The sequence below is a fragment of the Conger conger genome, chromosome 3 (assembly GCF_963514075.1).
Source record: "Conger conger chromosome 3, fConCon1.1, whole genome shotgun sequence".
Taxonomy (NCBI): domain Eukaryota; kingdom Metazoa; phylum Chordata; class Actinopteri; order Anguilliformes; family Congridae; genus Conger; species Conger conger.
In genome coordinates, this window is record NC_083762.1 from 56,680,145 (window position 1) to 56,824,323 (window position 144,179).

The 144,179-nt window shown below is 40.2% G+C and overlaps 8 protein-coding genes and 1 non-coding gene across 16 annotated transcripts in view; 4 read left to right on the forward strand and 5 right to left on the reverse strand.

Moving 5' to 3' along the window:
- Window positions 1-30,185: 30,185 nt before the first annotated feature.
- On the reverse strand, window positions 30,186-31,952 carry LOC133124670 (BTB/POZ domain-containing protein KCTD12-like). The gene has a single exon (XM_061236060.1). It carries the CDS (start codon window positions 31,880-31,882, stop codon window positions 31,004-31,006), a length of 879 nt encoding a protein of 292 aa, XP_061092044.1. The 5' UTR covers window positions 31,883-31,952; the 3' UTR covers window positions 30,186-31,003.
- A 694-nt stretch (window positions 31,953-32,646) lies between these two features.
- LOC133125283 (F-box/LRR-repeat protein 3-like) lies at window positions 32,647-44,341 on the reverse strand. 3 transcript variants are annotated; one of them, XM_061237083.1, is made up of 5 exons: window positions 44,071-44,341; window positions 42,914-43,274; window positions 41,401-41,523; window positions 40,451-40,577; window positions 32,647-35,863 (listed from the first exon to the last, which is right to left on the reverse strand). In XM_061237083.1, exons 2-5 carry the CDS (start codon window positions 43,271-43,273, stop codon window positions 35,220-35,222), a joined length of 1,254 nt encoding a protein of 417 aa, XP_061093067.1. In that variant the 5' UTR covers window position 43,274; window positions 44,071-44,341; the 3' UTR covers window positions 32,647-35,219. The 3 variants fall into 3 exon arrangements, with proteins under 3 accessions (XP_061093067.1, XP_061093064.1, XP_061093065.1); XM_061237080.1 differs by having other exon boundaries at window positions 40,451-40,622; XM_061237081.1 differs by lacking the exon at window positions 44,071-44,341 and adding an exon at window positions 43,654-43,774 and having other exon boundaries at window positions 40,451-40,622.
- A 3,957-nt stretch (window positions 44,342-48,298) lies between these two features.
- Window positions 48,299-66,782, forward strand: LOC133123172 (SLAIN motif-containing protein 1-like). 3 transcript variants are annotated; one of them, XM_061233487.1, is made up of 10 exons: window positions 48,299-48,933; window positions 53,126-53,262; window positions 55,797-55,919; window positions 57,411-57,527; window positions 58,536-58,685; window positions 59,495-59,839; window positions 61,240-61,284; window positions 63,025-63,192; window positions 63,712-63,982; window positions 64,883-66,782. In XM_061233487.1, the coding sequence occupies exons 1-10, from the start codon at window positions 48,461-48,463 to the stop codon at window positions 64,956-64,958; spliced, it is 1,905 nt and encodes a 634-aa protein (XP_061089471.1). In that variant the 5' UTR covers window positions 48,299-48,460; the 3' UTR covers window positions 64,959-66,782. The 3 variants fall into 3 exon arrangements, with proteins under 3 accessions (XP_061089471.1, XP_061089472.1, XP_061089473.1); XM_061233488.1 differs by lacking the exon at window positions 61,240-61,284; XM_061233489.1 differs by lacking the exons at window positions 57,411-57,527; window positions 61,240-61,284.
- A 258-nt stretch (window positions 66,783-67,040) lies between these two features.
- On the reverse strand, window positions 67,041-67,112 carry trnae-uuc (transfer RNA glutamic acid (anticodon UUC)). The gene has a single exon. It is a non-coding gene; the product is annotated as a tRNA-Glu (tRNA).
- Window positions 67,113-67,983: 871 nt separating this feature from the next.
- On the forward strand, window positions 67,984-73,552 carry LOC133124082 (WW domain-binding protein 4-like). Of its 3 annotated transcripts, none has more exons than XM_061234964.1 (7): window positions 67,984-68,150; window positions 68,522-68,650; window positions 69,794-69,867; window positions 70,052-70,124; window positions 70,267-70,400; window positions 70,656-70,834; window positions 72,226-73,552. In XM_061234964.1, exons 1-7 carry the CDS (start codon window positions 68,096-68,098, stop codon window positions 72,383-72,385), a joined length of 804 nt encoding a protein of 267 aa, XP_061090948.1. In that variant the 5' UTR covers window positions 67,984-68,095; the 3' UTR covers window positions 72,386-73,552. The 3 variants fall into 3 exon arrangements, with proteins under 3 accessions (XP_061090948.1, XP_061090947.1, XP_061090949.1); XM_061234963.1 differs by having other exon boundaries at window positions 67,985-68,150; window positions 70,653-70,834; XM_061234965.1 differs by having other exon boundaries at window positions 68,010-68,150; window positions 68,526-68,650; window positions 70,653-70,834.
- A 138-nt stretch (window positions 73,553-73,690) lies between these two features.
- On the forward strand, window positions 73,691-77,060 carry zgc:101559 (Ras-related protein Rab-33B-like). Of its 2 annotated transcripts, none has more exons than XM_061234966.1 (2): window positions 73,691-74,444; window positions 75,347-77,060. In XM_061234966.1, exons 1-2 carry the CDS (start codon window positions 74,181-74,183, stop codon window positions 75,788-75,790), a joined length of 708 nt encoding a protein of 235 aa, XP_061090950.1. In that variant the 5' UTR covers window positions 73,691-74,180; the 3' UTR covers window positions 75,791-77,060. The 2 variants fall into 2 exon arrangements, with proteins under 2 accessions (XP_061090950.1, XP_061090951.1); XM_061234967.1 differs by having other exon boundaries at window positions 75,353-77,060.
- A 2,055-nt stretch (window positions 77,061-79,115) lies between these two features.
- LOC133124566 (regulator of cell cycle RGCC-like) lies at window positions 79,116-84,250 on the forward strand. Its single transcript, XM_061235867.1, has 5 exons — window positions 79,116-79,288; window positions 79,630-79,806; window positions 82,667-82,768; window positions 82,862-82,924; window positions 83,380-84,250. The coding sequence occupies exons 1-5, from the start codon at window positions 79,255-79,257 to the stop codon at window positions 83,385-83,387; spliced, it is 384 nt and encodes a 127-aa protein (XP_061091851.1). The 5' UTR covers window positions 79,116-79,254; the 3' UTR covers window positions 83,388-84,250.
- Window positions 84,251-121,875: 37,625 nt separating this feature from the next.
- Window positions 121,876-130,911, reverse strand: LOC133123488 (uromodulin-like). The gene is made up of 9 exons (XM_061233957.1): window positions 130,182-130,911; window positions 129,010-129,096; window positions 128,372-128,595; window positions 127,898-128,052; window positions 126,289-126,537; window positions 124,557-124,716; window positions 123,357-123,423; window positions 122,879-122,917; window positions 121,876-122,013 (listed from the first exon to the last, which is right to left on the reverse strand). The coding sequence occupies exons 1-8, from the start codon at window positions 130,909-130,911 to the stop codon at window positions 122,901-122,903; spliced, it is 1,689 nt and encodes a 562-aa protein (XP_061089941.1). The 3' UTR covers window positions 121,876-122,013; window positions 122,879-122,900.
- A 12,050-nt stretch (window positions 130,912-142,961) lies between these two features.
- LOC133123489 (uromodulin-like) overlaps window positions 142,962-144,179 on the reverse strand; it is a 13,177-nt gene continuing 11,959 nt past the window's right edge. Inside the window, exon 9 of the mRNA XM_061233958.1 lies at window positions 142,962-143,002. Coding sequence (XP_061089942.1) covers window positions 142,962-143,002 — 41 coding nt within the window. The remainder of the gene's footprint in view (window positions 143,003-144,179) is intronic.

Genomic DNA, 144,179 nt, shown 5'->3' on the forward strand with positions numbered 1-144,179 from the left:
TATCTTAATGGTGTTCTGCAAAATGAATGTATGCATGAATGAAGGAGAAGTAGATTAGAACAAGATACAGTTTGTCTTAAACATAACAACAGAGATCTTTGTGAGCCCAGTCCTGTTATCTGTTTAAGATAAAGCTTTGAGAAAATAATATTTTGCCTGAGGTCAGTGAAACATTTGCAGCCATTGAACAGGTTATTTTTTGTCAAATAAAACAGTGATAAGGGAGATGTTGATAGTAAGCCAACCCAGTATCTTGTAACCTTATGAAGATTAAAGAGTTTACAAACCAACTCTTAAATGATTTCTTTGAGCATGACACTAAAACAGCAGTTGTTTTGTCAACAGTGATATATGCTGATATCAATGGAGATTTTATGAGCTTTAAGAGTCTGACAGGTGATAGCTGGATAGATGATTGCCTTTAGAAATTAATGGTATAGACCTTGAGATGTATCCCATTTTCTTGTCTGCACTCAGTAAATGAGATACATTTTCTGACATTGAAAAATTGAGAAAGGAATTGGCCTGCCTCTGGATTTGATTAGCAAAAATACCGCTAGGCCATGGATGGAGAGTGGCAGAGATAAAGGAGTTTCCCGAGGTCTCTCAGCATTTTGTATTTGGGATCATAATAAGAACTAGTTGCTGCTAGGGAAAGGATCACCACAGTATGTGCAAAAGCAGGGTGTGTCGTCGGGGGGCACATCCTACTAAAGCACTGGTTTTCAGCTGAATAATGCCATATATGGTCTGTTATTAAATTGTGACTCCTCTGGGTGATCCGTTGTCTACATTTCACCTATATCATTCATGTGTGGACTTAGTGATAACTGTGCCAAAACTATTATTTACTATTATTACTAAATATTGTGATAAAAACTGGGAAACTAGTTTTAAAAAGCACTTAGTGAAGTGCCGCGGTGGCACACAGTTTTATGCAGTTGCACACTGAGGACCGGGGTTCATGCCACAGCCCTGCCAAAGCCCAGTATGGCTGGCGCACAAGGGAGAGGCATAATTGGCTTTGCCTCTGAGTACTAGAATTCAAAAGGCAAAGGACTAGAATTTAAATTTCATTTGAGAAAGGGCTCCAAGATGTTTTAGTGGTTTAACAATTTCTTCTAAATATCCAAAATCCAGATTAACATTCACTGTCATGGTTTCCCCAGCCTACATTCCAGGTTTTACTTCTTTAGGCCATGAGAATCACGTTTCATCATGATGATTGCCTCATGCATGCGGAATGCGGATGTAATCATTGCCTATCTCTGTCAGCTGCGTGGAGAGCTATTTAGGCCCTGTTCTTGCGATGCTCTGGGCTGTGGCATTGCATTCTGATATGTGCACTGAGCCGGAAAATAACTAGTTGGAGGAATGGAGTGCCTTTATTCTTAAAAGACATTTAGGAACCTCCTTAGAGATAGGCCAAGCTTAGGGACTGGTATTCCTGTTTTTCGCGACGCCTGGCAGTCACTGCTCTCTCTTTCAGATTCACTCTCATTTAGTTTCTTAAGCCCTTTTATGACATTACATTACATTATTGGCATTTTGCAGATGCTCTTATCCAGAGCGACGTACAACGAAGTGCATACCCATAACCAGGGATAAGTTCGCTGAAAGACCCTAGAGGGAAGTACAATTTCAACTGCTACCTGTACAACAAAGATAAGGACGAGGGCAAATATATATATATATATATATATATATATATATAATTTTTTTTTGAACAAAGAAACAAACAAACAGAGCAAAAGTGACCAAAGTTAACTATCCAAACAAGCTTACCTAGCCAACTAAAAATACCGATACACAAAGCAAGTCACAGAGACAACAATTAAGGTTCACAGGGAGGTAGGGAGGGATGGGGAGAGGTGCTGCTTGAAGAGGTGTGCCTTCAGCTTGCGCTTGAAGGTGGGGAGAGATTCTACAGTTCTGACGGGGAGTTTGTTCCACCACCGTGGAGCCAGAACAGACAGTAGTCGTGAGCGTGAGGTGGAGGTTTGGAGAGGGGGAGGTGCCAAGCGGCCTGTGGAGGCTGAACGAAGAGGTCTGGCAGGGGTGTAGGGTCGGATGATTTTTTGTAGATAAGCTGGGGAAGACCCTTTAACTGCTTGGAAGGCTAGCACCAATGTTTTGAATTTGATGCGAGCCATGACAGGCAGCCAGTGGAGGGAAGTAAGCAGGCGGGTGACGTGTGAGTATTTGGGAAGGTTGAAGACCAGACGAGCTGCTGCATTCTGGATGAGTTGGAGGGGTCTGATGGCGGACGCTGGGAGGCCAGCCAAGAGGGAATTCTTCGTATGTTGTATAGGAAGAACCTGCAAGCCCGGGTCACCACCGCAATGTTCTCGGAAAGGGACAATCTGCTGTCCATCACCACACCGAGGTTCCTTGCACTGGGTGACGGCGTGAGTGTGGTATCCCCGAGGGAAATGGAGAGATCCAGATGGGCAGAGGTATTAGCATGGATGAATATCATTTCAGTCTTGCCTGGGTTGAGCTTTAGATGGTGGTTGTCCATCCAGCTCTGGATGTCCCTCAGGTAAGCAGAGATACGGGCTGAAACCTGCGTATCAGACGGCGGGAACGAGATGAAGAGTTGGGTATCGTCCGCGTAGCAGTGGTAGGATAGCCCATGTGCAGTGATCACAGGGCCAAGGGAGCGAGTGTGAAGAGAAAAAAGAAGCGGGCCAAGGACTGAGCCCTGGGGAACTCCTGTGGCGAGGGGCCGAGGTGTCGATACCGAACCAGCCCAGGCAACCTGAATGAAAATGAGATGAAGTGGTGATCAGATATATGCAGAGGGGTAACCGTGAAATCGGAGCATGAGCAGTTCCTCACAAAGACAAGGTCTAGGACATTGCTCGCCTTGTGGGTTGGAGGAGAGTGTTGCAGGGAGAGGCCGAAGGAGTGGATTAGCGGTAGGAAGGCAGCAGCCTGGGAGGCTTCTAGGTCGATGTTGAAGTCTCCAAGGAGAATCAGTGGGGTGCCATTCTCAGGTAAGGAGCTGAGAAGGGTGTCTAGCTCATCAAGGAAGTTTCCCAGGGGCCCTGGAGGACGGTAGATAACTGCAATGAAAAGGTTAGTAGGGTAGGATACTGCAACAGAATGGAATTCAAAAGTGGATATGGACAGGTCAGAGAGGGGGAGAACAGAGAATTTCCATGAGGGGGAAATTAAAAGACCAGTACCACCGCCACGGCCGGAAGGCCGGGGAGTGTGCGAGAAGTAGAAGGAGGATGAGAGGGCAGCGGGAGTGGCGGTGTTGTCAGGTGTGATCCAGGTCTCTGTGAGGGCAAGGAATTGTAGGGAGGGAGGAGGGAGGCATACGCAGGGATAAAGTCAGCCTTCCGAGTGGCAGACTGGCAGTTCCATAGTCCACCTGTGACAGCAAAGTCCTCACAGGGGGTCAGCGGGGGGTAGCTGAGGTTCGAGGGGTTCCGACGCCGTGGAGGCCCACGTCGCAGGGGGGGTCTTTGAGGGAGAGAGCAGACTGGGATGGGGTGAAACATAACATCACGAACTGGGACGGAGCCGATCTGACACGCCTATTTCAATCGCCTACAATTGCTCACAAGCAATATCAAATCAAAGCTAATCTACTGATAAATTCCACAGCTATTTAAGCTATTTAAGACAAATGTTCAATCACTCTACAGGTATGCAACCAGTAGAAGTGATTAACAGGTAATAGACAAACAAACTGGCTCAAGCCCTAACCCTTGCTGTTCAAATGAGCAATTTAAAAATCAACGTGCGGAGGAAAGTCCGCAGCGATACTAAACACCTGGTCAGAATGATGCACGGGTGCATGGGGGTGAGACCCAAAATGCACGACTCAGACAACAGAGATGTAATAAAGTCCTGTCAGGGCATAGACAGTGAGCATAGTCGAAAAACAAGCTAAGTTGATACATGCGAAATCCAGCCAAAATCAAAGTACAGTACCAAGGGAGAAGGCAGTCTAGAAATTGGTAAACCATGCAAAAAGTCCAGTAACCAGGAAAGCTGTCAGCGGGGCAGTAGTGCAGACGGACGGTAGGCAGGCTCGGAGTCGATGACAGTACAAGAGTCAAGACACAAGTCCGCTCCGTGGAGCAAAAGCACAAAGACAGCAGGCAAAGTCGTGGTATAGGCAGGCAATGGTCAACAAAACAGAAGTCAATAATCTTTGGTCAATAAACAGGCTTGGATCATAACGGGTAGACTATAGCTTCACAAACCGCTTAACCGTGCACTGACAAACAGGAGGCAATAATTCTGCAAAGACATGACATGGAACTGAGCTCATATGCAGGTGTAAACAGGTGCAGACAATTAGCTTGAGATCAGCATGAGAATGGAAATCAGGTGTGGAGGATTGACAAGTTAACGAGATAATTAGTAATCGTTAGTAATAAGCCTATCCTGCCCTTGCCCATGACATGCACAAGAAACACAAGGTAAACATGAACACATGGTTAGAATGTTAGTATTACCCAATCCTGATCTAAAGTTAGTAGATTAGACAAGGGAAATTGAAATAATTAGGGAAGCGTGAGTGACAGAAAGGGAGAGAGAGAGAAAGCATGAATGCAAGGTTTGCAGAAAGACACAAAAAAGTGTATGCTAATCAATGAACAGAACATAACATGAAACAAACATAAATCGTGGCATAACAAGTTTGCAAAACTATGACAATAAACTATATAATGTGACATGACAAGACTAACAATTACATCGTAACAACTAAACATGAAATGTAACATGACATGACAATGAAACTTAACAATAAATAAAACATAAAAATGTGGCGAGACTAGACTAACATAATATGTGACATGACAATAAAATAACTAAGACAATAACTAAACATGAAACATGACGTGACAAGCATGAAACGTGACATTTTAGTATCTAAACAGTGAGTCTGCCTCATCGGGAGTATCTTGTTTAGTTTATACCGACTCTCTCCAACTTTTTTTACTGGCCAATTTATGTTGGTGAACTGCCGGGGAGTTTCTGTTCCCCTCTTTTCTGTTATTTCCTCTAATAGAAATTCTTCCATCTAATCAGCAGTACCTTGTTTAGTCTGTACCGACTCTCTCCGACTGCTTTTACGGGTCGATTTCTGTTGGTGAAACGCTGGGGAGTTTTTGATTCCCTTTTTCTGTTATTTCCTCTAACAAGAGACGTGTCTGTTTCTTTGGGAGTTCCTCATTAGTCTGCATGACTCTCGTCGACCTCTTTGTTTCGTTTGGCGTTTCTTTCACGTTTTCTGTGTTCCCTTCTCCGCTAGTGGTCCCACACACTCGTGGGGGGCTCCTAGATTATATTAGTGGTTATCCCACCTATCGTGGGCAACTTTCTGATCCCTTCCCGGTCGCTCTTAGTCTCCTGCTCCTGCTCCCTCACATTAACATGCTAAAAATAGAGAAACCATAAGTCAAATTTTACACAAAGTATTCTTCCAGGAAAGCCTGAGACAGACACTGAACTTAAGGTATGTGCCTTTGGAAGCTTTTTTTTTTTTAAGCTGAGACCCAGCAATTCAAAACCTCCTGAGACCCAGTAATTAATTTTTGTCCCAAGGAATTTTATTATGTAAAAAAATAAACTACTCAAACTTGTATTTTTCAGCCAGGTCTCAAGAGGATATTGATACAGTGATTCATTAGGCAGACAAAGGAATCAAGCCATGGGTTTTGGCTCCTTTTCCCCAGTGTCTGAAGCTATGGCAAACCAGCTGCTGCCTGTTTCATAGCTGACTGCAGAAAAGATGGGAGATGACAAAAAAAAAAAAAGGTTTACTGTCTCAGCCTATCCTTTTACACAATTTACCTTTGTGTTTGTTTTGAGTATTAATTGTGTGTTTCCCAGATGGATTGTGCAGCTGTATTAAGAGTCTTTCTATTCATTCTTATTACTAATTTATCTTCTTGCCTGTATTGCCTTTTTTGGTTTGTTGAAATGAACAGCGCTCATCTGTGGCAGTGATCTGATCACACTGAGGTCAAGCTTTCCTAAATTTGTTTCTGAGTGAAAGCAGTGCTGAAAGACTTTTGCTGCAGACTTTTTCCCTACGCATCCCTGTAACTCACATGGTTCTTAGCTTCCACATTAAATAATTACTGCTTCTGCAGCTTATGTCATTGTCAGAATTTATGATCTTATGATCTCAAATCATTAAGTTATTTATTTACTTATTTTCCTGTGGGCAGGTGGGATTCATAGATTTATAATCCCCAATTAAACTGATCCCAAATGACTCAGCAGCTTCATCCTAGCCTCCCAAGCTACAAATCAATCCTATTTCTAACAAAGACCACACCCCTACTTCTCCAAACACACACACATATGCATACACACACAATCACACACAAGCACAATCTGATCAACAGCAGTGTTTCTATGCTTCTCTTTGGCTGTTGTGGCACAGACTCGATTGAGGCCAGATGCTGCAGTGGAGGGTGGTAAGGGGTCGCCATGGGAGATGTGACATGGCAGCTGTCACCCTGAGAGAATAACGGCTCTGGGGAAACAACAGGTCCCAACATCCTCTCTGTCTCTCTTGGGGGGTGTTCTCAAGAGCGTCCCGCAGGGAATTAACCGATCAGTGCCTGGCCTCATTACAGTATCTCAACCTCAGGTTCCTAATTGTGTTACTACCTTTTATACTATTTGTATTTTGTACAAATATAGCAGGGGCATAAGAAAGACAGTGTATGTGTCTGGGTGTGTGTTTACAAAATGTTGAGCAGGAATGTATAGAATATTTTGAGAGCATGGTAAATGTACATGGGATTATTTCAAGAAGGGGCACGGTTTATGTCACTGTCAGAAGAGCTGGACACAGAGAAATACGAGAATTCCGGATGTTGCCGGTCTTTATTAACAATAATGGTTGGTTATGGAGAGGGAGAGCGAGGACACAAACAAACCAGATAATTAAACCAATCTTCAGCCACCCCACTCATGGGATTCAGCAGAAAAATAATAAACTTAAATAATAACAACAATAATAGCAACAAAAATAACCTGACTCACGTGCAGCATTTCTGCTAGTTTGCACCTCAGCTCTCTCCTCTTCTGCGGTTTCCGAGTCTCAGCCGCCTACTGTGGAAAATGTGTATATAAATATCATTATATACTCCTGGTTTTCTGATTCGTAATGTAGTCCAGGTGTGTGCCTACTTAACCAGTAGACATGGTCCTTGGATTTCCCTGATTCCTTTCCGCAAACCAAGGTGCCACACACCTCCACCATCAGAATACAGCCGGGGTGCATTTGGCTTGACTGATACCCTTCCCAGAAGAGGAAATCGGCACAAATTGTAGGGGCAAAGTGTTTCCCCAGGAGGTAGTACCATTCTCAATGGCACTGTAACGATTCTTCCTGGGGCTGATCTTGAGGCTGATGTAGAGGACCAGACTCCTCCCCATCCACCTCCTGGGACAATATCACCCCCAGTCTTCTATCCGAGGCATCAGTCTGCAGGAGATAACGCTTCAGTGGTAACCAAGTCAGGACTGCCACACAACCACACTTTCATCCTCCGAACAGCGCTGCTCCATCCACTAGGCCGTATCTGAGGCTCCCTATCGAGGAACTAGCAAAGCTAGAAAAATCTGGGATAAAATGGCGATAGCAACTGGTAGCCCCAGGAATGACCTCACTTGGGTTGGGGACACGCCGAAATGGCCACGGTTTTATTGACCAGAGGACTGACTCGCCCCCACCCCAAGAGGAACCCCAGATACCGCACTTCCCTCCATCCAACTGCACACTTCCCTGGGTTTGCAGTGAGCCCCGCCCTTCCCAGAGTCTTCAGGATGGCTCACGAATGCTGCATATGTCTCTGCCAGTGGTTACTGTGGATAATAATGTCATCCTGACAGACAGTGGCATATGCAGCATTCAGTCTTTAGAGCCTGTCCATCAGACACTGGAAGGTAGCCGGAGCAAATTGGTGTAAACCGAACAAAGTGTAGAAAGCCAATTTTTCCTTGGACCCTGGAGACAAGGGAATCTGCCACTAACGCTTGGTTAAATCCAATGTCGAAAAAAATGAGCAGTGCCCAACTGATCCAACAGCTTGTCCTCCAGCACTATCTTGTGTTCAGGTAATCGATACAGGCGACTTCTAACTACAGTGCCCAGAGGGGTATGTATGTGGTGTTCTAGAAGGTTTGTTCTTCATGGTAGGAGTAAAAACATCAACAAAGTCTAACCCCTGCCACCATACGACACTCACTGAGCACTTTATTAGGTATTTATTAGACTTGACCTATCTGATCACTTTTTGGATACCCTCCACAACATCAAGATTCTACCAGCACAGATGGATGGGCCAGAGCAGCCCATGTATGTTATTATCTGAGACAACTTTAGTCGTCTTATTTAGTTAGTAGGTCCATAAGTGATTCCTTGCCCACCCTAGATTTTCAACATTTGTCTCCCACCATATTCAACATTTCTCAATCAAAACTTTTCTCTGCATGGTGATGGAAAGTTTATGACCAGAATTCACACACAGAGACAGGCAATGGAGGAGGTATGTGGTGATATACCTATAGAAGCATTCCAGGATTGGTTATGTCATCTCAGGAGATACTTTCTGATGCTTGGCCAGGGAGAACATTGCCTGTCATATGGATGAGGTTGTGGCCAGAAAGGATCGAAAGACAGGATGCAGGTATTTAAAAATTTCATACCTCCAGTTCTCAAAACTCTAAACAAAAACCACAATACCATTAAGCATGCTGGAAAAAACTGCACACATCACTGGCTAAATGCAACTTTTCTGTCAAAACCATATTGTATATTATATATATTATATTATTGAGAACCAATTGGACGCTGATTTGCTTAATGAAACACACTATTATGAACTTTATTATCGTGTTTAGAATTTTTTATGGTAGTGCTTTGCATGTGAATGCAATAAATTACATTTGTGGGAATTGTGGCAAAAGTAGAGAATTCTGTGTAAGGTTTTTTAAAATCTGTAACAGTGTAAACAGAATGTGCTTATATTTTTGCAGAAATTGTATAGGGGTTTGATACATGAGTGTAAAAAAAACAATATTATATTTGGCAACCGTTTTATAAAAGCAACTCTCACTCCAGGATGTGGTATTTTGAAATGGGTTGAGACCCTCCGCTGCATGTTGGGCCAAACAACGCCCCTTAACTTTGATAATATTCCTATAAAAATGCTTCTGTAGGAATATCACCACATGCCTCATCCATTGCCTGTAGAAGGGGGCATCTGTGTGTGGATTCTAGTTGTAAACTTTCCATCACCATGCAGAGAAAAGTTATTCAAAATGGTGAATATAGTGAGGGACAGATGTTGGAAAATGTGTGGTTGGCAAGGAACCAGTTATGGACCAGAGTACCCTTGTGGAAACTAACGGGCTGCTCTGGACCATCCATCTGTTCTGGTGGAATTATGATATTATAGAGGATGTCTAAAATGTGATCATGTGGGCAGTATTGTCAGGGCCAAGTTTGGCATGGTGTTGGAGAACACCTTCCCCTCCTTACGCTCACTCTACCTTTTCCTCTCGCTGTTGCATTGGCATCCATTGTTCACTAATACAGGAGAGCATACCTGTGGCCCATTCTTTCATTCGGAAGTTGTGATTGCTCGTTGAAAATGTGGCCAATTGGTAACTTGATTCAGATAATGAGGTAATTAGTGAAAACAGGTGGCATAGTGTACGGTTGAAGCAAATGTTTGCAGCCTCTGTGGCCCGCAGGACGCGGAGTTGAGTCGCACTGCTATAGTACTTCATGCTAAATTTGTTATTTGAACCAATGATTTTTGAAGTGCTACATTTCTTCAAATACATGTTTCTGAAAACAGGACAGGGTGACAAGATTTGTATACGTCAGCCAAAGTCACAAATAGCCTTTAATCTTTATAGTGAATTCCAGATATTATATTATAAGAAATCACCAGATATTTTTTAACTTACTAAAAAATATCTGGACCATTGCATTGCAGCTTTCCACTTTCAACAAGAAGAGCCCATGGTACTTTACTTCCCTCAGTGATGTGTGGAAGGCAGCTGCTGCCTCCAAGACTCCAAACACCAGATTAGCCAGCAGGTTCAGCAGCTGAACAACCACAGATGATGTGTACATAATTCTTTGCAGGCCGCTTTTCTTTAATACATTTTTATCAAATTTAAATGTAGCTACGTTACTGAGCTAGCTAGTTTGCTAATCTGTACCTATCAGTTCTAAAAGGCGCTGCCTTCCAGGCATCACTGAGAGGAGAAAAGCAACTTGGGCCAAGAAAATGCCAGATATCTATAGATTCTATGGACCCGCCAGATACTCACCTCTTTATTGTTGTGCCTCCCAACTAAAAACTTTCCACTTTGATGTATCGTCCAAACATTCACTAAGGGGCATGAGTAAGACAATACTGATACAGTATAATACTGATGTAGTATTGTACTGTAAAATCCTATTATCAATTTAACTACTTCTTGTACGAAGGGGTTAGGGTTAGATTAGGGTTATATATCTGATAAGTGTAAAGCATAAAGAATCTGTGCTGATACTCTCCTTATAAAAATGCCAAATTACTATCTCTCTCCATGGTATGCCAATGTACCCAGTGCTCTGCAGACCTATTCACACGCATCTGGCAGTGCTTCTCAGGAAGTGATTGTAGATTGAAAGATCACATGCATTAATCAGCACCGAGAACAAAGACCGGCTCCTTGACACAGATACTGCATCCTGACAACCAACTGGGATAAACACCAATTCATTTCAAAAGCTCCCTCCAATCTAAAGGACAGAAAACCACAGGGCCATAGAAACATTACTGGGAAAAAAGTCAAATCATTAATTCTTTGCTATGTTGACATATAGCAAGCTCCAGGACATACGTAAGAACAATGTTTCATCATTTTATTTGAAAGATACATTTTTAGTAATCTATTCAGCAAATATAGGGCAGACCTCAAATTTTGCAAAGGAAAAGTAATCCAGAATGTGCATCCCATTATCTTCATAGAGTTGACAGGATGCTAATTTGTACATGAAAGCTTTCAATTGGCCTTTTTCAGTCTCTTATCTACCCCAATTTCACTTTAGAAAAGACGAGTAATGATTTTGCAGCTCAAAAGCAGAGGACCAGGAGAACGTTATGTAATGTCACATGACATTCAGATAGAATATACTGCAATGTATTAAAGGCACAATACTTTCTCCACATCGTGTGAAGTGTTGAAATATCTTTATAATACAGTTTATAATAATAATAATAATAATATTAATAATAATAATCATAATAATCATAATAATCATAATAATCATAATAATAATAATAAGTCATTTAGCTATGTTTTTATCCAAAACAACTTACAGTTGATAAGACTAAGCAGGGGCCCCCTGGAGCAATGTGGGGTTAGGGGCCTTGTTCAAGTGCCCAACATCTGTGCAGATCGTATCATGGCAACACCTGGGCTTGAACCACCAACCTCCCAATCATGTACCTTAGTTACTAGGTTACAGGCTGCAATAGTTTATCTAAACATATGTTCCGAGCATGCCGTCTACTTTCTGTGACTTCAATTTCTGAATTAAAACATACCTTTTTTTCTATTCAAAATGACTTTTCAGTCAAAAAGCTAGGGATTATGGCTGTTCATATGTACATTCGCACATTCATACAGTATAATGAACCAGATCAGCCCATGGGCTCCTTATCAATGCTGCGTTCAGCCGTAGCATTTCGCCAACCTGAAGGTGATTTCCGCCTGGGCTGTCTCTGCATGCTAGACATTTAAAACCGTCTTGCTGTGTTCCCTGATCACGCTGTGCTTCCAGATGAAATCTCGGTCCCAGGTGTCAGCTGTCCAACAGCAGTTAAGCTGTGGCATGTGATGTATTCCCCGGTGTTGTGCTATTTAGCTGTTTTTCCATCAGTGGAAAGGCACTCTCAAGATGTCTGCTCTGACAGCTTTAAAGAGCTGTTAATTTGGGATTAAGTCCCATTTCCTGCATGCTGAGAATAATAAAAAAAAAGTCCTCTCGTTATCACAACTCAAAGACTTTTAATTTGAAACAGGAAGAACATTTCCACTGCTGTTTTTTATGCTGATGCTGCCTCCTGGCAAAATGACTGGGAGTGTTCTCATCTGTCTTGCTTAACATTGCATGTTGCTTTGGATAAATCTGGCTGTTAAACTCAATTTAATTTGCTGGAGAGTTATTGGTTCTGTGCTGTATATATCCCTGCAGTCAGATAGGCGTACTGAGAAGCATGTTGTCTTTTTAGTATGGTACAGATTCTTTCAAGCTTTAAACCAATACGGTCATCCATGGTTTCACATCAATTTATTTATTTTAGCTCACACATTTGTAAATGTCTGGTGGTACATGCGGTTTTACATAATTCAGTACTCTGTGGTTATAATATGTCATAAGTATGCTTTTAATTGCAATGATGAATTCCTGAATGCTGGAACTAATTATCCACAGAATATGAACAACACCCTTTAGGGAAACTCACCACATCTGTCAAGAAATATGATTTATTTATTTATTTATTTAGTATTTTAAACACATATCTTCAGATGACATGAGAGCTACACTATAGTTAACTATTGTGTGGTTTGTAGAAAGTGTAAAATGAAGTACAGTGTGTGCCATTCTTGTGTACAAACTACAAATGTGATTTTTTATTATTATATTTTATATAGGACATGCATTGAAATCAAGCAACTGTAGCAACAATAAACTTACTATGCTAATGCAATTCATATTATCACAGTGACTAATATCGCTCTTTATTTTCCTCACCCTCCAATTATGCTGAAGAATTTCCTTTGAATATTGACATGATTGCCGTTTGTGGAGAGACCAAGCAGTTGATTCATGCCTCGTTATTCACTTTCATAATTGAGTACGCCTTCAGCAATGCTAATTCTGCGTGTCTAGAGGAATCATTCCCCCCATGAATAAAACATTAAATCAGTTTTCCTAAACACCAATTGAGCTGCATTTTCATTTTTGACTACCCAAGCAAACTCACGGAGCCATGGAAGTAAATGTGTGTGTACTGTAGTTGTGTTAGCTGGCTAAGCAGGTAGACTACCATTAGAGAAGCCAGGAATTATGACTGAGGGAGAGTAATTTCCTGGGCCCAGTATTTAAAAACTTTTTTGGATAGGATTTCAGTAATTGGATAGGATTCATTCAAAGATATTCTGTTATCTATTCTAAAATAATTGCCTAATGGGTAATATAATAATTTCACACAGTTTTTCCACAGAAAATGCAACACCAGAGCCATCATTTTAATGAGGGTCTTTTGATCAGTAAAAACATTATGCTGTCAAAACAGTTGCTTTTATTAGTGTTTAACTGCTTTAGGGTTTTTTGCATTCATTCCTTGGTGCAATTTTCAATCACTGTGTTAACAGGATATACTATTTGAAAGCAACTCACCTATTTTAAGATGTAATTGCTTTAGTGACAACAGTTCCTTATTTTGTAACATGTGGGTGGGAAAACAAGTGTGAGGGGACCTAGCTTAGATATATTTTCATCAAATTTGGGTGTCAAAAAGCCACAATAAATAGCATCTAAGATGTAGAATAAGAATGTTATTGTAAAAATGACATTGCATGTGTGACCATTTTATTTAACCATTTTCAAGACCAAGCTACTACATCTGTACTTATTTAAGGCAAAGTGTATGATTTATATCAAGAGAAGACTGAAATGATTACATGCTGGGGGGGCAGTAGTGGAAAGCATTGAGCTTTGAATAGGGACAGCTGAGCTTGTACAAACGTGTCAGAACACTTCACGAGCTGCCTGCCTAAGTGGACTGTGGGCACCTCTGCTTACAACTGGCCTAGAGGATGTTGGTGAGCATTGGGCATTCCCAACAACAAAATCCATTCCTCCAGGGATGCCACAACCACCGATTATGCATAACTCTGCAGGGCTACTGGCCAGTTGTCACTGACACAGTCCAAATTTGATACCAGACAGTGAGGTTCATCCCTTCCTTGTTTCTGTCGAGCGCCTTTGTGATAGTATCTCCGTATAAAGTGCGAAACAAAATAAATGAATTGGATTGAATCTACTCAATGGCACAGTGCCTTAACAGGATGAGCCTCCCAGCATCCCTTATGTATCTTTTTTGAGCTCCCTTTTGATTGAGTATAAGCCAAAGTGATCATCTATGAGGGCTATTAATTGCAGTACTTTAAGCTGAGCCAAAAAGTGTCTGTTCTCTTCAATCCTAATTGCATCTGCGAGGCCTTCCTTGGCAAAGAGCATTTTGTTTTCTTTATAATCTTTTCATCTTCCTGTTTGGAGACAGGTTCATGCCACTGAATTCTGATTTCCTGCAATGTAAGCATTTCTATGGTGCGTTTAGCTTTCATGAACCAGACCTCAGGAATCGCTTTGATGTAAGCTAGGAACCTTTTGTAGGATTTATTCAGTCTTGCACAGAATATTTCATCCATGAAGAACCTTAAAGCCATCTGCCATCATTAACTCATGGTCACTGAATTCCATTCCCCATCTGATCCCTCTTGATTTTATTTTTTTATTTATTTATTTTTTTAAACGCTGGTAACTTTTTTCTCATAAGCATGGATCTCAACAGGGCTCAAACTGGTTTAGAGAAACATATGTATTATACATATGGCACACATTACTTTCTACACATTAGAAATTTTACAGAATGGTACCATCATAGCACTGTACACTGTTACTGACATGCCAAGAGGTCACATAATTTGACACATACACATACAATGTTCAAAGTAAAAGGAAAGAAATTGTGAACATCCCAGTTCACAGCCCATCCAAGGTCCCCTAATGGACCACGGATCCCAGATAAAAAAATGAAAAAACCCTGCTCTAATGAAAATTAAAGATAGTTTTCTGTTCCCACCGAATCCATCTGTCCTTTTTCAGTAGCTCCATGAAAAAAAGCACTTCACAGAGTTGATATCAGTGATAAATAGTGAGGTCACACACATCTGACAAATAATCTCCTGGGTGCTGCAGGACAGGACAAAACATCAATCAGGTAAACAGTTAAGTGTTCCATATTCATTTATTTCAGGCTTTATCAACAGGGATAGAGTGCACATGATTAATGTAAAATGTACTCTGTATTCCACTAGGTAGCATTTGCGTGTTACATATATCTTCATCAACCTTGATAGGCTTTGTAGATTTGAGACAAAATGCTTCAAGTTTGATAACCTATCCTGTTCCATCAATGTCTTTTAAGGACTATCTTGGCTCAGTAAACAACAGACAAGTTGCATCATGTGAATAAAACATGGATAATGTTCAAGCGGTAAATTATTGATATCCTCATTTTATTGACAACAACAACTGACTGCCCCATCTTTATCTTGTCCCATTACTCTGGACAGCTAATGGTGGTCTTGTGAAAGGGGGTATTTCGAGTGCTATTTGGAAATGAAATGTGATTGTGCCGTTTTGGGAGGATTCGGGCTTAGTCATTCATCACTGGTCAAGAAAATAGTCATGAGTCATTAAGCCCTTTTACATGTTCAGTGCTGTTTGAACTGGTAAAAATATTTTTCCTGAGAGATACATGCTTGAGAAACATTAAATGGTAGCTTTCATTGTTACTTTTGAAACAACTACATTAACTGTGCCAGTTCTCTTTTCATGTATGTGAGTGGATTTTTCTCTGGTCTCTTAAAAGAGGAACATGGCAGGATTCCTGGAAATATTTTAGTTGGTTAACATTGACGAAAAGCCAACACCGTTTAAGCAGCCAGTGCATGTATTTATGCTCATCATTCTCTGTGAAAGTGTGGGCCAACCACACTGAAATTTCTCTGAAGATACATTAACACAAAGAGTGTTTCCCTCCTCGAGGATGGCAAGAGACCATCTGTTGTGTAATTTGTACAAAGTGTCTCAGTCCAGTCTGGTGGTTTTGTATTCATTTATTTAAACATTTGTGCCGTGGAGCAAATGTTCACGCTCCCACGTGCTATTGGAACAATAAGCCAAGCAAACTTAAAGGAAAGGAAATGCTTTAATGTGCATTTGGAATACGTTTCTCACGACTCAGAGAATTCGGGAGGGATTTGTCAGCTGACTTTGATGTGTATGGGAGATCAGGCATTCTGTCACACGGCTTTATTACAAGATGGAAAGAAACAGGAACAGTCAGCCAAAGCCTAGGAGAGCATAGGGCAGAGGAGATGTTCCCACCCTTATTGAGCTTTCAGTCCGATTCTGTACATAAAGATCAAAATCTGTGTAAAGGAACGCAGCAGTGAATACTTTGACTGTGCACATTCCCAAGAGGGACCGACACTTTTACTTCACCAGCCGTGAAGCAGTGAATCATGGGAAGATCAATCACAATGGGGTATGATAGAGGTCTCCCCAGTTGGAAACAGCAGTCATTGTTGGGTATGTCCCAGTCAGAGGCCCCGTTATGTCCCGACCTATAGCATAACTTTCTGTCATACTCATTTTCTCAGAGACAGTCTCTTTGTGAGTGCTTTTGAAAAAAGGAGTAAAGCTGTAAGAATGTAAAATCTTTCACATGGATCAGTCAGTTCTAGATATCCAGCAGAGATAGGATAAATAATGCCATAGAGATTGAGGGAGAGGGAGAGGGAGAGAGTGAGAGAAAGAGAGAGAGAGAGAGAGTGAGAGAGAGAGAGAGAGAGAGAGAGAGAGAGAGAGAGAGAGAGAGAGTTTATTGAGAGTGAGTTTTGTAACACAGAATGGAATTTTCTGGGCTGATTCATTTCGGAGCTAATAATACATATCTGAAATTGTTTAACTCTTTAGATCCTGGTGAAATTTAAAAACACTAGCAGACCGCTGACAATTTTCAAGGATCCTATCACTATCCAAAACATACAATCATATGATTATTTTCTGACATTGGATATTTTAAAATCTTTCAGAAATCAGAAGGAATTATACTGATGCTCAATAGTTGAGGTCTGGAGCAGATGTGTCCACTAGCATCCTGGATCCTGGATAGCTAATACAAATGAAAATAAATAAAGGCCAGAACAGCCAGAGCAAAGATGGCCACTCCACCGCATAGCTAAATGTTTCTCTTGTTAAATGCATATAGGATCCTTATTTTTCTATAACCACCACATACTGACTGAAGAGTTTAACCCCTTAATGACATACCTTTGACTATACCATGGTCTCTTCTGAAAGGTAACCAAGAGTAACCAAGAGTCAGAATTACTCTAAATATAACTAAAGCAAAGTTACAGAAGCCCAAATACAGTGAAAGGGGAAGTTTCTATTCTCACTGAAAATATTTTCTGTTTTTTGAATGGATACAGATTATTGTGGCTGTGGCTGATGCAGTTGGAAAAACAATGGAACACTGGGCAAAAATTGATGCCAATATCACAATGCATTCTGCATTGTTTTTTCTAAGCTATGTCTTGGCAGTTTTCCAAAAAGGACATTTTGAGATTCTGAAAGGACACATGCTATTTATTATTCAAAAGCAGGCTGGCTCCTTATCTATAAGCTTACTGAATAGCAATTAAATATTTTGAGAATGTAAAATTGGGTCACTGAAAATGCACTCTATTGTGGAGTCAAAAGGTGAAATATTGTAAAACTTCATTGTAAAACTTTCTCTAATATAATCTCAATAACTGTTTTTGCTGAAGTACAACAGTCTCTACGTTCGTATTGAAAATAATGTGTTATTTTAGGCAAACCTGAGTAATTAAGTAAACAATGGACATTCTTTCAACGTTTCTCCAAGTTACCACGTTTTTAGAATTAGAAACTGTTATGCATTTGGTTCACCGGAACCTTGCCGTGAAAAGGACACTGATGTATTTATTGTAATATGTAGATTCCCAGAGTGCAGAGAAGGTGAGGTCCCTCCACATTTGTTTTGCCACCCACAATGTTACAAAATAAGTTACTGTTGTCACTAAAGCAATGGCATCTTAAAATAGGTTACACAGATTGAACTATGAGCTTTACCACTTTTAAACGGTATATCCTGTGATTGAACCATAGTGATTGAAAATTGCACTGTGAAAAAAGGATGAACGCAAAAAACCCACACTGGGCAGGTGAGACTAAAGTACTGAAGCTTTAACAGGTCAATGTATCACACATAAGTGCATGTTGTGGCATGCACACACATACTATAGTCTTATGCAGACTGTTTTACATTATTCGGTAATCTAAAGATTGGCAATAACTGTTCTTAGCTGTTGGCCAGCATGATCACACATAGGTATGAACAATCAAAAAACTAAAATACGACTAATGAAACTCATCATACAGGTTGAAAGCACGGATCGGCAACTCCAGCCCCGGAGGCTGCCCTGCTCCAGGAGTGTATGCAGGATTTTGCTGCCACCAGTTACCCTGCTGCAATAAGCTAATTAGCCATATGCTCCATGACCGGTTCACTTGTAAATTAGACCACAGTAAAATGCTACAAGAAAATAACATTCATCAGCCGCTGTTTATATCACCTAATGTGGCTAAAATGGCAGAACATGTAAATGATTGGGCTAAATAACTTATAAATGATAAGAATAAAAGTTGGTCTGAAATCCAGAAGCAGGTACGGTCCGCCTTGCCCATCCCTGATCACTCGGAAGCCCTGGTCTACATAGGGCACTGTTCCAGTCTGCTAGACCCACAGTCTTCTGTTGAAGCCAGAACTGGCATAACTGGCTTAAAACCATTTTAGCGATAGCTTGTACAAAACATCAGCTTTAAACAATGACATTTTATGTGAAGGAGGTACATCGTACCTGACAAAAACGAATACATGAAAAAGTTGTTTATTCTGGAACATGTTTTCCTTGAGTAAAATATTTTTGGAATTTTGGTGTTTGTAATTTGATAGCTAAAATTTTTTACCGAGACTGTGCCAGTTTTAACTATGCAAATTGTACTCAAAAGAAGACATGTCATAGCCTATTTATAAATGTCACACTAGACGAAATGTGAACTTTCAGTTTGGTTTAAAATCTCTGTTATAAATTTATGTCAGAAATAAGGCCACCATATTTGTATAATGTTGTATGAAAAGGTTGTGTCTGCAGATTGCTGATGTGGCTGTCTGTCTGACAGATGCGCAAGATTCTCTTCCAATTCCTGTCTCCCTGAGAGTGTTTGTTCGCTGTCATGGAGGAAATTAAATTTGTCTGCAAGGCTGCTTATTATATTATGACACAAAAATGCAGCTTCTATAAGGCTGTTGCTACCTCACGCGCTGTCTAATGGATGATGAACGGTGGATTTAAAAAAAGGATTTGACTAATCTGTTCTGTCCTCCCCCCAAAGAATTACTGCCAGTGCTATATGTTTCCGCCCTGTTGCAGTGCCAAAAGAACAGATTGCCCCGATCAGTTCTTCCAGTTACAGAAATATCCTAAAAAAAGATTACCTTTATATCCTATTTGTCATCCTTATCTGACTTTCTATATAAAAATAAGCACATAGCCTGCTCTCAAAATCTATGATGAAAGTGTATACATAATTACATCTCTTTTATCTGTGCATAGTCACATAACGGTGAAAGTACTTTTTATTAGTGAGTATATTAAACTCAAATTATGTGAGCAGTTAGGTGAGTCATCCTGCTAAGTGTGTGGAGGGAACCAATGGTCTGGTATTACAGTAGATCTACCTTGTGCCAGTGCCTTCTGTGGTCGGCTGTCATGTGGAGCGACACATAATTGGCTGTAATGTCACCCTGGGAGGGAGGGGCTTACTTGGGCTGCATTTCATCACTCACCAGCAATTGGTCAGTTGGTCAATACGCTTGGTGGTTCTGCTCACAAAGCATCTTCCTGTAGCTCATGTCTGGATGCTAAACTTGTGAACTGCATTATGAAAAGAGGATTCAGCAAGACATTGCATGTTTCAGAGCTGAGTATGGGCTTGTCTGCACTGCTCCTGACGGTGGTGAGGTTGTAGCAACAAGCATGGATGGTGAATAGGGCTGGGCATTATGAACGGGAGGAAACATAACATATAGAGTGAATTCAGGTAATTTGGGACACTTCAATTAACACAGTAAATTCAGTTTCTGCCCACACCACAAAATGACTTAAGCGCTCTGAGATTTGCTACTGCAAATGTGAAGCGCTATATACATTGAATTTATTATTATTATAATTATTATTATTTCCTGAATTCACCCTACTATATGTAATCACCTATACACCTATAAATTAATAAATGGGAACTACATATAAAAGAAACTGCATACATATATTTTTAAATCTCAGTATCCTGTCCCAGACATCATCTTGTAAACTAAGGTGATGGTCAGTTAGTTGACGGTATCGTAGCTCCAGTTCAGAGAACAATGTGTGTTTTCTATAAGGACCATAAGTGCTGATTTAATTTTAACTGTGGTGGAGACATACCAGTCTCTACAAGCATACGGGCTAGCCTAGCAATTAATTCACATGAAAATATTGGGGGTGACATGTCTCTCTCTTTCCCCCCAAAACAATGCCTATGATTAAGACTGACTGAAATACATCTGTATCTGCCTGTCAGAATTCAGACTCGGAGAGCAAAAAGGCACACTCTGCTTACATTCTAGCAGACAGATGGCTGAGCAGAACTAGAGAGTAAGTGAAACCAATGACTGTCCTGGATCATTTCTGTGGTCTGGCCCATATATGGGTTTGTATGCACCGGGCTGCTACTGATTATGGAAAAGAGGGTCTGGAAAAAGCTTTGGCAATGTGCAAATTGGCAGGAGCTTACAATGGGCTTCATACAGCAGCAATATGAGGCCACTCACAAGTCTGCCTCATTGTGTAGTACTGTGCATGTTCACTCGGAGCCCAGATAAGACTCGGCCTTATCATGCTGTCACTCTCCTATAGAGCTACGATACCCTACGACCCCTTCTGATGATCCAGTTAATGACACAACACATTAAAGAACAGTGTAGCCCTACAGTGCAGGCTCATTTCACTGGATGAGCACCGGCCTGCACATGTGTTACGTTGATACTTTGTTGAAATATGATACGCTTAAAAGGCAGTCATATTGTTTGTATTCTTAACGCTCTAACCGTCTTCTTTACAAAGGCTATTCATGGAAACTGCACATATCTTTCATGAACAGCAGAGTTGCACGTAGCTGGTCTTTGTGCACAGTGTCTTAACTCGAATTGAACCGGGAAGATAAGTGAATGAGAATTCGTACAAGCTGGTGCTGGAGGCATAAACAAAGACTTTTGATTCACAGCTACCTTTCAAATTTATAGTCTTCTTTTATGAAATCCAATCCCTGCATTGAGGTAAAGCAAAATGACTGCTACATGGCTTATTGTCAGGCAGTTAATTTTGGTTACATTAACTTATTAAAACATTAGAGCACAGTGCATTAGGCTCAGAGCTTCTTGGACTGCTGCATTTAGTTTTATTAATAACATGCACAACTGCTTCAGATTACACATGCACACATTTGGTCAGTAAAGCAAGCCCAAGCAAATTATTTTGGTACAGTGAATGGCTATAAACATGAAATAAAACTGATAAATATTCTACTTTAAAAAATATATACATTAAAGGGCACCATTAAAAAAATAAAAAATAAAATAAAAATGGTTGGCACCATGCCATGGCCTTATTTATGGTGAATATAAATATATAAATATATTCAATTGAAAAAAATACAATAATTATAATATATCCTCCCAGGCTAAAATTATGCATATGTTTTTAGTAATAAGAGACAGAGATAATACAATGATGGAAGAAATTACGAAGCTACTGAACATAGTTTTACTATTTTACATGTGTCTTGCCCTGCTTAAATTGTTTAATTGATCTATATTCTCTATGTCTTTGTAAAAAAAACTCTCAACACAGAAGGCTGTGTCAGGACACCTATCTAATTCCTTGGTTTTTCAAACAAACCTGTCCACGTAGTTCTATGAAACAAATACCCTGTTGGTCTACATTTCCATTCCCATATGCTGTGTATAATGTCAATCAAACCAAAATTAATAGTGGAATATTGTACTGCAGACCAGGCTCAATATGTCTTGTACATACTTCCAAATTATCAGATTCTCTTGATCCCAAAGAGAATTTCCCATTCCCACGTTTTTACAAGTGTGCTGATGTAGCAAGTGCATCGGAACATACAATGCAGTGTGTAAGCATTTTGGTCAGTGAAACAATTATTGTTGTTTTGGCTTTATACTCCAGGACATTGGATTTGAAAATGAAACAATAAATAAGTTAAAAGTAATTTGAGGATACGTACATCAATATTTGGTGATCCGTCCAGGAATTACAGCCCTTCTCATACATAGGATTAATTCAGGATGGGTAGATTATTTGGACAGTCAATAATTTCCTACCTTTTGGCCATGGAAAATAAAGCATATGTCAATTGTTTTTCAGTTTACATCACTTTTTGGACATATTTATCACCCTTGATAAATACTTCTGGAGCCCATTGTGGATCTGAGCAGATAGGATATTTCTCTACACTTCAGAATACATTATTCTGCTGCCATCAGCAGTCATCAATTAATAATTGTCCAGTTTTAGTGGTAGACGCAAGCCAAGCCATAACACTACCTACACCATGTTTGACAGGCTTACCAGTGGTTATGCTGCCGTAGTTTTCTCTTCATGGTAGTGCCAGACATTGAATTTTTCGATGATCACCTTTGAGAGACAGTGTACAGTAGTTTGATATGGGAAACCATGGAAATGTGTTGTTTTTCTCTCAAGCTCTAACGTCAAAGGAAAAATCATTGGGGCAATTACAACTCACAGCGCAGGTCTTATTTCTCTCAATAGAACTTTTTAAAGTTTTATTGCTTTCTAGGGAAAAGTAGCTCCAGAGATATTTGCGGGCCACAGCACGCCACAGGGAGCACAGTCTGAATATAATCTGTGACATTTAATTGAAGTGTTAATATCTATATTATTTACATTTTACATTTTAGTCATTTGGCAGACGCTTGTGCATAGGCTCTACCATAAGTCAAAGCATCACATCCAGAAACTAGCAAAATACACAGGAAATGCTGTTCCAAACATAGTTGTCATCATAAGTGCATTTTTTTTTTTTTTTTTTTGGGGGGGTTAGACAAGGATAGGGATATCAGAAAGGAGGGGCAGGGGAAATCAGGAGGGAGGACTAAGGTAGAGTTTGAAAAGGTGGGTTTTGCGTCGAAATAGGGGGAGGGATTCTGCTGTTCTGACAGTGGTAGGCAAGTCATTCCACCACTGAGGAACCAGAACGGAAAACAGGCGTGAACGTGCAGCTCGACCGCCAGGTGCATGTAGAGAGGGAACCATAAGAGCTGGCAGACCGGAGTGGTCTAGCTGGGGAGTAGGGAGTGATCAGGGATTGTATGTAAGGTGGGGCAGTCCCCTTAGCAGCCTGAAATGCCAACACTAGGGCCTTGAAACGGATGCGTGCGGCAATAGGAAGCCAGTGGAGGCCAATGAGAAGCGGGGTGACATGAGCCGACCTGGGCTGACTGGTGATCAGGCGGGCTGCAGCATTCTGGACCAGCTGGAGGGGCTTGATGGCACACGCTGGGAGACCGGCTAGGAGGGATTTGCAGTAATCCAGAAATGACGAGCGCCTGGACTAGGAGCTGGGTGGCTTTCTCAGTCAGGAGATGACGGATACGGCGTATATTATACAGAAAGAACCTGCAGGTTCTGGCAGTGGAGGATACTTGTGGAGCCAGGGTGAGGCAGTTATCAAGAATCACCCCAAGATTCTTTGCCGTACGGGAGGTGGAAACTACAAAGTTCTCAACAGTCAATGAGAGGACGATTGACGGAGAGGACTTAGCAGGGATGTAGAGAAGCTCAGTTTTGGCAAGGTTGAGCTTCAGGTGGTGGGAAGTCATCCACGCAGAGATATCAGCCAAGCAGGCAGAGATCCGTGTGGTGACTTAGGTGTCGGGGGGGAAGGAAATGAAGAGTTGGGTGTCATCAGCGTAGGAATGATAAGAAAAGCCATGGGAAGAGATAACAGAACCAATAGACAAGGTGTATAGGGAGAAGAGGAGAGGCCCAAGAACCGAGCCCTGCGGGACTCCAGTTCGTAGGGGGTGAGGGTTGGAGACTGAGCCCCTCCAAGTCACCTGGTAGGAGCGACCAGAGAGGTAGGAGGAAAACCAAGCCAATTATTAATGGTTGTTGAGTCCTGCCAGTTGGTATTTACATTTTTAGAAGCAGCTCCATTTTCAAGCAGAAACCAACATTGTGCAATTTTGTTTTGTTACATGGAAAATATTTAGCCCGGAGGCGGAGATTACTGTTTTGATTTATAGTATATACTAATACAATTATCGCATTTGTCAACAAATATAACCTCTGTTGTTCGATGCAGATCTGAAGTCTGGTAACATTTTACTTTCCAATACATTTAATTGCTGTTTCTGGGAATTCCCATACCTTTCAAGACCTGTAAAAAAATGTTCATACTCTCTAGATCTGCCCAAGAACCCTGCATGTCACTAATAATTGTAATACGGGTTCAGTGTTCAATCTCTCTAGAATATCTCTGTGCAAAATAATGTGTTCATTTTCTTTGCATCCTTAAATTCCACAGCCAGGATTATAGCCAATAAAATCTCTCTGATGAAGCAAGGGATGACACAGACAGTACAGTACAAGTTCAGCTACAGTAACTTTGGATAGATACCAGAGCACAGAGTAGCCAACCCTTATATTGACACACGGTGCTCAGTTCTTTATGGCTAGTTCTTTGAATGGGAGTCATGTATGCACACAAGCTGACACCTTCTTTGTAATGTTCCTGATTTTTGTCTGTTAGTTTATTTCTTGTATATTTATTATCTTTCATTACAATGTCTGGTTTTCTGTTTTCATTCATATTCATAGCACGCATCTTCCCCTGTGATGTCTGTGTCTTTATGTTGTTCTGAGCCCGAGTCACTTCCCTGTCTACGCGATTCACTATTCGGGTGGTTTCGGAATTTTCCGGTTTCCCACAATTCCTTCTTGTTTTCTCTTCCTTCCTGCTTTTCCTCCATTTATGTTTGTAGATAGCACTATTCTACTAATAACTACTAACATACATTTTGTACAGTTCTAAATTATATGAACACACTAATTGTCTGTCGAACTAACAGTCACTAGTTTTAGGTAATTTAGTCATGCTAACTAACAGACTAACTCTACCTCTACTTCGATACTGCTCTATAACTCTGCCTCCCATCTCTAATTGCTTGCCTTGATTCAACGAAGGTGTTTGCGGCTGGTCTCCCCTATTGTTATGTTCCTTAACTCTGTGCAATTGTCTACTCCCTAGTCCGGAGCCGTTTGTATTACATGTATGCCTTTGTGAATCCAGTCTGCATCTTCGTGCATCCCTCGTCATTGGATTATTGCCTGTTCATGTTTCTCACCTGATGTTTGTTAGATTGTCGTCACTCCCATGCCCCGCCTAGTTGGTCTTATCCTTCAATGTATTTAAACCTCAGTCTCAGTTGTACACATTGTCAGAATGTTGATCTATTTACTGATTTACTGATTATTTGTAAGCCTGTTTATTACAGATTTCTGAGACACCCCTTTGCCTGATCTTCAAGTTTGCCTTGCCTCTTTGGTTTTGTTTGCCCTGTGTTTTCGATTACTCTCTTGCTTTGCCCTTTTGTACCTTTGCCTATCTGCTCTTTTGGATTTTTGACCCTGGATTGTACCATTACTATTATTTTGCAAAAACGATTTGGCACTGTGTTTTCTGATTGCGTTTGGGTCTCCAGAACAGTACTTAACATTCTTGAAATTATCTTTAATCATTTATATTTTAAGACTGCCTACTATGAAATTGTTTGGATCACAAATGTAATTGAATTCACTATTTTTTGAATGTGACTAAAATGTGTGGTGTGGCAGCATCATTACATTACATTACAAGGCATTTAGCAGACGCTCTTATCCAGAGTGATGTACAATGAAGTGCAGATTGAGCACAGGAACAGAATCCTCAGCACCCCTACCCATCTTCATGTTAAGAGACAGGATCAACAGACCCAAAATGCAAATTTCACACCATGAATGAAAACTATTCGAAGCTTTCTTGTGCATGATACAAAGACAAACAGCTGAGCAGCCAGGGACTTTTGCTCCCTGAAAATGGGAAGACTGTGCATAAAATTGGCTTTCATTCCTACAGTGTTTCGCCCCATATACATTTAAATGCCCACAAATTAAGGCTGAAAGTCGGCCTCATATTTATTGTGTGCTGGAGTAGAGAGCCAAGACAACAAAAGTTGTGTTACTGTCCAAATACTTGAAGATTTTTGGCATTGAGTGCCTTTTTTTATTTGAAGTGGCTGTTTTTACTCTGGCATGAAACAGTATGTGCTGCTTCAAGTCTTTGTTCTTGAATAACTGCAACTAGATTCTGAATAATATAAGATATCCCTGGAATCTAAAGGTGGATCTGAGGATGAGGTTGACAGCACATTTATGAAAAATGCAAAAACAAGGAATGGATGCAGTGAGTCATAAAAAGAGAAGAGCAAGACATATTTTTTGCAGCTATACTTGCTGCATACATTTTTATTTACCTTAGACTTCCACTGTTTGTGAACAGCAGTTGAATCACCCATAATGCACTCAGTGAGCACATTATTAGGTAGACCTGTACACCAGCTTGTTAATGCTAATATTTAATCAGCCAATCATGTCGCAGCAACTAAATGCATACAAGCATGCAGACAAGGTCAAGAGGTTCAGCTGTTTTTCAGACCAAATGTCAGAATGGGGAAAAATGTGATCTAAGTGATCTTTGACGGTGGAATGATTGTTGATGCAAGACAGGGTGGTTTGAGTATTTCAGAAACTGCAGCTCTCCTGGGATTTTCATGCACAAAAGTCTCTAGTTTGCAGATGGTGCAAAAAATAACCAGTGAGAAGCGGTTTTCATTGCTTGAGAAACGCATCATTGAGAGAGGTCAGAAGAGAAGGGCCAGACTGGTCAAAGCTGACAGGAAAGCGACAGTAACACAAATAACCACACATTACAACAGTGGTATGCAGAAGAGCATCTCTGAACACACAACGCATCAAATCTTTAAATGGAAATTGGCAAAGGAGAAATTCCAAACATTTTTTCACACCCGTCACTGTGTGGAATAGCTTGCCAGGACATGTAGTGGAGGCAGAAACACTGGGAGTTTTCAAGACCAGACTTGATATGATGCTAGATACTATTTAGCTCTTAAGTGGATAGGATACAGCAGCAGAAGACTTAATACGTTTAAAAATAAGTTTTATGAATACCAAATAAAGTGCTCAATGAGTGTATATTACATTCTGCAGAGGGTAATTTTTTTGTTGGGAACATTGTGTTACTTTTGGTTTATGCTAGCCTGTATTCAGATTCTTTAAAGTTTCTGGGGTTTCTGTTATTTTTTGTTTTAGTGCCAAGTATACATCAGCCAGGGCCATGACAAGTCTCTTTCAGCTCTGTTTCCACCAAGATACTCAACTTGGCCAAGAGGAAGTTGGCATATTTATTGTGAAACCATGTATTGAGGAAACGGAATGATGTTCTTCTGCACACTGTATGTGTATACACTGTATAATTATTTTTAACGATAAATCATGGTGCTTTGAAATAGCAAAAGGTTTTGTGTTTTGTTATTGGGCAGTTTTTGGAATCAGCACAAAATAAGTGGAAATTATAGAAAATCGGTTTATCTACTGCTACTTTTATTTTCTATAATCATATTGTCAGGAACTATGATTCCACAAATGGTTTAGAATGAATCTTGATACATTACATGGAAATGTAATTGTTGAATGGCACTGAAATGTTAATTGCGTATAATTTAATTGCTGTCAACTTTGCTGCAACTGTAGTAGAAAACAGAATTAGAATGTGTCATTTGTAATGGATAAAGACAAAAGCCATTTAAGTAAATTGAGGACAAGGCAGGCAGAAGCATAATAATTTGACCTCATTCAGTTTCTGTGGCATAATTCTAACAAACCTCCTTTTGCTCGACAGCCCCAACAGCAACCGTCAATCTGCACTGTTGCGTTTTCTCACAAGTGTGTATAAGAGGAGCAGGAATGCATGCAACAGTTATAAGGAAAATAAACTATTGGCATTTCAGACAATCTGCAGCTGTACAAATGCATCTGAAATCTGAAATATGGGTGGTACAAAATTGGAACATGCTCAAGTTCAACAAGACTTTAATGATAACTGTAATAGTTGACCAAAGCCTTTCATGTTCAAGACAATGTGCGGTAGCAGTAAAAAAAAAAAAAAGGCCAACAGGATGCTAGGATACATAGCGAAAATTATTGAGTATAAGTTTAAGGAAGTTATACTCACCTTATACAATACTCTTGTTAGACCACACTTGGAGTACAATGTGTAAGATATAGAGGCGCTGGCAAAGGCTCAGAGAAGGGCAACCAGATTGATAAGAGTTATGAGGCTATACTTACGATGCTTAATCTCTTTAAGTTTAGTAAAAGGAGACTTAGGGGGGATTTGATTGAGGCTTTTAAATTGGTTAGCAGAATGACAGGGCACAAATGGAAACTGACAAAGGATAAATTCCATACAAATATTAGGAAGTATTTTTTCACACAGAGAGTGGTCATTGTGTGGAATAGTTTGCCAGGACATATAGTGGAGGCAGAAACACTGGGGGTTTTCAAGACCAGACATGATACGGTGCTAGATACTATCTAGCTTTAGGCAAGCTAAGCAGCAGGTACACTTAGGGGTAGGAATAGGTGAGCATTGCTGGGCTGAATGGCCTGTTCTCACCATTACAATATGGTATGTTAAATCCTTTCTGAGAATTTGTATTTTGCTTCAAATTATGGCAGCACATTAATTCAATTGTTATTGTTTTTTTGTGTATGATGCATTATAAAATTATAACCTGCTGTTTTGAATACAATACCTTTTATTATTTGTAGCTCACTTCAAACACTAAACACTTCAAACACGGTTTCCAATACAAATTTCAAACTGACAGTTTGTTTCCCAAAGTTGGAATCCAAAAAGATTATAAATCATTTAGTATTTGCTGGACAAAAAGCTAGGCTTTCCTTATTATCTGCACTGTTCTTTTTAATGCAGTTACTTTTAATAATAAATTATACTTCCAGGCACAAACACACGTCAATTATATCATTAGTGTACCAAGCAGTTCAACCGTTGTTGCTTCAACCTGCTTTTACCACAAATGTAGTTACCACTTCTGTAAATGTGCTGTGTGTGAGCTAGACCATATTAAGAGCTGAAAGGGAAAGTCAAAATGTTGTTCATCAGCCACTACATATATGAATGAGTCCTTGTATATTTTCTTCATTTCTACTTAGCTACATCCTTAAATTGTATTTACTGATAAATCATAATTTTAGACAATTTACCATCTCTTCTGTTTTTTTTCTTCTGTATTAATAGTTGCCACATATGAAGGTGGAATGTGGGAGAGTTGAAAATGCTGGACTGGATCCACAGTTAGGTTTACCCAAGAAAAAGCTTTGGAATAACAATTTAAATGACGTGTCACTGCAGTACATGTTTGCAGTACAGTCTTCCTGAGATATATTCCATGCAATGCCTAATTTTATCAAATGTTTACTCAACATTTGTGAGTAAGATTCTTACATGCAGGTATTTTAGATGTTACCCAGTCCCTGTAGAGGAACTTATAAATACTCTTGACTGTGAGGGTTTAGGGCAGAGTTGGGCAATTCACCTTTGCATAAGGCTGGTGTGTAATGCATGTATGTTTTCCCCAAACTACTTACCTTTGCTTTATTAGGTAATTGGCTGTATACACAGAAACCGGATCATAGATTAGACCACAGGAAAATAATTAATGTTGGAACTAAAGGGGCCATATCTCATTCATGGACTTTACAGGAAAATATTGGATACATGATTGGGCTAATTCAGTAATTAACAGCAAAAGTTGGCACGAAACCCAGAAACCAATGCAGCTGTTCTTATCTGGTTTAGGGTATAGCAGTAGTGGATTTAAATCTTTAATACATCTGTATTACAAACTGCCAAAGGCATGCTCATGTTTGACCACATAGACTCAAATGGTAAGACTGGCAACACACATGGATACAAAATATGTAATTTAACATTGCTGATAATGTTACAAAAACTTCAATAATTCACAAAGAAAAAAAAACGTTTATTTTATCATTTGATCCAATGCATGAATACAATGTTGAACAACTGCATTCCAACAAATATGTGAATACATTGTTTTATATATATATATATATATATACAGTAGTAGCCTAAAATGTAAGCTTCCTTCCTGGTTTGAAAAAAAAAAGCTAGATCGTTTTAAAAAGGAGCACACGTGTGTTAGTTCCATACATACCTGTCTTTAGACCATAGTTGCTACTTTAGGTGTACCTGTCCGTGGATGGTCCACGTGACAATCGAATCGGGCAAACCATTCAGTATGAGTGATCGTTGTTTATTTTAGGCAGGGATCCAAGAAGAGCCGGTAAGGGTAGAGGCTTTTTCTCAAACCCAGCACTGTAATATCAGTTTATCACTGGCCCTTCAGATTGGAGACGCCTAATTTAAATCACATTGGAATGTTTTTGTACAATTAGTAAAGTAAAGGCCTATTCCCTATTTTACAACATTTAATAAACAAACTGTTGTAGAGAGGAAAGAAATACTAAATGGTAATATGTGAACAACAAAGCTAAAATGGAATGTAAATATTACCCTCCCTTTCTTTCACTTTTTCGTTAATTTAAAACACACGAGAAAATAATCCAAAGCACATAGTTTAAGCCTTTCATATACTTCAGATTAGCGTTTTTTTATATTTACGACTAAATGTGTGCTCGTGTGATAATGGTGCCACACTATGTACACTAATCAAATATAACTATTCAAAAAGACAAGGAACACGTCTTCTGGCTAGGTTTCTTTTCAAACAAGAGTTGTGGTTCGGCTTCCATAAAATTACTCTCGACAGAAAACATACTCAGTATAGCTTGTCCAGACTTTATCCTCACTGGGATCATTGCTGGCATATGCGCAAGTACCTGTGGAGCTGCAAGCTACCATGTGGAAACCGACGTCGGTCAGTTTATCGAATGCCTGCTCCAGGAAATTAAACTTTAAGTAATATCTGGACGTGTACCTCTCCGGGGGTCTGTCTGGGTCCCTGCTCTCGTTCAGGGTATCTCCAAATACTTCCTTTGCAAGGGACGTCTTCCCACACACAGTAATCCTGGCGACCCTCCTGAATTTAGCGTCGGTCTGAATGTCTCGTCCAATTGTATATGAGCCTCTGTATCCAATGGTGATGTAGCCAGATCTTCGAGACTCCAGGGACGGCGAGCGAAGGTGTGCGCTTCTGACCGATGGTACCAGGCGTAACGTTTCCATGCTTGTGATGGATCCCCCAGCCGAGCTCAGAAACGCAGCCTCCTCCGGGTCGCCCTGAGAAATGTCCTCACCGATAGAGTCCTCCTTGCACACTTTCGGGCTAAGGTGCTTGGATAGATCGTGAAGCTGGAAGAACTCCGCTTCTCTCTGCAGCCTGCATTTTTCCGGAAAGTAATCGGGCAAAACGAGGTTAAGGTCCCGCAGGTAGTCTAAAATGTATCGGAACAGAAAGCCATCTCTGTCCAGAAAGTAGCGCCCTTTGCTGTCTCGAGCAAGATCCTTGGGTGTTTTCTGGCTAAACATGTTCCAAAGAAGCGTGTCTGGAACTGCGGTTAAAGTCGTGTGACGAGTAACGTAAACCTGCCCTCCAACATTTAGCTCAATTATTTCAGAGAAACTGGAATCGGAGTCTTTGCAGTTATTTATACATGCACTATCTACCAAAGCCATTTCTGCACAACCCAAGAGCTTGTGTTAAGTCTGAGAGATGAACAACCAAAGTGTGAGATGCAGGTGTAACGGTTTGTTTAAGTAGACTGAGCGGGGTGGTATGCAGGAGGAGGAGAAGACGTATGAGCGATCGCAGTTAACTCTTTGCCTACAACAGGGGCAACACTGCCATTATTATAATTAATATGAGTGCGATTTGCCATGCAGGCTATACATCCATACGCACATTAGACAGCAATACATTGTATTGCGCTTTGTTGTCAAATGCATAAAAAGTGCAGTGTCAGTGTGCGTATATTTTTAACTACGTCAAAAAATCTTTAAAGAAAAAATTATTTAGTTATATTAAGATAATTATTTTGCATGTTGTTCCTTGAAGTCAGCAATATTATCTGAGTTGTATGATGCTTACTTCACATTGATACCAAAATTACTGAATCAGATTTTATTTCCTATTCAAGGGTAGACTTTTATCTTAAAATAAGGCTTTTCTAATTTGTTATTGTTGCGCGTAATATATTTCATAGGAAAAGCGAATGGCGACATCTGGTGGACTCTAGTGATAGAGCCTAAGGAGTAGACAGGTAAATTTGGTTTGAGATTATTTACAAATTTAAAATGGGCTCTGAACTTCCATATCCCTTTTCTCGTACCGTTGTGGAGCATTAAAAAAAATATATATATATATTAAATCATAAAATCATGAGTCTGCATTTCCTTGCACGGCTGAATTCAAAAGAAACTCATTGCAAAGTAGAGTCATATATATTCACGAAAATGTATTCCAAAAAAGCATTTCCACAACACTATTTAGTGAAATACATGAAGCAGATGTTTTATTGAGGCCAAACAGAAGAAAAGCCTTAAAAACAGACCAGCTTCACCAAGCCTTTAGAACATTTTTTTACAGCAGGAAAAGAAGCAACACAATATCTGAAGAACTATATACAGTTCCAAGGAATACAAATATGAATAAAGTGCAAATACCGAAGGGAAGAAGTGCCAAAACACAACAAATCCATGCATTTCTCCACTTCTGATTTTAATATTATGATTATTTAAAAATAACTGGATTCATGGGAAATCTGGTGAATACAGATAAGCAGAAAAAAAAAAAAAAAAGTTAAGATTTGCAGAAGTACAGCATAAAACTGAAACCATTATTCTCTTCCATGTACAGGATTATGTAGCCGTATGTTGAACTCACAGGGTCAAAACAGTTTGAAGGGTCTGTGAAAAGCTCAATTTGTAAACCAGTAATAGAGCAGCGGGCATCAGTTAGCTAGAGTAACAAATTAATCATGATTATGAGTCACAGAGGTGACTAGCCATAACATAGTTCAAAGTGATATTCAAAGTGCATGTCGAGCTGAAGGTAGGTAGGTAATTACATTGCATTACACTGTAGGTATCAGGTAGTAGGACAGCCTATAGCCTAGTGGCTAAGGTACATGTTTGGGTCCTGCTCCAGGGGGGATTGCTTTCTGGTCTAATCAATGTAAGTGGCTTTGGAAAAAAGTGTCAGCTACATAACTGCATTGAACCAGAATGAAAGAAAAAGGGTTGGCTTCCAGGCCACACAAAGTGAAGAACAAGGAAAAATGACTTCTTGCAGATTTTTGCTTGGCCCCATCTAAAAACACACATTCAATTTTTCCACTAGGTCTGGTTGGAGGTGTACCACCATCAACGGGCAATCCATAATCTCCCTCAAACTTTGCCCAATCAACCTTCTTTCTTACTATGCTTATGAGAAAGAAAAATGTTTTCAGGTTATTGCTCTATCGCAAGAATGCAAACTTCAAACCCCACTCCTGGAGAGCCACAACGTTTAAAGATCTCATTTTTTTTTTGGTTTCATTTTAATCAGATGTCGTTTAAATTATGCATTTAAGTGATGCAACGTACCAAAACCCTGCAGCCCTCCAGGACTAGTTTTAGAGTTCCCACTCAATACCATCGTTTGCCAGCTGAAATCAGTTTTAAAGAGTTTGTGAACAGCATTACATCCAGTTAATAAAAGGAATTAAGGCAGCCAACATTTGAACTGCACAGCTTATGTAAACGGACACAACATTGTTGCTAAGAGAGTAGTCATGGATCACTCCTAGGGTAATTATTCGGACTAAAATGGCACAATTCTAATAAAAATTTGAATTATTATTATTCCCTTAGGGGTTTTCAAATGGAACTTATCTGGATGGTTATGGTCAAAGATACAATTTGGCAATATCTTTTTGGGATGTTGGAATGTTGATAGCCCCAACCTTGAGGTTTATATCACTACCATGACTATCTTAGCTACCTTCCTCATCAGACTTTCACAAGCAAGATTTTAGACTTGTCATGTCAGGTAAGGGATTCCTGCCAAATGAACCTCTGAGTAGCTTAATGTAGCTAACAATTTTACAAACTGCCTATGCATTTAAACACAACATTCACCATGGTTGTGTGCTTTGAAGTTTTGTCTTCAGACCCATAACAGGTTGTCCAACTTCTCCAATAATAATAATAAGAAGAATAAATAATAATAATAATAATAATACGAGCAGCAGACCTTTCCTACGTCCCTTGGTTAAACATTAGTTATAATTTGGTTAAGATAAGGTGCATCATTTTTGGGCCAAAAAAATACATTTTTACATTTAAACACACACACCAAATACATATAATACAACCAAAAGCTTCAAAAACACACCTTCACTACCATGAGTCCAAACTGAGCATGAAAAAACATGAATGTTAAAGCAGTACAGTACTGAGAGAAACTGGGGCAAAGAGACGTGCGTGAAACTCGAGTGAAACACATCAGCGGCCGTCTCGCCTACGCTTCAGTCTTCAAAATGGAGGAGACGAGCTAGGTCAGCACGTGCCCATGAAATGGCTCTCATCTAAAACAGTGTTGTGTAGGGCTAAGAGCCCTCAGAAGTTGCACATTCCAGTTGCTATTGTACCCTTTGCAGTCATATACAGTGATTGTGTATGTAAGTCGCTCAGGATATGATGAGAATAAATCCGTAAAATAATATATTAATATAATTTACAGGGCAGCGGAGCATGCTGTATCCCAAATGGTTCTCTCTGCACAGATGTATGCTAAACTGTAATGTGTCCAATTCCCGTTAGGGCATCTTAGCCAGGCCCAAACAAGTAAATCTGTAAATGAACGAGGACAAGCCAATCACCTGCGTCACACTGGAATTAACATTAACAGAATTTCATCAGTTTTGTCAAATATGATTGGCTTGCTAGCTTATTTTCTTATCTATTTTTTACATCTACATATTTTAACATACCAAGCGACTCAGTTTTGAGTTAGGGCCGACTGGGTTTGGGTTCACCAGGTAGGCATCATGTCGGGGAACCACCCCCAGCCCAAGTGCTTGGACACTTCCCGGTGGATGTCGTCCAGGCTGTACCTGTGGTCGGGCACGAGGACCTGCTCCATGACAGACAGCTGCGACAGCCGCCCGCCGCACATCTTGACGAACTCCACGAAGGCCCCGCACGACACCTCGCACTCGCCCAGCCCGATGGCGGACAGCTGCTTGCAGCGCTCGGCGATGCGGATCAGCTCCTCGTCCAGGGGCCTCAGCCCGTTGGCGCACACCACCAGCTCCACCAGGCGGGGGCAGTTCAGCCCCACCCGGCCCAGCACCTCCTTGCTGACAGAGCGGCCGAAGTAGAGGTGGGTGACGGGCACCTCGTAGCGGAAGAAGGGCCCGAACTCGTCCTCGTACAGGAAGAAGTACATGACCAGGTTGAACTTGGGGGAGTGGCGCACCATGGCGTCCCAGCTGCTCTTCTTGATGGCGTGGAAGTGTGTCTGGCCCGGGTTCTCGCTCACCACGTCCAGGCGGAGGTGCTCCAGGTGGACGTGTTTCTCCGAGGAGAGGGCCAGCAGGAGCTCGTCGCTCAGCAGGTGGTAGTTGAGGGCCAGCTCGCGCAGGCCGTGGCACTGGTCCGCCACGCACAGGATTCCTGAGGGGCATCGCGGTCAGTTAGCACATGCGGTCACACTTAATAACAATTAGCTAATGTAGTTGTTAACATTAATTAATTGATGTACAAATGCATTAAGTAACCCTTTCATTCCCAAGCCCTATATTTCAGTGGCTCCCTCCACATTCCAAGGGCTTTTGGCTTTGGTTGAGAATTTAGTAGGGTTTTAATAGGGGCTCAAAACAAAAAATATATAGCTGCACAGTAGCGATACACAGGCTCCAAGCAGGCAGTGCAATGCTACAGAAGGCCAATGAAAGCCAAGCCCATGAAGGAGCTACAGCACCCCATACAATGACTTACAATTCTTAGCATTGCATGCTAAATAACAAAATATGATTGGCTATCATTTCGCCATCTTTCAACATAGAAACTTTTAGACAGCAATTTAGACAGCCGGTTGAACAAAGTGTTCTTCTTTCAAATGGTGTCTTCTTCAGACATCTGCTTCAGGAGCCGAAGATTTTTTTTTCCCAGGCTAACAATGCTTTTTTTTTTTAAAGGCTAAACAACAATGGGCTTGATACAGTGCTAGGTGCTTTTAGACAAACTAAGCAGTAGGTACACCTAGTGGCAGGAAAAGTAGAACATTGGCCATGTTCGCGTCATAATGTTATGTTATGTAATGCGAAATGGCAAATTATTTTATAGTGGCCATTTTTTCCACGCTATAACCATTCAAGTTTTGTCTTGTTCAGAATGTCGTTAATCGGAATTAGTTACAGTTGTAACAAATACATCAACCTTTTTTCATTCCAATGTAAATTGTAATGAACAAATGTGGTTAACATGAATTAATGAAGTACAAATACACAAACAAAGCTGTACAGATTAAGGTCTCGGTAGTGGTTGGTAAACAACTACATTACTTAAAGCCAATTCATGCAAACTTTACCGCAGATGCTCCTGTCCAGTGCAACTTACAATACAAGAGAAAAGATAAGTGCATTAATGAATTAATGAATTTGTTTGTTTGTTTGTTTTTTGACTGATGAAGATGTCATAAATGAAGAAACGTCAATCTCTCCTGTCCATTAAACACTGTGTATTGCTTGGGGCTCTGTGTTGTGCTACAGTGTTCCTTATTTCCAGGCTAGGGCCTGTAAACTTGTCCATGTAAGGAGTCTTTCACTATAGACTGATTGTTGTTGAGCACCTACAATAGAGTACTCTTTATTTCGCTGGATTATAGCATGTTGCTCATTTCCATTTTTGTAAAGCGAGTGCATTCATCTTTCTATCCAACCATTTCAGACCTTGCTGTCGAGATACAAAAGCGACTGGTCAAAATCGGAAGGAGCGTTTATTATCCTACCTTATTAAGCTTTCATCATCGTTTCACCTTACGCACAAAGGCAAGCACTGAACGAAAATGAGCAACACTCAAAATTACACAAAGGGACATGTCTTAGCACAATTTCTAAAGAATATAATGAAGAGGGCCAAACATACAGAAAAAATTCGTCTGCAAAAGAGGCCAGCAATAGTAGGCAATTTAACCCATTGTGGACTAAGGAGTAGTAGATGCATCTTTTAATTTAAGAGAAACTGGACAAGACATTTCAGCGTAAGGCTTCCGTCAGTCTGGAATGAAAATAATTAAGGGATGCGTCTATGTAGGAACATGTTGTCAAGCTGATGACAATTAAAGGTTGGCCTTTTATGAACAATTATGTTGATCTTAACCCATTATGGGCTAAGACACCCTATCAAAAACCCATAGGCCTAAGAATCACAATGCATCTCAACGGTCATGTGTCTTGAAAAACTGTGATATGATCAAATATGACTGGTGTCGCATCCGTCTGTTAAGGGAGATGCAACACGCAGGTCGCATCCACCCATAAGGGGTTAAACCAAGATTTATAATTACTAAATCAGAGTAGCCTATTTTTGAAAGAAGTAACGTTTCAAATTCTTTGACTTTGATGGTCACTTTCAAAGGTCCGAACATTTCTAATGATTCAAATGACTCTCATTCCCAAAGCATTGGTATCTCAGTGGTTTTACTGTATTCATTTGCATCATCTACTGCCAATTGGTCGACCTACATAAGGGCTATGCTTTCCTGCCATTTTGAATAAGATCCATATGCTGTCACTGCCTATAAGAATCCATTTGGTTTAAATCATAAAGCCCAGTCCACATCTTCTACTGAAAGAAAAGTGGTCTCGACAAATGGACGGTGCGAAGCTACAAGCAACTGACTGATTGGAACCAATCATCTTGCTTTTCTACGGTGAGCAAAACCCAGTAATTCAAGCAAGTTACTGGTGGTGGCCTCTAATTAGTGGAAATGCAATTACATTTAATGTCTGCCTCTGCACCTGCGAAGTCCCAACACGAATCTCCAATATCCCTGCCCTTCTATTTTCGTTTTATGCTTCAGTTTCACACATAACCCATCAACTGAGTCTACAAAGAAAACCCTTCAAATTCAGAGGTTATGAAATCTACTTCAGGAATAACACTTGCCACATTTCTGACAAGGCCTGTTCTGTCAACTAAAGAAAGCTACAGCGAGATGGTACGGTTTCAGAAAAGCTTTATTAACCTGTGATGTTTCTGTAAATTTTCTTGTCCCCTTGTCCCGCTTTTGGTTTCAGATGTCTTTGCCAACATCTGAGTACAGGGGAGCCATCAAATGTATACAATTACAATACTTGCCTAATCTTAACACTTCTATATACATGGACTACGAATGTTAATTGTTGTAATTGGTGATCGACAATTCCTGTTTAAACATTACACAGGTTTTAAGTACCAAAAACAATCTCTATCCAGTTTTACATGTCCATTCTCCGGTGCGTTACCAAGAACAGGCCGTTTTAGTGACCGTGTCTTTAAAGCTAATTAATATCAATTCACTTCTGTTCTGATTGGTTGGCTAGCTCAGCAACAAACTTGAGCGACGTCTGTGCCAAAGGCTTAGATTTCTTCCTGCTACAAGGCGGGCCAGGCTGAGGGTGGACATATGCAAATGAGCGTATAGTAGTGACGTCATAAATTACATACATACAAACAGCCTGTTTATATGCAGTTTCTTAATGAGAATTGTGTGGATTTCTTTGGTGACTGTGCGTTTTAATACTTTCACAGTGTTTTTATAGCACCTACAACTCCTTTAAAATCCACATAGCAAGGGAAATGTCATTTATGGGACAATATGGGACATTTAAAATAATGAGTTATCATTGGGATTAAATTACAATACATTTTTGTAACTGCAACAAAATGTCTTTCATTTATCACACACATAAAGAGGATATCCTAGGGCTATATCTGTTCTGTGCAACAGGCAGAAGAACAAGGCAGTAAATTCTATGAGCTGTGTTGACCGTGTTGCCTTTACGTCTAAATTTAACAGCCAACTAACCAAATATTGTTCTGCACTTTCACATTATGGTAAATATTTGGGTCTAATGTATTTTGAATCTGGAAGGAAAAAACTGTCACAAAGCCTCGTATCACCCATATTTCTATTGGCGAGTCATATACCTACAGTTAGTGGAATTTACCTTAATGACTATCAATGATTCAATTGGCAATATTAACGATCATCAATCAAATAATTTATTAAAATTGCACATACCTAATATGGCTCCTTTTTTATTGCATCGTTAGATAATTATTAACCAGTCATTTGTAACACTACGTATTTACATAATCAAGCTCACTTCCTTCTGAATATACTAGCTCTTATAAAAATTGAATGTACTGTACCGACATATTGCCAAGGTGTGTGTGTGTGTGTCTGCTCATTTTTATTTAAAATACCATTTTAAAATATATTGTTTATAATTATAAATTATATTTTCAAAATTAAACCACATATTTACATAAAATGGCAGTGGTTCTATTTGCAGGGGTCTGTGTATATCATTGTTTTATCATTGTTTATTATGATAAAGGTGACTGTTCTCCAGTTGGAATGGTTTTAAATAGCCTTCGGCATAGCTATTTGCTAGTACATAATTTGCAAACTGCTTGTTGCAAATGACAAGGGCTGCATAGCATGGTTCTCAAACTCAGTCCTGCAGGGTTGCCATACAGGTTGTTTTTACACTTAAGTAGTTAAGTGCTTAACTTAAGTAAATGATTGGCTAAAGAGCCCACTCCCAAGGCCAAACTCCCAAGGCCAAAAACTGCTGTTGACTGAAAGGAAACCACCAAATATAGATGTACCGTGAAGCCTCCAGGAGTGGGTTTAAGATCCCCGACATGACTCAATGGTAATTAAACTGAGGCAGCTATAGAGCAGCCTGTGGGATATTGTTTAAGGTACATCACTGGGACCCAGAAGGTTGGTAGTTCAAGCTCACAAGAAGATCAGCGCAGCTGTTGACGTTGAGCCAGGCCCTTAAACCTGCATTGCTCCAGGGGGATTGTCCCCTGCATAGTCTAATCAAGTGTAAGATACATTAAAAGTAATGTAACTGTAATGTAAATATGGAGGTACCGCGGAGCCTCCAGGAGTCAATTTGAGATTCCCGAGATGATTCGGAAATTACCGCTAAAGAATGGTGCCGAATTTGTGAGGATGTGGTTCGTGAGGATTCTTCTCACCGGCAGGCGAAACATGAGGGCAGCTGTTCATCTTCAGCAGCTTCAGTGTGTCACTATTGTTGGCCACCAGGACCTTCAGTGATGGGTCATCCACCGGGGTGTCGTCGATCTTCAGAGACGACAGCGACTTGGAGTTGACGAAGACCACCGTCAGGGCGGAAATGAAATGAGACTGGGAAGGGGGGCAGTGGCAACAGATTCAAACTGTATCCTGTGTGTATTTGCTAGCTGACTGAAACTAAAAGCTAGCTAGCTAGCTAGCATGATAGCTAGCCTCCCTCTTTTCCTTTGGCTCAGATGGAAAGGGTGCTGAAGGATCTATGGGAAGGGGTTGCTCACACACTTACCCCTGTCATTGCACTGAAAGTTAACATCAGCAAGATTTTGGAGGCTTCAGGCATACCTCTAAATTAGTCACTCAAAGTAATGTCATTACATTCATGAAAATGACTCTAAAGATACCAATTTTAATCCAAAGTTGGAGGATGTAAAGACGATCACAATCTGACATGCTAAATTTCTCCCACCAAATCTTGTTCTGTTATCAGCAAATGGCCAGAATACATTTGTAGCTATTCGATTTTAAAAAGTTGGATAGTGCAGTAACTGCCCCCTGGCTGGGATACAAGCTGTCAATTCTACTCTTGGTTACAGGGGTACTATGTGGAAGTGAACTACATTTTGAGGGACATCACTTGTATCCAATGGACACTGGATCTCCAAACAAATTGTAATGAACTTTACTTTTTTTTTCATAACAGTTCACACAAATGACAGCAGCCTAATAGGCTAGAAATATATTTAAAAAAAACAAGGAAATAAACCGATGCCACAACTGCACACTAGGAAAAGCACTTAAAACAGAACAGAAATGAAAGAAAATCCACAATAAATGCAACACTCTTTCATAGGCAATATATGATGTGCGTTTAATAAGCCACGTATGGTACCTTTGGTAATTCCATGAAGCTGGGCCTGGCTGTGGAGATGAGTCCGAGAGTTTTCAGCGAGCAGTTCACCAGCTGTGACAGGATGTCACAGGCTGCCTCCGCAGACTCTGTGCTGCTGTCCACCTTGGAGAGTTTGCACACACAGCACTCACATTATAACAAATGTAACACTACATACTAACATAATCAGGCTCACTTCCTTCTGGAATATACTAGCGCTTATAAAAATGGAATCTACTGTACCGACATATTGCCAAGGTCTGTGTGTGTGTGTGTGTCTGCTTATTCTTATTTAAAATACCATTTTAAAATATATTGTTTATCATTATAAATTATATTTTCAAAATGAAACCACATATTTACATAATATGGCAGTGGTTTTATTTGCAGGGGTCTGTGTATATCAAAGTAGAAACCAACAGCTCAACTTTAAAATGTTGTAGATCTTCATTTTTGGTCTGTGCTTAAATAACCATTTTGAGCACTCCATTAGAGTTCACACACTACCTCTGGCTACCTGGGTCTGAATTAGGTACAGATTTTAAAATGAAAACAAAAACCTGTGGCTCTCCAGGACCAGACTCCCAACGTACAACATGAATAATAAAAGTGGACTTCTGCACTATTTTATTTTATTTTTTTAAACAAAAAATGTCTGAATAAAGTTTGGGTAGACCACTTTATGGCTCTTTGGTTCAACTATTTAGCACAGTAAACACTGGAACAATCCTTTTAAATAAATTTAAATAAAAAATAAAGGAATTAAATTACTGATAACAGACTAAGCTGCCCTTAGCAAACACATACTTCTCAATATAAGTAGGATAATTTAATTAATAACACTAATGCTTGAGGGAACTCAGTTCTTCAAGAGACAGGAGCCAATATAAACAAAATCCAACTTCAGTCCAATTCATTCATAGATTATGCACATAAGAACACACAGACCAGCTGCTTCTACTGGGGCAGTCTTATTAAATAATTCAAATATGTTAATTAATCAAAGAAAACACATTTACCTGGTAGTTGGCAATGGTCAAGAGCTTTGCCTTTACATACCATATAAATATGGAAAGTGTAATCGTTGTCAACACAGATCACGATACCACCTGTCACTTTTGATGCAGTCTCATAAATCAAATGCATTAAGCTGATGCACATGGGCTCAGAGATTACACAGGTTTAAGGCTATGGGTACACTAATCATTTTAATCAGTACTTTCACATGCACACAATAATGTGACTATTGTCAATACTCAGATTGAGGCAATGGTTTGATTAAGAAGTTGTCTTTTCAATAATAGGATCTCACCAACCTCCCGAGTTTACCTCCCGTTACAGTCCCTAGTCATAAAACCTGGAAGCGAGCTAGCATTTTTGGGCCATGGGCCAGCTAACAGCATCCTCACAATGCTGCTGCAATGAAGTGGCAATGTTATAACACTGACAAAACATTCCAGTAACACTGCAAGGACATTTGTGTTAGCTGAATAGTTACTCAATAGTTACTCACCTTGAAGCTGACATACTGCAGGTGGTTTGAGTGCCTTTTGATTATCTGTTTGATGAGATCTGGGTGGGTGGCCTTCAGGTAAGAGCTGGCCGGTTGGTTGAGCTCGAACTCAAAGCACCTCCACAGCTCAGGCATGTGGAAGGCCTGGTTCCAGCTGCGGCACACCTGGGAGGCGTAAGCGCGGTCTAGCAAAGGCAGGTACTGCAAGAAGTGCAGCAGGATCTCTTGGGGCAGGCATCCCCAATTGGAGACCTCGTCCTTAGGCTCTGTGTCCAGCTTCCGCATCATTTTGCCGGTCTCCGCTGGTCCCTCCATGGATGTGTTGCGGTCTTCCTCATCACCTTTCAGTCCTCTCTTCATTCTGTGTTAGAATAACAGGATTATTGTCATCTTGTTCGTCATTGTAACGTTACAGCAATCCCCATATACGCAGCGATACAACAGAATTAGGCTGCTAATATTAAACAATATTAAACATTTTCAAAAATGTAACCACGTGGATTTCTTTCAAATAGTAAAGTTGCAATAAATCTACACTGTGTTTCGTATTTGTTCAACGGACGATGCTGACGTTAACTTGGCTTAGAGAATGGACTGTAACGTTAGCTATTGTAGTTAACCAGCAACTGCCACAACTAGTAGCGAGAAATAGAGCAAGCTATACTAATATTTCTTAAGAAAGGCGCAACAGGCTATGTTTAATTGGTGTCAATAGATATTTGATAAAGCGTAACGTTTACTTGTCTTGATCTACTTTCGCGTTGTATGCCAGTGTTCATAGATGCCAAGTTGCCAACAAGTTCCCAAACAAGTCGACCCCAACCAGTGTACGACGCGTGAACACGAGATACCAAGTCGGAGCAATGGGAAACCGTTCTACATGCTCTCATGTGACGTGAATGAAGCATTAGCCAGGCAAACGAAGGCAATGTGGCGAGACGATTCATAACTAGCTATCTAGTCATCTACTGACCGAGACACGTCCGACCTTACTAGCTAATTTCATTCATAGCAAGCAGTGTGCTATACAGACAGCTAAAATACTAGCGAACATAGCGAGCCAACAAAAAAATGGTAACTTAACATCAAGTAGACAGCAAACGTTTTAAAACTGACTTAAACAGGTGGACCATGACGTTTCCTTCCCCTCAACCTACCTGGTTTGCTAGCTAGCTAGTTAGCTAGTTGTGTTTACAGTCAGTGAGTGAAAAAGAGCGATCACTTTCACATCAACCCGGACCAGCGCAACTGGAAAACGTCATTCGAGCAGGCCAGCTGGTCAGGCGCATTAGGCTTTAGTCTGTATTGATGCGATATATGGTAAACGGTATTTTATTTATCCAAATTTGTCGTTTTGTAAGTTCGCGTCTTTTCACTCTCCGACTCGTGACCTACTTCTGTCAATGTTCAGCTCGGTTTATTGACAACACTGAAAATGGTGGCGATCTGTTTTGTTTTTCTGACACAGGAGCGCAGTGCATTCTGGGATGTGGAGAGTGATAGAAGTGCGCGTTTCTCGGAAACCGGCAGGGGGACGCTGGAACTGGTGTGATAGTCAACACATTTTGACAGCAGGAAAGGGACCTTAGCAGTACAATATGACGATAAACTTTGGAGTCTTACTTCAAATAATCTAGATATATGTATAAATAATATCTTTAATAGAATGCATGTTCATTTCCAGCACTGTGCGTATTGTGTTTCTGTGGCTAGAAACATTAATCTGTAAAATAACTGAATACACAAATAAAGTTAAATTAATTAGAATTATCTGCATATTTTCACATTTCAGAATTCTGTATGCCATTTATTTATTTTACATTTTTGGGTAAGGAATGTTGATATGAGGAACACTCAGCTTGGATACTCTTTAGCATAGGTAACTTGCACTAGTGTTAGTTGCAAATAAAGCCTACTTGCTGGTCTGGGAATTTAGTCAGCCAGGTCTGGTACTATTGCTCATATTATTCAGGTGGATGCATTTATGTTTGCTAATGCTTAACTTACTAGACGTTCTATGTTTAAGAGTGTCTGCTAAATTAATGCCATGCAATTTATTTATGAATAAGATTAGATGAATGTATTAATATTTTCCATTAAAATATTTATTGTGAATGGTGTCATATAATTGCCCCCATCTGATTATTATTGATGAACCAATGAAGCAGTTTGTGAAGAACAGGCCTGAAGGAAGGAGAAAGACCACTGTGATTTTTCAACATTTAGAACAGTCACTTGTGGACATAAGGAAGGCAGTAATGTATGTTTTTCCAGGCACTTCTGTAAAACAAAGAAGCACAATTACAGGAAGCCCTTAAAAATGTTTACAGAACAGAAGATAGAACCAACATTTTTCTTAGAAACCACATTACTTGAAATAAGCAGTTAATTTTCAATGCAATACATTTATTCAAGACAAGGCCACCGTATATTGGGTAACATACTTTGCAAATGGCGCATGAAATGAATATGATTATGTTATGGGGCCGTAGCCAGCAATTTGCTAGATCTCAGGATTGACCCTGGATGAAACATGTGACTGCTGTCCATGCAGCTGCAGATGGAAAATGCAAACAACCCCACGACTCTACAAGCACTCTCAGTCCTGCAGCAAGGCTGAAAATATGACTCCCTATCTCTTTGAGATAGCTTTTCTCTATATTTATGTTTATTTTTGGTTAACCTGTTTTTACTGTCTAACCTTTTGGCTTTATGTCACAATGTGTGAATATTTACCTTTTCTGTTGAACAAGTGTTGTGTTTTTCTTTCTTCTTTAGATCATTAATTAAAAGGCAGTTTACTTATATACGTACTTATTACAGATTTCCCTGGTGAGAAGTTCAGTGGACTCTTTGGCCTACTTGTGTGTGATCACTTTATAGTTGTTTCCACCTGTAGCTAATTGACTGATTTTTTTGGGCTGAGATTGGTTAGTGTTTGCATTAAAAATTGCACCTATGGCTATGACATTGTTGGGCATGGTCTTGACCTCCTCACCCCACCTCCTTAACTTTTCACCAGATGTAGCACCCACACAGAAATTGTATTGGAGAAGGAGGGAGACTGAGAGAGGGATAAGATTGGCAGAGGGAAATAGCAAAATGCAAACATAGCAAGGCCCCAGTTTGGATTTGAACCCAGGACATTGTACTTGTGAGGCAGCTGTGTTATCCACTGTAATAGTACCACCAAATAGTAGCTCATCCTACAAATCTCTCGATAAAAAAGCTCTCTACAAATTTCATGAAACTATGGACATATGAAATGAGACTAAAACATTTATTGGCCATTATGTCAGGGAATTCTCAATGTCATCAAGGACCCTGACCCAATAGCTCAGAGATTGCTAATAAATTGAACTCCACCCATTCAATCCCTACACAAGAATAGACGGAAATGTTTATACTGATATTAGTTGATATTGCAATGCATTTGCTTTCTATAATTTTGCTGATGTGTAAAACATACCATAATAACCCTACACAATGTAGTCTGAATACATTCACAGATTTACCGTTACAGTCACTTTAAGATATTTAAGTACACATGTAAATACCATGACATTAACCATGCATTTGCATCATATTCCATATTTTGATGTCAAATCTCAAATGCTATAATTACACAGCAAAACTAACTAAGTAAATACTGGAGTTAAAGTATTTCATAAAATGTAACTGACCTAGGTACAATAAGTGAAGCAAGTATACACAGAAGCATTAGGCATTTGTACATTGCAGAACCAACATCAATGTGCAACACAGGAGATTTAGTTTAAACTGAAAACCCATGAACCCAGGCACAGCTGCCAGTGTTACATTGAGAGTACCATGTATGAATACTTCATATGTATGGATGCTATAGGTAAAATGAGACTTTTCCTGATGAGGATTTGCATAGCGATCCATATACAGAGGTTCCTTCTGCCTCAGTGCCTTCTTCCACTGCCTTTTCCATAGGTGCACAGATGTCTTGATTTGAATGTCAGTTAAGTGACAGTTGAGCTGTTTCTCGGCTCATTTTACATTTTCTGTATGACATGAATAGAAATCAACCATTGTTGCCAAAGCACCTACAATATATACTATAGTACACAATAAACAAAACAAAAAAATATATATATATATATATATATTAATAATAATAATAATAATAATAATAATAATAATAATAATAATAATAATAATAATAATAATTCATTTTCTGGAACTGATTAGATTTAGGCCTATGTTACATTGCTTACTGTGCAGATTACTCTATGAGTTCTGGTACTTCTCCCAGACATGCTAGATGTTTCTGTCTTCATATATTTTGCTCTCTCTCGACAGTCGGCAGCTGTTCCATCTTACGAAAATGGTCTTTTCGGTGCAGCTGTGCTGAATTTGAGCTTCAGTTCAAGAACTGTAGGATAGACCAATGACTTGGAGCCTCAGGCAGGTGTCACCCAGAATTGTAATGGTTCCTTTGTGGTTCCTTTATGAAATGTCAAAAATAAATGTTTAGAACTACGTGAGCTAGAATTAGAAGGTTCTATCTGCGTTCTGAGAGGTTTCTGAGATATTGAGCTTCAAAGAATGGGCTCCAAGCAGATATGACTTTTATATTTTTTCATATGTTTAAACAGTATTTTTGTATAAGATTTCACACATGTATTTAGTGCTCTGTAATAAATTCATAACAACATATTTATGATGACACCAGCTCAGTTAGAACCTTCTAATTCTCAGCTCACGAGTGATGATAATGATGATGATGATGATGCCATAGCTTAAAAAGCAGTACAAAATGTATGTATGTGTATCTATATATCGATATATCTTAACAAAGTATCCATTCTATTGATTCCATGTTATAGGAGGGCCATTTGGTATTCAATAATACAAAGGCTACCTTCTTTTAGGTAAAATTATATTCATATTATATTCATTTGAGATGCAGCTGTATGAGGCTGTCATGTGGCCCGAAGGCCAATTGATTGGTCTCCCAACCAAATATAGCATGCATCAATTTACATTTGTGGCATTGAAAGTGTCTTTTGGCCTTTTTTGAAAGGAAAACAACAAGAACTTGACTCAAACTAACCTGCAACAGGCAATAACCTTCAATCATTCAGTGTTCAGTGCAGCCAGTTTTTTAGAGATCTGGCAGTAGGGAACAATTCAAATATGGACATGCTAAAGTAGATAATGCCAGTGAAGTTTCATAAGATTTTAATGTTGTGATTTGTAATTATAATACCTTCTGGTGAGTGTTGCCAAAGTGTTAAACCCGTGATATCATTATTTGCGTACGTACAGTTCGTCTGGGTCTGTAACGGTACCAGGCGGTGCACCGAGGGAGGAGGCAGTGGGGGTTTAATCTCTCGCGGAGTGACATGCGCTGCATCTCAATAGAATACTCAGTTTGTTCCGGAGCATTTGGACTCAGGCGTAATGGTGTAATCACAGTGAAAGCGGCGGAGAAAGAGACCTGCAGTAATCCTGTCCACCATTTTACGACTGTTTTTGTTCCATTAATGTTTAATTTGTGCATATTTATTTCACTTGATGGATGCAACAGTGCTACATCCTCAAATGATGGCGGATGTGAACTGCAACCAAAATATTGCCAACGCGGAGCTAGAGGTGAAAAAGCTACAAGAACTGGTCCGTAAATTGGAGAAGCAGAACGAACAACTAAGGACCCGGGCAAATGCCGTAGGCAGTTGCCGAGCTACCTCTCACATTTTACAGTCTTCGCCGGCCTGTCTTCACGGCAGTTCCGTTGGAGCTGTAGCTAGCCCAGTTTTCCCCGGGAGTTATTATATTGCGAGCCCGGCATCCACTCTCTTGTGTCCGTCCGCCCTAGACCAGTATTGCGTGTCCGAAGAACCATACGCGTATTTCAACCCGCATTCTGTTACCTATGGCGAGACAGAAGATATAAACAGCGGCTTCGCGGAACCTACGGTCTTGGACGAAGTTGAAATATTAGATCTAAATTCCATTCTCCCTTGCAATGAAGGTTCTGAAGATACCTGGTACTGTAGCATTGATTCATATTTTTAGACTTCATCATAACACTTTCATCCCAACTGCTCACCCATCTGTCTTAAAATATTGAAAGAAAATCAAAACGAAGAAGAAAAATAAAGCACTTTCTTCAGTTTGTAGGATTTACAGTATAGATGCCAGATATTGTCATTATACTTCTGTTGTGTATAGTTTTTTTTCCCCATCAGATGTAAATTGTCTTTGAAACTAAATCAATCCCCTATGTCAGCTTTGATCAATTGGATTGTAAAATGTAACCCAGTTACCCCTGTTTCTTAATTTTTCTATTTATTAGAGTGGTATAATATGCTTGCTGGATATCTGGACACCATTATAGGCTGAGAATAGATGCTTCACTTAACACATACTTACAAATCTAAACTGTTTATGGTAGTTAACATGCATTTTGGATCAATACATGTGTAATTCATGTGTAAAAATATCATTCATTGGTGCATTTTATATAGGCAAGTGCTGGCCTACTTACTTTTAGCCAGGTAATCTCTTTGCTCTGTCAAAACTTGAGAGTATGATATCTGCTGACTGGAGAAGGGATGGTTTACAGGCGGGGCGGCTGGTGAACCAGTTCTGTTATACGTGTTCAATGATGTGGAAAATTTAGCATACTTTTTGCTGCCCTACTGCTGCCTACCACTTCTCTGTGCATGAAATAATCCCAAGTGATGATAGCTGATCTTTTTTGTCATTTATACCGTTTGCTGTCATCAAAGACCTTGTCCCTCCGAACAACAACGTGATCATACTGGATAAAACATCTTTGCATTAAGATAAGGGGAAAACAGTTCAGGTCCTTGATGGCAGGTGTGTCTGCTTCTTTATATTCAAATACATTGTTCTGGCTATATGCTTTGTTGTTTACTCCAATTCTGGTTCACTTCCATTTTGGACTACAGTGAAACCTAGCAATCCTGCATTAGATCTGTCTTTCAGTTTCTCTACATGACCTTACATTTAACTTATCATTCATTTTCTGTTTGCATTCACAAATCTATGGTATATGCTGATAATATTTGAGCTTCTACCTGTTCCACTGTTTTATGGCAAAGTACATGAAGCTATAACATCTAAATTTAGACAGTTGCTATTTATGTCTTCATTGTTCTTAGGTAGACATAAAAGATATTCTTCCTCTTATAAGAAGGGTATGAAGGTATTTACAATTCAGTTCACTGAACTCAGAATAGTATTAGCATTTTTTTCAATTGCTGAATAGAACTGAATAAAGTGAATTAGAATTCATTGTCACATTGTGTACTGTACATGCATGTTTATGGACAGGTTTTCAGTGAAAGAATAGACTGTACAGGCCAGCCATGGAACTGGGGAACAAGACTGAAACAGGGGCTATGGTATCTGGAGTCGGCACAGGAAAGGCCTTGTCTCAGTCAGGTGTGAAGCAGGCAAGACAGAACACATACTGTTCTCTCCCACAAGGGGATTTACCCTGGTAAAAGGGGGATTTATTCAAGGGGATTTACCCTGGTAAAAAAAAAATATATAGTTATTACACTGCAAACATAATCCTGTGGCCTTGTAAATGTGACAATAATAAAAAAAGAAATTGTCTCAATAAATTTACTCAATACCACTGAAGTGAATATTTCTGTCGGCCTTGCCTAAATAAAAGTCCAGCAAGTTATTTTTACTGAAATATTTATATTATTTAAGTTTATTTAATGAAAATAAATTAGCATTAGTGATTGCAAATCAAGGCTATTCTTCCTGAAGAACAAATTAAGAGAAATAAGGAGACATCCGCCGACGAGTTATGCTGGCTGTACACTGTGCGATATTGGCCTTCTTTTTACGATTGGCCGTCTGTGAATATGTCACACTGGGAGATCCAAGATGGCAGATTTGGCTCATGGCGAAAGATTCTTCTACGATTTGGAAATGTTGTCTGTGACTGCAGAATCATGGCAAAAATCGCAGTGTACATCCAGTTTAAATGTTTATTTTTTTTGCAGTTGCTGAAAATGTTCTGGTGTAGTAGTGTGCTTTGCAGTAGCTTCAGTGCAGATAGTTGAGATAAGTGTGAATTCACACCATTTGAGAGTTTACTGTGTGTACGACGGACCCTCTTGCATTGTCCTTAATAAAAACACTTCCCTCGCTGCTAAAAGAGTGCATGTTTTTTTTAGACATAGTAGGCCTACCTTAACAAGAAACAACAATCTAATTTCATATTCATTATGCGACTTACATTTATATATTTATATTGCATTTATTCATTCGATTTAACAAGTAGTTGAATGCCTTTAATTATTTTGTGGCTAAAATGGGTGTACCAGCAGCTTTTGTGTTGGATCCCACTATCTCTGACGTACACACACAGTGTGCAATCCATCTTCTGAGTGTGAACTCCCCCAGGTTCTTCAGATGCACCAGACACTGAGCTCCTACATCTCACTGATCCTCTCTGCTTCCTAACTGTAGGTGTTCCTGGTTGGTTTCTGATGTTATCCTAGAGAACAGTCCACTGTCACAGTATTGTACTTGGTCATGGCCCTTTGTGAATTTTTAGAAGATGAATACAATTGCAGTGGTAAATCTGTAGAACATCTGGGGAATTGTAAGTGTGGACCTTTTGACTATATAGCAATACACTGTATGTCATGCGTATTCCACAACAGTGTTGTAGCAGTCACGCATTTTCTGGTGCTGGCTAGTAGTTCCTTTAGTGAGTACTTTTAGTTTTTTGTTTATTTTGGGATTTTCTTCCCTCGATTTTGGTTTGCAGCAGAGCAAACTTGGATTAGAGGGTGATTTGATTCACCTGCAGCCAATTGAGACCAGCTTGGTGCATTCCCCTCTTGGCCAATCGTGGTGTGATGACGCCCTTTCTTTTAGGCTTAAAAGAGCTGGTAACCTGTGCACCTGATTGGTTTTTCTGATCCTACCTTCTCCCAGTTAGACCTCATGGCAGTGAAACTATAAGAGCTTGAAATTCTCACCTCTCGATAATGCTTTGTGCTTGTTCCTGTCAAATTTGAGGCATATTTTGCATTGCCATTTTGCCTGTGTCGGGGCTTGTGGGCCTATCGTTTCAAAACGTCTGGGCTGGCCCTAATAATGGCCTTGCCCTGCAGGTTTTCGTTGGGTTTTTTTTGTTCATTTATTGTGTTTTTTAAGCACCCCATATTCATATTATTTATTTAATTTTGGGGGGAATGAAAGGGAGAAGGGGGAATTCAGTTTCCTTTATTTTTCAAGAGGCATTTGTTTGTATTATTGGTGGAATTTGTTAAGTATTTTCCTGGCATTTGTTAAATATACTTTAAGTCCTTCTTGATTCTCTGTGTTTTATGTGGTTGGGAACTGGTTCTCAGGCTTCTTCCTGATCATCTGAAGTTTGGTCATCAGTACCACCACAGTGTAGTATATTGAAACATCTAAAAGCTTTGATAATGGTCTGAACTAGACTAAATGGAACTCATTAACTTTTGATACGATTGGTCAAAGGGAGGCATGACAGTGGTTGTACTGTAGCTTTTCACAAAACTGCATATGCAGTAACTTCCAAATAGATTAATGTAACATCACAATTTGTATGAAGGTTGATATGGGGAATGAAGAACTGATACATTTTTCACTGCCATTGGCCAAAGGGGGGCATGGCCCATCAGAAAAATGCTCATAACTTCATGGAAAGGTTTGTCATGGGGCAAGGAACAACTGATCAACTTTTTCACCAAGTGTGGCAGTGGGCATGTCTTCTCATGAAAAACATGTAACTTCTGAGTGGATTCATGCATCACCATGACATGTTTACCTATCAGCAAAGGGGTGTTGGAGAACTGTATGTATACTCACCAGCAACTGGACAAAAGTAGTGCTTATTGGCCACATGATGTTGCAATAAAGACTATTATGCTTCAGAGTGGTTCGAATTTAAGATACAGTCGAGAGAATTTTGGTGAATATCCATCATGTGGAACTGGCATATCTTGACAATTGCAGGATGCTGGCGGGTGTATGTACTCCACTCCACTTCTAGTTTCTTTAAGTGCATTCTGTTTTTCATTGGTACTACATACAGAAACTCAGTGCTTAACAGGCAGTGCATATTGAAAACACCATCCGAAACACAAATCAAATGTTGGCATTGCTGATGGTAGCTTTGATGTCTGTACTTTGGCTATCCTCCTGTCTATGCAGGTTGTACGTGCCCCCAAATGCCAGAAAGTGGACAGAGTTCAGCCTCAGCCCACTGCAGTGGAGCAGACAGGTGCTGGACCACCCCAGGGCCGAGGTGGAGGCCGCTAAACGCACCCTGTGCCACAGGCTGGCGCAAGGTAGCCGACCGTCTTCAGCATACTTTCACATACCACAGCTGTCAGTCACACTGGAATCACTTGGTGGGCTGGAGAATGTATCAACAGCAGCACCAATGGAGCTGGTAGCAGAGTGGTATTGTCATATGGCAACACACAAAGCACAGAGCGTCCAGAAGAGTATTATGAATTATGTGTGTGTCTGATATAGCATATGGAGCAGCCGGTAGCCTAGTGGTTAAGGTACATGAAGGTGGTTCCATCCCCTCTGTATCCACGATAAGATCCGCACAGCTGTCGGGCCCTTGAGCAAGGCCCTTAACCCCCACATTGCTCCAGGGCGGGCTTGTTTCCTGCTTAGTCTAATCAACTGTAAGTTGCTTTGGATAAAAGCATCAGATAAATAACGTAATAACCCCTGTGTAGCCACAATAAAATCAGTGTGCATGTTGGGCCCTTGAGCAAGACTCCTAACCCCATATTTATAACCCAGTTGCATTTAGCCATGTTACAATCCCTCTAAAATCACTTTTTTAGGGAAAAGTAGGTCTATAATCACACTTCTGAGATGAAGAGAGCAGGCGAAGCGGTTACATGCATATTGAAAAGTGGGTCACAGCCTTGGAGTATTACTCTTGAGTCTTACAGTAGGACCATCCCTGCTCTGGGTGCATACTGCAGTGCTTCAGTGGAGCTGATGTATGGATGGGAAAACATAAGCATGATGTAAGCATTATGAATGGTTATAGGTGGAAAAGTTCAGTCTTGATTGTATACACTTAATGGTACATGTAATTTAGCATACGCACAGATATTATTAAGTACGCACGCACGCACACCTCTTGGTCTCTGCATCGTAATATCCAAAAACATACTTTATAGTACAATATGTGCATTTAAAGGATATGGTTATGTGGTACATATTTAAGTGGTCTAGAGACCCTGTAGAATATACAGTTTAAATTGGCAGACAAGTGAGAGAGGCAAAAGGGCAGTGTCTGTCCCTGATCCAGGAATCCAGACTACAAGTAATTATACTCCGTTAATTGTGCTCTGTTATTTAAAGTTTTCATCCCATGACATTTAATCTGTACCATTTTGGTCCATTTCGTAAGACTACAAATGAGAAAAATCCTAGCATCTGGCAAGATCTTTGTTCATTTGATGATACAGCTGAATGCCTTTTTTGAAGCAGATTGTGTATGATTTAATTTGATCCATTTCTCTATGTGGTCCATATAATTTCAATGACACCTAGGGTTATACTGAGGGCACTGTAATTTTTGTATATATGTATGCAGGTGAAATACATAAGTGTACATTGTGCGTGGCTAAATTGTAAAGTAAGGAAAGAAACAACTGCTGTTTGGCATCAGGGTAATGTATGTAGGAGTTGCTAGTAAGGATGGTAACCATGGAAACCATGTTTGCACAGTACAGAGAGAACCTGCCTTTGAGGCCAAGTGTATATTCTTCCTGGCAATATTAAGTGGTTTATATTCTTACAGACATTTTGCATGACAGCTATGTGTCTAGTCACACAGTTGATAAACACAAAAAGAAACATAAAATGAAATATAATGCACCATATACCTTATAATTGCTTCCACTGATTTTTTTCTTGCATTTTACCCTGGGTGTGTATTGTTTTTTATGGAAATGGACTGTGATACATTGTAAAAATGCTGAATTTTATATAAATAATGATACATATATTTCTCACCATACCTGTATATCTCAAGCTTTGGGCATTGATGTTGAGGCGGTTGCTGTCCTCACTAGATTTTTTTCTTTTTTTACAAGCACCCATATCTCACGGAAAGCCAGTTTGTGGCAGCGTATCACTAAATATGTAGGATATTTTATATTGAGCGATGGTTTGTAGTTGAAGTGTTTAGAGAATATATTTTATTTAAACATTTTCAGTGTTATTCTTTTATTATTTTAAAAGAGAATTGAGCGGCTGTGAATTCTCCTTTTCTTTGAGCTGGAATAAGCTACATTCAGGATTGCTATAATGGCTTAGAGCAGTGCTCAGAGTTAGGTCATGAGTTCTGCATTGTACCAGGAGCTTAGTGAAAGGCTTGTTTTGTGGCAGCCCATGAATGAATGCTCTGTGGAACAGCGGTGAGATTAATTGTGTGATGTCGGCCAAAGCGTACTGCAGTATGTATACCCACGTACCAATTGTTGAGCACAGCCATTGTCTCGGTCCAAAGACGGGACTCAAAGGGCTCTTTTCACATTCAGATGAGTGTGATGTGAATGTATTTTGAAGGGCATAGGTGCAGGTGAGAGGGACATTCTATGCCTACTGTACTGTATAAATTATTCTTCTGAGAATAATTGATTAGCTCCTACTTGGCATATGCTGACACACTGGTATTTTCAGAGTAGTGTGTGTGTGTGTTTGTGTGTGTTTGAGGGGTGGTATCAATTAGAAAACGGATGGATTTGAAGCTTGATATGTGACTGTGATATGATAGATAGGACTGTCATACACAGCACATTGTTAACCTGCAGTGTCTAACCTCCTTTTCTTCCTCTTTACCCAGCCAAAAAATGGAGGGGTGTGTTGTCTAGCCGCGTGCCTCCTGTCTGCCCGCCTGTGGCCGGTGTTCCCCCCCTCTGCAGCTCTCCTAAGCCCTGCTCTCGACCCACACTGCTAGAGCGACCAGGTAACACGACTGCTGCACTGGTCCTGGAGAACAGCAGGGCCTGCGCTTTTTCCTTGCTGCTCAGAGATTATTTGAGAAATTAAAGTTGCGTTTGCACACCACGCCAGACATGGGTTGAATACATAATCTACTCTTTACTGAGCTGGTCTGGTGTATTGAAATCTATGGAATACTCTCCAAAAGCGCAAATCTCACCTTATGGTCCACTTAGTTGGCTCACATGCCCCAGGTAAGATAAATGGAGCACAGAGTAGTAGGCTATTTGAATTAAAAAAATTATGTATTTGACCCAGGTCTGCTCCACACATTTTCTTCAAAACAAAAAGCAGACCCTCTTCTATGACTTAGGCATGGCATTAACCCAGGGAAGTGAATTGCCTTCATTAATCTTCTGGGGATAATCATGGGTTACCTTGAATTGTTGTGTAACCCTGTTTTAAAAGCTGAAATTTATTCCAAAAGACTTTTCCATTTTCGCAGAAAGTAATGGAAAAGGCTTTTGTGAAAGCTAATTTCAGGTTTAAGAGTTCATCCTCATATTCATTTTTTTAATGTATTTCTCAAGAATATGAGTTCAGTTCTTTAGAAAATTGATTTATGTATTGTAAATTATGTAAATAAGAATTATTAGTATGCAATAATTCAGTCAGTGAATATTTCAAGGATGGCTGAAATTATTGTAGCTTTAGAAACTGTGGAAAGCAGGATGGAGGATCTATCAGCGTGCATGTGAACCATATAGCGTACATAGGGACTGGAGTGGGTGGGAGAGAGGCCGTGGGGTGAAGTCTCGGAAGTAACTGGAAACAGTGTCTACTCTGCATGTTGAGGGCAAAAGAGCTTGCTGCACATACTATATTTAAATGGAGAAAACCAAGGTGATTTAACAACCAAATTAAACCTAATTGGTCATTATTTTGTGATCATAAGTGCCAAAACAGTTTGTGAAACAATAGTTGTTTGAGTCCAGAAATCTTGGGAAAATATGCATTTAAATGTACATGTTGCATACTGTATGTTCACACTCTGCTTTCCATATGAAACTTTATAATTTATCAATCAAGTTTCAAAGTACCATTGAGGAACTTCGATCTTCTAACATCTGATGTTCCCCATTCTGTGAGCTGAGAATTATGAGGTTCAAACTGACTGAGTTGGTGTTATAAATATGTTGTTTATAGGGCACTAAATACATGTGTGAAGATTTATACAAAATTACTGTTTAAAAGTATGAAAACATGCTCAATTTAAAAGTCGTATCTACTTGGAGCCCATTCACTTTGGAATATTTGAAGCTCAATATCTCAAAACTCTCATAACGCAGATAGAACCTTCTAGTTCTCAGCTCACAATTCACTTTAATGGGAGCTCCAATGTTTGCCATATGTGCAGTACAGTCTTACTTCCGGGCTTCAGAAGCTGAAGGCATGCTTGCCTCTCTAGATAAATATGCATGTCTATGAACTATTCTTCACCTCTGTCCGTGTCTAGCTTCATTCTCCTCATCCAGCCATACCCCACCCCTCCCGACTCCAAGAACCAATAGGAAGGACTACTCCGGTCTAGCCGAGAGGTCTCCCTCATTCCTGTATCACTCAGCCAATCAGAGTAAGCCTCGCAGCTGCAGTGCCATTCATAAGCTTCTCTGGAACCTCCATCATTTCACATGTATGGTATTGTACTGGAACAGAATTATTATCTCTGTTGTGTCATAGCACTCTAAAATCATGCATTTCATGTGCTAGTGTTGTGTCCAAATGAAAATATATATTCTGAGAATTCTAAATGTTCCTGCTACTCTTATCTATATTCCCTTCTCAAAATAACAAAGGCATTTAAGGGTACCTCAATTTGATTGCACCTTTAAACATAATGATGTCTTTAAATACAATTTGTGGTAATAATGGCATAAATTAATAAACATAGCTATTTTATAATTTCATGAGAACACTTAATGTAGTGATTTGTAGGCTTCCTTGTGTATTCTTCTAGATTACTTGTCTTGATATACATTGGCCAAGCATTGCTCTTTTAGTAGTGTTATTTCACTGTGGTGGATGATCTGGAAGATCTTTTTTTTTAAACATGATTTCAGTTTTATGGTTTGCTCAATTGGCCCAAACAGTTTTTCATACCTGTATATATTTTAGCAATAGAAGGACCAATACTTTACAATGATCGGTGTTAAGCTGTGGCATTCAGGGGTTAGAGGTATAAAGCATGATTGCAGGTAACTGCAAACCCCAGACCGTGAACTATTGTTTCCCTTCAGTGGTTTTATGACTCAGGGTCCAAAGCATCCCATATAACACAGACTGTTCAAGTCATGTTGAATGGAACAAGTGGGCAGGAGACCTGGGTCAAATGTGTAACTCTTTAGAATTCAAATAACTTTCTACGCTTTACTGAGTTTGTCTGGTGCATTTGAACGTATTAAATACTCTCAAAAAGTGCAAACCCCTGCCTTCTGGTCCTCTTAGTTGGCTCAATAGCACCAGGCAAGCTCAATCGAGCCCAGAAAAGTATTTGAATCCAAAACAATGACGTATTTGACCCCAGGTCTGGTGGGCAGATGGATCCTAAGGTAATAAATATGTCCGACCGTATTGTCTGAAGGTGCCAGCCGCAGACTGCTACCTCTGAGTCGGCAATCGTCCGTCGACAGCGAGCTCAGCGCCTCAGAGCTGGAGGATAGCTCAATCGCCATGGGATATAAGCTGCAGGACCTGACGGATGTGCAGATCATGGCCAGACTGCAGGAAGAGAGTAGGTCCTCCGGGATGTTTGCGTGTGGGCCAATGGGTATGGTGGGAGATACGGGGATGAGAAACAGCTTTATACATGTACATGAGTGAATTATCGAAGCGTGAATGTAATGTGCAGCGGTCTGTAATTGCCATGTATTCTGACGTGTTCAACAAAGCAAACTTTCACAGGGAACTACTATATCTTCCCTATGAACATGTTACTGCTGAATGACTTTAAAGGAACATTCCATTTAGTTTGTCACCAACGCTGTTTTTTTAAAATAGAAATGGACACAACTAAACGTGGGGTTCTTTTTGCTTTCGCGATATTATGGGACCTTACTGATAGTCCTCCTGACATGATGGTATTGAATGAGTATATTATAACAGTCAAATGATTGTCAGCTTGTTCTCTCGTGTCTTCTTTGTTGGCAGCCATGTTTGTTCTCTGCGCACTACCTCAGACTGTTAGCTAACATTAGCCAACATTCATGGCGAACACAGAAAAACTGTTTGAATATGTTGCCGAATGTCTTGACCGCACATCAGGCCAATAAGTCCTCTCAGCTCTTATGTGTGTTTGTGTACAGGGGCGGTCTGTAGCGTAGTGGTTAAGGTACATGACTGGGACACGCAAGATCTGCGGTTCGATCCGCACAGCCATTGGGCCCTTGAGCAAGGCTCTTAAACCTGCATTGCTCCAGGGGAGGATTGTCTCCTGCTTAGTCTAATCAACTGTACGTTGCTCTGGATAAGAGCGTCTGCCAAATGCCATTAATGTAATGTAATATAATGTAATGTGTCTGTGTGTGTGTTCGCCCCCTTCAGGCTTGCGTCAGGACTACGCCTCCACCTCTGCCTCAACCAATCGCCGGAGCTCCAGCTTCTCATTCCGCCCACGGCGGCCCATGTCCAGCCAGCTGGATCTGTCCGGAGAGGAGGAATACGACCACACGCCCCTCCCTGAGCCCCGCGCAGCCCACGCCACGCCCCTGCAGCGGGGCCTGTCCCACTCCCTCTCCTTCTCCGGCTCCAGGGACCCCCGCCGCAGCCCCTCCACCCCCCAGTACCTCAGCAGCCTCTTGTTCCAGCAAAACTGCGGCCTGGCCTCGCCCGGCTACATCCCCGGATACATGCCGGACGCGTACTCGCAAGGCCACCGGGCCGGCAGAGGTGAGCGGGGGGGAAGACTCCTGGCCCGAACTTACAGGGGAGGTAATCCGACCCTAAGATCCAGGGGAGGTCATATTACCCAAACATGCAGGAGAGGTCACCTCACAGAAAGATCCAGAGGTCTGCCCCCCCTTGGCTTACGGAGAGCTTAGGGGTCTCCCACCGAACAGCTACTTCTAACAAACTTGGTCTCAATAATTCAGGATTGACATATGACATGTTGACATAATTCTAAAATTGACATTGATTTGGGAACAGTTCAGTCCAGTATTTTTTAGACATGGTTTTATAGAAGTTCTGTTAAAATGCAATATAGACTGATTTTAAATGAATAATTTGTTGACCAGGGCCCTATTTCATATACATTGCTAATCTTAAGCACACACCTACAAAACCCCAGGTTTAGGTTTAAGGTTAAGTTTGGAGGAAAACAGGTACTTAGCCAATATAAATCACCTGGTGAAATCACACTCAGACAGCAGAAATGAGCTCAGCTTTTTGTAAGGGAACGTGTTTTTTAAGGCTATCTTTATGAATGCCTCAGATTTAGTTGAGGGAATAATTTACCTCCAGCAATTCTGTTCCACAAAAAAAATACACACACTGAAACATCTTCCCAGCGCATGGGAAGACATGAAAAAGGATATCTTTTAATGTTTAATTGTGCTGGCATTATTAGAAAGCAAATCAAAGTCTTATTAGGATTTTAATTTATCTGAAAAAACCTGCCAGTTCCTCTCATTTTGGCCACTCAAGCTGGGTTTGAATTGCGAATAAAAGATAACATCTATTACATTATGAGAGTTCAAAATATATTGCTTTGTAACGATGCTCCGAATTGAAAACAAATCATTATTTTTCATCTTGTGTGCCCAAAATAAAAATACTTTTTGGAACTTTGTGGGCTCCATAGCCTACTTTCATGAATTTTGATGTGGGCACTGGGCAGAGGCCCACCTGCCTTTGTCTTTTTAAGGAGTATGATCCTTTTCTTGGCATGCGATTAATCTGCCATTTATAGCAGAGTGGGTGCGTGCAGTAATCCATGATGATTCAGTGCTAGATTCACTAATCAAATCGTAGTTCACGTTTATGAAATGGACTAAGGCCGAATTTAATTAATCAGATAATTTGACATGAGACGCATCAGATTATCCTAGATTGTTCAAGCGACATATATGAAATAGGGCCCTGAGCTTTTTTCTTAATCGTCAAAGTAATAATTTATGTCATAATTCAACCTTGATGTAAATGTACAGTTTAATTCCCACTCAATGTATATGTGTAGCCCATCTACCGTTAAGGGATAGTGCATCTACTTTGTGTTTAAAACATTATTATGTTTGTACATGTTTGTTTTTGTTTGGTGTCTGCTCTGTTGAATTGTCTGTGAACTTTAGCAAAACTCTTACGGTCTCCTGTTGGGAAGCATACAGAATATGAGCGTAAGTTTGAAAGCTTTTATTTGTCTAACGTAACTAATATAGAGTGGATGAGGAAATCTGAGCGGTGGCTTTTGGGTGGCTCATCCTGCTAAGGCACAGTTCTAGTGTGTGGACATGCACCTTGGCCTGGTATTGAATCCAGACCTTTGCCAATGCTGGCTGTGGCCTGCAGGGTAATGCATAGTGTTAGCCAGGTAGGAATGGATTTCTCAGTAGAATGTACATATATTGTGCGCCAGTGACTTCCCATCTCATCATAGTTACACGTGAAGTGTTTTCTGGGTAAATATCCATGTGAATCTCTGGAGAGGGCAGGGGTTCCAGGTATGAACACAACATTGTTGAGTAATAGTGGTAAAACAATAAATACAAAAAAAACAAAACAATAATAAGATTGCAGATGAAGACAGATATAGAATATGTAAACTTCTTGAAAATGCCTGTCAAATCCAAATGAGTGATTTTGACAGATGTATGGCACTTTGAGCCAGCTGCTTGAATAAGCAATTAATTTTCATGGCATTCTGACTAACTGCAGATGTTGGCAGTCTCAACCTGTTGCTGCTTTGTAAACGTGTTTTCACTCCTGCCTATTATCTGAGAGAAATTTGTGGCTGGACAGCAGAAGGGGATTATAAGAGCAGAAGGATTACAGTGGTATTAATACAATGTGTCATTCATTTAAGTAGCAACATTGCATCTACATTTAAAGTGTATATACACAAAATGTAAAGTGTATTTCAAATTAGAATATTAGGTCACACTACAATAAGGTACATCAATTGACAATTGTTAAGTACCACAGTCGTTAACATTAATTAATTGACGTACAAATGCATTACGCATTCAATATGATACATTAATTGGCATTAGTGAATGTAGTCGTTAACATTAATTAATTGATGTACAAATGCATGAAGTTAACAAAAAATTAACTTTAATGTATTTAACTACTAACTAATGTATTAGTTACATGAATATTCATACATTTACAAACCCTAAGAAATGTAATTAGTTAACCATTAACAAATATATTTACTGTTTTGCATTTCTGTGGTCTAGGCATTTAAGATCTAAGTTTTAAATTCCTGATTAATATTTCCCTGTATGTTTTACTCACAGGGGACTGCATCATTATTTTTAGTGAGACAGATTGAGCAAATAACAAAAGTTTAGCATTATTTTGCTTTCATTTTTGTTTACCAGATGATCATTAGTTAGCTATTATTGTATGTACTTTCAGTGTACATACTGGCCATATGCTGAGTGTGGATAATTGTTCATTACTGGTAGGGTCAGGATTAACATGCATTACAACAAGAATTTCATAATGAAATTCTCTAGGGCTTCAGTGTCTTCTGGTCTAATTTCCGTAATTTATTGGCTAACGATTCCACATACATTGTTCCCTCAAAATGCTCAAAATTGGCAGTTGATAGAAAAGAAATTGCAAAAACGTTGAAACACAGCGTCCCTCTAGGACTGGAGTTTGAGATCCCTTTATTATCAGGTACTGTCCCTGGTGTAAAATCCAGCAATTATCGGCTTGAAATTACTAGCGACCAGCTGTTTCAAAACCTAGTTCGAGCTGGTCAAACCATGTTGAGTGTGGAGCTGGTCTGAGCTGGTCAACCAGCTACCAGTTGTTTCAAAACCTAGCTTGAGCTGTTTTTTTAGCAGGAATATCAGCACAATGTACTTAGCAGGTTGTGTCTTACAGTATGCACTGTGACATTACAGATCACCTGCAGAGAAGCATGCCCAACTTGGTGCGAGCTCCCAGCATGCCCAGTGTTCCCAGTGTCCTCTCCGTACCCAGCAACAGTGGTCACAGCAACGCTACTTCCTCAATGCGCAGCAGCCAGAGCTTCGACTCCTCCAATGGGCTGGCCAGGATTCAGTCTACAAGTGAGATCACTTCCTGTTGAGTTTCTTTAGTTTCCTCTGAAGCTTTGCACTTACTGTAACTAACTGTAACTTACTGTTTATAGTTGGTCTGTGATATGACATTAACCATTGCTTAACCTGAAAACATTCATATAAATGGAGATTTTGGTATAGTTTTGGTACGATTTCTTTAATTTGTTCATGAGAATGTGGATACACTGTATGTTCCGTACAAGCATATCAGAAAAACGAAAATGAAAATATTGCTTTAACCTACTCAAGTGGGTCTGCAGGCTTGAATAGTTGATAAAGTTAGGAGGATTTTCTTTAAGAACATTCTTCATGGTGTCCTAAAAAAACACCATTACTGTTCACTTTGACCTCCGACACCTTAATTAATTTTATTCTTATTTAGCCATGCAGTCCCAGGAAGACAATGGAGACCTGGCCAAGAGGGCGGGTCACTGTACATGGTGCATTATGCAATAACAAACCCATAATAACTGACGGGGGAAATTAATATCCTGTCTTCCTTTCTAGTTCCCTCCCCAGGTCCGCTGCAGTACCGGGTCCAGAGTGTGGGGAACTTCTCTGGGTCTTCACGGCCACCTCTGAAGGCCATGGCCTATGTCAGCCCCACCATAAAGGGCTCGCCAAGCCTACCCACTGCCATCAGTGCTCAGTCCAGCATACCCCTGCCAAACAAACCCAGTACCCCGCCCACAACAGGCCGCAGTGCCCTCCCCCGCCCTGCCTCCTTCATCGGGGCAGGTGCCATCCCACGCAGCAAAATAGCCCAGCCGTTACGCAGGTAAATCGCTCGTGAAAAGAAAACCGGGATTAACAAGGGGCCGCACTCCAGTTAGAGTCATATGTCCCTTGTCTTTGCAATGACACTTTAAAGAAAATTTGTGGGTTCTGTTTTGAACTGCAAGGCAAATTTTGCATGGTGGACATACAGTTTGAGGCACATTACTTTGAACAGATCTTTGTCTAGTAGGCACAGACCATTCCAAAGTGACTGCTATTTCAAAAATGGAATTAAAACAAGCGAACCAATGAACTGTTCAATATGTTATCACTGTCTAAACACTAATATTGAAAGCGTGAGTGAGGAATCACACATTGTGGGGAATGCGTATACTGCTTACTGTATGGTCTTCAGTACATGACATAGGATGATCTAGCAATGGGATAGACCTACATTACATTACATTAATGGCATTTGGCAGACGCTTTTATCCCGAGCGATGTACAGTTGATTAGACTAAGCAGGAGACAATCCTGGAGCAATGCAGGGTTAAGGGCCTTGCTCAAGGGCCCGACAGATGTGGGCCCGACGGCTTATTGTGGCTACACCAGGGATCAAACCACCACCTTGCGGGTTCCAGTCATCAACCTTAACCACTATGCTACAGATCTACAGTTGTTACCCATTCCAAGAGGTCAAAAATGGGAACGAACAAAAAAAAGAAATAAAGAGAATAGTGGGACAGAACATGTGTTTTTGGTTTTACTGTTGTGCAGTCACATGGAAAAGATTTTTAGCTTATCGCTAACTCTGGTGCATCAAAGTACATTTTCGGGAATTGTATGTTAATTGCTTTTAATTGTCTATTTAAAAGGCAATTCTTTATTTTAGTTTAAATAAGCTAAATAAAGTCAAATAAGAATGTATTCTAGTCTAATCAAATGGTATTTTTCCTCTCAGTTTGCTCGCACCTCCAAAGAGCGTATCTGCCCTCAGCACTCTACGGGATGTCAGCTGGAGAGATGGATGCTACTGAACAAGGGGAAATGGCACAGGAAGATGCAGGAATGACCCAACAGTGCTGGATGCTCAGTCACGGCTGTCCCTGATTACTGCCCCGTAAGATGTTCTATGTGAGAGTAACTGGTTGACCTGGGGATGCTGGGTGGCTCACTCTGTTAAGGCCTTGTTCTAACTTGAAGATGTACTGGATGTATTCTAGACTGTGCCAATGTCAGCTGAGTGAGATAGGCCTGCAGGGTGCTAAACTGACAGCTTCACCTGGTGAAGGAGGAGTTTCAGTGGTAGGATGTCTGTGGCCATGTCTGAATCAACTTGTCTACTATTCAGTATACATGTTGCACACAAGTTGTATGCAACTTGTATACTCAGTAGTAGACAGGTAAACTGTTTTGGACATGGCCTATACTTCATTGTGCACCAGTGACCCCCTCTGGTCATTTAGGTCCCTGCAGTCTTCTAACTCAATGGGCCCATTCCAATCGTTATTTCTTCTCTTCTTCTTACTTTCAATTGCTCCTGACCTGGAAATCGATCGAGGTCTGCCATCTTTAAGGACATTCCAACCCGGTAAAATGTTCCTTCTAGAAACTAAAAGGAGAAGCTAGGCCAATCTTTCCTTTGAGCAAGAAAAAATCTGAAAGCTGGACGTATAAATGATCGACCTGTGGATCCACCTCTCCCAATCTGACATGTCTGTAACTGACGTGGCTTGGAACTGACGTTTGAAGGAGCAAGGACATTCCATTTACCTAATTCATTCATTCCCCCATCTTCATTTCTTTTTCTTGCCATTTCCCTAGCCTCCGCCAATGGATGGAGCTAGGAGAAGATAGAAGGGCAAAAAATAGAAAACAGATGAGAGAAATAAGTGATTGGAATGAGCCTACAGTCTGTGGGGGCACTGCTAGGTGAAAAGAAGCAGTGGCTTGACATTCCTTGCATGTCTGTGCTATTGAGAGGACGTAGCAGGAATGAGCACATGCACAACCTTTGGATTAAGCGTGGTTAAAAATGGATGAGCTGTGCAGAAAGTCTCCAAAGTGAGTCTGTGAGATACTCAATGATACAGGTTGAACTGCGGTAAACATTCACGTTGAGTGCTGTTGATATGCTACTCCTACGGGTATAATATTATGATTCTTTAAGCAAAGCATACTAGCCAAAAATGAATGTCGATGATAAAATGGGATCAATTTTTTAAAAACCGTTTTTTAAATTAGCATTACTATTGGATTGCTTGCCGTTTTTTTCACACAGAAATTGAATTGGACAGAAATTGTTTAATAACATGAGCATAACATGAAATAAAGTCTTTGTTATATTATGATATTTGCTCAAAAAAAAAAGATTTCATTTTCTAAGTGTTTACTTGAAACAAGAAGTTGTTTTTTTTGACTGAGCAAAGCTTTTGGCCACACTTATAGCAATATGCCTATAATGTCACTGTTCATTTTAATCTACCCCCCCCCCCACACGTAAAAAAACCTTGTTTTACATTCTGCAGTGTTTTGTGTTCCTTTTCAAGCACTACATTAATATTAAACTTGTACAGCTGGGAGTGTGTTATTTATTTATTTGTCTACCTACACTAAAAAAAAAGGGTTCCTAAAGGCTCCTTTGTATTTCCATAGAGGAAACCTATCACGTTCACAGTGAATGGTGAAATCTTGGAGGTTCTCACTTCCCACACCTACATAGAGGGTTCCATTAAGAATTAAAAAGGTTTCTTCTATGGAAACAAGCCAAAGAACCAATCCGAGAGTGTTTGTATTTATCAGCTGTATTGTATGGGAATGTATTTTGAAAGTTAAATAAAGATTTAATATTATGGCACTTACTACAGTATATTAGTTTGTGAGATTTGCCAATTTGATCATGTAGGTACTGCAGGCTAGATGCAAAAACTATTGTGCAAAATTGATTTGATTTTGTACATTGTGATAGCTGAAAAGGGTTTCCCTTCGAACTAAAAAAAGTTCCAAATATTCTAACATCTAGATACACCTATTCTATTCGTTTCATATAATTTGTTGTTATTTTATTTATTTGTAATCAAATTATTAAATACCATGATAGGAAGGGGAAAAAAATACGCTTCCCATACCGGGAGTCGAACCCGGGCCGCCTGGGTGAAAACCAGGAATCCTAACCGCTAGACCATATGGGAACTATGCGTGCTATAGCATCGCTTTCTCTTTAAGAATGACAAACATTACGAAGAGTGTGTTGTCATAAAATGTATTGGAAATTAAAAAACTAATTACAGGACGTCTTTGAACCCAAATTTCCTGGATGCAAATAAAATAGGTGCCCCTCTAGGCTAGAAGTTTGACTAGCCTACTATTTATAATGGCAACTGATAGTCACCATTCAAGTCGAATCATCAAGACTAGTTCCAATTTCTACGGACAAATAAGACATTTTCCTATTTTCATTGTGACCTTCTCATTACATTATTTTATTCCATAATTGATTTGCTTTTTAGCCGGTTGTTGGTTGCAATGTGCTGTTAACGTTAACACCAGAGCTAACACTGTCCCCTGCACGCGCAGATATTACCTGCACGCGCAGTCTAATTCAAAGACCTAAAGCAATTACAGTAGCAGTAACATCAATTCCCCCCAGGCCAACGAAGGTAATTTACGCAGTCATTATGCTACCTATAACTTTTAGTTTAGCCTACTCAACTTGACATCTATGTAGTAGAATCTATGTAGTAGACCTGATTCAGAATTACACTATAATAGCCTAGTGTAGAATGAGATTTTGTAAATTTGATTTCGCGATAAAATAAAAAACAACCAACTTTCTAATAAATAATTTTTATGTTGCTATCCTCAAACGGAAAACAGACACGTGTTCACAATAGGTATAGCTGACTAGGCTACTGAAAGTTTTGTGTAGAACTTAAGTACGCCTAGAGGATGACTTTGCAACTTAACCCACATGGGACACAACTGGAGGATGGCCAAGTTTTTGGCAGAGATAAGCAATAGACGTGAGAACCCAGAAATAAGCACACCCCTGCTCTCCACGAATTAGTCACATACGTGACTTGACTGCTATTGAAACTCGGCATCTCGAGATTAAGAAGAGGAGTATTGGCCAAAGCCAAGTAGAGGTATTTTATTGTCTGAGGAGTTGACTGCTATGGAAAAGGAGGTCCTGGGAGTGGAGGGACTGGAAAGGCTACTTTCGGAAACAGGTAATGTAACCACTTACATGCTAATTGAAATTATAATAATAAATAAAACATAGGCCACTACATCCCTTAGTCACCTATTCAGGAATTGTACATGCATTACAGATATGATGAATATTGAAATATAAAGAAAAACATTGTAGTGATTCAGGGGCTTATTTAAGAACACAAGTTGTTTATGTTGAAATTGAGCTGGAGGTTTCAGTAAAATAAAATGTTTAAATGTTTGAATGTTTAAATGAGCAGACATTTTAACTTCAATGTATTTTTATTTTAACAATTGAACAATTTATTCTTGTTACACTAAATTGAACCGTTGCATTATATAGTTTCTATGCCATTTTGGGCCTCTTTTTTTACTTGCATCTGTGAAGGCAGTGGAGAAACTCAGAGTGGAAAGACTGACACGGAGGCACCTTTCACCAGTGAAAATATGTCAGAAGTTTGGGTTCAGGGAGTCACTGATGACGGACAGACCTACTACTACAACACACAGACAGGAGGTAGGCATTACATCACCTCAGTTTCGCACCATCTTTAAACTGTTTTTCTACATTTCAAAAGCTTTATTATGTGTTCTGATCTTATAATAGCTTTGATCATTTTTTATATTATGTTGCTTTTTTTCAAAGTTGTCACAGCAAAATATCATTACCATCACATTTTTAAAATTATTATTATTATTTCTACCCTGGGGACAGAAAAACTCCATAATAGATGAATCACCCAAATACTGAATGACCTTGTCCAAAATAAATCCATAAGATGAATACTTACCATTTCCACATTTATAAACTTGGTTATGGCATATTTTTATAAATTAAAAATAAAAACATAAGAAACATAAGATCTGGAGATTGTTAAGCTGATAGGCACACTGCTAACTATATTTTTCCTCTTCCTTTAGCAAGAAACTTGATCTACAAAAATTATCAACACCAAATCCTCCTGCACTGAGCTGTATGAAATGCGTGTTGCTTTCAGGAAAAACATTTTTTTAAATAAGTTAACTAAAATAGGGTTTATATCAGAGTATTTCTTTCCATTGGTTCTTCATGTATGATATTACTATTATATCATGAATCTAATATTCAATGTAATACCTGATTATATTGGACTGCTGGGTGGCTTGTCCTGTTGAATTACTGCTCTAGTGCATGGATGTTATCAAATTCAGACTGTGCCAGGGCTGAGTGTGGCAGACACCCAGCAGGTTGATGCACTATTGATTCTAACATCCCCAGCTATAGGAAGGATTGAGCCAGCTGGAATGGCAAATCCCCATCACTCACCAGTCCTCCCTGTTAATCAGCAGTTGTTCAGCACATTAAATGTCTTCCCTACAACTTATGTCACTGTAAGCCTGACTTGTGAACTGCAGTGTGATAAGTGGCAGCTAACATCCTGCGCTTTGGATTAGAGCACACGCTTGTCTGTGCTCTCCTTAATCAACAATGGAGGCCAACAGTGGACCACTGCATCTTGAAAATAATTGGAAATTCCAAAGTAGGGAGGCCAAATGGGATGTATCAAAACTCTTTATTTATTTATTTATTTATTGAAGACAAAAGTAATGTGTTTTGTCTACCAGTTATAGAAAAGCAGTGTATTTGGCCACAGACTGTTTGGTTCTGTCTTAATTCCAGAAGCTCAGTGGGAGAAACCAGAGGAATTTGAGGTTGAAAGGAAAACTTCACAACAGACAGAAGCTGAAAATGAGGTAGGCCTCTTATTCATTTTTGACATTTCCGCTAGATTGACAAATATTAGAAAACTGTAATGATTGTTTATTTACATTTTTTCTCATGTGTCTTTGTGGTCATCTAAATGATAATGTGATACAGTCTAACAAAGAAGCAATAACTGTAATATTGTTCCTGTCCATATTGTTTTGTTTTCTGAAGAAATCTTCAACTGGTCCATGGGTGGAGGTTTCAAGTCCAGATGGGACCTACTACTATAACTCTGAAACAGAGGGTGGGTTACTCTTCCAACAACCATGACATCGAGACTGTGTGATTTGGATTTATTTCTTTATGTATCATAAATATCTACATAATTCTCCAATGGAAAGTGCCTACTGGTGATTATGTTAATTTCTCACATTTCACTCATCCAGAGACCAGTTGGGAGAAGCCAGCAGAATTATCTCCCCCGGAAGAGAAGGAGGATACCCCTTCTCCCAACCCCGAGGCCCTATCAGGGGAAGAGGAGAGCCTAACAGGTGCGGAGGAGGATTCCAGAGTGCTTCAGGTAGCCAAGTTCAGTTTCAGAGTGATGCGGGTGGGGGGTGTTATTACTGGTCATTTACATCTGAGTTGCTTGGTTCTTCTTTTCTGATGTTTAATTGTTGGCAGCTATATTCGAACGTGATACCTGCTAAACAACTTGAAAATGAGCAAACGTTGTTGCTCATTATTGTGACAAAAGATGACATACATATCTTGCTTGATACATATGATCCTGACTATAATTTCAATGTTCTCGGATAACAATGCTGATGAGGAGGAGGATAATAGTTGCGATTCTGACGACACAAATGACGCAAATGATGATGACGATGATACCAATGATGACAAGATCACTCCACCTGAGGATGAGGAAGAAGAGGAAACTCCAGCAAAGAAGGCCCGGAAGACCAGCCCGTGTGCGACGGGAGAGCAGGCTGAGGAGGAACAAGATCCAAAGTAAGTTGACCTGACCTCACAGCTGATTATTTGTTCTCCCAGGAGTAATTCAACCCTGAAGCAACTGCTGAACTGCACTGGCTGCAGTCACAGAACACTGTTCCCTCAAACCTGATTAGCTTACTTACTCTTAAGTATGAAACCTTTGTGTCACCTAAGTGACTTTGACCGTGGAATGATCGTTGGTGGTAGAGGAGGTGGTTTGAGTATCTCAGAAACTGTTGATCTCCTGGGATTTTCATGCACACTAGTCTCTGGAGTTTGCAAAGAATGGTGCAAAAAAAAAAAATCCAGTTTCAGAGTGATGCGGGACTAGAAGGAACCAGGGGACAGAGTTCAGGCCAGGGAAAACACTAGGCAGAGTCAGTGATGCAGTTCTCAGGCAAATTTAACATGAGCTTGGGAGAAGATTGCAATCTGCTTGGTATGCTAATGATAATCTTGTAAAAGATTACATGGAATATTTATACAGTTTGTATATTCATCATAATTTTCTATTATCCAGATTTTTCAGGATGGCATCTGCTGATATTGTAATGTTTAGGTTATGTTGTTACACAGTTCATCCTTTGTTTACATTTTTATATTTAAAGCATCTTGTTTGGAAAGAAAATTAATCTTTGTCTTTTTCACTGGCCAGATGCCCCTTTTATCTTTAGTGTCCCTGTTATCTCCCTTCTCCTTCATGTTCAAGGAAGGGTAGAAGATAAGATACAGAAACAACCTTGGCACAAAGGCTGATTTAATAAGCAATGGAAAACAATGGGAGAAGGAAGAATATTGCCATAGCAAGCACAATCAATTGCACAATCAAGTTATCGGCAGTCAATATACTACATACGATTGCTACCTTATCATGCAATAGATAGAAAACAGTGTATAGTGAGTAAACAATGAGAGAAAATATGGCATTTTAAATAGTTTAAAAAAGGCGTGTCCTGCAATGTAATTAGCTATATGCCAAATGATTCCTTTATAAACAAACACTTTATAACTGATAATCCATTACAGACTGACATGTGAGATAAGTGGGGTCCTAATTGGGTATACCTGGTTGGATACATCTGGTCACTGAAAACAAATCAATGAGCAAGACCTGCATTGTGTTAAATTTGAGGGGGAAAATGGTTAAGAATATTAAACACCTGTTTTAAACAAATATTGACTGTTACAAAAACAGTAGTCCTCCAGAACTGAGTTTGAGAACTCCTGCTATAACACATGTATTACCAGCTGAATTCCATAAACAAAGTATTTAAAGTGCAGTGGAGGTGCTCCATACAATGCGTTCCCTAAATCAGAAAATAAAACAGGTGCCATTGCTCTCCACTTGGTATTTTCATGGAGTGGAATTGGTGACCGTGCTGTGGTTTTTCCTATTGTTCTCACAGTGAGCCCGGTGACCAGGAGGAGAGTGAGGTTAAGATCAAAGAGAGCACCATCGTCCCAACGGTGGAGAAGCGAGCCACACAGGAGGTCAGCAGGAAGAGGAAGCTAGAGAATGGGAAATCCAGGAGCTTTCAGCAGAGGGGCAAGGATGATAATGAGTAAACTCAGACTCAAACTGAGGACTTATAAGGACAACCTTCTGACTGGGAATAGTCTTAGAGATGTTGTTCTCCATTGTCTGACTAGAGAACACAGTTTTTACTAGAACCCCACATTTTGTGCTTATTATACCATCTCTAATAATGAATTATAACAAAATTAGATAGAATTAATTCTGTAGAATATGGGCCAGATTTAGAACATTTTGAGCGCTTGCAAAAAGATCTAGCATATTACGCCGTCATCTTGACCAATGAACCGGAAGGATTTGCAGGAGCTCACAACTTTCCATGTGCTCAAATCTTTATGTTTACTAATTTGCTGAAGTATAATGATCATGTTAGTCCTCCCGTATGTGCCCCATTTTGTCCACTTTTCGTACGAAACATGGAAATCCTACTTGAAAAGGGCATCCATAAACTGTACTGGATAAAACTCTGTGTGTGAATGCAAATAACATATATATTGTGCTGCCGCTCATTATTTTATCATAAAATATTTGTTTAATTCAAGAAAAGGAGGAGAGCCTTGTGCACAGCATAATATAAGGACGTGCTGGTCCAATGAGATACAAAGAACATAAAGGCCAGCAGTAACTGGTATTCTGAACCGCACACTCAAAAAAGAAAAGATAACAAGACTTTATTACAACACTTGCAATTGAATTGCAAGCTTGGGTGCAAATTACACATTTTGCTATCACTTCATCAGGTTCAGTTTGTTTTATTTACATCTAAAACAGCATCTGTTTCATGAAGTGCCTATGCAATTATGCTTCAACGCTTCAGGGTTCTAGAAAATAGTAATTACACATTGTGCCCGATGGATAATTTAGGCTCAGGGGTTGTGATGGTGCTGGTTGAGGAAGATATCAATGTCATAGTAGGACTTTATATGAAAACAGTCTGCCTGTAGGAGATAGGCTGTGGATGTGCATGTGATGGCTGATATCCTTAGCCACACCCAACATATTTTTATTGGACTCTTAAAGAAGTTTAGGTTTTTATTATTGGATGCTTAGAGATGTTAAAATGTTTTTGTGCAATGTGAGGGCCTCAGCATCTTGACACACTGGTGTGTGTATTGCCACAAATACTTGTGTACATGTATACAAACACATGAATAAATGTGTGTGTTAGTGTGTTACAAACTCTCACAAACTCTTACAAACTCTTGAGGTGGTTGCCTTTTTTCTGCAGGTTCTGGAGAAAACATTTTCCCCAGATAAAAAAACCCAAACAGAATTAATTAATCAGAAGGTCATACTGTAATTTTTGGAACGGTTTGTGTTCGGTCTTCTAATCTGCAACTAGCAGATTCTGCAGGTACCACAGCTCTGGAGCTCAGAAGGTACAGTCTAGGTTGTCAGATGGGATATCATCCTTGGGAATGGCAGAAGCTTATTAGAGGAGTGAAACTGCCCTCATAATAATCCCTGTGCATTAGGGGAAAATATTTGCGCATAATCAACACTGTTGAATTATCTCCGGAGATTCTATTAAAAGGCACAAAGCATAACAGCCTTTGAAATTATAAAACTGAACATTTGAGTCTATCTATTTATTTATTTATCAATGTTGAAGTAGTATCAATAATGCGCAGTGGTTTTGTTTATAAGTTTGTACTTTCAATGATTAGTATTGCATTAAAAGTATCTCTCAGTATTTATGCGTTTCAGTACTCGAAAGCAATTGCATGTTGAGAGTTATTTAGTCGAATATAAAAACCGGCCGAAAACCTGCAGACTGACGTAGTTTTACAAAGATTAAACTACTCTCGCGAGGATTCGCGATGGCGTATGCGAGCCATGGCAAATGAAAACAAAAATGATCATGGTTTCGTTACGGTGTACAATAGAACAAGTTCTGCAAAGCAATTGCACCGCGAATATGATGGTCTCCAGACTCGAATTTTTAAAATTATTGTTATCGGGGATTCGAATGTAGGGAAAACGTGTTTAAGTTATAGATTTTGCGGGGGCCGTTTTCTTAAAAACCCTGAAGCTACAATCGGAGTGGATTTCAGAGAAAGGACTGTGGACATTGATGGCGAAAACATCAAGGTGAGAAAATACATCGTGCAAGTTACCTAATGCTAGCTACCTTGGTATAACTAAAATGTTCAGTTGTTGTTTATTTATGCATAATCTATCAACCTAAACTACATATCTACATTCCTTTTAAAATACAAATTAAAATATGCTCTGTCTTATCTGATTAATACTCCGTTAGCAAGAACACAGTACAGCCTACAGTTGGTCTATCTAATTGTTAACGTTATTTTTTTCTAATCTGTTATTCTTTCTGTTGGATTGTTTGTGATTATTAGCTAACATTAGTAACTGTGTGTTAATGAGAGTATTTTACTCGAACAGGAACATTTAAGCATACAACACTAGTGGCCAGAAACCGCCCATTTACATTAGCTAGCTACCTGCAGATGCAAAGGATTACTATCCGTTATTGCATGTGGGTGATTTGGGATTGGAATTTTGATCGACGAAATCAGCCTTCTATATTTATATAGGATGGTTAAAATTGTATTCATCAAGTGTTGTCTCTTCAGCAGGAAAATCGATTGGGTGGATTTCAGTGTGCTTAGCTGGAGAACCCCTAGACCACAGATCTGCTGACAAACTGGAGCAGCAGATTTAGCATGAGCTAAATGTTATTTCAATATCAAATGAATTCAAAACAGTCCACCAATAACACCACAGGGCTTTGCTTCCAAATCATATTAAGGAGCTGGTTATTAATTTCCTCAGCAGTCACCCCAATCCATAGCAATTTACATTCCTACAACGAGCATATTAACACACCATCCTTCTTACAGTTGGATATTTCACAGCTTACATCTGACAATTCACATTAACCACCTTGCCTAACGTGGAATTTGAACCGTGACGTCCGATTTAAGAGAGCAGTGCCCTAACCGTTGCACTTAACCTAGGCCTTCCTTCCTTAGCTGCAGATATGGGACACAGCAGGCCAGGAGCGTTTCCGCAAAAGCATGGTGGAGCACTACTATCGCAACGTCCACGCCATCATCTTCGTGTACGACATCACCAAGCTCTCCTCCTTTGAGAGCTTGCCGGAGTGGATCGAGGAGTGTGGCCGCCACTCCGTCCCTCCCATGGTGCCCCGGATCCTGGTGGGCAACAAGTGCGACCTGAAGGGCAGGGGGGAAGTGTCCACCACGCTGGCCCAACGAATGGCCGATGGTTACAACTTTCCCCTCTTCGAGACGTCCGCCAAGGACCCGGCGGAGAAGGAGCACGTGGATGCCATTTTCTTGACCCTGGCATACAAGCTGAAGAACCACAAGCCTCTCAGGCTGAGGCAACCTGTTGAATGCAGGCCAATGGCTCTGTCTGAAGAGCAGGAGCTGGAGAGAACCTGTCTGTGTTGACACTACAGTCGCTATTTTTCAAATGTTAACTGACATTTTTTTAAATGGGGCCAGATATTTGCACTGTAGCATAGCCTAGTTTGTGTATAGACCCCTTTTCCATCGTGTGTTGAGGCATTGCGGGTCAGTTATAATGGCCAAGAGTTTGTTTTGGTTCAGATCACTCAAATCAATGGGTAAAGTTTCTAAGAAAGCTGTATTAGAGGTATAGACATTTCAAACTATTGTGGCTGTGAAATGAATTGAAAAGAATCCTGCTGCGTGGTTACATCCTGGTCATGGGACACTTGTTTTTGGGAGTTGGTTTCTTATGTCCAATGTGTGTTTGGGACCTTGTGATTTCCAATTATCCTTTTTACCCCCCATCATATCATATAGGAATGCAGTACTGTATCTCAGTTCACAACAGCTCAACCATGCAGTGGAAAAATTATATTTAAAAATGTTTGGGTGTTAGTCCTTTTCACAATGTTGTAAAATGTTGAATTTGAATGTAGCAGCCTTAAAATACTTTAAAGAGAAATGCCTTTATCACAATTAGCATTGCTGAGATTTACTGTATTTATGTTTGAATTTTTTTTTTTTCTGGTATGACGTAATAGAGGTAACCAATGAGGGTTCCTGAATGAGTGAAAGGGATCTGTAGCTGAATATTTTATAATGGATATTGTCTTAGCATGGTTTCCATACAATCCAGTAATAAAAATGCAATAATGCAAATGTTGCTGCTAACTAGCCTGAAAATATTTAATAATTATCCAGAGCATTACATAAGAAAATGTGTCAATTCTGAACATATTTACTGAGAAATTGATCATGAAAAGTGAATTGTTTTTAAAACTGCCACCTCAATGCTAAGCAATTTATTATTGGGTTAAACAATAAGCGTTTGATTAATGACAATATAAAAAAAAAATTAAATGCTTGAGGTTGTAGTGAAGATAAAATAACTTTGGGGCACATTTTGAATTACAATTTGAATCCACAATCATTTTACCATCAATGCATTACTGTACCATAAAGATGAATGGAAAATATACCTATATTCAAAATTGCTGTCATCTTAAATAAAATAGGCCTAAATTATTCTCTGGAACATACATGTAAAAAATATACAGTAACAAAGTTGTACCAATCTTTTTTTATTGAACTATACAATGTTTGCATATTTACTGGTATCTGTCACCCATATGTTTACACTAGATTATGTAATTGGTACATTTTGCATGAAGGACGGGAAATAAATACATTGAAGCATTATTCTGAATTATATCTGACTCTTGTCACTTTTTCTATGTAATTCTGTGGTGGAGTGGGTTTGGAGTGTCAGAGAAGGGAGCTTCAGTCCAAAGCAGAGATATTTTTATAGGATGTGGAAGAGAAGTACCATTCGACCATTATCGCCTTTTCACTGTGATATGTATCTTTATGATTTTTACCTTCACCTTTCACTCTTTAATGTGACAAAATTAATATGGAAATTAGCTATAGATCAAAATACAGCAGTAATCAAGCTCTGGCAGCTATAAAAAAACAGACACAAAAAAGACAGTGACACTGTGAAATACACCCAGTGACCTGTACACTAGCTTGGTGATTCAAATATCTAATCAGCCAATCGTGTAGCAGCAACTCAATGCATAAAAGCAGGCAGGCATGTTCAAGAGGTTCAGTTGTTGTTCAGACCAATATGATGAAGTTACTTTGACTGTGGAATGATTGGTGGGGCCATGGAGTTTGTGTCACTATCTCAGAAATTGCTGCTCTCCTGAGATTTGTTGAAAAACATTGCCTCTTGATTTCTGCCACGACATGCAGATGGTAGGGTCATGAATCCGTCCTGCCTTGTGTCAAGGTTTCAGCCTTTTGGTGGTGGTATTATGGTGTGGGAAATGTTTTCTTGGCACACATTAGGCCTCTTAATAGAAATTGAACATTGTTTAAGTGACACAGCCCACCTGGGTATTGTTGCTGACCATGTGCATGGCCACAATGTATCCATCTATTGATAGCTACTTCCAGCAGGATAAAAACATCCTGTCACAAAGAGCACATCATCTCAAGCTGATTCCATGAACTGGGTTCAGTGTAATAGCCTCCAGAGTCACCAGATCCAATCCAATACAGGATGTGGTGGAATGGGAGATTCGAAGCATGAATGTGCAGCCAACAAATTTGCAGTAACTGATGACTGATGCTATCATCAACCTGGACCAGAATCTTTAAGGAATGTTTCCAGCACCTTGTCAAATCCAGGCCACAAAGAATTCCAGCTGTTCTGGGAGTAAAGGGAGGTACCCAGTAGCTATAAAAGTACTATAAATGTGTTTGTAATAAAGAGGTCACTGAGTGTATATCTGCCCCATTTGAAAATCAAGGAGGGACATTTAATTAATCCACAACCATATAAGTGCATTTAAATAAACAAAAATAGTCTAATTCCTTAGCTGAATGGTTGAACATAATGTAAATGAAAAATAATCACTGGGACCCAAATGTGTTGATTCAATTACATCCTTGAAATGTGATGTGGGAAAAGTATCGCTGAAGTACATTTGCTTAGAACGGACACTTACACTTATACAGCTGCAGTTTTTCACAGAAAACGCTAGATGTCGCTGTTACCTTAAACGAATCAAACCTTTTCTTATTTCCCTCACCACCTTCATTGGTTATGCATTTAAAAGCCTTATAAAACTTATTTTATTGAGGCAGATTATTGTTATTATATTTGTAGTATTTTAATTGATTGAATTGCAGATATTCCAAATGTTCATGCGTCAGTTAATATGAACAAGTAGGGTAGGCCTAATGGAAAGGAAGGATGTCAATTGATACAGATACTCCTGTGCCAACCATACAAAAAGCCAAAATACCACCGTATTTCTGCTAAGTTTACTTTTGATCAAGTGTATAAGCATTCATACCAAATAGCCTACGTCAGTGAGGATGATGATGATGAAACAAGATCACATCAGATTACATAATTTCGGATAGGCAAATATATAGGTATCTCACATTTCATTTCTACCCTCTCTGCCCAAGAATAACCCGATATGAGCGAGGGAGGTGGTCAGGGCAAGGTCACGGGTAAAAATATAAAGGTATTATGTGTAGCTATGCCCTACATTCCTGCTACGAACCACAGTAGTTGTTTACAAACATACTTTCAGGGGAATGACGCCACCGCATAGCTGACCCCTATAACTGGTCTAAGGCAATACTACTGGCAAGTGAAGAAGCAGGCCCCCGACACCGCCCTCTTCTCCACTGTGTCACCGCCCCCTACCCGGTTTAGGGAACATTTAAAAGGAGTCTTGATCCGAAAGTAGCAAGTTGTCAGAGGAGGCGCGTAACCCGGGAACACTAGTATACATCCAATAAATCCACTTTATAGCGAAGTTCGCTTTTAACCCGTGTAGCCTACAGCGGACACGTCAAGATATAGACTTAAAGCATTCACAATGAAGTCTCCAAAAATGAAATCTCCGAGCAAATGTAAGTTAAAAGAATATTTATGCGTATTGTATGCCTTCCATCTCAAGCAAACTGCAAGTTGCAGACAGACTTGTCACATAGGCATGGGCATAGTCTAGGTTATTGCACATGTTCCTCTTTTTACATGTTTTAATCTTGTGTTTTAATAGGCTACTGTACAACTTTGCATATTAGTAATGCACGTGAACAGACTCCAATATTAAAATCAACATAATAAATCATGTAGTGATGTATTCTATGCTATTTAAATAGATTTCATAGGGCTCCTGGTTTTAAAATCGATGCTGCACCACATGTGCCGTTTCAGACCACCTTAGTGATGCGCTGTCCTATTCCAACAGCACAATTTATTGAAGAAGACGACGATCTTAATGCTGTGCTGTGCGAGTTCGACGCAGTAATTGAGGACTTTACGTCTCCCATGGAAAAGAGACATTTCAGATACGAAGAACATTTAAAAACTGTGAAAAGGCGGAGTAGCGCCAGCGTCAGCGACAGCGGCATCAGCGATTCAGAAAGTAAGTGTGAACTGCATCAATCTTCTGAAAGTTTTTAATTAAATGGGGTAGACTAGATCATCCAAGTAAACACAACACGTGTAACCTACCAGATCACAACATTCGTCTGTGCGAATCAGTTTACAGCACAGCCCTTAATCGTTCACAAAAACTAAACATGGACATATTTTACGAGTCTATCAACTGTTCGTCCAAATTTCAGTTACATGTATGCTTTATAATAATTTTGCTGCAAGCCTTGTTTTTTCTACTAGCCTATGCCAATTTCAGAATGTCCGTTCCTGGGCCATAAACATAGTCATATAGGTATTTAACATATATACAACATAGATATTTTGTGAGAGCGTAGAACTAGCATTAGGTCACATGGTCTGTTTAATTTTCTATTCAAATTGTAATTATTGATTGAGCAGATCATATACTCTTTATCTGTGGCTTAGTGGAACAGTAGTTGTGTTAGGCTAGTATGTGGTTGTAAAGAGATGCCCACACACAGTATAACATGTTCTCAAATATGTTTAAGGTGCTACTACTTTTCAACCAGGTATAGGTATGCTATAGCAGGCAAGCACATCTCCCTTCCTGGGTGCTCTGGTCTTTGTTCTAACCAATTACTGTTCTCATTTTCTGAACTGCTGTATCCTCCTTCACTCCTATATCAGACCATAGCAAAACATTTTTTTTTTTTACCAAGGACAGCCTGCAGCTTAAACTCAATCAATTATTTGTATGGGTGTAGTTGAGAGCAGAAGTAAGCGTGGAATACCAAAAGGCTCATCGGTTTTAACCGCATTGCTCTGCTTTGTACCCTGGCACCTGTGAAAAGTTCACATTATTTTCTGCAAACTGATGATTGCATATTGAGTTATTATCTTCTTTCTGCTACTGTAGCCATGCAGCCTCATGACCGCAGCACAATGGTTCCCATAACAACATTTTGGCTAGATGGGCTTGCCTTCATTCAACAATGAAAGTGGTTGGCACATTTTTTTTATGTGAGAAGAAACGTCCATGCTTTTCAAAGCAAATGCATATGCAGAGCAAAACCAAAAATCATGAAATCATGCATGTGATGCTAATGTACAGGTGGTCCTTGGTGGACTCAAACTCTGGTATAGGTGGGGGGTTTTTTGGTGAGAGTTTTGCTGTGTAAATAATCATTGCACTATGTTCTCTACACTTCTCAACACTGTTCTACAAGGAACAAAGAAGTGCAAACAACTGTCAAATATAGCAAGCTGTACAGAGTTGAGTACAGGAGTGTGTATGCTTTACTGGCACAGTATGCTCCTAGCCTTCCAAATATTCCAGCAGGCAGATCTGAGACCACTTTTTACGGAAATGCTTACGGAAGTCAGGCCAATCCAGTGTCGGAGACTAATGTATTCTACAGAATTCCTTGTTAAATTGTTCCAAATGTTCCATGCCCCCCTTGCATACAGTTACTTAATCTCACAGCCACATGTGTTGTGGCCATGAGAATTCTGTGGGAATACACAAAAATGAGTCCATAGCACTTACTCTACTGATGACGCTCTTTGAAGAACTCCACAAAGAAGGGCATCTAACTGACATCTTAGTTGTATGGCATGACACACTCATTGGCTCCCTTATCAAGAGTAAGAATTAAATGAATATCCAATAATAATAAAAAACTGTCTGTAAAATATGTATTTCTGAAATGTTTAAATTGATTCGGGTAAGTTTATTTTTTTTAATCATTACTCTACTAATAATTTTTAAATCATTTATTAAGATTGTATTCACACCGGCCAGCAAAAAGCCACCATATCTTCGGTACCATATCAGGATTGGCAAATGCCTCCTGAGTTCAGTTCTAAAAATCGGGGGAATGAGCTGTCCGGGGTTTTTAACTTCTAGATTCTGTCTCTGCTAGGCTGCACAGAAAGGAGTGTGAGGGACTCCAGTCAACCGTGCCAACAAAAAGACAGACAGGCAGGCAGGGAGAACTCCAAAACCCAGGACAGTAGGAGAGTTCAGGGCTAGGGCCATGTCTCATGACCATTACTGCAAGTGACAGGGCCTGTTTACAGGAATGGGGATGGATCCTGAGAACCAAGGACACCCTGCTGGAAGACCAGAGGGGAATCTGGATTTTGATTTATGAATATATCCCATTCTGGACTTCCCTATTCTATGATAAATACAATATAATGCAATATAATATAATGATAAATGTTTTATAGCAGTTTTCATGAAATATATACCAATATCTGAAATCATTTGCTAACACATGTTTTAGTATTTCAATATCCTTTCTGATCTTGGTGACATCTTTAATTTCAACATATTCCACGATATTCCATTTCCACAAGGTATATGGAAGTCTGTCTTCCCTATACAGTAAGATGAATACGATTGATTGGTCATCAAAACCCAGTCACCCAGCCGGCTGGTGGGAGAGAGAGGTGAAACGTTTTCTCCCCATTCAGATCCTCAGTTACCCAAATAGAGCAACAATAATATGCACAGGCAGTTTCACCTTCCGTGTTTAGTAGCCCTTTAGCTGTAAATAACTTACAGGGGTGGTACTGATTGACTTGAAAAGTTGACTCGACAACTATTCATATTCTAACAATGCCTGTATGTTGCATGGGCACATAATACTTATTCACATATTGTTTTATGTTTTGAGGACAATTTGATAACCATTGTGTACCATGTTTTAGAAGTTGCAGCTAGTATGTGGAACATTCATGCCATGGAATACAGGAGAGTTTTCCCCATATTTACCTTTGTTATTGGTATCTTCCATCTACCGAGGTGGCATATCGAGAGGTGAATGATGGTTCTAGGATTCTGACTGTGACTCTCACTCTCACTCCCTCTCTTCTAACAGGTGCAGAGTCCCTCAACAGAAACAGTCTCAGTTTCAGTGATGAGAAGCTCAATTCCGCCAGCCCGGTGTTCTCTCCTACACCCACCTGTCTGATGTCTAGAGGTGTGCTTGCTGTGTGTGCCTTGTGTTGGACACGCTTCCCAGAGTATGCTAGATGGGCATCTGATTTGACTTGTTTCTCTGCTGTATTTGCAGCAAAACTTGGTGACACTAAAGAACTGGAGGACTTTATTGCTGACCTTGACAAGACATTAGCAAGTAAGTGTTGTGTGGTGAATGCAGCAATGAAATATTTGTAAAAAATTTACTCTGAAGGTAAGAACATTTTTAAAATTTATTATGTGACTTTCCAGGTAAAATAAAGAATATAAAGGAAAAACTTCATGTAATTATGTTTAATAATTCTTGAAACCTGTAAATGGTTGTAATGTCTGACACTAGTGTTACATAAGAGGAGGGCACAGTTTGTTTCCTATGAGATGAGAGCTAGGACTTCCTTGTAATGATACGGCCCTTGCGGGTACTGTATGTTCCAGCTTAATTTCAGCAGTGCAATAAAGTGAAAATTAGCATGTTTATTGGAACAGACTGTTTACCGTCGCTGTCAGCAAGCCTGTCAGTACACTTTGAACGCCTGTCTATGTATAGCACTGATATCCTGATACCTTCAAGTCCATGCTTAGTGTACTACCTCTCCTTGTGTTTACCCACAGACATGTGACCTGGAGCCAGGGCTGGGGGATACACACTCCAGGAAGTGTGAGCAGGGCCAAACCTTGTGGTTCAACAAGATCCAAGATGTGGTATAGCATCCAGACTGACCACTCTGGCCACTGCCCTGCATGGCACTTCTTAAAAATATAATATTATTTAAATGGCTTATTATACTTGTAAATTTGTAGAGCTGTTTATTGTAAATTTTATCGATACGTCTTTTGTGAAATATATTTTTGTATTTGATGTAAATATGGATTTAGATTTTATTGCCTCTGTATAAATAGCTTAATATTGCTTGTTTTACTTAAATTCTTAAATTGGATTTTTTGGTGTTTTTATGACTGTAAATTTAGAGTCCGAATTCACAACCTGGTAACTGGAAAGCAGACAGTAATGACATACAATCTATTTAATGTTAAAATATTCAACATTGTATTTAAACAAACATTGACAAAACTCATTACCCAATAACTGGAAAGTATAGCCCCCTTAATATAATATATACATTTATAATCAACTTCCTTAAAGGGAAACCTAAAGCCTGAAAGCTATTCTTTACCAGCCTTTGGTGGTAAATTGTTCTATCCACTCACAATACAATTAAAACAATCAAATTCAATTAAATTAATAGATTTATCTCACTGGGGCAGTCGCAACCATTCTCAATGAAGTTGTCATGCATAGCTAAGTAAAATATGCATGTTTCAGGTGCAAGACATGAATGTGATTTATGTAATTTTACCTGCATGAACTCATGTCAGCACATTACCACTATCACATACTTACAAATTATTGTGGTTTTATCTGTTTTATCATTTTGATTATTTTGCTTCAATGATAAATAAATTGTTCACTGAAAAGAAGAAATGATTTGTGGTGTGTTCATATCTGTTGGAATGAATGTCAATATATTTAGAACACTTGACTAATTGAATACTTGGAATTTACATTGGGTAGTTAATTCCATTAACAGTCACCCAGACTAATGATGTCTAAAAGTGATCCAGTTCAGTAGGCCTTGGATGAAACAAAATGGTGATACTGCTGTTCATGGCCAGGACTCCAGCTTCAACGATTCAATTATATTAACTTTTGCAAAATTTATGCAGGCATACTGTCATACATACACTCAGTGAGCACTTTATTAGGTATTTATTAGACTATTATTGATTGTTTTATGACTTCTGCTGCTGTAGCCTATCCACTTAGAGGTTCAATGTGTTGTTTGTTCAGAGATTCTCTTCTGCATATCACTGCTCACTGGATGCACCATTCTCTGCAAACTATAGAGACTGTTGTGCATGAAAATCACAGGGGATCTGCAGTTTCTGAGATACTCTAACCACTCTGTCTGGCACCAACAATCATTCCAAAATCAAAGTCACTTAGATCACATTTATTCCCCATTTGGTCTGAACAACAGCTGAATCTCTTGACCATGTCTGCATGCTTTTACGCATTTCATTGCTGCCACATGATTGGCTGATTAAATATTTGCGTAAATCAGGTTCCACATTTTGTTTTGGTAAGTCTATTGTCTGGCCGATGTCTCTGACTGTTCCACTAATTCCAAAGGAAATCAGATGCCTAGAATGAAAACTAAATGCTGAAAGCTTTCTTATACCCACACCAAGGAAGAGATTGAATACAGCTGACTAGTCAGAAAGAGTTGAAAAGCCAAATGTCAAATTACTTTTGGTCCCATAAAATGGGGGGACAATGTATAAAAATGCATATTTTAAATTCCTTCATGGATTACGTAATATGGATGCACTGTAAATACCCTCAAATTAAAGAAGACAGTCTGCACTTTAACCTTATTATTTATTGTTCAATTTCAAATCCAATGTGCTGGAGTAGAGACTAAAGAACATAAATTGTACCACTGTCCAAATACATACGGGCTGCACTGCATTAGCATGACTAAGTTTGTTACAGCATGCAAATCTACCTCGGTTTCCATGGCTACTCCCGTTCCTGCCAGCTGTGGCCCCTTGGCGCACCCCCGCTGGCATGTTCTTTTTGGCCGGGCTGCGTGTCGGGCCTGGCAGCAGCCCAAGCTTGCCACAGAGGGGCGTTGGTCTGAGAGTGTGGGAAAGTCAGAGGTGGATGACTGGGCCGTCTGCCCGTGGACAAACAGGAAAGATGTGCTAAACTTGGACATTCCTCTCCTTAGTTTATGTCAAAAACCCGGAGGACAGGACAGTTAGGGGGGGTGCACAAGACGAAGGAGGATAAGAAGGGGTAGAGAGAGGAAGAGAAGCTGACACTGAGGAACAATGGGGAGCAGCCGGGTATAGCAACAGTGCAACGCTAACAACCGTGCCAGTGGACAGGATGTCAAGACATACATAGGCAAAACAATACTGACATTTACAGGGCAAAATGTCTGCGCAATAATTCGGCTGCAGGAACTGGTAGCACAGAAATGAAGCCCGAAATAGAAGCATTTTTACTTTGTGCCAACATCTGTCCGTATGAAACTATGGACATTTTTCTCACAATGGATAAATATACAATTGTTAAGAGGGTGTATTGTGTATGTAACATTAAATAAATTACTTGACTTCCCATAAACTCCCAATCAGGGGTGTCCAATATTATTTGAAAAGGACCGGTGGCTCAACTAGTTAACTAATGGTAAATACCTTTAAGTAGAATCAGGTCTCTTAGTGCTGGGCTAAAACAAAAACAAAAACCTGCAACCACCATTTTCTGCAGCCGGCCATTTTTGGATAAGCTTGGATACCCCTGCTCCAGCTAACTATTCCTTTCAATAGCTTTACTGATGATTGAGTGATGGGTTCTTGTGCATGGTGCTGACCAGCGCAAGGACTACCAAATTGCTGACATCAAAAACAAGGTAAACAAGGTAGTAGTTGGTCTGATACTCTTTCAAATACAAATGCTCTTTTTGAAATGCTTTCCATGTGGTTCTTTATCCTTATTGTTATTAGGAGAATAAGTCTATACTATTGTACTCTGTCTTTTTGCTCATTGTAAGCTATTAAGATTTTATTGCTGAGTGAGCCTTTAACGCTAGTAATTTTGCAGTGCGTGTCTTGTGGAAGTGTTATGAACTGCAGCTAATTCAAATGTGAATTTAATTGAAATAATCCGATTTCACCTCAGTCACAAGGATATTGCACATTTCGTTGGCAATTTGCCATGGGCATGGATTTATTCCTATGAAAGTGGTGATGTGGGTACAGGTGCTTTGGATGTATATGACTTGTTCTGCTAAATCGATACAGCACAGTTTTGAAGGTGGGAGAACCAACATCCAAAATAGTGTTAATGATTATTATTATTATTATTATTATTATTATTATTATTATTATTATTATTATTATTATTATTATTATTATTATTATTATTAGGGCGGCACGGATGGTGCAGTGGGTAGCACTGCCCCCTCACAGCAAGGAGGTCCTGGGTTCGAATCCCCGTCAGCCGGGGCCTCTCTGTGCAGAGTTTGCATGTTCTCCCCGTGTCTGCGTGGGTTTCCTCGAGAGTCTAAATTGCCCGTAGGTATGAGTGTGTGAGTGAATGGTGTGTGTGCCCTGCGATGGACTGGCGACCTGTCCAGGGTGTATTCCTGCCTTTCGCCCAATGTATGCTGGGATAGGCTCCAGCCCCCCTGCGACCCTGTTCAGGATAAGCGGGTTAAGATAATGGATGGATGGATTATTATTATTATTATTATTATTATTATTATTATTATTATTTAATTTGTCACAGATCAAAAGCTATATATGACATAGAAGGCAGGGGTTTGAGTGTTTGTCTGTGTGTGTGTGTGCACCTGTGTACCATTATGATTAAAGTAGGGTTATTAATGTAAGTCCAGACAGTTAATCCTTCTTAATAGACTGATACTGATAGTGAATCAGCTATTTGGTTGCATTAGCTCTACTTTGCCGATGCAGTATCCTGTCCTACTCTGCACAGCTCACTTTCCATGTTGTCACGCCTGGCTTTGCCATGCTGGGCATGCTCACTCCACCTTTGACAGATTAAGTTTGGGCGGTCAACATCTCCTGCCAGTTGTTTGGTCTCTTTGGCTCTGCTCTGCTCGACTCCGGCACCATTGCCTCACGCACCATTGCCTGGCTGCAGCACCTTTGATCCTTTTTGTCAATTTTGGCCTCTTTGCACTACACATACATTTCACTGATCTGCAACACACTTTTGATTTGCCTTTTCTTGCTTCCCATTTACTGACTTTTGATATCAACCTGTTGGTTTGAGATATGCTTTAGTTTATAGAATTGTACTTTAATAAATAATCTTGGTTTAACGTTACAACGGTGTGGTCTCCCCATTATGTGTGTCCACTTGAGCCCAGTGGTCATGACAATGTATAAGAACTAAGGAAATACTGTTCGTTTGTATTTTGTTTAATTCACAAATTGTCTATTTGACAGGGAGACAGTAACTCTTGTAGAATGTCAATGAAATCAGAGTAAACTGTTCTTTATGAAAGTTGATTTACTGCTCAATCTGAAGTCAGTTCTACGTGTGTACCTGAGTTGTACATGATTAAATCTGTAGTGAAAATCTAGACTGACTCCTGACCAAGTCTGAAGTGGTAGGGCATATTTGAGAGAGTTTTAAATAGTAAACAGCTATATACACGCTTTAGAAAGAACCATGAAAAGTTCATTTAACTATGCCACAATTATGTTAACAAATACTTTCATGTTTGTGTATGTGTCCTCTTTATTGATTCCCGCCTATGCACCATGCAATTCTGAATTTTGATGTAATCACACAGTTTGAGTTGTTGGGGGGACGATCATCAGATGTAACATGGAGGCCGATATGCTTGATCAGGCAATATTAATGGATCTAAGGGCAGTGTCAGTGACCGTGAAGAACCCAAACACATTGGCTGTGCTGAGATCCAAAAGTACAAGTGTGGGGGGCCCAGTAAACAAGGCACCCAATACCACTGTTTTGAGGAAAAGGTCAAACAATCAGATGGCCTGCATGTTGATGATCTTGATAAGGTCACACCTGCCCGATTTGTTTTGTGGACTTACATATGAAAAAAATAGCTGGGAATGGTGCACTCTGCCCAGCAGGCTTAAATGAATCAGAAACTCCAAGATCCTGAGTGACACTGACCAACTGTGAAACGTGCAAAATCTGTTGAGGGCGAGGCTAAACACCATTTCGATGCCCAGCTCTCACCCAAAAAGGCGGCAATTTGTTCCTGCTTCATAATGTGTCTGTCTGTCATTACACTACACTTATTTTAGTGGTGACGGGCACTATTTGCCAAGAGGGAAAAGAAAGAGAGCTTTCAAACTGCATGAATAAGAATGAGGATTTGGACGTGACATGCGGGGGAAAAATTTAGCAGGCTTTAGTTAGGAGGGATGAAAGACAGCTTGTCTGCAGCAAATGGCCTTTCTTTTGAATCAGGGGGAGACAAACACCAGTTTTTTATTGTTAAACTTCCCAATAAACTAACTATAAATCAATGTGGCAGGCTTGACCAGTACAGTTCAGGCTGCAGCAGGGATTTTCACATGAAGGGAAAACTATTTTAATGTGATCTAGTATATGGAAACCCAATGAATGTTAAAGGCTTTAGATATGGTAGAAAGTAGGTAGATTCGTTTTATTTTACCTGCAATCTCCAATGCATGTCCATGCATTGACCACCCTTATAGAAGTTAAATATACTGCATTATGCCATTGCTTGGATACATATTCCATTCTGATTGGTTGATAGCCATGGTTTATATTCTTGCCACAGTCACCTGAGTATTTATGCATATTACATCACATTACATTAATGGCATTTGGCAGACGCTCTTATCCAGAGCGACGTACAGCAAAGTGCATACCTATAACCAGGGATAAGTGCGCTGAAAGACCCTAGAGAGAAGTACAATTTCAACTGCTTTTTTTTTTAAACAAACAAATAAACAAACAAACAAACAAACAAAGCAAAATTGACCAAACTTTACTATCCAAACACTGCTTACCTAGCCAACTAAAAATACCGATACACAAAGTAAATCACAGTAAGACAACAATTAAGGTTCACAGGGAGGTAGGGAGGGACGGGGAGAGGTGCGTCTTCAGTTTGCGCTTGAAGGTGGGGAGAGATTCTACAGTTCTGACCTCAACGGAGGTTCAGAGAGGGGGAGGTGCCAAGCAACCTGTGGATGCGAGCCATGACAGGCAGCCAGTGGAGGGAAGTATGCAGGGGGGCGACGGGTGAGTATTTGGGAAGGTTGAAGACCAGACGAGCTGCTGCATTCTGGATAAGTTGGAGGGGTCTGATGGAAGACGCTGGGAGGCAAGCCAAGAGGGAATTGCAGTAGTCCAGGTGGGACAGAACCATCGCTTGGACCAGGAGCTGGGTCGAGTAGGGGGTGAGAAAGGGGCGGATTCTCCGTATGTTGTATAGGAAGAACCTGCATGACCGGGTTACCGCTGCAATGTTCTCGGAGAGGGACAGTCTGCTGTCCATCACCACGCCGAGGTTCCTTGCACTGGGTGATGGCGTGAGTGTGGTATCCCCTAGGGAAATGGAGAGATCCATTAGCAGAGGTATTAGCAGGGATGAATATCATTTCAGTCTTACCTGGGTTGAGCTTTAGATGGTGGTTGTCCATCCAGCTCTGGATGTCACTCAGGCAAGCAGAGATACAGGCTGAAACCTGTCTATCAAATGATAAGAACGAGATGAAGAGTTGGGTATCGTCCGCATAGCAGTGGTAGGATAGCCCATGTGCAGTGATCACAGGGCTAAGGGAACGAGTGTAAAGAGAAAAAAGAAGCGGGTCTAGGACTGAGCCCTGGGGAACTCCTGTGGCAAGGGGCCGAGGTGTTGATACCGTACCAGCCCAGGCAACCTGGAAGGAGCGATCAGAGAGGTAGGACTCAATCCAGTCCAGGGCTGTGCCACAGGTGCCCTTTGCTGACAGGGCGGACAGGAGGATGGAGTGATCCACAGTGTCGAAGGCAGCAGAGAGATCTAGAAGAATGAGGACAGAGGAGAGGGAGGCTGCTCGTGCGGCATGGAGTGATTCACTGACAGAGAGGAGCGCGGTCTCTGTCGAGTGGCCAGATCTGAAGCCAGACTGATGGGGGTCTAGCAGGTTGTTGTTAGAAAAGAAAGTAGAAAGTTGAGTAGAAGCGGCTCGTTCTATAGTGTTAGATAGAAAAGGAAGAAGAGATACCGGGTGGTAGTTCTGGATGATGGAGGGATCATCAGCTTTTTTAGCAGCGGAGTGATGTGGGCCCTCTTGGAGGATGCTGGAAAACAGCCAGAAGACAGGGAGGAGTTGACAAGGGAGGTGACAAATGGGAGAATGTCAGGTGTGATAGTCTGGAGAAGAGAAGAGGGGATAGGGTCAAGGGCAAAGGTTGTAGGGCGGTGGGAGAGCAGGAGTTGAGAGACATCAGAGTCTGTAAGGGGGGAGAAAGTGGAAAAGGAAGGGATGGGCCTAGAGGGGGGGAAGGGCACAGAGAGGGGGGCGGTGTTTGTAAAGGATCTGCAGATGTCTGTGACCTTCTCATCAAAAAAATCAGCAAAGTCATCAGCAGCGAAGGAGGACTGAGGTGGAGGCGGTGCGTTGAGGAGAGAGGAGAAAATAGAGAACAGTTTCCGGGGGTTAGAAGTAGAGTTCTGAATTTGTGTTTGATAGTATTTTGCTTTGGCGGCAGTGACAGCGGAAGAGAATAATGCATATGCCTCAGAAGTCATGTCGTCATTCCCTTCGGAAATATCTATAGTTCGTTAGCATTTCCTAGACTTCTGGAACAAAAATTCTGACAGTCTACAGGAGAAATTCAGTTTTTCCTAAATACTTTAAAGGTACAATAGGTAATTTCGGACTCCTAATGGTCAAGAGAGGAATTGCAACAACAAACAACCTCAAACCACAACACGTTTTATAACTAGATATCTATTCTTCGCTTGGATAATACCGAGTTTCAGTGATCGCTTATCTGGAGAGCAAATTAGGCAGCTATACATTCCTTTTATCTTTTTATGTGTTCAATCACGCGTGTTCAGCTAAACTTTTATTTGTCTCAAACTGTAAGTTGCAGTTGCATCGTTTGTGGTTTATGCTTCCCACAGTCTATGAATATAGCGCATAATATAAAGCGTCATTTTAAAGTTCAGTATTCTCGTGCACAGTTTTGGAAAGCTGACAGTAACAAACGCAACGCAACAAAAGCCTGTGTTCTAGTAAGAAAATGTTTGCTGAACAGGTGACTTTATGAAATCTTGACTACACAACACTATTTATATTTGTCTCTTTACAACTATATTGTCAGCAAGCAAGTAATTTGGCTACTAGCTGGTAACTAGCTGGCTATATAACTAAGTTATGATAGTCTACCACAAATGATGCAACTGTAACTTACAGTTTGAGAGAAATAAAGGTTTAGCTGAGCATGCATGAGTGAAGACATAAAGAGATGAAAGGAACGTGGAGCTGCCCAAATTTCACTCCAGTCAAGCGATCACTGAAACTATGTGTATTATTGCTTATTATCTAAGAGAAGACTGTATATATAGTTAAAAACAATTCCAGTTTGTTATTGGTAGCAACAAGCAAATTAGCTATAGTTAGCTTGAAAAATTTACAAATATCCACTTACAAAAAAATATAGGCAATATGAACATGCGGTAGTAGCGATTGCACAAGCGTTGTGCTGCAGGTGGATATTTGTAAATTCGGGAAGCTGACTAGTAACAGCTAATTTTCTTGCTGTTACTGATAGCGAACTCGTATTGTTTTCTAACTAGATAAGCAATAGAATACAAAGTTTCAGTGATCTCTTGTCTGGAGTGCAATTTGGGTAGCTACATGTTCCTTTCCTGCCAAAAGCCAAGTTTGGCCGGCTCACGTAGAGGGGCATCATTGGCTCGCTGTTACAGAGCGAGGGACTTGGCAGGGTTAGTTGATTGCCGCACAGTAAGCACCTAGGACAGCTCAGAATCACGGTCAGGAGCATGAGACGAGATGGCTTGAAGAAGGCATGTCGCTCTCCTTTGGGACGCCAAGGTACGGGGTGTGGGCGGTGTATCTAAGACAAACTCAAATTGGATTACATGGGGTACAATTGGCTACCAAATTGGGAGAAAAATGGAAAATCAGAAATAAATTATACAAAAAATAAATAAATAAATAAATAAAACAATACCAGTTCGCTATCAGTAACAACAAGAAAATTAGCTATTACTAGTTAGCTTCCCAAATTTACAAATATCCACCTGAAGCACAACTCTTGTGCAATTGCTACGATGTTCATATTGCCTATATTTTATATTTTATTTTTGTAAATTCCTCAAGCTAACTATAGCTAATTTGCTTGTTGCTGCCAATAACAAACTGGTATTGTTTTATAACTAGTATATGGAGTGTTCGCTTGGATAATAAGCGATAGTTTCAGTGATCGCTTGTCTGGAGGGCAATTTAGGAAGCTACTCAACCAATGAACTCTTGAATTGTTGTACAGCTGTTTTGATACAGAGTGACGCCCGACAAATGTACACTTTGAAACCCAAATTTAAGGACTATAAACACAGGCAGAGGGTGAGTCAACATGCCAGTGAGCCAATTTCTTTAAGCTTATCGTGAGTAATATAGCATGAGTAACTGAGCCAAGGTAATTGCTATAAAATAATAATCATAAAAAACATACACAAATACCTTCCCTCCAGGAATAGAGTTCCTCACTTTTGGCCACAAGAAACAAACTTTTTTCCTGGCAGCCCTGGTCATTTATCTCTGTGCAAACAGAAGTTCACAGCAGTAGTCCTGGCATATCCCAGGATCCTTTTGGCACTAGATGATAAGCTACAGTAGAAGATTGTCAATAAAAACGAATACAGATATAGCCTGCTCCTACCCAAACCACTGCTCATACTGCAGTTTCACCATTCACACCACTGCTTCTGCTTGCTGATCCATAACTGTGTGAAAAGCTGCTTGTTGACAGGAATCTCAGTCCAAGCTATTTGTCAGACACCCATCATGTTAAAATGATGAGGGTGACTGGGCGGTGATAAGGGGTGGGAGAGAGAACTGTTCTACTGGCCTAATTATCATTTGTCAATTCCAACATATCAGTCTGTTCAGCACCAATGAGGTAACACACATTCCTCACCCTGACCAATCACCAGGGTCACACGGCAGAGGAGAGGTCATGCTGACATAACAGGGGAAGTTCTACTGTATATAGCAAGAGAAAACATTAGCCTGCTGCGCTACAGACCAAGATACTCAGACATAATCTGAGAAGAACATATTATTAAAAGAATTATGTTTTGACAAATAAATAGGATTGGTCATGCAAGAATAGATAAATAAACATGCTGCATAATGCTGCCCACTTATATTGTGCACAGGACGAACACGTCTTGATTGAATCAATTGAATCAAGTGTTTTTAATTATTGGCCACAACAAAAACCTGCACCCACATCAACATTGTTCAGTAAAGATGCATACTGTATCTTTAGACCTAATATGGAGCTGAAAGTATGTTACATACAGAGGCGACCAAAATTAATTGGACATTTGTTTTGTTATTTTGGTTTTGTGCTCTAGGACTTTGAAACAATGACAATAACAGTTAAAGTGCAGACTTAATTTGAGGGTATTTTCATCCATATCGGATGAACCGTTTAGAAATGACAGCACCTTCTGTACATTGTCCCCCCATTTTAAGGTACTAAGTATTTGTTTGGCAGGTGTATTCATTGCCTTTGAATGCAGGAGAGAGCTGTTGATGTCTAGTCTTGATTCTAGACTTAGCAATTGCTCTTGGAAATTGTTGTCGGGGTGTGACAACATGAGGAAGACAGCGGTGTCAATTCAAATTAAGCTGGCCGTCATCACAATAACGACCAGCTTAATTTGCAATGACAATAACTGTTTCCAGGAATACTGTACATGTTTCAGTTTGTAGTTTTTTTTATCGTGACTGCACATACTATGTAAAAACCTCCCCAGTCATGTGATGGAAGTGGCAGCAGTGCATCACATTGCAGACAAACTTTGTCTTCAGAATCCAAAACAGGAGAAGAGAGAGAGGGTGAGAGAAAGCAAGACGCTAGTTTGAGGATCATTTCCAGATAACCTCCTGCACATACTGAGATCCTTAAATTACCCCCACTGTTTATTGTGATGAGTTATTATTATTCAAACAGGACACTGTCAGGCTCAAGTCTAAACAGCAATGCCATCATCTGGAATAAATCTGGAGACAAATCACTTAAAATATGTAATAACCCCAGTTTGCTAGAAAATAAGATACAGTTTTCACATTTAACAATGCAGTGCATTTGATTATAATTAACAAGAATATCAGCTACTAAATTCCCATGCATTACCACTAGTTTGTGTGTCAAAGGTCACAGGTAAATGCAAAACAATCCCGTAAAATATGTATCAAAGTAAGTTTTATAAGACTTCCTTGACCCCTCAAGGACACTTTGATACTATAGCACACTTGGCATGAAGCAGAGCTCACAGCATGCTTTCCAAAAGACATGTGTGAATTGCTGCGATTTCTACACCAGAGCGTTTAAAGCAACAATGGTAGGCCCAGACAATCAGCCATAGCCAAGACTGCAGATTTATGGAATATGAAACCATAATCCACAGATGTGCTGTGGAAATAGCACATTTCTCAAAGGCAGCATTGCCACTACTAATGAAAGGATATTTTGAGCATCTTGTTTGTTGCAGGAAATCCTTGTTTTACCTGTTGGCTCATTCATTGATCTAGCTACCCCTCTTATTTATCATTACTCATGATCTGTTGTTTAACCCCTTTCATATTCTAGACCATAACACCTGTAATTAAACTGTCTATTTTCATCACAGAAATCCATATGCATCACAAGGGTAATGATAGTTTATCCCCAGATATTCACTCAGTGAATATTATTCCATTGTTTTGAATGATTTAAAACACTTTTTTTGCTTCTTCAACAAAATTGATTCAATCTTCTCCAAATTTGGCAGAGAGCATGCCAGGAGTGACCGGGAAAAAAAGTCATGGCTTTTTTTTGATGACATTTGTGACATGTGACATGTGAATTGTTCATTGTTGTGTGTGTGGCCATTTTTACTAAAACAGCTGCATCTTGTGAATGCTTTATCTGATCATCAGTGATTGCATTTGATGCAAATGTTTGTGTCCTTTCACCTCTAGGTGGTGCTGTAAGAGGAATAGATATAAAAATGCCTCCTCATTTGCTTGAAAAGTCTAATTGAGATTTTGCATGTTATGCCCCCAGTTGTTTGTACAATGATAGTCATATCTGAAAAAATATGGTCGGCATCAGACAATTTGATCCAACCGAAAATAAGATTGAACATGTCTTGAATAAAACACATCTTGAACTTACACTTGTTCAACCACTGTAGGCATAAGACTGCTGTACAAGCTATTTTGGTGTTTCTTGAGGTGTATTTGCTTTCTTTAGACGACAAATCCCCAAGTGGCTCTATAGTTGCCATTGTAATGAGGTAGGTTGTTGGAAACTTTTGTTAATATCTATAATATCCTTTCCTGCACACATAAACTGTATTGGCATCTTAAAATATGCACTAAAACTGAAATAACAGTAAAATGTGAATGCATCATTTGTAATCCAGCAAAATGTCCATGGAAATAATATATACAATTCCCAAGGGTCAAGTGCATTTTTGGGTCAATACTATTTAAATGCTGTTTTAACAGCATTGACTTGTGATTTTTTCCACACTACTGCCAACATTCTCTTGAGAACTAAAAGCAAGCAAGCTGGCAGTGTCTACTGTGGATGTAGATCAAGTTGAACTTGTGAAGTCCTTTGCCTGGAACCCTACAACTGAATGGACTTTTCTCTACAAAAATCAACAGACCCAGCCACCAAATGGTTAATGAAGAAGGTTAATAGGGAGAGACAATGTTGGACTTTGTCACACAGACAAATGCTTCGGTTCGGATGCGGGCCCATGAAGCCTGCTCAATGGGACACTGCATTATCGCATTTTAGGAATGCGTCTTTCTGATGCATTTCCTTTAACCAGCTGGTGAAAGGCTGGTATGCATGTGTTTTGGAAGCAGGGTTTCAAGGCTCAGGGAGTGAGGGGGAAGGCAGGCTGCTCTGGCCAGCTAGGTGTGTGTGTGTGTGTGTGTGTGTGTGTGTGTGGGGGGGGGGGGTGTCATTAAGACTCAAAATGAATCATTCTCCATTTCAGTTACTGGCCTCCACAACTTTCTCTTACAAGTCGCAACCAGATTATGCTGTGTTATCTAGCATTCATGCCTTTTGCACACACTTTGTTACATAATGGACTGGAGCGTAGGGATATTCCTCAGCCCATAGAGTGCTTTGAAGTATATTACCCTATATGAGGTGTGTATCAAACATCAGAGGGATAGATTCCATTTAATTAAAAAAAAGAGGAAATTCTCACTGCAGTGTTGCTTCCCCCACAGATTTCTGTCTGACTAATTTCTCTGGATTAAGAACTGAAAAACACTTACTGAGGGCAAAGGTGAAGTCTCCAGTCCTGACCTCGTTAATCACCTCAAACAACCTCAGTTGTCAGCAGTTGGACAGGTCTTTATACTAAAGACAAGAATTGTCTCTTGTATTGAGGATCTACAGTCCCCTCCAAAAGTATTGGTACACTTAATATTTGGTAGCATATCCTTTGCTTGCGATAACTGCACCAAGCCTCCGGTCCATTGACATCACCAAACTGTTGCATTCTTCTTTTGTAATCATTCTTCACGCTTTTAATGCAGCCTCTTTCAGTTGTTGTTTGTTTCAGGGTTTTTTTTCCTTCAATCCCCTCGTCAGGGGGTGAAATGCATGCTCAATTGGGATAGGACCTGATGATTGACTTAGCCAGTCTAAAACCTTCCACTTCTTCTCCCGAATGAAGTCCTTTGTTGTATTGGCGGTGTGTTTTGGGACATTGTCTTCCTACATGATGACATCATCATTATTAAAGATAAAAAGAAAAAGCAGGAAGTAAGAAAAGTGAGACTGAGAAGGAATCATGGGAAACCGAAAAATTCAGAAAACACCCAACAGTAAATCACGCAGACAGGGAAGTGACTCGGGCTCAGAACTATATAAAGACACAGACATCACAGGGGAAGACGAGGGCAATGAACTATGACTGTAAACAGAAAACCAGACGTGAATATGAAAAATAATACATTTACAAAATGACCAAATAAACTAACAGACAGAAAGCGGAAACATTACACACACATTTCGTACTATTCTGACAGGATTGCTATAAATCACAAGTGACACCACCTCATGTCACACCTCTAACACCCACCACCCCTGCCCCCCTCAAAAATTAAATACCGAAACCAGAGGCCAGATTCCTCCCAGTGTAGAGAGAGATGCGGTCATCAGTTCACTTTGGAGGGTCCAGGGGCCAGGCACGGGAAAGGAAATTTTCCGATTGACATAGATGGAAGAGGGGGAAATGCAATGCTGTCCTTCAAGCACTGGATGAGTGTGGGCAGTCAGGTGAGGAGCGGCAGGGTCACAGTCCCAGAATTCCTGCGGGGTGAGCGTGAGCACCATTTTCCCAACTTGGGGGCAAGGGGGCCCCACTGAAAGAACATTCAGAGGTGAGGTAGCTTCCATAAGTTTTCTACTGACCAGCTATATCCAAAATAGAACAGAAACAACTGCAATTAAAAATATGCAGAGATAGCAGGTTGCCATAAATGCTGATTTAGCCATTACCATTGTTTCAGTCAATGGCTGCAAATGTCTACTTTGGTTGTAAAATGGGGGGATGTTGAAGTCACAAAGCTGGGTAATTAATAATGCCTTTTAGTTTGTTCAGTTTTTGGACTTTTTTTCTATGACACCTCTTATTGGTATCAGGTCTATATTTTGATCAAATTTGCTAACATTCACTGTGGCACTAAAAGCATATATTTAGAACATGGTGCTCCATTTCATTCTGGAACTATTTTCTTCAACTTGGGTTTCCTCAGGATTGGGGAGGAGATTTATGAGCGTGTGTCAGTGATGCAGGAGTGACGTGCAGCTTCCTATTTAAACTCCAGCATCTTAAAGGTGTTCTGGAAAAACAGTCTGTCATACATTTAATTGTTTATGCATATTGTGTTTCTAATAAGCTTTGAACATGTTTAGCTGTCCACGTCAATCACAAACATTACAAAACTGAAATTTTTACAGTTACAGGGGATCTTACAAAAATCCGTCCAGATGAGAATTTTCTAGATTTCACAACTTTTTTACATTTTACATTTTACATTTTAGTCATTTGGCAGACGCTTTTAATCCAAAGCGACTTACAAGTGCATAGGTTCTACCACAAGTCAAAGCATCACATCCAGAACTAGGAAAATACACCTGGACTGCTGTTCTAAACATATAGTCGTCATCATAAGTGCAATTTTTTTTTTTTTTGGGGGGGGGGGGGGGGTTAGACAGGGATAGGGGTATCAGAAGGGGGGGGGGCGGGGTAAGTTCATGGTGTACAAGTACAGGCAGTTCATGGTGGTATAATGGTGCAAGTGCATCTAGCAGAGCAATCATCTGAAATGAATACAGATAGCATAGGTCATCATGCTTCTCCACAAATAGTTCCTCCAGGGAAGGAGAACAGTCAGCTGGTTGAGGTCTTAAACAAATCGAATGTAAGTGTTCTTTTGTTGAACTGTCAAAAAAGATTAACTCAATCAACTTTGTCCCCTTGTGGTTGAGTAGTTGACTTCCCAAATGATTATTGCGTTCATATTTCTAAAATAATAAAACGTAACAAAACCACCAAATGGCGATGCCAGATTGTTAAAAAGATTATGTGCAAGCAGGAACTGCAGTTTAGATTATTATCAGCCTCTTATTTGCAAAGCAGGGCAATAAAACTCCAACCCTCACCTTGTCACAGACAATAAAAGGCATATTTTAATCCAACGCGATTTACAAGTGCATAGGTTCTTCCACAAGTTAAAAGCATCACATCCCTAACATCCATTTCTTAGCTCACTTGTCCATCCAACATATTTCCAGTTTGGTATAAATATGTTTGTTTTGCTAGTTATTAGTTATTCATGAAGTTATGAAGTTAAGTTATTAGTTATGAAGCTATCACTGTTTTCTGACTAACATTGAATTTAATTTCATAATCCTGTAAGATTCTGCGTTTTTTTGTATCTGTTTTTAGTGTCTCCGTGCATTTGTACCCTCTGTGCTTTACCATAGTCTGTTTTCAGTTTCTTTCCCTCATTAATTTGGGAAATGAATGATTTTTTGCCTGATTTTGGATTCTGTTTTTACTCTGGGTTTACTGTTGCTGGTTCGGTCTGCCTCCTCAGTTTTTGAACTCTGCCTGTCTCATGATTACACTCTGCCTGCCCCGCATACACCTGTCTGCATGGATCTCGACCATTGCCTGTTTTTGGATTGCATTTTGGATCTGCCCCCTGTTAATAAAACCCGCCATTTTCATGCTACCCCTGAGTCTGCTCTCGGTTCCTCTGTCCCGAGTCCTGAGAAATCTGTGTATAATTCTTGAGAAAATTATATATTTGCCGGGATGTTACCCCAGCCAATGTCGTCTTGTACTGCATCTCGTCAGAGGACAGTTTTTTTGTGTGTGTGGGTTGAAGTTTGGCGATACAGCAGATATCATAATGCTTTCAGTCTGTGTATATTCCGATATTGTACTTTTATAAATAGTTTTGTTTGTTTGCCTCCTAAAATCCCACGTCCATGTGTAGGAGGTGGTAACAGCCAGTTACAGAATTTGGACTTGCTATTAATGATTGTACTGGCTAACAGGGCTCTGGTTAACCTAATTTCTAACCAACATGTAAATGTGATACATGTTGGTTAGAAAGCAGGTTCAGTAATCCTTTTTGGGGAGCTTTTTGGACACTTTATAAAAATATACTCTCATATATGTGAATAAAACACACATGAAGGTTACTTCTCTTTACATTTTGTATAAAATGTTTTAATAGAAAATAAGCTTTTCTGATCAATCATGTGTCTGGACAAAAAGTCATGCAGATATTATGTATTTGGAGAAAATTTTGGGAAAACTTACATTTTGTACACAAGTTGACATCAAGTTATCAAAACATATATATATATATTTTTTTTTTGGTATTTTAATGTACCTTTCCATTTAAGTATTCAACCATGTGTGTACAGTAAATACTTTTTGAGATATTGACATTTTATAGAACTAGTAAATACATTTCCCTCTAGGGGGGCAAATTGAAAAGGGTTAATATTAGGAATAACACCTTCATTCAAATTTAAATTTAAGGTAAAGGTAGGCCTTTGTGTCTGCAATATGTGTAATTCAAGTAATAATGCTCTGAATATTTAATTACAAATTCAAACAAAATATATAATAGTGTGTGTGTGTTTGTGTGTGTGTGCATGTGGGAGCTAGGTGTTGAAGAGTGGGGGGGGGGGGGCTCCTAACAGGCACCCCACAATGCAGTGCATCTGAGAGATTTGCTTGGTATCCATGGCGATGAAAGACCCCCGTTTGCAAGAGTTCCCGGAGGCCTGGTGACTGAGGACGAATAAAAAACCCCCATCCCCTGTCCCTCCCCCTCTTCACTGGAAAACATTACCATTGCAAATACCCTGTCCACCAACAATCCACGTATTCCCTCTAAGAGAGAGTGAGGGTGATGTCTCACTCCTAATGGGTGGACAATGGTTGTCATTCAGAGGGCCTCGGGAAGAAAAAATGGACTCAGGAAAAGGCATTGATGGGTAAGAACTATGCGTCACATGGACCCTTTCACTGACCCCACCCCCTCCAAAAGTCCATATTCAGTAATGTCACTTGTTCATTTATAGAGCTGCATAAGTACAAAAAAGGAGCCAGTCTTGAAGACTGGGGTGGCCTTGAAAAAGACAAGAGTACAACCACAACTTGGAACTTGCTGAACACCATGGATTCTGAAGGCTTTTCTTAGATATAATAATTCCAGAGATGAGAGGGCACAGAGCATGGCCTTTGTATTGATCGTTCTTAATCATGTGACAATTTCTTGACAACAACATGTTGGAGGACAAGCAGCCATAGCAACCCATTCATGTTTGTGGTCAAACACAGAGGTTAAACTAGCCCTAAATTAGATAGCATCCATTATTAATTTTTTTATTTTTTATTTAGCGACGACATGGAAGTCGGTAACTGCGAGGAGATAACGTTTTCATTATTGATTATTCACTCATCTTCATAATGACTTTACGTCCAAACGAGTTTGGATACAACCAGTTGTGACACAAGTAATCATGGTGCCACAATGTTTATTAGCTAATTTTGTTGTAAAGTACCTCATAGTGAGCTAGTTTTGACTTAACACTTGGTAAAACTGGTCCTTGGGATTTTTTAGCTCACTGGCTCTTGCTAGCTTGAATGTGAGTAAGGTATATGATAGAACGCATTAAAAGTAAACTTTAAAAGTCACAAAGGGAAAAAAACTTATTTGCATTTCATTTTTCCTGGTGTAAGATCTTGCCTACTTAAACTGTAAATCCACCCTGCTCTTCTTGCTGTTGACAACCTTCACTTTTCCTCTCCCTGGTGGGTAATAATATTTTAATGATCAACTCGATTTGAACAACCATAAATTGCACAGAAATTGACCATAATGAATCTTGGATGGAGAATGGGAGCACTGTTATTAACTACACAGGGCTAGATTCTCAGTATTTCCACCTTTGAGCTCAAAACAACAACCCAGAACAAAATAAACATAACACAGAGTTAAATTCTACAGCACAATCCACCTGCAATAGTGTTTCACACTTTACTTGAGAATGACACGAGTCACTGCAAAAAATGGACCCAAGCAGGTGAAATGTTTGTCCCTGCTCAGTGTGTACTTTAAATTTCCACCCAGAGAAGAATTGAGACAAAACAAAGACAGACAAAAAACATCAAATACAAAGAAGAAAATACTAGCTAGTTGTGCGGCAGGCAAATTCCTGGCCCCACATTACACATGCCAGTTGGCTAGATGAGCTCATATATTAAGCAGCAGGCGCAACCTAGTTATGTGAACTCTGAAGCGCCGAAGAATGGGAGTCAGAGGCGGGCTATCCAGTTTAATTGTTTTCTTTACTAAGGAACTTGTCAGTTAACAGGCAGAGCATACTGGTTAGAACAATCATGCAATCATGTATGTATCAACCTGGTTCCGCACCTTATTCAGTCCGTGCGGAACACTTATCACACACACACAAGGTTCCGTAGGTGAATTATGTCACGTCACTACAACTCACCATTTTCCAATCACGAAGTTAGCTCACCATGTTTCAACAGAGCAACTTTCATAACGAGAAACAAAACAATTACTTCCAGATCAGCTTTGGTTTTTGTGTGTGTGTAAAGTGTAATTCCTTCCATTTTCATGAACACTTTGAACGTGTCACATACACAATCCATTTCAGTATAGAGTGACATGGTAATAGCACTCCACTGTAACATTATGGTGGGGAAGCTGTTGCTAACGAGAGACTATGAACCGGGCAGGCTTAGATGGCAGTATTCGGACCATCGTGAGCTAACACAGTCTTCCGAAAACTGGGATGTTGTGCAGCTATTTGCTATTTCCTCTAAAATTATTCATATTAATCAGAGTGCTTTAGTGTCTGAGATAGTCAATAAGCACCATAATCGTAAACCACATTCCTCTGGTGGAATTGGCCCCTTCCTGAGTTTACTTTATGTTCCACAATGAAAACTGATTCACGTTAATTGAGCCAACCTACACAAAGGTTAGTGAAGAACAGCAATTGCAACCTGTTAGAGCATAGTCCGTGTGTTTCTTTAGATAAAAAATGCAGCCCCGGACTAGGGTTTTGATCGGTCAGGGTTCCCGTCGTGGCATAAGCGTGTTAACCCCTCACATCAACGGTAGGCTTGGATCTGCAATCATACCCGCTCATAAACACAGTGATTATTCCGCTGTTGCTAGTATTCATGCTATGCAAATACAATGGGGTAAGCTCCACAAAATTACTTTGTCATACCAAAGTGAAATATTTATTTAAAACCTGCAAGGCTTTAATGATATCTTAGATTAGAGACAACAGTAATGGCAAATTAATTCTTGTCCTATTAAATTTTGAGTTGCACAGCCCATTGTATCACTCTTCCCACTCCCTCAAAAGGGTGTGGGACACTAATTAGAAGACAAATGGGGGCAATTGAATCTTTCAAGAACATTTCAAAAGGACTGAGGCAAATATTTCTCCTTACAGTATTGTGATGCAGTAGCAGACACAAACATTCTCTAGCTCTGGGTTTCACAGTTATGTCCAACACATACATATAACAAGCTTATCCATAATAACTCACCAATGCATATCAGTTAGGTTTACAAATGGGGCTCAGATTTATTTAGAAAGGGATTATGCCGTGGTAGAAGTGAGGGAATTAGTGTTCATGCACATGTCGGCAATGGTCTGCATGGAAGGACAAAGAACTCTCTCCAGGGTACCAAATGCCAACATTTCATTTCACATGATATGTGATGTGTCCATCAAGTACATGCCCATGCAACTTCAACTGCCGTTTTATTTCATTTTAAATGCTACACACTCGAGATCACATTCCTGAGTGAGTCTTGGATTTTAAGGAGCTTAGCCCTACAGGCCACTTTAATCAGAGGACTCACCTTGACTATACTTTGTGGCAGGGTTCTCAGACTCCAGCCCTGGAGAGCAACAAAGCCCTCTGTTCACTCACTGTTTAATTAATGTCACAGATAACAGAATCAAATAACCTTGTTTCCAAGGACTGAAATTCTTGCAGTTTGAAAGAAAACCACAGAAAACAGCATGCACTGCAGCTCTGTAGGACTGGCATTTGAGATCCCTTCTTTATGAGGATCATTCTGCATCTGCTCAGGTCACTTTGATGGCAGTCCCCGGAATATTCCATATGTTGCATGGAATACTAGCAGGGAGACACAAGCTGACATACGCATAATACTGAGTAAGGCCTGACACTTTTCGTATGTTACATAATACGGGGGCTGATTCTGGCTAATGCTAGGTTATTTTTAATCTCAGCAATTTCCCATAGCACAGCTAAAATGTCATCTGACAGTATGTCTTATAATGCCATATCCTGTTTTGTTAGCACACTGTCATTAATCTATGCTGTGCATATGACAAGTGTCAGTCTCAATGAGCTGGTTGAACAGGTGCTAAACAGGTGTTTATAATGCAGCCAATGTGTCCAAAAAGTTCATGTGAAAGAAAACTCAAACCTTCCCCCTCATTTCATAAATGTACAGTTTACTCTCGTCACAGAAAGTTATAGCAGTATACAGGTGCATGTGTGTGACATGATATTCATGGATTCATGTCAATATGGCGTGTGTTCAACAAGAAAAAAGGCCAGATGGAAAAGAAACCAGATACTACTTAAGTATTTGCAAATATGAGCATATGCCAGCATGCCATACAGTATTTTGAACACAGGTCAAAGAACACAGAGCTACACAATGACACATGATGCTGCTACAATACTACTGTAATTTCTCTGCCTGCTTCCACTGAAAATGCATGACTCCTGTCATGATTGTTTTGTTTTTCTTCTGGCTTTTAAAGTTCAGGTGTGCATATGAAGTAATGTCTTCTCTGGTAACACCTGGCGAGTGAATCAGGGATGAAATAGCAGAGGTAAAGACAAGGGTGGTGTTTATAATACACAGCAGCTTATCTGCCATAATCACAAACACAAGTGCATGTCATTTCTTGGAAAATTAGGTCATATTCAAGTTATATCAAATCACACTTTCAAACTTTTCTGTATGTGTCTTGTGATTAGCAATTCAAACAAATATATTTTGAGCACCGTCTTGCTCTTTGCCTGTTTTTGCAAATACATTGCACTATACTTACAAAACATACTTTATCACAATATATTGAACAAAATATGATCAGGATATTGCAACATGTCACAAATTATTATTATTATTACTATATTACAGACCTCTTTTCGTGATGGTCGAGTGGTGAACAAAAATACGTAAGCAGCAAGATACACAAGAAGAAATAAAAGACAGTATATAAAATACCAGAAATAAAATAAAGTATATAACTAAATACATTGACACAGTGACTACATAGTAGAGAGATACTGTAGAGAGATACAAATATATAAAAAATATATAAACAAATAAATAAACTGCTAAAAATAAAAAAGGCCCTCTGTTCAGGAGGTGGGGCCTTAGACCACCTTCCCCTCTCACAATCATCTGCAGTTGCACCATCTCACAAAGATGTATCCCATGTTTGTGTAAGGGAAGAGTGACACACGGCCGGAGTTTAGGCCCGGCAAGCAGACAAACTGTGGCCATAGGGTGTGCATGCAAACATCCCCCCCATGAGATAGCATGATGATTGCAGCCTACCCACAATCCCCCCAGCCCTCAGAAGCCAGGCCACACCCCCCAGGTGAGAAGAGCCAAGCTAAAACCCTGCTAATCCTCAGTGCAGGCTGGGTAATCCCTCTTCCCCCCTGGAGAAAGGGCTCAAACAACAGCTTTAATCCAGGTAAATATCAGCAGAAAGCGGGTGTCTCCATACCTGGGGCAAGAGGCCCCCCATGGGCATTGTTTCAGATACCGTTTGAAGTGTTGGCAAATCTGCTGAGAAGAAATGGTTAAGTCACTTTTATTGATGACTGAAGCTACAGCAAGGTATCGTAGAAACAGGAATAATCATCCAGTGCTTTTGTACAGGCTTTAGAAATTTTACCTTTTTACGAAATTTGCCTTGCGTGGTGACATTCAGAGTGAAGTGCAACAGACCTGTGGGAAGAACAGATATGGCTGACATCACCCCCCAGTCTTCTTCACTGATAACCAATCCTAATGCAGCCAGCCACTGTGATATCCAAGATGGAGGATGATAACCTTTGTTCCCCACACAGAAAGCCTCACATTGCACATAGATATTGCGGTGTTTATAGGCCTTTTTTTTTTTTGCATCTTTCACGTCTGTGCCACCCGCAAAGCAGGCTGAACCTCCACCATTTACATTGCAGTTTGTAGATAAAAGTACTTTTTGTCCAGTAGTTTGTTTTCTGTAATAAGATAATGTGTTTTGGTCCGTTCCTGGTAACTGACTAGCTGAGGATTTTTTTCCCCTGGCCTTCTTTGCCACATGTTCTTCCTGTTGTGGGATTGGCGAGGAAAAAAGCCACTGGTATGAATTCCATCTCTGTCCACAGACCAGATCGAAGGGGCAGGAGGCCAGTGTGGCTTGGCAGAGAGGGAATGACATTCTTCTGCAGCCAGGCCCCAGCTTACTGGACAGGAAACTGCTCTGCATCCACACTGAAGATGGATATCTTCATGTGCCAGGCTTATTCTTCCCCAGTATAAGCCTGGCAAATTTTAAAGGAAAATTTTAAGTGATAAGCCCACCCACTTTTGAGGATGTTCTCAATATTTTCTAACCAATCACATCAGCCCATTGAAGGCAAGTGTTCCATGGAGTAAAATCCAGCTATGATCCAGCTCGAAATTACCAGCTACCAGCTGTTTCAAAACATAACTTTAGCTGGTCAAACCATGTTAAGTAAGGAGCTGGTCTGTTCCGGTCCACCAGCTACCAGCTGTTTCAGTTTTTTTTTCAGGAAGGCTTCTCTCCTTTTCCTTTCAGTCTGCAATGGCAAATTGTATTCAAACCTCAAGTTTGCTTTGGGGGAGTTGAAGACAAGCATGCACTCTCCTACAAAGACTTGTTGATCGCTTCTTTTCACACTGTGGTCAATGAGTCTTGTTCGCAGAGATATGAGTCAGAGGAAGACACTGGAACGGTTGAACCGTGACCAAGATGGCGGTCACTGGAGCATGGATGAGGCATAGAGTACCAGCCCAGTGAAACCTATCCCTCCTTTTCTCTTTCTGCCCGCAGAACTGCTGCTCACTGGTTGTTTTTTTTGGTTTCTCTGTGAACTCTCGAGACTGTTCTGCATTAAAAACTACTAAATGAGATCAGTAGTTTTTCAAATACTCAAACCACCCTGTCTGGCACCAACAATCATTCCACGATCAAAGTCACTTAGATCACTTTTCTTCCCCATTCTGGCATTTGGTCTGAAAAACAGCTGAACCTCTTGACCAGATCTGCCATGCTTATGCATTTAGTTGCTGTCACATGGTTGGCTGATTAAATATTTGCATTAACAAGCTGATGCACAGGTCTACCTAATAAAGTGATCACTGAGTGTATATAAGCCCTGTTTTTATAGCTGTCAGGCGATGTTGCTAATTGCTGATTTTCTTTCCTGGCATATGAAAATGTGTTTTATGATTGGAGGATGTCTGTTCATTAATAGTTGGTACTGTTTCGGCAACGTCTTCACAAGCCTCACTGATCAGACTTATGAGCCTGACCAGAATGACATTGATGGCATGAGATAACAATATTTCAGTGATGTGCATTGCAAATGAAAGGTCTCTTTGCCCCTGCCAGCTGCCCTGGTTGCCGGGGCACGAGGGTAGTAAGGAGTTAGGGGAGAGGTACTTCAAAGGGTACCGAACACAGGGGCCTCACGCAGTAAACAGTGGATGTTAGGGTAATGCGGAGTGGCAGGGTGCTGTGAATGCAGCCAGTGTGGAGCAGGGGGTAGCGCCTGAGCGTGCTCAGTGCACAGGAAGCAGGAGGGAGAGCCAGGGAGAGGCCCCGGGGCTGGAGAACAGAGGAGGCCTTCACGGCGAAGGGTAACAGGGTGCACACTCTCACATACAGACCCCACCGATCACACATACCCTTCCTTCTGAATCACCGCATTCATCAAAATGGGCCCTGGGACTTTTTTTTGTGTGTGTGAGTTAATGATGTGTGTGGTAGATACCTCAGAGCATGGAACATATTTCATCTACTAAGTCTGGCACTGACAAACTATATTTTTAAAAATAATATACATGAATGTGTATCTGAGTCACTACTGTACATTCCAGACATGCAAGAAAACAGCAAGAATAAATACCAGCATTGATTTATTTGTCAAAATAAATAAATATTACAGCAAGACCTGGCTCCTCTTTTTGAGAAACTAAATGAGTGAAATAGTAAATGAACTATTGTTATGTATTTTGTAAAAAACAACATAATTAAGTGATATTTGTTCAGTCTAACCATGGCACTCTGCAATTTCTTTCATGATTTATATACTCACTGTTACCATTATTACTGCTATTGCACAGTTTAGTTGTATACTCATGAGATAATGCGTTGTCTTTCTCATCCAGACAATGTAGACACATGAGTTCACCTTCAATTGTGTGGGAGCAGCCAATCGGACCCATCCTTCCCAACTTGTGTCCAATGGGACAAAGAGGGAGCTTCAGAGGGGAGTGGCTCAGGCCATTGCAGCAAATGTCTCTTCTGATGGCCAGGCAGAAATATATTCAATAATCAAGCTTACTGATACCTTAAATTAGTTCATATTCATACCTTTAAATAATTGTATTGTATATTGATTCTTTACAGAAACACAATATAATCACTAGTTTCACACAGACGATGTAACATTGAACATTTTAGCTGACTAACTGCAAACATTTAGCTAACCTCAAATGATACATCAATGGTTATATATTCTAGGTCTGCAAGGTGAGCAGTTTTCCCCAAAAGTTACAATCTTTTGCAAAAACATTCTGAAAAGTGAAAGCGGAGAGACTGATTGTTTTATAATTTATTTTATTTTGTTATTTCTTATCTGTAGGCTCCTGTATGTTCTGTTTGTCATTGATAACGATTATCAAAACTCTTACTTTACAGAATGTATTATGAAAGCAAGAAAGCAGTCTCATCTCAAATAAATCTACCTTTCATTGCAAAGGAATACTACAATGGCCTCAGTTTGTGATGTTCTACATCTCTACTACAAGAGCAAATGAAGCATTCCCTGCACAAGCAATCCATTCACTTTCAGTCAATCCAATAGCAAGAGAAGGTCATTGTACTGAATTGTTTTTACCTGCAATGTTTTGCCAAGTTCACAAAAAGTAATGGGAAGTTTGCTTTCTAACAATTGTTGCTTCCATTTGTTTTCACCCTCAATATAGTGCAAAGTTGATATTTGTTCTCTTTTTTATTTTGTGGTGTTTACTTTAGAATCTTCCCTCTTTTGGCTGTGTTTTGTGCTGCATCATTAAAAAAAACAGTTGATTGAAACCCGCCCCCTAATCTGGCCATGACAGTGGTGGTCAGACCCACCCTTTTGTGTCCAGTGGTAGATATCACCAGAAACACTTGACTGTACAAATCTATCACTCTGTGGTAATTTTTTGGTGTTTTTTTTCCACTGTGTATTTATACTTATTATTATTATTATTATTATTATTATTATTATTATTATTATTATTTTTACAAAACTAACCCCCCCCAAACCCCCCCCAAGTCACTGGTGAAATTTAACCCTGTTCCTACGGCAGTGTATGACTGGGTTTTAGGACAGATTTCTACCACAATTAATAGGGGGGGGCACTTACTACTGAGTTCAGATGAGTCACAGGCTGTTGTTGTTGACTGCTTAAACACAGGAAGCCAGGACACAAGGTGGTATTGCCCTGAAATATACTGTATGAAAGAGGTTTGTGCTGCTCCAGGCAATTACAGGTCAGAATATTGGATTCTGGCTTTAGGTTTTTACTGTTCTTGCTGGAAAACAGGACTATAATTCAGTTAAGTGTGTGGTTGTGTCTTTGTGCGTTTTGTACTTATAATGTGTGTTTGTATAGTGAGTTGCTCGTGGCACATTCAAATAAAATTACAAGGCAAATAGTCATTTTGTTAAATCTATGCTTTTAAATTAATTTAAAAACTAAATTATCCCTTATTTTGTAACATGTGGCATGTGGAGGACCTCACCTTCTCTGCATTTTAAAATGCTGCTCTGCAATCACATCATGTTGCTAGGACTACATGAATCAAGGTAATGTCAGTGTTGTTTTCACGGCAGCAGTCCAGCTAACCAAATGCATTATAGTTTCTAATTCGAAAAAGCCACAATAATCTGTATCCACTCAAAAACAGAACATATTTTCAGTGAGAAAAAAATCTACCACTTCCACTGTGTTTGAGCTTCGGTAACTTTGTTAGAGTATTTGATATTTATAGTCATTTTAACTCTTGAAAAACAAACCCCAAGGGATTGCCTTTCAGAAGGATGATGCCTGTAGTCAAAAGGGTTTTAGTAACCATTTTTCAAGTCATTTTCAAGCTTGTGTTAAGAAAAGGGGGCTTAAAACTGAATTCATAAAGCAGACAATCAAAGCTACTTCAAACTGGCACCACTAAGTACTTTAATATACTAAGTATACATTTTAGTAAATCATTTGATCTCTCTATCATAATTACACAAGTAACTCCAAAATTCCACCATGCGTGAAACAGTGATCTCATTCTAGTCCTACTAAAACTGGATAAAACCACACCCTCCCCTCATGATTGTTGGTGCCAGACAGGCTGATTTGAGTATTTTTGTAACTGCTGAAGATTTTCAAGGACAACAGCCTCAAGTTTATTAAGAATGGTGCGAAAAAAACAAAAAACAAGCGGCAGTTCTGCAGACAGAAAGACCTTGTTGATGAGAGAGGTCAACAAAGAATGGCCAGACTGGTTTGAGCTGACAGAAAGGCTATAGTAACTCAGATAACCATTCTCTACAATTGTGGTGAGCAGAAAAGCATCTCAGAATGCACAACACGTCAAACCTTGAGGCAACAACAGCAGAAGACCACGTTGGGTTCCACCTCTGTCAGCCAACACAAAGCTGAGGCTGCAGTGGGCACAGGCTCACCAAAATTGGACATTTGAAGACTGGAAAAATGTAGCCTGGTCTGGTGAATCCTGATTTCTGCTGAGGCATACAGATGGTAGGGTCAGAATTTGGCACCAACAGCATGAATCCATAGACCTGATCTGCCTTGTGTCAACAGTCCAGGCTGGTGGCAGTGGTGTAATGGTGTGGGTAATCTTGGCTCACTTAATACCAATCAGTCATCGCTTGAACGCCACAGCCTATTGGCTGACCAGGTATTGTTGCTGACCATGTGCATCCCTTCATAGCCACAATGTACCCATCATTGAATGGCTACTTCCAGCATGATATGTTATGCCGGGGGGAACAGAGGAACCAAAAGCAGACAGGGGTGCAGAAAAATGGCAGGTTTAATTTCAAAAGGGGCAGACAGAGCGGAGTCAAAAAACAGGCCAGGGTCAAAAACCAGGGGGTCAGTCCAACAAAGCAGAGGTACAGATATCCACAAAGCGAAGAAGAGTCCAGGGAAGCAGGCAGGGGTCAGAACCGGAAATCCAGATGGGCAAGGGCAAGGGCAAGGGCAAGGGCAAGGGCAAGGGCAAGGGCAAGGAAACAAGGAGGCTAGAACTGGGGGAAGGGCTCAGACAAGAAAACAGGACAAGACGAACTAGCCGCGTGCAACTGAAAAGGACAGGTATAAATACACAGGGGAATGAGACAAACTAGGCGGGGCATGGGAGTGAGGGCGGTCTAACAAATAAACATCAGGTGAGACACATGAAAGGGTAATAGGACAATAACAAGGGAGAAACAAAAATGCGGACTGGAATCACAAAGACACACATGTAATACAAACAGCTCCGGACTAGGGAGTAGACAATTTGCAGAGAATCAGGAGATGCAGAGATACAGAGAGACAGGTGCAAATACTTCGCTGAAACTAAGCAAGTAATCAGTGATAGAATAGGGAGGCGGAGTTACAGAACAGAATTGAAACTGGAGATGCATTAGTAAGTTAGTTAAGTGATTTAAATTACAAATACCCAAAACTAGTGAATGTTAGTTTGTCACACATATTAGTGTGTTAGTATAATTAGTACTGTACAAATTCTATGTTAGTTGGGATTAGTATATTAGTGCTATGTACAAACATGAAATGGAGAGAAAGCAGGAAGTAAGGAATGTAAGATTGGAAGGAAGATTGAACCCCGGAACTACCTTAAACACCCGAATAGTGGGGCACGCAGACTGGGAGTGACTGGGCTAGAAAACATTCAGACTCAGACATCACAGGGGAAGACGAGTGCAAAGACTAATGAATATAAACAGAACACCAGACATGAATATGAAAAATAATAAATTACAAGAATAATGATAATAGACAATGATAAACTAACACACAGAACACAGGAACATAACATGATAATGCAATGATAATCTCAAATGTATGTTTTCAACAACTTGTGGAATCCATGCCACTAAGAATTGAGGCTGTTTTGAGAGCAAAGGGAGGCCCTACTCTATATTTGTATAGTGTTCCAAATAAAGTTCTCAGTGAGTATATTTGAACATTACATATATTAAATATTATTTAAATACAACAAGAGAGAAAATGAGACGAGTGCGTGGGGGTTGGACCCAAAATGCACGACTCAGAAACAATAGTTTTAAAAAGACCCCTCAGGGCTTTATTCGGGACGAATCCCAGGAGTGTAGTCAAAACAAGCAAAGTCCATACACGTAGATCCAGCCAAACAAATAACAAACAAACAAAAAGCATGGTGCCGAGAGAAGAGGCAAGCTCGTAGTCGGTAGACGTGCAGGGAGGTCCGGTAGCAGGAGAGCTGTCAGCGGGGCAGATGAACAGGCGGACGGCAGGCAGAGGCGTAGTCGTGGGCGAAGCGGGAGTCGAAACCATGAAACAATCAGCGAAGCAAAAGTACAAAACGGTAGGCGAGGACGTGGTCAAAAACAAACAGTGGTCAACAAAACAGAAATCAATAAACAATGGTCGGTAACAGGCTTGGATCGTAACGTTTAATCAAAAACAGTAATGCTCAAGAGTTGCGTAGTAAACAGAGGCAGACAATTCCGCAGTGAACAGTAGCACGACTGGGATATAAATGCAGATGTAGACAGGTGTAGACAATTAGTTAGAGCGTAGCAAGGAAATGGAAAACAGGTGCGATGGATGACAAGTTTAACAAGGTGATTAGTAATCGTTAGTAATAAACCTATCCTGCCCTAGCATTAGTAAATTAGTAAATGACATGCACGAGAAACGTAAGGTAACATGAACACATGATTAGTTCGTTAGTTTCTACCCAATCCTAATCTAGCGTTAGTAGTTTTAGTAAATAGACAAATGGAAACAATAGGGAGTGAATGACAGAAAGAGAGAGAGAGAAAAGGCGGAACGCAAGGTTTGCGGAAAGACATGTAAAAGTGTATGCATAAACAACGACCAGTTAACGTAACAATAAACATAAATCAAAACATAACACAAAGCGAAACTAAGACGATAACCACTCAACATAACCAGGTAATATAATCGTACGAAACATAACTAGACATGACAAGAAAATAAATCGTAACGAAACATAACTAAACAACATGACGAACCTAGACTAACATAATACATGATAAGACACTACGTGACTAAGACAACATGAATAAACATAAAACATGGCAAGACAGACCTGAAACGTGACAGAAAACCCATAACTTAACTCCAAGATGGCAAGTGTATGAGGTAAAAAAAACCTAAATTGGTGAGGAAAAAAATAATTCCCAATGGGAAAAAACTCAGCTATAGAGGAGGAGCCCATACTCTACTGACCGACAAGGTGTAAAGGTAGAATGGATATTATAGAAATATAATGAATCTATCAATTAAATCCACTAGGTTGGGTGGGTAAGAGTTGAGGTATTATACTAGAGGGTGAGGTGGAAAATCCACATAAAGGGATGTAGAATATGTAGTTCATTCAGAAGGGCAGGGAGATGCATCTGTAGCTCTCGGATGTGTTGAAGCATGGGCATGAACCATTGGAGGAACAGAGCCACAAACTCAAGTCAGGGCTGGAGCGGTCCATGAACTGAGGGTGGGGGAGGGGCAGGAGCCCCAGGAATAAGAAGCAAAGAAGAAGAAGGTTAGAAACTCTCAAAATCAAGAGAAGCATTATTCATGTACACCCAATAGTCATTTTCTGCACTTCAACCACAGCTTAAACTAGCAAGAAACAGAACTGCCGGCACGGATGGTGCAGTTGGTAGCACTGCCACCTCACAGCAAGGAGGTCCTGGGTTCGGATCCCGGTCGGCCGGGGCTTCTCTGTGTGGAGTTTGCATGTTCTCCCAGTGTTCGTGTGGGTTTCCTCCGGGTACTCTGGTTTCCACCCACAGTCCAAAGACATGCAGGTTAGGCTGATTGGAGAGTCTAAGTTGCCCGTGGGTATGAGTGTGTGAGTGAATGGTGTGTGTGCCCTGCGATGGACTGGCGACCTGTCCAGGGTGTATTCCTGCCTTTCGCCCAATGTATGCTGGGATAGGCTCCAGCCCCCCTGCAACCCTGTTCAGGATAAGTGGGTTAAGATAATGGATGGATGGATGATTTCAGAACTGTGGGTGTAAATGACAATTCCAGCTCTGACAAACTCTGCAGAAGGAAACTAATATAAATTGAGTCTACACTCACTTTCCATTTTCAAAAGCAGCACTGTGCATTCTAAGCCAAGTCCCCTACCTACTTTCTCATGCCTACATTATACTTGCATTATACAACACTTACCCCCCCCCCCCCCCCCACTTCACACCACTGCTAAAAAGTTCTGGTTTTTATGTGTGTATTGCTGTTAAAGTATTATGGCACCTTGTATCATGGTCACTTGAGCTTCTATGAAAGGAAAGGCTTTGTAAAACCTGCCAGCATCAACTTTTGCACTGAATGTCAACTGTCCAATGTAAATCTTTCTAGGTCTAAGCCTTGAAAGAGCTCCAAAAAAAATTGGAAATTTATAACGACAAATTGTTCACATGAGATTTTCATGGAAAGAAGTGATATTTAGTCTGCCAAATATTACAGAGATATATTTATTGAGCACAAATGCATAGTTTGTTTACTCAGCTGGTCACCTGTATTGGCAGACAACCAGATTTTTGTGCTGTATCTACTGTATACTGAATTAAATAACATGACGTGATTGCACGGAAGTTGGCCATTGTATTTGCTGATGCTGATCATATGAACAGTCTAAATTAATTGGCAAATAATGTTTACAATAAAGTGGTTTCATCATTTTGCATTTTAATTCCAACAACTAGAGAGATTTTGATCCATCCATTATTAGGAACTGGAAAAACCACAATGGAACTATTATTATTGTTGTTGTTGTTGTTGTTATTATATTATTGTCGTTGTTTTTTAATGACGCACCATCATTAGAGCAAATGTATTCAGTCATATGTATGATTCTGTTTGCATTATCAAAATCAACCAGTCAATCAATCAATCAATCGATCTTAAAGACTGATGTGACCTGCGTGGTAGCCAGATCAGTAATAGTGTAAAAGAGGATAGGGTTGGATTTTCTGAACACTCACAACACTTTGCCATGACCTGACCTTGGTCTCACAGCCTTGGTGTCCCATTACTTCAAAAGTGTGTCACCCCGCCCCCTTCCGCCCCATACCCCCACCGCCCCACCTTCTTCCCTACATGGGGCCATAGAAATATAAATATGTTCCCTATATCCCTGGACCCATGCGCAGGACATAGATGGAAAATTGCAGAGGTGATTTGTTGGGAAACTAGACTTGTTTCTAACCTTAGCCCCTTTGCGCTCCCTGTCTGTTATGTGGAACTACACTCTAAAAAACACTCCATGGGACCATTTTTAGGTGTTTATGAAACCCTCGATTATTGGTGTGAAGTCTGAAAGCTCCCTGACAAGAAAACTTTTCTCTTTATTTTCTCTTGTGTTGCTCCCCGTACCTGACATGGAGCGTTAATTCTTGTACAATATCAAAGGTGGTAAGGTTTGAGTGAATTCCCCATTCACTTAATCTCAAACAGGCAAACTGTTGCTGCAGTGTAAGCCCTGACCATGACGTGATGTCTCATGCATTTACTCTGCATGTAATGTTACTGTTACTCCCATGTATATGCTTTGCTTATGATGTCACTGTTTCTCCTATGCTAGCCCTAAACGTGTATCACCGTAACCCAGCTGCTGTGTTGTGGGAGAATTAGTGCAGGGAGAGGACAGACATGCCTAATATTTAAAAAAAATATGTTTGCTTCAAATAGATAAAGAGATACTTTTGGAAGATTTTAAATGAATATCACATTCAGTTAATCACCAACGACCTTATAATACAAACGGGCGCAATTTTGATGTAATAGTCTAAGCTAGCTGATTAGCTGCTTACCTAGGATTTTTTTTAAAAGGTAAGAACAATTATTACATCTAGTATAAAGCATTATAAAGCCAAATATTTGTCCATTTTTTCTTCTCATCGGTAGCCATTTTTGTTACCCATGCACAAACTGTTAGCTGACGTTAATTAACATTTCTGGTGAACAGAAAAAAGTTTGCATATGTTGGTGAACATTAGCTCATGTTATATAAGGTAATGGCGAGAACAGGCCATTCACCCCAGCAATGCTTGCCTTTTCCTTCCCCTTAGTGTACCTACTGCTTAGTTTACCTAAAAGCTAAATAGTATCTAACACCATATCATGCCTGGTCTTGAAAACCCCCAGTGTTTCTGCCTCCACTACATGTACTGGGCAGCTATTCCACTCGCTGTGTGAAAAAAAAACTTCCTAATATCTGTACGGAATTTCTCCTTTGCCAATTTCCATTTGTGCCCTCTCATTCTGCTAACAAAACTCACCCAGGAGAATTGCCTATAATTCACTTTAATGAATTTAAAAGCCTCAATCAAATCCCCCCAAAGCCTCCTTTTACTAAATTTGAAGAGATTAAGCATCTTAAGTCTATCCCCATAACTCTCATATTTTCTACATGGAATCAATCTGGTTGCCCTTCTCTGAGCCTTTTCCAGTGCCTCTATAACTTTCTTATAGTGTGGTACAACAGTATTGTACAAGGTGAGTATAGGAGTTATACTCAATACTCCTGGCTATGTATCCTAGCATGCTGTTGGCCTTTTTTACTGCTACCACACATTGACTAGAACCTGAAAGGCTTTGGTCAACCCCTGGTCTCACCCCATCTGAGTGAACACTTGCCCATTACTAAATAGCAATAAGGGATCTATGGGAGATTAAATCCTACCTATGAAAGTATTCAGAGTAACTCAGTTAAAGCACAATTCACCCTGGTTGAGAAAAACATGTTCCTCTTGATTAACTCTTTTAGAGTTGAACTAACATTTTAATGTGCAGGAATTGTTGGGGATAGGACAAGCAACCAATTTTCACTGTCAACAGCAGGAGATAAATGACAGCCAGGAATTACCTCACAATGCATCCCTTCATGAGGCATCTGAAAAAAAGGATCCAAGGTTTCTACTCACACAATGAGACCATGGTGTCTGTCTGCAGCTCTTAGGAACCAGCTGCTATCCAATCACATCATGTTGTTAGCCCCAGCTACCACCTCTGATTGGCTGTCATCACAATTAAATTGTTCCAGAACACTGACACCAGCTGTCAACATCAGTTCACAGCTATTCTTCAAGAGGCAGAGAATGAATATCCTCAAGGAATTCAAAATAAAAATCTAAATCTAAATTCTCTGTAACCATAATTTTTGCTTGGATGCCAACCACCGTCAAAAGACATTATTGTATAAAAGCAGCCACATCAGCCAGTCAGTCAGTCCCGGTCATTTCTTAGCACTTCACACAAATTCCTCCTCTATGGACATTTACTGTGGGAATGAGGGAGTATATGAGCTCATAAATTACATAGTAGACATAAGAAAAGACAAGTCAGAGCATTCATACTTTCTTCTACTGACTGAAGCTGTTATCTACAGTATAGTACTCTGTGGGTTCAGACAGATTTGGGGATGGGCAGGTGTAGGGGTGTTGAGAGGATTGTGGGTATACCAATCCTCTAATACAACGTGTGGGAGAATCCCAGAAACAGCTCCCTGCTGGAGATGGGAATGGCCTGGAATCCTAGCTCTCAAGCTCCAAGTGACTTATTTAAACTCCAGAACAGAATGTTGAAAGCCATGTCTGTTCCACATGAGAGATAGATGCTAATTGCCGACATATGACACTGTAAAATTGAACCTTACCGTAAATCACAGAAAAGCATGCTGAGGGAATTTATTCCACACACTTTAATGAAGTTAATAATGTTTATAAAATTGCTCTTGTTGGCTACAACACAAGTTCACAATGCCACAGCACTAATGTTTGAATAGCAACTTATTTTGTTTTCCCAGATAACCTGGCTGTATGATGATGTGGGACCAGACCCCACACTGTTTCATGAACACTGGCCCCACTGTTTTCTTCCTTTCACATTCTCTCTCCAACTTTGGAACCTAATCCAGCCAAATTGCATTTTACCAGAGAGCACTAACTATACTTAAAGGCAAATAGCAATTAAGTAAGAAGAATGCTCAAATTGCTTTGAATTTACCCAAAGTCTTAAGAGGTCAACAGTGGTCACCTAATACAGGATGTCATGGTCCAGATCCTAAAGTGTGAGATATTTAGCCCTGGGAGAAACCACTGGCCCATCTTCTTGCCAGTGGCCCACATTGCTTCTTCCAACCCCAGAGCAGCATTTATGTATGGGCATGTACAGTATATATTCCTGTTTGTGCTTGATTGTGCATATGTGACCTTCTCTATCAAAATCAGTTGCATTGACCCCAAAACTTATTTTGAGTTTTAGAAACTACTTGAAAGAGGACACTGTAAGATTTCTAGAAATAGCAAAGATATCATGCTAGCTGTATCCCATTGGATTTTAAGTGCCACCAAACCATGTTTTTCAGTGTTTCGTCGTGAGAGTTCCATGAGGCTGGGAGACTACCGACACTGGGCTAGCAAAACTCTGGGAGTATAATTTATCATTTTATGTATAAGCCCTTTAAAACTATATTTTTCCTCTGAACATTTACTCTTGACATTAAGACATACAGACCATGAAAGCAAATACATTGACATGTAGCCACGGATGCAGCTGATGTTGTTATTTGTGACTGGTGAATGGTGTCAAGCTGGCTAGCCTCCAAACAACAGTGCACAGCTCCGGTGTTTCTTTTAAAATTGCCCGTCACGACTTCCAACTGATTATGATAAAGCAGGTCACATATGTGTTTGTGTGGGTATGCCTATGTTTGTGCTTTACATATCAGCACATTTCCATCTATTCGTATATCTGACTTGAAATGTGTACTATTATAGTTATTGATATTTGGTGCATGAATAGTGGATACATCCCTCTGTGATAATTTATAGCTAATTCAAATATTTCCAGCCCCTTTACAGTTTCTCCAAACCTACAGCAGGTGCAGCAAGTTACTGTACCATTCCCAACCTTGAGAGTGAAGGCCATGCCCCGGTCAGAATCACACCACAGGACAGAGCTCTACAAAGCACCACAAACTGTACCCTGACACCAGCAGCAATGCAACTGTGCACACCTCAAGCTAAATAAAGAGTTTTCTCAAGCAAGCAAGTTCACTTTTGAACTGGCGCCGACGTTGCGATGAAACCCTGATAGTGGCCCTGGGTTGGAGGATGTCATTACTAAGCGGTGTATTTTAAAGGTGATCAAAGGGGACCTCTGCACTTAGGAATCTCTGTGGAGAGGAACTTAGTGACCCCAGCGGGACTCAGTATAGGCACTGGGGCGAAGAGAGGGCGAAGAGAGGAACAGGGCAAGGTATGGAAATAGGAACACGTACACAACTGAGAAGGTTTGAGTGCAAATAAAGAGTACAATGCATTTTAATCCTATATTTGGATGATTTCCATAGAGCAAGATAATGGTTATAATTAAAGAATTAAGCCTTCAGTCAGATTGACAACAGATTCAACAGCATAAATTCATGGTATTTATTCAGGGAAGCCCGCAAAATTACGAGTTCATGGCTACATGACTGCAGTGCATTCTTTGCATCGTTCAGAAATAGCTGGCGGTGTCTGTTAACTGGATTCTTTCTTAAATGTAGCTTCTGTCACATGAGGCTATTTCTGACACACTGGCGGCACCATGTGAAAAAAGAGAGGACTGCAGCCTTTCAGCAGGGGTGGGTTCTGAGGTGGTTTTCTGGGGATAACAATGCCTAATAATCTGCCATGGTGTACATGACACACATTTATAAAATTAATAAATTAAGCAACAGTGCATTGCAATAATGGAACGTTCTACTTCATCAGCCAAATGATTTGAAAGTATATTCCAACTGATTGACGAAAATATGTAAATAATGATAAATAAACCTCGCAAGTAATGAATAATCACTCAATGAGATGAATTTCGTCTTTATTCTTTTCAATGTTAAAATCAGCCAAAGCACATTCTTGTGCAAGATGGGGTACCCTAACCCCAGCACAGCATGAAAACAAAGCTGTAGTGACACATATTCACCACTGAGGGTCAGGAAATGGTCATTTAGAAGAATTTTACAACTGGAGGTGGATTCTTTCAGGGGTTTGATTGTGCAAAGTATGAATTAAAGTACAAATATTTCCCAGTGTTATGGCATACTGAATTTGTCTAAATTCTTTAATACATTTGTTATTATGTGAGAATGCATAATAGTTTAACTTAGAACTCAGATGTACCAAATCAATTTTATCCTTATATATCCTGATTCAACAATCAATATACTAGCCTCATGAATCCGAGCAATTGATGTTTCCATACATACAAGCCTGTTCACTCAATGAGACCGGGACAAAGACGAGGTTTCCACCTTTGTGCAAGCATATTTTTGGCGGCAGTAAGGCCAGCCAACCATACACATATCTGAGGTTGTGATAAAGCTTTGATTTTGTCATTCAAAAATATATCTCTGAGGAAGCAACAATGTTGGATAAAGTTCTGGCCAGTGTACAGTAAGAGCTGATGGTCAAGATTTTTAGATATACATAAAAGATTACTCCAAATGGTATCCCAAGGAATTTCATTATTACTAGTGGATAGATCTTTATCCCAAATGGATTGGATTGCAAGGGGTTTGTTTCTAGGGAGAAATGGGCCGAAATGAAACCCCTTGTTCCCTTTCTCCTACAGTATCTAGAATGGCATGTATTGTATGTGTGGGAAGCTCTGCCCCCCAGGGGATATGCAAACAGGGGTAAAAGTAAAATGATGTAAATAACAAGTCATTAAGATTAATATTTATTTTTATTTTTTCATTTGCTCAACAGGTCAAAAGGAGGAATAAATCACAGTAAAAGCAAGAGTCCACACAAATCTATTATTATCAAGGGACTCCCAGTGTTTGGATTATAATTATAATTGTGTGATGATTACAGCAATTTGGTTGTATCACCCAGTGATCTCTTCACAAATTGTTGTTCTCCAGTCTCACTTCTAAAGGGGCTGACTTCCTACTTATGTTCAACATATCTGTTGGATTGTAGTTTAACTGCTCTTCAAATCATTTCTAGCTTCTTCTTTTCGTTCCCCGCATGCCCTGTTACACAGGGACATTTACGGCAAACACACTAACAGACTGTGGATATGTGACCAATCAGAACAAGGAGAGTAAATGGGAAGGGAGAAACAGATTCAATGACTGAAAAAGTGATCAATCAAAGCAGGTGGAAAGAGGCTGCAGGAACACAACGCAGATGGGGATCCATTCGTTTGAAGCTCCTGAAAGAGAGAAAAATAATATTTTGTGAGACCTACCATGATTTTATATGAATTAAGAAGCAACCCTTTGATTTGGTAAATGATATTCTACCACAAACTGATCAAAAAAGAAGAAAGAAATGGTTACATTATGTAGTTAGATAAAACATTTCCTTATCAAAGACACATTGACATACTGGACCATTTTGTACAGTACATTTTACGGACAGCGGAACAGAGTGTCAGCAGTAGATCATGAAAACACTGCACCCAACAGAATAAGTACAGAACTTCACCGGAGGCTGAAACTTGTTATTTTAATGTCTAAATACAGTCCAGTTCCCCCCTGAATACATCCTTTTCACCTCACCCTTTACCATTTGCAATTCAGGTAGAGCACTTTGCACAAGGCTAAAATGGCAGTGCTGCACCTGGGATTGAAAGCCCAGCTCCTTAACCATTATCCTGCACTGCCACCCAACCCACCCTCTGTGTGCTGCTTGTGAGGGGGGCACAATGAGGGCTGGTCTGTTTCAGGATTTCATGATAAATTCTGCTCTCATGTAATCAGCCATGTCCTTTGTTGGATATGCTATATTTACGGAGTCATGAGCTATACCTGCAGCCTGTACTTGTCCTTGTTGAAAGTATTTTACTCTGTTCTGATATAAGGGGGAACCAGCCCTGGTATAGAAAGGTGAAATTAAGACAATAAATGATGTGCTCCAGGAAAGCTGTAAAACATATTCTGTTCCATGTCTGCACCATGGTAAATGTTACAGTAATTATTGATGAATCTAACTGGTCATGACATGCTAATATCAGTAATGGTACATTAATTGATCTGTGCTCCACAGCGAGTGTGTGAGAAAGTGTTTGCGCTCACCTGCAGATGCCTAGGGGTTCATTCAGCCTGTCTTCTCCCCTGAAAGATAAAACCTGATTGTTACCTGTGTGTGTTTCACTGTAAAAGCACTTTAGAGCACAGATATCCAAACAAAAGCCACATCCATGCTAGTCGTTCTCTCCAAAGTAAATTAATCAATCAAATATTCTAGCTAATCTTTCCAGAGTAAACTGGGAAAAACTGCTAAATATCCTCACCCAAGTACATGTTACACTTGCACTCACATCAAGTGCATACATACCACAGCAACGCAAATGCAACAAAACGCTATGGCAACTGGCCCAAAGTATAAACTCCGGCCACAGATAAATACTATTTCAGCAGAAGTGAACGGCAAGTTTGCAAAATCCAATAAACTATACATCAATAACAGGCTCCACAGTCAAATGTCTCTATAAAACTCATTTGCAGGTTTGTCCTGGTAAAATGAAACCTGAAATTCTGAGCTGAAGCTTACAGGTGATGGGTCCAAAGGTCACGGATTTCTTGAGGGAGACAGACCGGGACACCCTGGACTTGCATTTCTGTGGAGAGAGAATAACTGAGTGAATAAAAGACCATTTAGCTGCTGCTAACAGTGTACATTAGTCTCAATGTGAAAAGGAGCAATTACATGAGATGTGAATGAACAGAAGATAAATCTAAATCAAATGATTGAGAATTTTACAAAATGTGTATTTTCTTTCAAGTAATCTCCATCTGGTATTAGTTTGTTGAGATCTGTTTACATTGTGGCAGCAGGCACCTTTTGCATATGCGCACTCTGCCTCAGAGCAATGGATACTGACAGAGAGGTAAGCAAGGGAAAGTCTCTCTGCCTATAAAATAAGTGCATAAAAATTACATTACATTTCTAATATGAAAATGTATTGTCTTGCTCTATCTTACCCCTACCCGTACACACCCTGTAAATATAACATGTAAATATTCCACAAATCACCAAATTTAAGTTTCAGATAATCGGTTGGCTAGCAGGCTAATGTTGCTAGCCAGTCTGTGGCTAATCTTAAAGCTGGTTTTACCATTTATTGAGGCCACTGTGTTCCTGGGTACACTCAAAGCTTTAGAAATAGTTTCATACCCTTGAACTATGCATCACCACAATTTTATTGCAGAGGTGTAGAGAGAGTTCCTTGAACTTATTGACCACAGATGGACTCATATCAAGCTCTAGACAAATCCCAAGGATTCACTTTTTGTTTTTTAATACATTTTCTAAAGTTTCTAAAAACATGCTTTCACTTTGTCATTATGGGCTATTGAGTGTAAATTTATGGACAAAAATGGAAATCCATTTCAAATCAAATCTACAACACAATAATGTGAGCAAAACGTGGAAGGGTTTGAATATCCTGAAGCCATTGTAAATATATGCTATAGGCAGAGCAAGGAATGCTGACTGAGAGAAGACTACTGTTTATGTGCCACTGCCATTGTCCCCGTAACCAGATGCACAGCATCAATAAAAACCCACTTCATCCATCTGGACTGGTCATTGACATGCAGGGTGGGAACCAGCAGTTATACGAACTTTAACAGTAAGATTCTTGGATGTTTTTGGTGTTGTCTAGTTTAGGTCTGAAAAGGGGTTTTTGACAAACACAGGCAGAGGATATTCTGTCAGAGAAAGACAAACCCTGTGCTGTTAAGAACTGACCTGAGTGCAAGTGGGCTGTCTTGGGTCGCACATGCTCAGACTGCAGTGCAGGAAGATGGTGCCGTAGTCAGTGGAGAATAAGGTCACCAAGGCGGTGAAACGGCCGGGGAGAAGGGGCCCACTCTGTTCTACCCTCACCAAGCGACGGTTGCTAGGACACCTGGAGGAGGGACATGGAGGTGGGAAAACAACATTTAACAACACACACACACACAAACACACACACACACACACACACACACACACACACACACACACACACACACACACACACCTTGCTTCCATCTGCCAGTCCTATGATCTTTCAGACCTCACGCAGCTGACGCAGAGCGATGGCAGACGCCTTAATGGCTCGGTGAGGTGGTGGTTTCCCTGACCAATCAAATCCTATCTTTCTGGATGATGCTGCAGGCAATGATCCATCACCCCAAACAGGGGGGTGCAACTATCAATTTTAAGAAGTAGATGCGAGATGCCATTTTGGGGCCCCACTCCCTACATCTTAGTTTCTGTTGACCTATTGTGAATTTTGGACAGTATTTTAATAGCGAAATGTAGCCTACATTCAACAATTTATCCACTGGGATTAATTACTTATACAACAATCCTTAATGCTTGAGTTTATGTAAAGGGCACACCAGTCAGCCAGCCAGTCAGTTTCATACACTGATATCCTTAATACAATTGTCTCTGAGACCTGCAATTTTATGCTCTATCAATATGACAGTCAGATGCCTTAATTGGGCTAGTCCTGTGGTAGACAGCAGAGATTTGTCTGCAGAGGCCCATGACTAGCAGGGTAAAGGAATTTGGGAAAACTGATTCTAGATTCATCTTAAGTATAAAGTTAAATAAAAAGGAAAGAAAGAAAGAAAATTCCAGGTTGGCTTAAAAAGACATAGGAAATTTCTGTAACACTCTATTAGGCTATACTATAGTTTAGGCAATTTTAATTGCAGTATTATTTTATATAATATAGCTACTACTATAATAAAACACATTCTCTGGTGATTTTTGGGCCCTCTTGTGGCTTGGCGCCCCCATGCCTTGGATACTCTACATACTGCAGAGTGGCACCTCGACCTCAACCCTGCTAACCTGTTGAAAATGAGCAGGTACTGACCTGTTCTGTATCAGGGAGCAGGTACTGACCTGTTCTGTATCAGGGAGCAGGTACTGACCTGTTCTGGATCAGGGAGCAGGTACTGACCTGTTCTGTATCAGGGAGCAGGTACTGACCTAATCTATATCAGGGAGCAGGTACTGACCTAATCTGTATCAGGGAGCAGGTACTGACCTGTTCTGTATCAGGGAGCAGGTACTGACCTAATCTGTATCACGGAACAGGTACTGACCTAATCTGTATCAGGGAGCAGGTACTGACCTGTTCTGTATCAGGGAGCAGGTACTGACCTAATCTGTATCAGGGAGCAGGTACTGACCTGTTCTGTATCAGGGAGCAGGTACTGACCTGTTCTGGATCAGGGAGCAGGTACTGACCTGTTCTGTATCAGGGAGCAGGTACTGACCTAATCTGTATCAGGGAGCAGGTACTGACCTAATCTGTATCAGGGAGCAGGTACTGACCTGTTCTGTATCAGGGAGCAGGTACTGACCTAATCTGTATCACGGAACAGGTACTGACCTAATCTGTATCAGGGAGCAGGTACTGACCTGTTCTGTATCAGGGAGCAGGTACTGACCTAATCTGTATCAGGGAGCAGGTACTGACCTGTTCTGGATCAGGGAGAAGCGCGAGGGGCCATCCGAGTCAGCAGTGGGTGTGGCGTAGCAGCTCTCCAGAATGACAGCAAACCTGTCTGAAGCTGCTTCCTCTGCAGACACGCCCACATACAGGGCGGAGCCTAGGGGCAGGAGCACCCGGCCCGAGGAGTAGGGGTCTGTGTAGTCGGCGTTGCGGTAGAGAGACATGACCGCATTGGGCCTGGAGCCTGCCCGCACCACTGCTCCCTCCAGCGACCTAATGAGTACCATAGAATAAGGCAAACTGGACACAGACCTGCTGAACTAGACACATTTCCCAGTGATGCCCACAAAGATGGTTCATCTGTAAACAATTATTTTGAAAGGTTGAACTAGCATTAAGATGTAGCACTGAGCTCGAGATCTCGCACAAACAATAGACTCCTGAATACTGAAATGAGTACAGCAAAGGCAACACAGCATTCTGCAGTACATTACTCATGTAGTATCACTCAAGGAAAACACAATACATGCATCTTAAGAGCACAATATTGATTGAATCAAGTTTGCAACATATTTCAATGAAACATTTTGGGGTTACGGCTCTATTTGCCTTGGAGAATAGTGGCCTAAATGACAAAGCAGGCTACAGTAAGTGGGCTAGCTAGCAATCTTTGCACTTTCTGTCCGGAGTTTCTGGTATCTTTTGATCAAACTATACAGACATGATTCTCTTAAGATTTGTTTGGAAGGTTCATGAGTAAGCAAACTTATCTATAAAAATATTGTCGCCTGCTCCTTAAGTGAGGATTTCTTGTGAGAAAACACATATGTGTAGGCTAAAGGTTCTGAGAAAGTTACATTCTCAATTTTTCAATAATACCCCTTTCATCCCTCAAGGTGCGCTTATAAATTCACAAACCTACCAAACTGATACTGTGAAAAAAATACTGCTTGCATAGGCCTATGTTAAACCCTGGCTCTCTCTGTGACTCTGTGCGATTGGCTTATTGTTACAAACACTGCTTCTTTGACGTGAACACACAGATAGCTTGAGTGGGAATTCCAGTTTATAACCAGCATTGTGATACCTGTTATCAGTGATTGCCATGTGTAGGATTTGTTGACCTCGCTGTCTTAGATTTCACTCGACTAAGCTGAGATACTTCCGCCATCAGGCCCCAGGGCTTTTATCCCCTCAAGGTTCATGTTCCATTTTATAATTATATCATATCATTTGTTATTTACCTGATGTTTTTATCTAAAGCGACTTACAGTTGATTTGGCAAGACAGGGGACAATACCCCCTGGAGCAATGCCAGGTTAAGGGTCTTCTTCAAAGGCCCAATGGCGGTGTGGATCTTATCGTGGCTACACCGGGGCTTGAAACACCAATCTTTCCGGGTCCCAGTCATGTACATTAGCCACTATGCTACAGGCTGCCCCATGTTCTGTATCCCAATTTAATTTAGTCATTTAAATAAGATTTTCAAAAATGACTTCAGTCATTTAGTCCTTCAACTATCTTTAATCCACTCTTTCTATACATCCTAATGTGTTTGTTTATTATTATTATTATTATTATTATTATTTTTATTTTTATTATTATCATCATTATAATTATTATTATTACTCACAGTTGAGGTCTGATGGCCACATCCAGGCTGGTTTCAGTGTGCAGAGGATACACGCAGGAGAACGGGATTTTCTCCGGAATGGAGAAGGTTATATTTCCAATGGTAACAGGGTAAACAAATAAAGTGTTGGAATAAGTGGCATGGGTGATATTTGTCTGTCAAAAGAGAAGAGACATAGTTAACATAGTTCAGACAAGTGTGGCTGACTGCCAATTCAGAGATCTCCATCACGCACAGTGTGTTTGTTTGGAATAATTGGTTTTATGGAGGTCCAACCGAGTCCCATATGTATTGTAAATCAATTACCGTTTCTAATTATATCTAATTCATGCAGTCGGAGGACGATAGCGGCATAATAACTTATAGATACATGTTTAAAAATTATTAATTTAAAAATAAGGAACAAAAAAAAGAAGGACACACAGGTTTTTGACTTGCTGCTCTGAGAATTCCCCTAAAGGAATGAGCACTTACCCTCAGCTGGGTCCCACAGCTCTCCCTCTTGCGCTCTATCCGAAACCACACCACGCCTTTTGTCTCATTGAGTGCCTTGCAGCGGAAGTTGGCCAGGTGAGCGGATGATGCATTCAGACCTTTGCCCGCCAGGACAGAGCTGTCTAACCCCACCTGGATGAAGCTACTCCCACACACCAGCTCTGGGGCTCCCAACACCTGTCCACCAGCTCTGGGGCCCCTACCTAAAAGAGATGATTTTTAGGGCATTCTCGGTCCACACCAAGGTATTCGTTCCACCCATTTTAGATGCAACAGATTGATAGCTGTTTTTTTGTGTCTTGATAGATATTATGTCTAAATATCTTTCATGAAAATAATTATGATTATGATGAATATTAATGAATATAGACAGACCTCTAACACAAGTAGGGAAAATTAAAAATGTATTTTGAGAAGCAGTATTTTTCTGTAATTTAAATAATGGAAGTGTATTTTTATTAACACAACTCTCAGGAATGTAAAAAATCCCAGTAAACAAGCTAACAAAGAAGCAAGTACCAGTACACTCTGAGCACTTTTAAATGAGAAATGTATGAAAAGGGATGTCAATTTTTAGCAGTGAGATGGATAGAGACGCTCTGAGTGCTTTCACCCACCTTGACTCTCACACCGCCAGTTGACTTTGTCCTCACTCACACACAATTCATCTTGTCTGCAGGACCCGCACACTGCGGTGTTGACATCTAAAAAATGGCAGTTTACATTTCAGGTCTTTAGTCAATTTTCTTATGCAGCTTATTCTTTATTTTAACATACATGCTGGATCTTTACTTAACTAGTTAATTCTGGTTTACCTTACTCAGAGGTACAAAAGTTGTACCCTGCCTGTGAATGGAAGAAACAACTATTGAGTCGCAAGCCCAGGTACATTACATTATTGCCATTTGGCAGACGCTCTTATCCAGAGCAACGTACAGTTGATTAGACTAAGCAGGAGATATTCCTCCCCCGGAGCAATGCAGGGTTAAGGGCCTTGCTCAAGGGCCCAACGGCTGTGCAGATTTTATTGTGGCTACACCGGGGATCGAACCACTGACCTTGCGTGTTCCAGTCATTTACCTTAACCACTACGCTACAGGCCACCCAGTTCCCCAACCTTTATCCTAAGCCGGTGCTGCCTAATGATATGCCATGGAGTGGAGATTTTATATAGCGGCATTGCACGGTACAATTGATGCTTCTCATTCACCCGTTCATACACATGCTCACACACCGACTGCGATTGGTTGCCAACCACCAACCATCTCGTCAGGAGGATTTGGGGGTTAGGTGTCTTGCTCAGGGACACTTCAACACACCCAGGGCAGAATCGAACCGGCAACCCTCTCACTGCCAGACGACTGAGCTAATGTCACCTACAGTGAGTAATGGCTGAAATAAGCAGGTGAAGTTTTTTGAAAACCTCCACACTCTTGCCACTCCATGACATATCATTAGGCATCACTGTCCCACATTGTCACCTAAGGAAAATACAGATTATGGAATTCTGGTGACATAAACTGCCATAATCGCAAATAGGCCTGACGTAATTTTGTGTAGTTTAACGGCTTTTTAAATTATTACCTTTAGTCTATGAACACTACAGGATGTTTACTTATTCATTTCTTCTAAATTACAGTGTCCAAATGTACAAAGACGAGATGTCCACTCATGGTTTGAAACTGCAATGTTCTGGTTAGAAGCACAGTTGACTACATTCCTGCGCAATGGCAGACATTCATAAACAAAAACTCATCTGTCTAACATGAGCTATAAGGAAATAACATACCTGCACAATAGCCCAAATGACAGGCAGATGGGTTGACAAACTTGTAGACAAAGTAATTTCTAGGACAGGCCTTGATGTGGATGGGATTAGATTCAAAGTTACAACAGTCCGAAGACCAGTGCCCACAGACGCGGCTCAAGACGATTCCATCCGATGGTTTTGGGTGGCCGTCTGGGAGCCAGAGTGGGGCGTGGGTCCCACATCTTCTCACTGGAACACAGTTCTCTGGCATCTGCACACTATCCGCCCCCAGGAACAGACGGTACCAGCCTTGCCAGTCAACAGTATTATCACACTTCAAGGGGTTTTGACCAGTGTTGCTGGTGGAACGCCATGGATCATCCAGGCGAGAGTTGAAAGTGCACGGGTCCCTGCACTGCTCGACGCCATTAACAGTGTAACAATCGTGTCCTGCAGCGCACATCACAGCCCCGCACCGGAACAGTACGGAGTTTGGGCTGACACTGCGCTTCGCAATGTGGTGGGCTCCTGGGGCCCTGGTGGGTTCAGGGGGCGTCTGGCAGTCGAAAGACCCGCGCGTATTCTCGCAGACCAGATGGGAGAGGCAGTTTTCCTCAGAGGAAGCGCACTCGTCGATGTCCACGCAGCCTTCCGCCGAGGACCAGCGGTAGCCGGAGGCGCAGCAGACTCCACTGGCACAGGCCATGCTGTTGTAGCAGGAAAGACCATCTCCCACAAAGCCAGCCTTGCAGCTGCATGTTGGGTTCATGTTTTCGTCTCCCTGAGAGCTCTGACATGTAGCGTTCATGCTGCACGCGTCACAGTCGGTGACTGAAAATACCAAAAAAAAGCTTCACATGTAAACATTTACTTTGAGTATGCTGCACTTCATGATAACATGCCTGCTGATGTGACATATTTAAGCAATAACACACGACAGGCAGCAGTATACAGAAATGCTATCACAGATATAAAATGGTTATCAAACATAATGATATAAATGCTTATCAAATACAATCCCATTAAAACAGATTTTTTTGTGAACAATTTAATCATAAGAAAATAGTTCTGCCAGGCGGTTGATATGCTACATTAGTAAACTCTAACGTTGTTCTGCCTGTTAGCTTGCAAGCTTATCCCTTTTTGTTGTTTATTTGTACGTTTCCATTGTGCAAGCACTGAAAAACTGTCTCACATTAGTGGGATCAAGTTGCGTTTTTTTGTTGTAAAATGTCAACCTTTTTTGGCATAAAATCTCTGCATACCACATAAATAGTAATTGAAGAAAAGCCATCAGCCCTCCCATTGTAAACTGATGCTGAAAAAAAGTAGTAACAACACTACGTTTTTGGAATTCACTTTATATTTCTAACTGGATTTGCTACAATATTTTGTCATTTTAAGATACCCAAGACCTAGATTAATACATTTCAGTGATCCAAAAATGTTGTTGTGATTGGTTAGTGTATTTATTTACAGCATTCCTGTATGTGTTCAAAATTACTGTTCACAATTTGTGTTATTCTAGAGCCATATTATTGTAGCTGAGTTTGTGCTGAAAACAAAGATATGAAACACTTTGGAATCACTTTATATAAAGTTGGCAAACTTGCGCACAGGTCAAGAACTGCAGTATTGTGATTTAGGCGAGTCACCGCTTATGTCCTTAAAGGTACAATAGGTAATTTCGGACTAACGGTCAAGAGAGGAATTGCAACAACAGACAACCTCAAATCACAACACTTTTTATGCTTCCCACAGTCAATGAATATAACGCGTAATATAAATCGTTATTATACATTTCAGTGTTGTCATGCGTTTTGGAAAGCTGATAGTGACAAACCAACAGAGCCTGCCATCTTTTCGTAGTGTTCTAGCATGAAAATGTTCGCTGAACAGGTGACTTTATGAGATCTTGACTTTGGTGTGCTACACAACACTATAGTTTTCACTTCAGCTAACCAACTATATTGTGAAAACGCCAGTTATTTGGCCTCAAAACTAGCTGGCTATATAATTAAGATATGGTAGTCTACCACAAATGATGCAAGTGCAACTTACAGTTTGAGAGAAATAAAGGTTTACGGATGATTGAACAAGTAAAGAGACAAAAGGAACGTGTAGCTGCCCAAATTGCACTGCAGACAAGCGATCACCGAAACTCTGTATACTATTGCTTATCGAGTTATAAAACAATATCAGTTCGCTATCAGTAACACCAAGAAAATTAGCTATCACTAGTCAGCTTCCCGAATGTACAAATATCCACCTGAAGCAACACGCTCGTGCAATCGCTACTATGTTCGTACTGCCTATATTTTATCATAAGTGGATTCTTCAGGCTAACTATTACAAACTAGTATTATTTTATAACTAGATATGCAGTCTTCACTTAGATAATAAGCAATAATACACAGAGTTTCAGTGATTGCTTGTCTAGAGTGCAATTCGGGCAGCACATGAACGAACACGATCAGAATAAGCCCCCAGAGTGGCATTGGCTGTGGCAGTTGGAACCCTTTTTCAACCAATGAGCTTTAATTACTGTACAGCTGTACAATGTTTTGATACATTTAATGGCCCGACAAATGTACACTTTGAAACCCGAATTTAAGGACTATAAACACAGGCAGGGGGTGAGTCAACATGTCAGTGAGCCTTTTTCAATGACAGGAAGGGATTTCAATGTTTCAAGACAAAAATCTTACTTATTGTACCTTTAATTCATATTTGAAATGTTATCCAGTTACATCCATCAAAGACATGTGCTTTTTACCAAAGCAGTACCTTACCTCGTTGAGAATTTTGCTACGAAAGGCTGCTGATAAAATTGTTTAATGCAAGATAAGATAAGAGTATACATCCTATTACTTAAGACTTAAAGGGTTGCACTAGTGTCAAAATGACTCTTACATGATATGCTGAAATCGAGTCACAAGTCAGTAAAAAGTGTCCTTTTCTTATACATTTCATTATTATTATTTTTTTCTTTTTCATATAGCTTTATTCATCCACTGTGGAGACTGCTTTTTCAACTTACTTTTCCACACTTTTGGAATGAATTTACACTGCGTATCAAAGTATAACACTTTTCAACCTGCCTCAACTTTCATTCACACTTTTGCAATCAAAATCCTGCTCCCAAATTTGTCAAAAAAGTCATTCACATTTTTCCCTGTCCAGTCACCAAATTTCAGTTAAAATTAGGGTAACTGAAGTCTCCCATGATAATAGTCTCACCTCTCTGACAAGATTGCTTGATATTTTTAAAGAGCATTGTATTCAGACTAGTGTCTGAGGCTGGTGGTCGGTCCAATCTTAAAACCCTCACTTTCTTCCCCAATAAGCTTAATTAAAATATCCTCACCAGGCATGAGTTGCTCAATTTCTGGAATTTTTTGCACATGACCACATGTACTAAATGATAGCGATACATAAAGTCAACTGCGTGAAATGCAACAAACAGATTTGAATCTGTATTCTCTGTGGTATTGACCAGCTCATACCCAGCTGGACCAGATTATGACCATCTTGACCAGATTATAACCAGTTTGACCAGCTCAATTTTCAAGATTTTACAGCAGGGTTTTCACATCCTGTTTGCATTTAGCACCTCTAACAGAAATGCGCGGGATTGCAGCACAGGTTTGTGTATCGTTACATAATTTGGAAGGTAGTGAAAAACATTTCTTGCATAGAGTAGGTAACGGGCTTAAAATGAGCTTTCGGCCAATTGCGCAAACAGCACATTCTAATTTTCGTAGCCTATTTCCCACATGCCTGCTGAAAAAAAGAGCTCAAGCTAGGTTTTGAAACAGCTGGTAGCTGGTTGATCAGTTCAGACCAGCTCCCAGCTTTACATTGTAAGCTATTTTTTTAAACAGCTGGTAGCCGGTTGACCGGCTACCAGCTCAAACAAGCTACCAGCACTAGCTGGCTGACCAGCTCTTGCACAGCTAGACTACATTTTCAAGCTGGTCCAGGTCACAAGTGAGAGATCTTCTTTGATGCATTATCGTTTCTGTTCTCAGTTCATTTTACTTAATATTTTTATTTTCCCTAGGGAGGTACATTTATAACAGCATTGTTTTCTTTATTTATATATCTTGCATTGTCATTTATCTATCCATCCATCCATTATCTGAACCCGCTTATCCTGATCAGGGTCACAGGGGGGCTGGAGCCTATCCCAGCATACATTGGGCGAAAGGCAGGAATACACCCTGGACAGGTCGCCAGTCCATCGCAGGGCACACGCACCATTCACTCACACACTCATGCCTACGGGCAATTTAGACTCTCCAATCGGCTTAACCTGCATGTCTTTGGACTGTGGGAGGAAACCCACCCAAACACAGGGAGAACATGCAAACTCCGCACAGAGAGGCCCCGGTCGACGGGGATTAGAACCCAGGACCTCCTTGCTGTGAGGCGGCAGTGCTACCCACTGCACCATCCGTGCCGCCGGGCATTGTCATTTATACAGCCCTTAATTAAATAAATTGCTGATTGTAAAAACAGTGTTTGTTAGAAGAAGTCATACCTGGACAGTTTTATTCTCTATAACACATGTGCAGCTGTAAGTCACGATATTGAACTGGAATTGAGAGCAGTGAAGTACTAATGAAAGCAAAGAGACATGATGCTTTACCTGCGTCATTAGCTGAGACGGTGGATATCAGTAGGAGTGCAGTGCAGAACAGTGCAGCTCCTGAGATCATCATCATTCTTCACACTTCCAGCCTCCAATGACCATGCAAAACCTAGTGGAGAAAACAAAGTTTGTCACAATTATTTTAACAAAAATAATGTTCTTTGAATTATTTGGTCAAAATAAATTATTATTACACCTATGCACTTACCAATCAATCACCAAGGTGGGATGTCAGTCTCCTCTCCTCAGCACAGGTATTTATAGCAGTTGGCTGTGATTCCATCAGTGTGGCATTTAAACTATGGCTCCTCCTCTTTTGAATGTTTTGCCTCCAATGCAGACCACGAGATCAAACACAGATTGTATCAAAAACATTCATAATAAAAGCATAAATAATTTTCAGAAGGCGTATTGATTAAAATTAATATTGTGTGGTATATACTACTGTAAAAAAAAAAATATATATATTATCATGATCATGTTCCCCTGCCATAACGCACATGTAGGGATGCGAACCAAGAATCGGTTCTAAATTCCAAGAGCCCGGTAACTGATAAAAAAGAAAAATTCTGTTCTGCTTATTGGTTCCTAAGTGTGTATTTTCACTCATGCATGTTTTGAATAAACGGCCTTGTTTGCTGATTGCAAATAAAAATTGCACCTCAAATATACAAATACATAGGCCTTCATATCATACATATCTGGTGTTGTGCTAGCTATGTCCACTAGAAGGCCAGAAAGTACTATTGCCAAAAAGACCCATTAACAAGTGTTGTTTCCCAATTTAACAATAGTTATTAACAGAATATTGAAATGCAAATATAATAAATATGAACATAAAAGTGTCTATACATGCAGCAATACCTAAAGACAACTGCGTAAAATGCAACACACGGATTTGAATCTGTATTCTCTGTATTTCTTCTCATACCCAGCTGGACCAGCTTGACCAGCTCAATTTTAAAGCTGGTCAAGCTGCATAGCTGGATTTTTACAACCGGTTGAACATACAAGTCTTTGGCACCTGTATAACAGGTATAAGATTCTTTCAAAAATAATTAAATGAAAGGTCCGAAACAAACATTTGACATTACTTTTTAATAATTTGCCAGAATAGTTAAAAACTGAATCAAACCAATATTTTTGTGACCACCCTTATTGATTTGATTCATATATATATATATATACATATTTATATGTATATATAAAGTCTAGGCTGCCTAAGACTTAAATGTTTGGACTGCTGTCAATGAATATGTCAAATTCTGAAGTTTCCTTGTAAGCCAGATCTGCAGTTTTTTCCTGAAATGAGGGAGACGTCTTGTACATTTAAATATAATTCTCCAATCCTAGTTACAATAATATTTCAAAGCAGTTTAACTGTACTATTAAATGTGAGTGAGTATTAAACATGACTTATTCACAGAACAGCATATACACCATTTTCTTTGTGCATCCTGTTGTTGCAAGGATAGAAGGATAAAACACCACTGAATAGTGTTATTTGTGAAATTATTGAGGGAACATTTGACAATTTGACAATTCTTTCCATCCACCATTATGGACTGGAAATAAGTATTGTTAATTAAACTTTTGTTAATGTCACAATTAGTCATATTTTTAAAGTCTGCTTGCAATCTGACTGGCTAACTAACCACAACATAATTGTTTGCAGTTACTCAATCTCTGACTTCTGGAGTCAAATCGTTGGGTTGAATTTAAGATGGCAGTCCACATTTGAAGGCCAAAGGATCTGTAGTATCCTGAAAGATTCTTTCCGATGCAGATCACCAAGTCAAATGCAAATTGTATCAAAAACATTTAGAATAACAACATGAATAATTTTCAGAAGGTGTATTTTTTTTTAATTACAAAAATCCTATCTAAGTCTACGTCTAAACTCCCAAGATTCTGCTTGGCCCGGAATATTTAACTTTCTCCCTGTCTGTGGCTGTTGGCAAATTATATGAAGCCCTCTGTCATGGAAAGGATGGTTTTCATGGATTTCGAAGAGTCCCGCTATATGAAATGTACAGTAGAGTGCAGCAAGATAATAAGATGACAAGACTCTGCACCAACTGTTAGAGTTTGATGAGACCACCACTAAGCAACTGCCAGACCTTATGCTGTGAATAAAGAAACCACAGTTTTGGGGGAAATCCTCTGAAAGCCCAGTTGTACAAACTACCAATTCCTTCACACTGAATGTAGTCAAGCTGCAGCAAACCTACCCTAAAGAGGAATGTTGCTGGTGAAAGTACAATTGTGTAGCATATACTACTGTAAAAATAAATAAATATTATCATGATCATGTTCCCCAGCCATAACGCACATGTAGGGTTGGGAACCGAGAATCGGTTCTAAATTCCAAGAACCTGGTAACTGATTGAAAATTTTTTAAATCTGTTCTGCATGTTTCAAACTCATGCATGTTTCAAATAAACAGCCTTGACTTCCTGATTGCAAATTGAAATTGCACCTCAAATATGTAAATACATAGGCCTTCATATCATACATATCTGGTGTTGTGCTAGCTATGTCCAATAGAAGACCAGAAAGTACTATTGCCAAAAAGACCCATTAAGGAGTGTTGTTTCTCAATTTAACAATAGTTATTAACAGAATATTGAAATGTAAATATAATAGATATGAACATAATAGTGTCTATACATGTGCTGACACATAAAGACAACTGCGTAAAATGCAACACACAGATTTTAATCTGTATTCTCTGTCACCAGCTCATACCCAGCTGGACCAGCTTGACCAGCTCAATTTTCAAGCTGGTCAAGCTGCATAGCTGGATTTGTACAGCCGGTTGACCAGCTCATGCACAGCTAGACTCAATTGTCAAGCTGGTCCAGCAACATAGCTGGATCCCTGTCACAAGTAAGAGACCTTCTTTGATCACTCTGTTTCTGTCCACAGTTCTTTTTACTTCATGTTTTTATAGCCACATAGTTTTTTTCCACTCAGGGTGGGAAAATTTTATTAATAATTACATAGTCAGTGAATTATTAGCTGTGTGAATAATTGTGACATCTTTTTGGGAAACAATATTACTTAAATCTTACAATCTTTTTCTCTGAGAAATTGTAAAATATATATATATTTTTTAAATGTGTGTGCGTGTATGAATACTTTGGGTACTGCTGATCACTGTAACTGCTGTTGTTCTCACTTCATGTGTCTGTAAATTAAATTTTATCAAATGAATGCTAAAAATGAATTGAACTTTAAAAGCCATCTAGTTGATTAATTCTCACCCCATGACCAAAGCTGGCCAGGAACTAGACACCCATGCAAACCATGCAGATATGCAACTTGAACAGCAGATCCACAGCCTTCGAAAATGAACATACAGTATTGTGCAAAAGTCCTTGGCACCTGTATAACATGCTGTACAGATAAGATTCTTTCAAAAATAATTAAATGAAAGGTCCTAAATAAACGTACTATACATTTTACATTACATTTTAATAATTTGTATGTTAAATGTTTGGACTGTTGTCAATGAATATGTCAAATTCTGAAGTTTCCTTGTAAGCCAGATCTGCTGTTTTTTCCAGAAATGAAGGAGACGTCTTGTACATTTAAATGTAATGCTCCAATCCATCCATCCATCCATCCATCATCTGAACCCGCTTATCCTGATCAGGGTCACAGGGGGCTGTCCATCACAGGGCACATGCACCATTCACTCACACACACCTACGGGCAATTTAGACTCTCCAATCAGCCTAACGTGCATGTCTTTGGACTGTGGGAGGAAACCAGAGTACCCGGAGGAAACCCACGCAGAGAACATGCAAACTCTGCACAGAGAGGCCCCGGCCGACGGGGATTCGAACCCAGGACCTCCTTGCTGTGAGGCGGCAGTGCTACCCACTGCACCATCCGTGCCGCCTGCTCCAATCCAAGTTACAATAATATTTCAAAGCAGTTTAACTGTACTATTAAATGTGAGTGAGTGTTAAACATTAATAATTTTCAGAAGGTGGATTTTTTTAAATGACAAAAATCCTTTTTAAGTCTACGTTTAAAGCCCCAAGATTCTGCATGACCCGGAATGTTTGACTTTCTCCACGTCAGTGGCTGTTGGCAAATTATGCGAAGCCCTCTGTCATGGAAAGGATGGTTTTCATGGATTTTGAAGAGTCCCGCTATATTAAATGTGCAGTAGAGTGCAGCAAGATAGTAAGATGACAAGTCACTGCACCAACTGTTAGAGTTTGATGAGACCACCACTAAGCAACTGCCAGACCTTATGCTGTGAATAAAGAAACCACGGTTTTGGAGGATTTGAAGGTTAAAACACGACTGAATAGTGTTATTTGTGAAAGTATTGGGGGGACCTTTGACAATTTGACAATTCATTCCATCCACCACTATGGACTGGAAATAAGTATTGTTAATTAAACATTATATTACATTACATTATTGGCATTTGGCAGACACTCTTACCCAGAGGGACATACAGTTGATTAGACTAAGCAGGAGACAACCCTCCCCTGGAGCATTGCAGGGTTAAGGGCCTTGCTCAAGGGCCCAACAGCTGTGCCGATCTTATTGTGGCTACATCGGGATTAGAACCACCAACCTTGTGTCCCAGTCATTTACCTTAACCACTACACTACAGGGGCGACATGGCTCAGGCAGCAAGAGCAGTCGTCTGGCAGTCGGAGGATTGCCAGTTCGATTCCCTTTGTCGAAGTGTCCCTGAGCAAGACACCTAACCCCTAAATGCTCCTGACGAGCTGGTCGGTGCCTTGCATGGCAGCCAATTGCCGTTGGTGTGTGTGCGTATGAATGGGTGATTGAGAAGCATCAATTGTACAGCGCTTTGGATAAAGGCGCTATATAAATGCCAACCATTTACCATTTACAGGCTGCCCCTAACAGTAAACCTTTGTTAATATCACAATTAGTCATATTTTTTAAGTCTGCTTGCAATCTGACTGGCTAACTAACCACAACATAATTGTTTGCAGTTACTCAATCTCTGCCATCTCCAGTCAAATCTTTGGTTTGAATTTTTCAGGCCAAAGGATCTGCAGTATCCTGAAAGATTTCTGCTGGTCCAGCTCATACCCAGCTGGACCAGCTTGACCAGCTCAATTTTCAAGCTGGTCAAGCTGCATAGCTGGATTTGTACAGCCGGTTGACCAGCTCATGCACAGCTAGACTCAATTGTCAAGCTGGTCCAGCAGCATAGCTGGATCCCTGTCACAAGTCAGAGACCTTCTTTCATTGCTCTGTTTCTGTCCACAGTTCTTTTGACTTAATTGTTTTATAGCCACCAAGTTTTTTTTTTTGTGTGTGAACATTTCTTGAGTTCACTTTCTGGAAATATTGAGTTTATTTTTTCGTAATTGTAAGTATTTACTTTCTGAACTGTAGATAAAATTATTTTGCGCTTAGTTATTTTAATTAAACAATTCCCTTGCTTGTAGGGCCAACACTTTTTTGTGATCTGAAAATGTAACCATTTTTTGGAACCATACTGGAATCGGAACTGGAAACCGTTAAGAATCGGAACCGATTAGCAGAACCGGAACCGGAATCAATAAAATCCAAACAATATCCAACCCTACGCACATGTGAGAAATACCTTATTTCCGCAGTGTCTGCAGGTTTTTGGGGTTTCCTTACAATCAGCTGTCAATTAAGGCCTTGAGAACAAAGTTTGTGGATTCTTTAGCCAATCAATGACTTGAATGGACCACAGGTGCCAAGAACATCCCCAAAACCAACAGACACTGCGGCCCTCCAGGACTGGAGTTTGACACCTGTGCCTTAGAAGAACCACTACGTAGCTGAATGGGGAGAACCAGCAATGTGTGGCATTGGCAGTTGACATTTTGCAAATATAGCGGAATGGATTGCAGGATGCGCAAATAACTCAACCAAGATAGGAGCAGTTAAGAGATCCAAATAAACAATAAACAATAAATGTAGGAGCATTCTCTTTAGATTTACAAAAAGTCAGCCTCATGTCTGCAAAACAACAGAACTAGCATACAAGGAAATGGAAAAATTTGGCACACACGCTGTGTTTAATACAATATTCCAAACATTTACAACATGTTTAATTATGAAAGCTGTGTATCAAGCCTGGCAACACAGCCTGTTTGCCTGTTCAAAACATGCATTGTGCATTCATATCTTTGAATAAATCTTGCATTTCCCAACTCATTGGTTCAAGTATTATTGTGAAATACATTTGTTTAGATCACCCACACAAACCTATAGATTCATTGTGTAGTTGTTTTAACAATACTTAAATATTGCAGTGAGAAATAGTTGATACATGTTTCAATATGGTTATTTTTGTGGTTCTAAATATAGGGAATAGTGGAAACCATAGAAGAGAGTGGAATCATTGAACAAAATCAGAATACTGTTAAAAAGATACTGTGGGTTTGTTTCACAGTTTTTTTTCCCCAATTGCAAACAATCATTTTTTGATCCATACATTCATGCATTATCTTAACCCGCTTATCCTGAACAGGTTCGCACGGGAACTGGAGCCTCTCCCAGCATACATTGGGCGAAAGGCAGGAATACACCCTGGACAGGTCGCCAGTCCATCACAGGGCACACGCACCATTCACTCACACACTCATACCTATGGGCAATTTAGACTCTCCAATCAGCCTACACTGCATGTCTTTAGACTGTCGGAGGAAACCAGAGTACCCGGAGGAAACCCACGCAAACACGGGGAGAACATGAAAACTCCACACAGAGAGGCCCCGGCCGACCGGGATTCAAACCCAGGACCTCCTTGCTGTGAGGCGGCAGTGCTACCCACTGCACCATCCGTGCCACCCATTTTTTGACACAGAGTTCTCTTTTTTTTTACTTTTCACACAGTTCGCACAAGAGCACTGTATGTTGAGCGAACTGAATGTTTTTTTCAATGTAATCCGGTAAATTTGGGAGTTGGACCCTGGGACGCCCTGGCACCACCGGAATGTGAGGGGATCCTGGCGCTTCCCCAAAATGAGAACCCCTACAGGGTCTACTTCAGCCAGGGAGGCACCAGTGAGTGCTTTGGGCAGTAGTGAGATGAGACGTGGGGATCCGTATTCTGCTGACCATTGATGGACACTTGAAACAATCAGTTGAGCTCCCTTGTAGGAAACCACAGCATGGAGAACATAACGTGAGTTAGAGCGCGATGAGTTCAAAGAGAATCCCCTCAGTAACTAACAGGTATTTTCTTTTACTGGACAGTTAGACACTGTGTGCCCAGAACCAGCACAGTACAAACATAATTGTTCATTAGTGCGTCTCTGTCTCTCTCGCAATGATAATCCCGCCCGGTTAATTTGCATGGGTTCGGGTGCTGAAGCGCTGGTCAGAGGGAGTTCAGTGGCGCGAGGAGAGAGGCTTTGGAGAAAGCGGGTCGGCCTGTGACGTGTCCCACTGTCAGCTCGTCTCTCCCGTAGTCGCAAGTCAACCCAGACGCCTTTTTAGCGGCAGTAAGGCCAGCCAACCATACACATCTGAGGTAGTGAGAAAGCTTAGATTTTGCCATTCAGAAATATTACTCTGAGGCAGCATGGGATATCAATGTTGGATAAAGTTCTGGCCACTTGGTTCCAAAACTGATTTGCAGTGAAGTTGGAGTGTACAGTATGAGCTGATGGTCAAGATTTTTAGATATACATAAAAGATTACTCCAAATGGTATCCCAAGGAATTTCATCATTACTAGTGGATAGATCTTTATCGCAAATGGATTGGATTGCAAGGGGTTTGTTTCTAGGGAGAAATGGGCCGTTTCTCCTACAGTATCTAGAATGACATGGATTGTATGTGTGGGAAGCTCTGCCCCCCAGGGGATATGCAAACAGGGGTAAAAGTAAAATGATGTAAATAACAAGTCATTAAGATGAATATTTATTTTTATTTTTTCATTTGCTCAACAGGTCAAAAGGAGGAATAAATCACAGTAAAAGCAAGAGTCCACACAAATCTATTAAAAGCTCTTCAAGGGACTCCCAGTGTTTGGATTATAATTATAATTGTGTGATGATTACAGCAATTTGGTTGTATCACCCAGTGATCTCTTCACAAATTGTTGTTATCCAGTCTCACTTCCAGGCTGACTTCCTACTTATGTTCCACAGATCTGTTGGATTGTTGTTTAACTGCTCTTCAAATCATTTCTAGCTTCTTCTTTTCGTTCCCCGCATGCCCTGTTACACAGGGACATTTACGGCAAACACACTAACAGACTGTGGATATGTGACCAATCAGAACAAGGAGAGTAAATGGGAAGGGACAAACAGATCCAATGACTGAAAAAGTGACCAATCAAAGCAGGTGGAAACAAAGAGGCTGCAGGACCATTATGCAGATGGGTATCCATTCGTTTGAAGCTCCTGAAAGAGAGAAAAATAATATTTTGTGAGACCTACCATGATTTTATATGAATTAAGAAGCAACCCTTTGATTTGGTAAATGATATTGTACCACAAACTGATCAAAAAAGAAGAAAGAAATGGCTACATTATGTAGTTGGATAAAACATTTCCTTATCAAAGACACATTGACATACTGGACCATTTTGTACAGTACATTTTACGGACAGCGGAACAGAGTGTCAGCAGTAGATCATGAAAACACTGCACCCAACAGAATAAGTACAGAACTTCACCGGAGGCTGAAACTTGTTATTTTAATGTCTAAATACAGTCCAGTTCCCCCCTGAATACATCCTTTTCACCTCACCCTTTACCATTTGCAATTCAGGTAGAGCACTTTGCACAAGGCTAAAATGGCAGTGCTGCACCTGGGATTGAACGCCCAGCTCCTTAACCATTATCCTACACTGCCACCCAACCCACCCTCTTTGTGCTGCTTGTGAGGGGGGCACAATGAGGGCTGGTCTGTTTCAGGATTTCATGATAAATTCTGCTCTCATGTAATCAGCCATGTCCTTTGTTGGATATGTTATATTTACAGAGTCATGAGCTATACCTCCAGCCTGTACTTGTCCTTGTTGAAAGTATTTTACTCTGTTCTGATATAAGGGGGAACCAGTGCTGGTATAGAAAGGTGAAGGAAAGCTGTAAAACATATTCTGTTCCATGTCTGCACCATGGTAAATGTTACAGTAATTATTGATGAATCTGACTGGTCATGACATGCTAATATCAGTAATGGTACATTAATTGATCTGTGCTCCACAGCGAGTGTGTGAGAAAGTGTTTGCGCTCACCTGCAGATGCCTAGGGGTTCATTCAGCCTGTCTTCTCCCCTGAAAGATAAAACCTGATTGTTACCTGTGTGTGTTTCACTGTAAAAGCACTTTAGAGTACAGATATCCAAACAAAAGCCACATCCATGCTAGTCGTTCTCTCCAAAGTAAAT

Excerpts from the sequence above, each read along its gene's own strand:
- LOC133124566 (XM_061235867.1), top strand. The coding sequence starts at position 79,255 with ATGAAGTCTCCAAAAATGAAATCTCCGAGCAAAT. Across the intron at positions 79,289-79,629 it reads AATGAAATCTCCGAGCAAAT|CACAATTTATTGAAGAAGAC; the intron begins GTAAGTTAAAAG and ends CTATTCCAACAG. Across the intron at positions 79,807-82,666 it reads CGGCATCAGCGATTCAGAAA|GTGCAGAGTCCCTCAACAGA; the intron begins GTAAGTGTGAAC and ends CTCTTCTAACAG.
- LOC133124670 (XM_061236060.1), bottom strand. The coding sequence starts at position 31,882 with ATGGCTTTGGTAGATAGTGCATGTATAAATAACTGCAAAGACTCCGAT.
- LOC133123488 (XM_061233957.1), bottom strand. The coding sequence starts at position 130,911 with ATGAACCCAACATGCAGCTGCAAGGCTGGCTTTGTGGGAGATGGTCTT. Across the intron at positions 128,596-129,009 it reads CTGGCGGTGTGAGAGTCAAG|GTAGGGGCCCCAGAGCTGGT; the intron begins GTGGGTGAAAGC and ends CATCTCTTTTAG. Across the intron at positions 124,717-126,288 it reads TTCTCCCTGATCCAGAACAG|GTGTCCTAGCAACCGTCGCT; the intron begins GTCAGTACCTGC and ends TCCCTCCTCCAG.
- zgc:101559 (XM_061234966.1), top strand. The coding sequence starts at position 74,181 with ATGCGAGCCATGGCAAATGAAAACAAAAATGATCATGGTTTCGTTACG. Across the intron at positions 74,445-75,346 it reads TTGATGGCGAAAACATCAAG|CTGCAGATATGGGACACAGC; the intron begins GTGAGAAAATAC and ends TTCCTTCCTTAG.
- LOC133125283 (XM_061237080.1), bottom strand. The coding sequence starts at position 43,273 with ATGAAGAGAGGACTGAAAGGTGATGAGGAAGACCGCAACACATCCATG. Across the intron at positions 40,623-41,400 it reads GCTTCATGGAATTACCAAAG|TCTCATTTCATTTCCGCCCT; the intron begins GTACCATACGTG and ends CCCCCTTCCCAG. Across the intron at positions 35,864-40,450 it reads CCCTCATGTTTCGCCTGCCG|GAATCCTGTGCGTGGCGGAC; the intron begins GTGAGAAGAATC and ends GATGCCCCTCAG.
- LOC133124082 (XM_061234963.1), top strand. The coding sequence starts at position 68,096 with ATGGAAAAGGAGGTCCTGGGAGTGGAGGGACTGGAAAGGCTACTTTCG. Across the intron at positions 69,868-70,051 it reads AGACAGAAGCTGAAAATGAG|AAATCTTCAACTGGTCCATG; the intron begins GTAGGCCTCTTA and ends TGTTTTCTGAAG. Across the intron at positions 70,125-70,266 it reads CTATAACTCTGAAACAGAGG|AGACCAGTTGGGAGAAGCCA; the intron begins GTGGGTTACTCT and ends TCACTCATCCAG.
- LOC133123172 (XM_061233487.1), top strand. The coding sequence starts at position 48,461 with ATGGATGCAACAGTGCTACATCCTCAAATGATGGCGGATGTGAACTGC. Across the intron at positions 61,285-63,024 it reads GAAGCATACAGAATATGAGC|ATCACCTGCAGAGAAGCATG; the intron begins GTAAGTTTGAAA and ends GTGACATTACAG. Across the intron at positions 63,983-64,882 it reads ATAGCCCAGCCGTTACGCAG|TTTGCTCGCACCTCCAAAGA; the intron begins GTAAATCGCTCG and ends TTTTCCTCTCAG.